This window comes from Dioscorea cayenensis, chromosome 8 (genome assembly GCF_009730915.1).
Source record: "Dioscorea cayenensis subsp. rotundata cultivar TDr96_F1 chromosome 8, TDr96_F1_v2_PseudoChromosome.rev07_lg8_w22 25.fasta, whole genome shotgun sequence".
In the NCBI taxonomy this organism is placed as follows: domain Eukaryota; kingdom Viridiplantae; phylum Streptophyta; class Magnoliopsida; order Dioscoreales; family Dioscoreaceae; genus Dioscorea; species Dioscorea cayenensis.
In genome coordinates, this window is record NC_052478.1 from 4,506,236 (window position 1) to 4,643,918 (window position 137,683).

Below are 137,683 nucleotides of genomic sequence, written 5' to 3' on the forward strand. Positions count from 1 at the left end.
CATGAACCAAACTACAAATTCAATATCACACCAAAATTCAACTATAAATCCATGTCCCAGAATCCACTTCAAATAAATATAGAGAACTAGCACGATACAATGTAAACATTTTCGCAAAGTATCCACAAGATGAAGGTGGTAGTAATGACAGTGGCAAGAGGATTAAAGACCAGAAAAAAAAAAATGGCCTCTTCTTGCAATTTTCCATGCTTGGAGATAATATGCAGCAATAGATCCAGAAATTCCCTGAATTATATTCATCAATTCAACCAATAAAAAGTTCAATATATTCTCAAATAATGACATTAGCTTAGTTATTCTGTGGATGTCCTTCAATATCATGGTCTCCTCCAATCAGCAGAGATTCATGCAAAACACTTTGGACACTATCTTGTTCTGTTGAATCATCTTTATGATCTACCTTAGCTTTGCTTTCATAATCCTCTGCTTTTCCCCACAGAACCATGTACAATCCAACAATGACAGCAGCAGCACCAAGCAAGCTGAAAATTGGAAGCAACATATTTATCAATATAACATCAATCAATTAGATCATCGTTCAAATTATTATCTTGAGATGGTGATCATATAAATGATTTCAATAACTCAAGTAATAATTTTGCTACAGCACACCTTCCGAAATATAGATTTTCATGAAGCAGCAACGGACCGAAGATTGCAGTGATCACAAGGTTGAGTGGAGTAAATATTGCAGAAAAAACAGGTCCTCTTGATGCAATTACCCAAGATACAAGAAAAAATAGCACACCGGATCCAAATATTCCCTGTGTATTGTTTGTCAAAAACAACAAAAAAAATTATTATATAAAATGTAAAGTATTTGTTTTTTTTAGTCATTATGATTCATATTTTGATGAAGTTTACCACAAATGATTAGTCAAAAAAAAAAAAAAATTACCACAAATAAGCAAGACAGGAATTGAAAAACAGATTGGATCTTCCAAGCATTTGAATTTGTTTCTGTGATTAGTGCCAGGATAAATGATAATATGGCTGATAAGAAAGCCATCCAGGTTGCTAGTGATAATGGGTCAAGATAATGCTTACAAATTGGTTCCTGAAAAACAAAATCAAATTGATGACCAGTTGATGGTTCAATCAGTATATAAAAATCTAGTGAATATCAATAACAATGAATAAATCAGCAACTTGAATTCACCTGCAGGATTAACCAAAGAGACCAACAGCAAATGCTTCCAGTGAGAAACAGGAACCCCTTGATCCAGTTTTCTTCTAATAATTCAAAGCTATGAAGCTTGAGGCCCTTGTACAAAGCCATGCAAACAGCTCCTGCTACACAGATTAGAGTTCCAAAGATCTTGGCAAAAGTTCTCAAGCTTTTTGGTTTCAGTTTCTCAACTCTGGTCATATTACATTGAAAATATTTAATAAAGAGAAAGTTCACTAAATGAGGAGAAATTCTATGGTTTGAAGAGTTCACCCAAAAACAAGAGCCATGACAAAAGTTGCAGCTGGGAGGGTATTTGACATTGCAGCAGACACAGAAGAAGATGATAAAGCCAAACCATTGTAGCTCAAGTACTCAGTCATGGTGGGACTGAATTTGACATAAAAAGGTATTACAAATTACAACAACTTTAATTAATTAATTTCAAAAGAGAAAGAGAATTAAAAAAAAAAAAATCATACCCAATAAAGGAAGTAAGAAACACCAATAGAAATCCTTTGAACCCCAAAGCCAAGTGATCAATCTTTCCTCTGCAAGCAACATGAATATCAAACAACATAATTTTTACAGAAAAAAAGAAATGGTTTTCTTCATCCAAAGAGAAAGAGAAACCTGTTGACTATGATTGATGTAGATATCAAGAAAAGTGAAGCTATAGCTTGTCTGTAAACAATGAAGACTATGATGCTCATCCCCTCTGTGAATACTTCTTTGGCAAAGATGGTCATGCTTGCAGATATACTTTGCACCACCACCATTGCAACCATTTCTTTCAAGCCATCAATCCTAGCCCCCTTCATTGCTTCCAAATGTGTTTGTCTTTATCATTGAGAAGGTTTATTTATAAAAAAGAGAGGAGAGAGAAGCTTGTCTTTTTTTGTGTCAAGACTCAGGAGGGTCGCTCTCTCGTTACCTGTAAGTAGTACTAAGTAATTGTAATGTAATAGTTTTATAAATAAAATATTATTTAATTTGCTATGAAATGAGTTTTATATTAAAAAAATTTACAATTTTATGTACTTATGCAATATTTCAATTTAATATATTATTTTAAAAAATATTAATTATTATTTAAATTTAATTATGAAGATATTTTTTAGTATAAAATTAAAGAATATTATATATTTTTTATTCAATAAATTATCATTAAATTCATTACTCAATTTTTTTTAACATTAGTGTTAATAATAGATAGTATAGTTAAATCAATTAATTATTTTTTTTTTTTACAAATTGACGACAAGCACCTTCTTATTTTTTTACATCGGCTTCGAACTCGAGATCTCTCAAACACAAATAAGATAAAAATCTAATAGACTATACTTTGGTTCTTAATTAATTAATTTTTTCAGTCATAAAATTAAATTACCGTAAAATTAATTAATTAATTAATTCTCTTATATTATTGTTGAGACTAATGATAAAATTAAAGCATATTACGTAACTAAATGATTTTATAAATAATATTAAATTATTTGTGTTAATGACTGATAATGGGGATAATCTTACTATTCAATTTGCATGGTGACTATACCTCTCAAGTTACATCAAACCAAATAGTAAAAAAGTAAATATAACATTTCTAATTACAGCAAACGAAACAATAATAATGTAATTTGAAATACAACATTATAACATGTTATTTCACTTACACTATAATTTCATTTATAATAAACCAAACAACCTCTAAGCTAATTTGTACCCTACTCGACGGGTATACCCGTACCCGTACCCGGTCAAAGAGGGTATTACCCTCTTTGACCGGGTACGGGTACGGGTAAGGGTATTACCCGTTAGTTTTTGAGCGGGTACGGGTCGGGTAAGGGTATGCCCCTACCCTACCCTACCCGTACCCTTACCCGTTAAAGAGAGTACGAGTAAAACCCATACCCGTACCCTTACCCTCTCATATATATAATTTTTTATTAAACTAAACATTTACTCACAATTTACTCAATATTTATTTTCATGGTGATTAATTTGAAAATAATACTTCAAATTTTCTCTTAATATATTATTTTAAATTTTATTTAATTTCTATATTTGTATTTGATAATATTATCAAAATTAAATTTTAGATATATATTAAGAATCATAATTAAATTAAAAATAAACAAATATAAAAAATAATGTTATAATAATTTATTCTATAAATTATAAGAATATCCTGAAAAATAAGATACTAATAAAAAATCAATTGGATATAACTTATGAGAATTACTTATAATGTTTTTTATATTCAAAATCTTACTAGATATTTATAAAATTTGAAGCTATATAAAATATAAATAGTAGATATATGAAAAAATTTTAAACAAAAACCAAGATAGTTAAATATGAACAAAATAAAAGGTAGAGTTACCATTGAGTCCTAAATAGATGTCATTTTTATGTGATTATATAATTTAAGATAAACCAATATATATCAACTTGTAATTTTGAATTTATGGGCATGTGTTTAAAGATTATAATATAATGTATAATTAATTTATTTTTATTATTATTTAAATTTAATTCGATAATTTGAACAACGGGTAAGCGGGTACCCTGCGGGTAAGGGTAAGGTATGATTTTTTTTACCCTAAAGGGTACGGGTAAGGGTACATGTATGGGGTAGGGGTTACGGGTACGGGTAAGGGTTTTGGCATACCCTACCCATACTCTACCCGTTGTCATCCCTAATTATGAGGGAAAATTAGAGGACATACACACCATTGTCCTTTTAATATAAATTGATGAACCATGCTTTATTTAAGTACCGAACAGAGTGCAAACTAACATAAATATAAAATAACTAATTGACATAATAATAATAATAATAATCCAGAAGTTGTCTCAAATCCACTATTAGTGAATGTGGGTATTACTGAAAATAATTAAATCAACAGCATGGGAAAAACTAAGCTGTGTTTAATATTTTATAGTAGAGTCCTCTACTTTGGTTCTTTTATAATTCAACTCTGCGAATATATATATATATATATATATATTTTTAGAAAGGCGACAAGCTCCGGAACCCAGAGACGAATACGTGGGGGAGCAACGCTCACCACCAAACCGTGCCCTCACTTTATGAGAGATGAGGATCGAACTTGAAGAGCCACGCTCGACACTCGAGATGAACACCCTATACAAAGAATCCGATGTCAATAGACCAAATGACCGTTGGGTATATATATATATATACGGACCATGTAATCAATTATAATAAGAATCCAAAGGAAAAAAAAAGCGAGTGATTAAATAATTAAATATGGCATTGATTGCCTCGTTCCGGACAGATATTTCATTGTTTCTCAAAGCTTTTTTCTTTTTTTTAAAATATTTTAGTCACTGTCAATTGATTTTGATTTTTTTTTTTTAACGAAATTCTGATGCATATTTTGTCATCAATTTGAATTGAAAAGGAAATGACATAAAAAACAGATAAACAGGCTCTCTAATAAATGGAAGCGAAGGGGCCATCAATTATCAGTATGTGGGGTGTTTAAATTTTATACAATTAAAGTATCTACAAAATAAATTTTCTTATTTCATTTTGCTCTTAAATAAAACTTTATAAATTTAAGAAAATTATTATAAAAGTAGGAAAATAAAGCTTACGTTTTATTCAATTTCGGATACAAATAGCATTACTCTATCTACTGTTCAGAACTAGCATTTTAAAGCTTTTTAATATAAAAATAACTAAAAATATATCTTGAATCATGTGAGGGTGGTGATTAGGTTTGTCAATATGAAGGAAATTTTTCCGTGTATATATGAATAAAATATAAAAAAGTTACTTCAACATAAATTAAAATCATAAAAACTTAAAAAAATTATTATTTGATTTGTTGGTATTTTACAAATTAGTTTATATAGTATAAATAATTATATTTTCAGCAAAAATTTTGTAAAAATTTTACTATTTAATTTCCTTATTTTTGTATACTAAGCTTTAACATTTAAAAGCATATATATTTTTAAAAAATATTTATAAAAATCTGTTGTTTGCCCATTTAATTTTTTATTTATTCTCTCCTCAAAAAGATTTATAACTATATCTTTATGGCTTTTTTTTATTTCTAAAATTCGATGGCTCTAAAGACAACAAAATGTATCAACTTGATTTTTTTTAAACCAACCCCCAAAACTTGCTTTTAGTTGTTTAAGTCGCACCCTTTATCTTTCTTTTTGGTTTTGTCATAAAATAAACATGTATAATAATAAATCTACTGGTCTAAGAATTATTTTTTTCTTTATTGATTCTATTTTAGAGATCTTATTATTTTTTAATCTATTTATAAATCAAGCATGTCATTTTATAATATATTGTAAAATATTCATAAGTTTCTATATGTCACATTATAATATATTGTTTCTGTAGAGATTGAAGTATAGGTAAAGTTTGAACATCTTGAACATGAATGACTTCGCTTATGTTGAGAACCCTAAATAATTTTATTGTTTTTAGATTTAATTTATATATAATTAGTGTGAAAAGGGAGACTATTGGTAGTTCAATAAATATTTACCACAAAGTGCATAAATTGAAGAGTGTGAATTTGAAACTTTGCTTTCATAGTATGGTTTCATAAATATTGTTCATATAATGTAAACTAGGTCACAATATTATTTGCTAATTTAGATGTGAATCCCGTGTAAGAAAAACATTATTTCTTTTTGAATTACATGGCAAAGGAAATATGTCCCTAAAAAAATATTAAACCATTAGTACACTAAAAAATAAGCTTATTAATTTAATGATGCTATCGTCTTTGTAATAAAAAAAAAATGTGAAAAGAAGGTTCCACAATTAGTAATTCATTGAACATGAATAATGAAAGACGAATTAAATTTGGTTTTCAAACAATTAGAAATTGAATTCTCTCCTCTGATAACTTTGTCATAATCCAATTGTTCTCAAATTGGTCTATTTAATGGTCCAAAATAAGAATGTGACAAAAGAGTCAAAACACAAAAAGGTACCCTAGTGCTGTACACCATTCGTTGTTGGATCTTATCTTTATGTCCATTATTTTGTTGTCCTTTTCTATGAGAAATTAAATGTCAGTCATTTTTTATTTATTACTGTGGATCAAATATCGCTTACAATTTGAAAAGAAGGAAGGTGGGACATCTATATCAGCATGGCATGGGCAAAGAGTTGGTTGTGTGTGTTTTTTTTCTATATAAAATTAAAGTAGTAGAAAATCAAGTTTCATGTTTTGTGTTTCTCTAAAAAATATGAGCATCGCAAAAATTAAAGAACACTGACAATGATTGAAAAGCTTTAAACAAATAATACTTTTTTAATTTTTTTTATTTATCAATTTTTCTAAAATTAATTAAAATTAATTAATAATCCAAATTTTATAAAAAAAAAAATTATTACTTTTCAAACTATAATTATTTAAAATTTTACTAAATAGAATACATAATTTAATATTTAGTTGATTATGATTTATTAAAAATTATATAAATATATTAAATTTAAAAAATAAATTTTTAAAGAAATTATTAAATATTGTACATAATTTCTAAATAGATAAATATAAAAAAAACTCTAAAATATAGCAAGTAAAAACAGACAAAAGGAGTATTTAAAACATCATAATCAACAGTTAAAAAAAAAACATAAATAGAAGTAACCTTAAATAGTTTATTTTAAACATCCACTCCTCTAATACCAGATACTAAAGGCTCATGCAAATCACTTCCACCATCAACTTGTTCTATTGAATCATCCTTTTGATCAAGCTCTGTTTTTGTTCCATAATCCTCAACTTTTCCCCACAGAACTATGTACAATCCAACAATTGCAGCAATAGCACCAACCAAACTGCAAATTCAACATCACTTCAAACTTCAGCTATAAATCCATTTTCCTCAAAACCACTTTAAATGAATATTGTTGTGTTATAGAGAACTAGCTTAATATAATTACCGTCCGACGTAAAGAATTTCACCAAGTACCAAGAAGGTGAAGGTGGTAGTAATGACAGTGCCAAGAGGATTAAAGAGTACAGCAAAAAGAGGACCTCTTGTTGCAAGTGTCCATGCCAGCAGATAATATGGAACAGCAGTTTCAATAATTCCCTGAATTATGTTCAATTCAATCAATAAAAAATTCAATTCTCAAAAACTTTTTCCTTTTTTTGTTTCTTATGCTGCAGTAAATCTGAATACTTAACTCCAAATAAACAAGCGATGAGTTGAGTTTGTGTTCTGATTTTCCAAATATTCAAATTTTGATATATGAACCCTGTGAGGATGGCTGAGGATATGGCTGCAAGGAAACTTAGCCAAACTGATAGTGATAATGGATCAAGATAATGCTTGCAGAGTATAACCTGAAAGAAAGGATTGATTGATTGATTAGTGTTGTTCTTGACTCTTGAGATTGAATTCCAAGATTGATTAGCAGGTTTAATTATTACCTGTAAAATGAGACAAAAAGACAAACCAATAACGGTTCCGAAGAGAAGGATGGATCCTAGCATCAAATTTTGTTCTGATGATAGGAGAATTGAAGAGCCTTTGTACAAAGCCATGCACATTGCTCCTCCTATGCATATCAGAGTTCCGAAAATCTTCGCCATGCTCCTTAAGCTCCTCCATTTCAATTTCTCAAATCTGATCATGTTTACATCATTCGGAATAGCAAATTATATATAACAAAACTCTAGGCTCATACAATGTGTAAATACATCATAAGCATTAATTGTATATAATAACAACAGAGGAACAATACAGTCAAATATAGGGACTAAAAAATGCATTTAAGCCTTATTGATCAAATGATGACAAAATGAAAAAGATAAGATAATTAATTACCCAAGGAGTAGTGAGAGGAGAAAAGTCACACCAGGGATAAGATTGAGCATGGCTGTTGCCATTGAAGAAGATGTTAAGTTTAAACCTTGGTAATAGCAGAACTGGGTAACTGTTGTACTGAAATTAATCAAATCAAACAGTTCATACAAAGCATTTAAACTCAAACCAGAAATCACTCACTCTCTATATAAAAAACTAATTCAACATTAAAAAGAGATGATGATAAAGAAACATACCAAAAAACAGCAGTAACAAACACCCATAAGAAACCCTTCAATCCCAAAGCTAAGTTTTTTATCTTTCCTCTGCAAACAACATGAACTTTCAAAACAATAAAAAACAGAGAGAGACAGAGAGATGATCAAAGAAAAAAGAGAGATATTATGACAGACCTATTGAGAAGGATGGAAGTAGGAAACAAGACAAGAAAGGCCAAGCCTTGTTTGTAAGCCACAAAGACCATGACATTGAAGCCCTCTCTAAATGCTTGCTTGGTTAAGATAGTCATTGCTGCATAGATGGATTGAACCACCACCATTGCCAGGATAGCTTTTCCTCCATCATACCAACACAGTCTCATCTCTACAATCTACCCAGACTTGCTCAGATACACAGAATGAGGGCAAGAGGAAATTTTTACTAGTTTGAGACAGATAGAGATAAGATATGTGTGTATGTGTGTGTAAATTTCTTTTATGGTGAGACAGATCTAGAAACAAGATCAACGATGTGTGTGTGTGTGTGTGTGTGTGTTTGAAGTTAATAGTTTGAATGGCTTCCAAAAATAAATGTTGCAAGTGGTAGATATTTGGATTTTGGACGCTTGCTGATGTGAGCAAAAATACCGGATGAGAGAGGAATATAATTTTTTTAATAGAATTTTCAGTATTTTATTTTTTATTGAGCAAAAATACCGGATGAGAGAGGAATATAATAGAATTTTCAGTATTTTATTTTTTATTGATCAAAAATACCGGATGAGAGAGGAATATAATTTTTTTAATAGAATTTTCAGTATTTTATTTTTTATTTTTTTTAAGAAAGCGCGATAAAGTCACGGAACCCAGAGCGACGACGCGTGGAGGCTGCTACCATCTATCGAAACCACGCCTCACCTCGCATGAGATGAGTGATCGAACTCTGAGTGCACACTCAACATTCGAGATGAATCACCCTCACGCAGCGACCGGATACTTAATGAAGCCAAAATCATCATTTTCAGTATTTCATTCTATTTGGGAAGTATATTTTTTAATTTTTTTTTAGAGATCTCATTATCTCTCACTACACAGTGGACATCATAAGATGAATAAAATGAAGTACACTACTGAAAGGGTTCTATTTTTCACGCTGTGTGGAGGGCGTGACAACTACTATGGTGGACCACTAGATCTCTAATACCTATTTTTGCTTTTAATGCTCTCTTTCTTTCTTGATCCCATACCCATCAATCCCTCCCCAAATGGTGATAAGATCCAATCTCCAAATTCTTGTTTTTTGGTTGGATTTGAGCGCTCCACAGGAGAATGAATTGCCAATTATCCTATTATAAGGTCAACTAATTTATAATGTTCAATTCAGCATACCGTTGTTTTAGTTTTTAATATCTTTTTATATAAACAGGGCATGGCTTTCAAACTGATTAATTTGAAAAGGGAATATTTGGCCGTAGTTAGGAGAAAAAAAAATAATTCTTTTTAATTTGTGCTTTTAGCTTTGTTTAAATTAGTTTCACGAGCTCGATAAGTTGTTTTTTTATAAAACGAAGCGTTTTCGAGCTCAAAAAAATTTTTGTTTGGGTTAGTTTTTTCAATAAAACAGAGTGAAAAGAAAAAACACATAAACACTATTTTTTTCAGAAATTGGTCATGTGATGCTTTTGAAAAAACATTTTTCCAAAACATATTTGGGGGTTACATAATTACTTAATTGTCCTTATAAAATAAAGAAATGATCTAGATTTTTTAAGGTTTCTCTCTCAGTTTTTTGCATCCACATCCAATCTTTTTGGCTTCAAGATCTAAATGCCTCCTCTCCCGTCCACTCCTGCCCACACTCTTATGTGACAAAGGCATAATAATTGAGATATTATTATAATTCAATGAATGTTCATTTTACTAATTTGTTATTGAAAAAGTCTGTTTATGAATGCACATCCAAAAAACTTCCCAACTATAAAAATAATTCCACGTTAACATATCAAAACATAAAATACAGAGAATCACTTAAGTTAGAAAACACTTTTTCCAAAAAATTTTCTACTAAATTAAAAAAACACTTGTTTTTTTTAAAATCAATCTCAACAAGGCCATATCAGAAAAAAAGCATTTATGCAGTTTTTTTTTAATTTATTTTTACTTATACTAACTGGTTTAGGTATAATTATAAGAAAGTAAAGACTGGTTGTAGTTGTTATTATATCAGTCTATTATTGCAGTAGCAGATTGAATTCTCTGCCATCAAAGCTCAGACTCCACTTGCAAGGATGAACCCCTTTCTTTTGTTTATGAGCTGTTAATGTCACTAAATTTCTGATTCTGATTCTCATGTCTTTGTTTTTAGTCAGAACTTGTTGCTCTATGAAGTTCAATAATTGGCTGAAAGGCAGAAGGTGGGACATCCATGTTAGCGTGTGAACATCAATGTCCTTTTTTTGTTCCCCTTCTCTATAAAATTAGAGCTCGTATAAATCCAAGTTTCACATTTTGTTTTTCCCTTAAAGTATGAGCTTATATATATATCCTGCTGCAAAACATGAATTCAACAACCACTAAATAGCCCAATGAAAATAAAAAAATATGGTGGATGAGTGATGCAAGTCAAATTTCTTGTGCCGCAATACTATATAGTACTATACAAGCATACTGTAAAGATATCATAAAAATATTATATTAATACTATTTATCCACAATTCACATGATCCCCTATGAGAGAAGCCGTATTCTCCACTTTTTTAGGGTTGGGTGCATGTGACACTAAAGGAGTACTAGACACTAAAAAGCTTTTTAATAACTGTTTGGTTTAAACATCCACTCCTCTAGTACTAGACACTAAAGGCTCATGCAAATCACTTTGAACATCAGCTTCCTCTATTGAATCATCCTTTTGATCAAGCTTGGTTTTTGTTCCATAATCCGCACCTTTTCCCCACAAAACTATGTACAGTCCAACAATCACAGCAATAGCACCAACCAAACTGCAAATTCAATATCACATCAAAATTCAGCTATAAATCCATCTTCCTCAAAACCACTTTAAATAAATATTGATGGGAACTAGAGAACTAGTGTAATATAATTACCTTCCGACGTAAAGATTTTCGTGAAGTAACAAGAAGGTGAAGGTGGTAGTAATGACAGTGGTAAGAGGATTAAAGACTGCTGAAAAAAGAGGACCTCTTGCTGCAATTATCCATGCTTGAAGATAATATGTAACAGTAGTTCCAAAAATTCCCTGAATTATGTTCACTTCAATCAATAAAAATTTCAATTCTCCAAAAAAAAAAAATATATATTCCTTTATGTTTCTTATTCTGCAGTAAATTTGACTACTTAACTGAAAATAAACAAGCGATGAGTTGACTTTCTGTTCTGATTTTCCAAATATTCAAATTTTGATCTATGAACCATGTGAGGATGGCTGAGGATATGGCTGCCAGGAAACTTACCCAAACTGTTACTGATAATGGATCAAGATAATGCCTACAGATTATATCCTGAAGGAAAGAATTGATTGATTGATTAGTGTTGTTCTTAAGATTGAATTTGAAGATTAGTTGGTTTAATTATTACCTGTAAAATTAGCCAAGAAGACCAACCGATAATATTTGCGAAAAGTAAGATGCATCCTAACATAAAATTTTGTTTTGATGATTGGAGAATTGGAGAGCCTTTGTACAAAGCCATGCACATTGCTCCAGCTATGCATATCAGAGTCCCAAAAATCTTCGCCATGCTCCTTAAGCTCCTCAGTTTCAATTTCTCTAATCTTATCATGTTTTCATCATTAAGAACAGAGAATTATATACAACAGGACTCCAGACTCATGCAAAGTGTAAATAAATCATAAGCATGTATTGAACAGCAAGGGAACAATACAGTCAAATATAAGGACTAAAACTGCATTTAAGCCTTATTGATCAAATGATGACAAAATGAAAAGAAAAGATAGTTAATTACCCAAAGAGTAGTGAGATGAGAAAAGTCACACCAGGAATAAGATTGAGCATGGCTGTTGCCATTGAAGAAGATGTTAAGTTTAAACCTTGGTAATAGCAAAACTGGGTAATTGTTGTACTGAAATCAATCAAACCAAACAGTTCATATAAAGCATTTAAACTTATTAAACCAGAAATCACTCACTCTCTATGTAATAACCAATTCAACATTGAAAAAGGGATGATGACAAAGAAACATACCAAAAAATAGCAGCAACAAACACCCATGAGAAACCCTTCACTCCCAAAGCTAAGTGATTTATCTTTCCTCTGCAAACAACATGAACTTTCAATACAGCAGAAACAGAGAGAGGCGATCAAAGAAAAAGAGGGATATATTATAGACCTATTGAGAAGGATGGATGCAGTAAACAAGATAAGAAAGGCCAAGCCTTGTTTGTAAGCCACAAAGACCATGACATTGAAGCCCTCTCTAAGTGCTTGCTTGGTTAAGATAGTAATTGCTGCATAGATGGATTGCACCATCACCATTGCCAAGATAGCTTTTCCCCCATCATACGAACACTGTCTCATCTCTACCCAGCCTTGCTCAGCTACCGAGATGGTGAGCAAGAAGAGGAATGGTTACATTTCAGTATGAGACAGTTCGGATGGCTTCCAAAAAACATGGCCCCACAGGGTGTGATAAGTGGCAACAAATGTTTTTAAATTATAAAGCAATCAACAAAAGTTTTGTTTTTTATAACCAACCTGTCACAAAAAACTTGTTTCGAGCGTGCAAGAAACCGTAAAGGCTTTTTTTCGGGCTATTTCCAGTGATAATACTGATGTGGCTATCAACTCAAAATATGAAGTCGAAAGTGTGCCAGACTGCCATATGAAATATTGATCTGAATTTAAGATTTTGAGCTAATGACCACATCAGCATTATCACTAGAAACAATCCAGAAAGAGACCTTTATAGTCTCTCCTATCCTCAGAACAAATTTTTATGGCCACCAGATTATAAAAAAAAAACTTGTAATCTATTGCATTATAACTTAAAAACATTTGTGGCCACCATTCTACGTGAAATATGGATCTGAATTTAATATTTTGAGCGGGTAGCCACATCAGCACTCTCACTAAAAACATCCCAGAAAGAGGTCACAAGTAGTTTGGATGGCTTTGAAAAAATGGTCCAAAAGGTGCATGTTTGAACCCTACCATAAGTAAATTTGAGTTTGTATTTTCATGTCCATAAAAAATAATTGATGAAAAAAAAATATTTTTTTATAGAACTTTCGGTATTTGGCTCCACTTTGTGGGTATTATAAGATGAATAAAATAAAACAGATTATCATGTTTGCGTTACTGCTTAATTTAATACTAATGAGACATAATATTTGTTTTTTTCACAACAAGTCGCCCTTTATTCGAAAGAATGCTTTTAACCCAGAATGAGTGATTCTCTTGTGTCTAGCTTGTGATCAAAGTGGTAAGAGAATAGTGAGAACCCGTTGCAGCATGAAACAAGCCGAAGTACATGAGGATCAAATAGTGATGCATAGTACTCACATTGTTCCTATTTGCACGATCACAACTCAATGTTTTTTTTTTTTAATTTATAATTAGCCTTTTATATTATTAAAAGCACATTAATGGATTTTTCAAATTTTACCCTTATTTATATTAACTCTATTTTCAACTGTTGTTTTTTAGGTAGAATTATAAAAAATTAAATGCAGTGGTTGCAACTAGACCTGTCCAAGGGCCGGGCTACCCACCCAAACCCGAAGGCCCGCCCGAAATTTGGGCGGATTTGGACAAATATATAAGGCCCGATGTCCAGGCCTTAAACAGAAAAAGAAGCCCGTTTAAAAAATGGGCCGGGTTTGGGTTTTGTTGTTAAAAGCCCGACCGGCCCGGCCCGGCCCACATTATAAAATATATTTATTAATTAGGTTGGTATATACTTATACAATATATATATATATATATATATATATATATATATATATATATATATATATATATATATTTGATTGCCATTAATTATAATGATTTGAATTTTAGTTATTTTAATTAAATAAAGATTTATATTTGGCATTTTAACTTTTAAGTATTTTGTAGAATAATATTTGGTCATATCCACATATTAATAATATTGTTAATTTTTTTTATAATTTATAGATTATTTAATAAAAGCTATTTAGGCGGGCTTGGGCGGGCCTTGGGTAGAGGTCATTAAATTTGGACGGGCTTAGGCAAGGATTAAGGCCCGAATTTTCGGGCAGGGCCCGGCTTGGGCAAGGTTGAATTTTAGTAATTTTGATTTAAGCCCGGCCCGGCCCATGGACAGGTCTAGTTGCAGCGTTATGGGTACTTTAGATAAATTAAGTAACTATTTTATTAAAATTATTTTTAAAAAATATTATAAAAAAAAATATTACAAAAATACTACATTTTATTATAATGGATGTGGTTTATTTATTTATTTTTTTTAAATACCGCAGCTTATTAATTACTAAAAATTTATTTAAATGTAAAACAACTATCATCTCTTGCACTTTTGTAATATTTCAACTTAAAATTTGTGACAAATTAAAAAGTAATAAAGAAGTCGCACTTATTTACCATCTTAAAAAATCAAATATTTTAAAATTTAATAAATATTTTATTAAATCAATTATTTTTATTTAATTTAAATTAAGTTTATCAATAATACTAAATAATTAATAATAATAATAATAGGGTAATTTCATCATTTTGTAATAGTAATATAAATACAATATATTCAGCTATAACAAATCAAACAACTGTAATATAGATTTTCATTTGCCTAGAATTTCAGTAGTTGACTAGAGCATCGCTCAGTTCGGTAATCAAACCGAATTGAAGTATTGGTTAACTGAACCAAAATATATTAAAAAATAAGAATCAAACCGAACCAAATAAAGATAAAAACCGAAATTAACCAAACCAAAATTTTTCCGATTAGATTATTAACAAAAAAATTATAATTTAACCGAAATTATATATAAAAAAAGTTTTTAAATCATCTGTAGGGCAATTAATTGAACTATTAATTCATAAATTTTTTTAATTCGTCATTCTACCATTTTAGGTTGATTATAACCAATTAAGTAATGGGGTTATAAATTAATCATATATAATTTATAAAAAACCAGCTTACAATATGTAATATAATTCAGTTCAATTTCGACTAAATCAAATTTTTTTTTAAAAAAACAAAAAAACTAACCGTGAATAAAATTATCAATAGAATTGTTACCAAACTAAACCAGAAAAAATTTGATAACTAAACCAAACTTCTTATTTGGTTTGATTTGAATTGGTATTCAGTTATTCCGAATAATACTCACCCCTATTGTCGACAACCAAACAATGTCTATGTGATGCACATGTAGCATTGAATTGGGCTGCCAATTTTTTTCTTTTTGATTATTTTTTAGTAGCAATTATCCATCCATCTCTCTCTCTCTCTCTCTCTCTCTCTCTCTCTCACACACACACACACACACACACACACACACACACACACACACACCTCAAATAGCCATCCTGCCAACTCCCGGCATGGCCCATCTCAAGCTCCTCGTCTCCCAGTACGGCAGTACCACTGCTTCTCCACACCTTCATCACCTTCTCCCCAGTCCAGCAAGCCTTACTTGCCGGACTTAGACACCAAGATGGCATGTGAGTTCATGGACTTAATTATCAGTTGTTTCTTTTTCAATAAATTATGATTTATTTATTTTAATAAAATAAAAATAGGGGATCATCAATTCAAGCCTAGTAATTAATACACAGAATTGTGCATTTTTGTAAGTAATTTTTTTTTACAATTTAAAAAAGACCATTTTATTGAATTTTAAAATTAATTAAGTTTTTTTGGTTAGAAAGATTATGTTATTATGGTAATGTAAATAAGCATGGAGGGAGTATAAATAAAAAAATGAAAACACTAACAAGGAATAATCAAGTTTATCAATAGCAAAGTAACTGTGAGAGTGATGATGTATCAACTCAAAATGCCATCTTTTTAAATTTTTTGGTTGCATTTAATCAATTAAAAAATATAGGTAAGTTATGAGAAGAATTGGAACCTTTTACTTTTGAGTTAGGAAAAGAATAAAATATTAATTACCCTATCATAAGGTAATCAATTCCCAAAGTTCAATTAATTTAGTAGATATTATTATTATTATTATTATTATTATTATTATTATTATTATTATTATTATTTCACGATAGGACATGCCTTTGTGCTGATTAATTTATAAAATTTTGGAAAATTTGGCGGGTAAGTAAGAGAAAAAAAATCATTTTTTATTTGACAAGATTTTGATGTTTTATATAGTTTAATGGAAATTAAGTGTCTTCTAATTAAGAACGAAGTTATTTTATACTCATGGTTGTGTTTCTATTCTTAATTGCTGGAACAACTTAGGTGTTGTTTGTTTGCAAGGAATGTAATTTAGGAGGAATTAGTTAGAAATGAGAATAAGGGCGAATGGATTAGGAATGGAAGAAAAACTATGTTTGGTTGGAGGGTACAAGAGAGTAATTCATTGGGAATGAAAAAAATAAAAATAAATAAATGTGAGAAATGTTTTTTATTTCTTTATTGAGTGAATATTAAATAAATAAATATATTAGTTAATAAAATTATTTTATTTGTAATATGTTATCATTATTGTTATAAATTTTTTTTTTATAATTAATTTTACAATTAATCTTTATTATTATTGTTATCATTTTAAAATACGTGGAAAATGTTGTTTTTTTTTACAATGTTATATTGTTATTTTTATTATTTTATTATTTAATTATTTAATTATTATTATTATTATTATTATTATTATTATTATTATTGTTTTGTTGAATGACCAAAGGAAAAAGGAAAGAATGACAAAATTTGAATGGGAAAATATTTAATGTCGGGGGTAAAATGGACATTTTATGATCCGAATTGGGCATTCCTAATGAAAATGGGATGAATGGCAATCAACTTTCTCCCCTCATCTCATTGCCAACCAAACAAAGCATTGGGCCCATTCCCAATCCATTCCCAATCCAAACCTTATAAACAAACATCACCTTAATACTAGTGAGAGGTAGTATTAATTTATTCCAAACCAAGTCATCATTTATTCCAAAATTTTAAGTTCGGAATAAGTGATTCATTTGTGTTAGGATCCTAATCAGGGTGAAAAGGACTTAGTGAACCCCTTGTAGCATTAAAAAAATGAAGTACATAAAGACTAATAAAGGGTGATGAATAGTGCACCAAAACTAACAAGATATAATCCGGTTTATCAATAGCAAAAGTAACTATGAGTAATGGTGTATCTAACTCAAGTTGTCATCTTTTTAACCAACTGAAAAATGTGAGGGGAGAGATGAGTGGAGAAAATTAAAGCTTTTATGTTATTATTATATCAGTCTATTATAGAAGTAGCCGATTGAATTCTCAGCCATCAAAGCATAGAATCATCCACTTGCAAGGATGAAATTAATTCCACGCCAGCTGTTGTCTTCTGTGCTGTCTAATCCATATCTAATGAGCTGTCAAATTCCTGATTATAATTCACATCTCTCTCATGACCAATTAATCAATAGAGTTCAATAATAATGCATGATATCACGGCTGAAAACAATAAGGCTGGGGGACATCAATAGTGGGGCTTTGTGGGGTTGGTGTAAGCAGGCGTAGCCGATCGCCGCACGGTGTCGATTTTGGCGGATCAACCCCGCAACAACATCCATGTTAGCATGTGAACAAAGATATGTTTTAATTTTGCTCTATAAGCTGCTTGTTGAATATCAAGTTGCACGTTTGTGTAAGTCTCTCAAAGTAAGAGCATTTATTTATATTAAAAAGAGTTCAATGATTGAAAAAGTTCAAACAGAGCACATATCCAATACATCATAATTGGCGGTAAAGGCTCATGCAAATCACTTTGACCATAAATACATAAAAGCTTTTACCATAAATAGTTTACTTTAAACATCCACTTCTCTAGTACCAGGCAGTAAAGGCTCATGCAAATCACTTTGACCATCAACTTGTTCTATTGAATCATCCTTTTGATCAAGCTTTGTTTTTGTTCCATAATCCTCAGCTTTTCCCCACAGAACTATGTATAATCCAACAATCACAACAAAAGCACCAACCAAACTGCAAATTCAATATTACATCAAAATTCAACTATAAATCCATCTTTCTGATGATAACCACTTTAAATAAACATTGATGTGAACTAATTAAAGAACTAACTTAATATAATTTTACCTTCCGACGTAAAGATTTTCGTGAAGGATCAAGAAGGTGATGGTGGTAGCAATGATAGTTGCAAGAGGATTAAAGAGTGCAGAAAAAAGAGCACCTCTTCTTTCAATTGTCCATGCTTGCAGATAAAATGTAGTACCAGATCCGAAAATCCCCTGGATTAATTATGTTCAGTTCAATCAATAAAAATTTCAATTCTCAAAAAATTTTGTTTTTTCATTTTGGTTTTTATTATTATGTTGTAAATCTGAATTCTTACTACAAATAAGCAAGCAATGAGTTGAGTTCTTGTTCTGATTTTCCAGATATTCAAATTTCGATCGATGCACAATGTGAAGATGGCTGATAGGATTGTTGCAAGGAAACTTATCCAAACTGATAATGATAACGGATCAAGATAATTACGCTTACAGATTATACCCTGAAAGAAAGAATTGATTGATTCATTGATTAGTGTTGTTCTTTATGATTGAATTTGAAGAATAGTATGCTTAATATATTATTACCTGTAAAATTAGCCAAAGAGACCAACAAATATCAGTTCCGAAGAGAAAGATGCATCCTAATACCAAATTTTGTTCTGGTGATGATAGGAGAATTGCAGAGCCTTTGTACAAAGCCATGCACATTGCTCCTCCTATGCATATCAGAGTTCCGAAAATCTTCGCCATGCTCCTTAAGCTCCTCAATTCCAATTTCTCCAATCTGATCATGTTTACATCATTAGGAATAGAGAATTGTATATAATAAAACTCTTTGACTCATACAATTTGTAAATTAATCATAAGCATGCATTGAACAACAAATGAACAATACTGTTAAATATAGAGACTAAAAAAGCAATTAAACCTTATTGATCAAATGAAGATAAAAATGCAAAAAGGAAAAGATAATTACCCAAGGAAAAGAGAGATGAGAAAAGTCACACCAGGGATAAGATTGAGCATGGCTGTTGTCATTGAAGAAGATGACAGTTGTAAACCTTGGAAATAGCAGTTCTGGCTAACTGTTGTACTGAAATCAATCAAAACAAACAATTCTCACAAACCATTTAAACTCAAACCAGAAATCACTCATATAAAAACTAATTAAACATTAGAAAGAAATAATGATAAAGAAACATACCCAAAGAGAGCAGTGATAAACACCAATGTGAAACCCTTCCCTCCCAAAGCCAAGTGGTTTATCTTTCCTCTGCAAACAAAATCAACTTTCAAAACAATAGAAAAACACACACACACACAGAGATGGTAATGATAAAAGAAAAAAGAGAGAGATATATATCATAGACCTGTTGAGAAGGATGGATGCAGGAAACAAGACAAGAAAGGCAATGCCTTGTCTGTAAACCACAATGACCCTAGGATTGAACCCTTCTCTTAATGCTTGCTTGGAAAAGATAGCCACTCCTGCATAGATGGATTGCACCACCACCATTGCCAAGATAGCTCTCCCCTCATCATACCACCACTGGTTCATCTCTAACTAAACTTGCTCAGATAACAGAGATAGAGATCAAGAGGAAAAGCTCCTTTTAAGCTTGAGCCAGGACAGATAAAGATAAGATCAATGACTTGTGTGTGTCAGTTTGTGTGTGTGAAGTTGGTAGTATGGATGCCTTCAACAAAACAGACAAGAGTGTATCATTTATTTATTTATTTATTTATTATATGAATTAAAAAAAAAAAAAAAGAAGAAAAACATATGACTATCTTTTCTCCATGTGGGGCTGTAGTGTGATCAAGTAGTATCATCTGTTTGGTTGCTTTTGCTTATTATTGCGTCTACTTTATCTAAATATAATTATGGGTTTTTTTAATCTGTTAAATAGTAAATAAAGAGTACTTAATACTTATATAATATTTTATACTATATATAGTACTATAATAATATTACCGACACAAATTCTACTATGGGCCTGCTCATTCATTATCTTGTAATATCTATATTAAGTAACGGTTGTTATGATAATGTTAGTTAATATAATTTAAATATGATTATAGAAAATAATAAAAAAAATTTATGCATCACATCAAGTCGACCTGCATTTCAATCATACTGTCTTGCTAAGATTTGTGTCCTTGTCACACTGTTATATTCATCTTTAAATAAAATAAAATAAAATAAAATGTATTATCAAAGAATATTTCATTTCAATCTTAATTTTTTCAAACTTGATTAATTAAGTTTTAGTCCACATATAATATAAGTAGTTTCTCGATGATTCGCAAATGAACTAGTCTCTTGTAAAATGTAATTTTTTTATTCAAAGACTTGAATGTAATATGTGAACTTTCAAGGGGTTATATGAAAGTTTTGTCAGTTTCGTCTCCACGTGTCCCTTCCCAAAAGCGGCGGGAGGAATGAAACCCTCGAGAGTTCCAACGGCATCGTTTCTAGGGTTTCCATTTGGGAAGATGGGGAAGAGTGGATCCATGGGAGCTCGAAGGAAGGAGACGAAGCGGGGCCGGAAGAGGACGACGAAGTGCTTTGCGACCGCCGTGGTGGACTATCTGGTCACCGATTCCTACTTTTACGCTCCCTTGATTGACCCCATGGCCGTCAATCCCTCCCCTCCTTGTGATAAGATCCTATCTCCAACTTCTAATTCCCAAGGTTCGATTCAGTGCTGTAGATTGTTGTTTTAATTTTTACTTTTTTTAAAAAAAATTTACAATAGGGCATGCCTTCAAGCTGATTAATTTGAGAATTTTTGGAAAATTTGGCTGTAGTTAGGAGAAAAATCATACTTTTATGGCAAGATTTTGATGTTTTATATAGTTTGAATGTTCAAAGCTTTTGTTTTGTTAGGAATTAAGGGTGGATTCGAATTGAGAATGGAGTTACTATATACTCATGTGTTCCTGTTCTTAATTGCTGGCATAATTTGATACTATTGAGAAAGAGTATTTTTTTTTTATTCCAGAGCAAGACTCTCTTTAATCCAGAGGAACGTTTCTAATTTGGAATAAGTGATTCATTGGTGTTTGGCTCTTGATCAGGTTGCATGGGGCTTAGTGCACCTCTTGTAGCTTCAAACAAGGTGAAGTACATAAGGATCAGAGAGTGATGATCCATAGTACAAAGAAAGATAAATAAAAAAAGCTAACAAGATATAATCAGGGATATTGACAGAAAAGTAACCATGGGCAATGATATATCAGCTCAAAATGTCATTTTTTTGGCATTCGCTTGTTGCATTTAACAAACCGGAATATGTGGCGAAATGGTGTTTGATAGAAATGAGTGGAGAAATGGTGAGCTTTTAAAGCTTTGATGCTGTTTTTGTGTCAGTCTATTATTGCAGTAGCTGATTGAATTCTCTCCTGTCAAAGCCTAGAAATCCACTTGCAAGGATGAAGTTAATACTAGACCAGCTGGTGTGTACTCTGCTGCCAAATGCATGTGCTCCTTTGTTGTGTTTATGAGCTGTTATCACTCACTTTCACATAGTTACTGTGTTCTGGATCTAGTAATAGTGTCTTTACATATTGACATTCGGTTTCATATTCTTCTTCAGATGGAGTAACTATGGTGCAGCTGCAGAAACTGCAGGTGAAGTGAATGCACTTCTAGATCTCTCCGTTATTTTCGTAATTTAGGATTTATACCTTGCTGTAGTCTGCTTCTGTTTTATGCTCAACTAATGTTATTAGTCCTTGGCTGCTGTAATTGTTCTCTTTCATGTATATATTAATGATCCTGCTGTTTACCAAATCAAAGCTTACTGTACTGTGAATTTTACTTGAACTATTCAAGAAAAACGCAATGTCTGTGTGCCAGTTTGTCACCGTTTACTGAATGAATGTTGCTTTACACTTTGTTTCTGTTCATTGATTTTCTTGTTTGGAATCATTCTTTCCTGAGAAGTCAGGATCAAATTTGAAGTGAATTTATTGAATTCTGCTTCTGTTTTCTTATTATTACAAATTCTAGCCCCTTAAATTCAGTTGTGACTTCCCATATCATTTTTGGTTTAATCTTCCTTGCTGCAGGTCTTGCAGTCATGTCCTTAATTCGTCGATGATTATTTCTTTCTCAATGGTTGTGCTCATTCCTCATACATTTCTGGTGCATTAGATTTTCTGATGATAAGGCCCAGCAAATGAGTTTGTCTCTGTTTCAATATCTGACTTTTCATGTTCAATAAGTGCATTTTATGAGCGCCCATGATCTGCTTTAATTTGCATCTGCATTCCTTAAATTCTCAAGTTTGAATGTTCTAATGTGGCTTTCATTTTGCCTCAACCCTAGTGTGATCTTTATCTCAGAAACTAATTTTATTGCTTCCCTGCATTTCTCATTTCCAGTTATCTTTAACGAGTCTGAAAAGCCTAAGAGATCACTTTTTGGGTAGAATGTTTTGCTTCTGTTCTTAGTTTTTGGAGATAATTTTTCTATAAAATCATAGAAAATAAATTTTGTGAAAAAAAAAAGTAATTTTCCTTGAGTTTGGAAACTCTAAGATTGTTTATGGGCTATGTAGGTATTCAGTTAGCCTATCATATATATATATAATCAAAATCAATTGAAATAAGCTTGAATAATAATTGTAGATTTTAAAACAATTAATCATGGGTTTAAAAACAGAAATAACTGTATATTTTTTTTTTCTTCTAAGATTCAATAACAAGATCGCTCTTCGAAATTTCAATTAAAGAAAGTCATGACATGCTCTCGTGAAAAGAAGATGAAGAAAATGTGGGGACTAGTCATTATTTTTCTTCTACTCATTCTCAAATAAACATTCCATTGATGAAATACATTATCTCCCACATCACATGGCCTCCACATGCCATGCAACTTTCCACTTACGAAATACTTCCCTCTCCTTTATTCATTATTAATTAATTCTATCCTCACAATTTTGTTTTTCTTATTTTTTATCTCCAATATATATATGTATGCATCTATATATTAATGATATTTTTACAAACTAATAATAAGAAGGAACTAGATTAGTTTTATGTGTTTTTACTTTAATTGTTCCATGAACAAATTAATATAATAGTCAAGAATATTATATTTACATGAAATTGCTGCCACTTGTTAGGGGGAAAGAAAGCAAAACAAGAACTCTTCTTGATTTTTAGGGTCAAGAAGAGTTCTTGTTTTGCATTATCTAATCCTATCATTGTAACTAATTAACAAACCCTTAACCTCAATGGTAATAAGGGATGCATGATGATGAAAGTTCAAGTACAGTGTCACTGCTAGTTCTCCACAATAGACCCAGTTAACACCAGAAAAAGGTCATATAAACATCAGTGGAAACATGCCCTAATGAAAGCATGAAAGCATGAAAGCATGCACTAATATATTTATATATATAGCACATTAGGGTTAGGCTTTACCTTTATGTATAGTCCACATGATCCTATGTGACTTGGAGATAACATAAAGAGGTTGATCATGGTGACACATGGTCACACATGGATGGGCTCCATATGTCCCCACAAAGGCATGCACACCTCCGGGCTTGAATCATTAGGGTTTCTAGGGGACCCCTCAACACTTGCTGTTTGCCCTAAATTTGGGGCACTGTGGACAGTGATTTGTCATGGGACTCTTAACCCTTGTGCTTCTTAGAATATGCATTGCTTTTCTTTTGTCTTTAAGACTCTCCCTTCAAATGCTCTTTCCCTTCCTTTTTTCATTCATTTTAATATCATTTTTGCATCAATGAACTCATATCATGAAGCATAATATTGATCAAAACTATACACCAAGACCATGCGTGAACATGCAATGCAAGATCATTCAAAGAAGAGAAGTTCTTTCTCTTTTTATTTTTTTTTTAATCATTCATCTTTTCATTATACATTAACCTTCCAATATTCCTTAACCCTTTGTCTCTGATGGCCACAATGTAAACATTGAAAGAGAGTTTAAGAAAGAAAGAAAGGTTATACATACACATATATGTATATATCCTAGCTCCTCCTCTCCTTCTCCTCTTCCTTCTTCTTCTTCTTCTTCTTCTTCTTTCAAAGCATTATGGAAAGAAGAACAAATGAACATAGGTTTTAAGGAGAGGAAGAAGTGTTACAGACCATAGATATTTGACAGGTTTTTGAGTACATTCACTTGCATCTCTAGAACAAGAATGTACTCTGCCGTTCTCCGAAGAAGCGTGTCAACACCGGAGCCACCACAACCAGGGATGATCTTCATGAGCTTCTTTATCTTCTTCATCACCAAACTTTTGTTGCACTTGTGTTCTCTTAAGGACACCATTCTTCTAAGCCTTCTTCTTCTCACTGAGATAACTGGCCTTTTTCTTCTTCTCATTGTTCTTAAGAGTCCTAAAGAGTAGTACTCTCCTAACTCCTAAGCATGCAAGAGTGTATGGATGGAAGAGGGAGAGAGAGAGTGATGGAGGATATTAATAGGCTAAAGTTTCATGTAGGAAAGTGGTGAAATTAATCAGTTTCTACCTTAAGTTGAGAAGAATAGGACCAAAAAGAGGATGATGGTGCATACATGGGATTGTCTCATGTTATAGAGTCCAACCATATTATTTATTTAAATGTAGGCTACTTATATATAGTCGTATACAAAAGCCCTTATTCATAGTACATGTATATGTGGATATATTTATCTTTTATTTCTCACACTCAACTGAACAAAAGTGGTTTTGCCTTCTTTACTGAATTTACCATGTGGCCAAAGGTACTGGTTAGTTACCAACAATGGAGTAGCCTATTAGTATCCGAATTTCGTTAAAAATTTTCATAAAGAGTTAGAGTTCAAATCATAAATGAGGGTATATTTTTAACAATGTGAGTAATGGTTATGTACGGATAATCCTAATGTCTACATGTGTACAGGTTCTGCCCTCATTTGCTCTGCTAAAGTTTGTGCGCATCACTGTCTTTTTAGTAAACTAATCACTCATTTTGAAAAAAAAATAAATACATATATAATAGCACATAAGCTAAATAAACATTAAGAAAATTAGTAGCTCATGCTCTTTAAAATGATTCATTAACACTCCTTGGTTAATTAAGGAAGTTTATTCACCCAATCAACAAAGAAAAGTGGTGCATTAGAGTTGAGGAAAATGAGATGAAGTAGTTGAAAAAGGACAAGAGAAAGATGATGGTAAGATAAATGGCATGATGTTAAGTGTCATGTACCTGTTCTGAATGTAGGTCTATTTGCCATCTCATTCCATCCATCCATTCATCCTTGTCTACTTTGGACAGTGTAAGTGATGTGCAAGACTGCCATGAATTGGATTGAGTTTGCTCTGAAACTCCCCCAAAGATAAGTGCTACTTCCAAAAACCCCATCTGACAACACACTCACCTGAAAAACAGTTTCTCTCATTGAACATGTTATCAGAATGCCCACATGTTGGTGGAGCACCCTTTTGATGTGATGCTAATACAGTAATATATATCATTCTTTATTCTTAATTAATTCAATTGCCACACTGTTTTTCCTTTATATTTATTCATTCTCTTCTTGCATAGAATTACTGAACTAGTGCATTGGATAAACAGTTCAACCACATGCTTCTTTTGTATTAATATAAAATCTAGGATAAAATATAAATAATAATAATAATTAGATCAGCTAAACACTTAATTAACTATCTTATAAAATTAATGAGCAACGTGGGTGGAAAAGCAGAAATAGGAATAGGAGTATAGGACAGGGTCACAAGGGATGTTTTTTTTTTTTAATTATTATTTTAAATTAAAAATTAGGAATTGAAATATAAAGTGAAAAGTCAAATGGACTAAAAGAAGGTATGGAAAACATTTGAGGAACTAGTAAATAATATTAGGAACATGTGAAAATGTCCCAATCGCTCGTGGGCTGCATTAAAAGCCATGCACGTGGACGTCGGTGCGATTGAAAACCTAAACTATTCAAGGCCATGTCCATGTCTTTGTAACTGTGTTTGTGTGTGTGTGTTTGTGTGTGGATGATCCTTCATAAACGTTTCCACTACCCCATTCACAAACTTTTCTTTTTTTAATTTCTCTTCCATTGCTTCACCTCCCTCCTTTCATTCTCCACCAGTCCACCTCTCCGTCCTATCATTTGTGTCCTCTTTTTCCCTTTATTATTATTATATATATTTAATATATATACAAATTAGTGAATGAGTGGCTCTATGGGAGAGAGGGTGGAGGGGTGTCCCATACTATGAAATTCATTTGTTGTTGTGTTTGATAATAAGATAAAGTAGAATGGGATAATTTATATTTTGATAACTTGAATTGAATTTTATTTAAAATTTATTCATGTTTATACATGGTACAAGAATAGCTTTTGTTCGGTTGAAATATAATTACAAATTAGGCAAAGATTGAGTGTGATAAAGTTATTAAAAAAAAAACAGAGAAATATATTGTATACAATTACTTAGTAACTAATAAATCATTCACAAAATTCCAGAAGAATTAGAATCATATTTTAATCTAAAAAAAAATAAAATCAAACTAAGATTAAATATAAACAAGACAAGTTCTACCGAGACGATTTTTGGTGACACGATGTAGACAAACCACGTGTCAGGAGAGTGTACACAAGCCAGAGACTTAAACGAGATATTTGGGTTGTAAATCCACATCTATAATCAATAACCTATTACCATTACTAATATCAAGTTTTGAATGCGAGATCTGTGAAATGAAACTTAATTATTGCAATCATAATCTTCCAAATATATAATCTCTAAATTCCTCCTCTTTCACATCTCTCATTTGGCCATGCATCAATTGAACCGATTTAAAAAGCTCAAAATCAACCCTAAGTAAATAAAACCGAAACTCAGGTAAACTGATCTTTGGACACCGGAAATGGTCCCCTTTCAAGCAACCTATCAAAGAAAGAAGAGTCTAAAATCCAACAAACAAACATCAAAGACTTCTAGAAAAATTTGTCTGAAAAAAGGCAAAAACCCTAGCTTCACTGTGACACCAAACTTAAGTCCAATCACTAGTACCTAAACATTACTAATTTAACATCAAGCAACAGCAGCCATCCACAATGATCAGAGAAGCATGTTCAAGCTCTCTCTTTCCATAAAGGTTGTGGTCACCAATAAACCCTAATTAGCAAGCCAAACATACCTTTTAAATTTAACTAATAGATGTAACAATGCCAGCCACTCATCTCATTATAATTCGATTAAATATAAGTCTTGTTTAGTGTATCTTTACCTGAAAATATTATAAGATTCGAGAGCATGGTTGGGTTAATCATGTCAAGAACCTAGTTCCATCAAGGATGTCGTCTTTTATCGATGTTTATAATGCCATTACAAGATAAGTAGAACAACTCCAGAACCAGTCATGGATGGCCTATCTGATGCATGGTGCAGCTCAGCCATCCAGGTTTTTCAACCAACAATGGCGTTTGAAGAGAATGCTATAATGGAGTTCAGGAATGCTGACAATAAAACAGTATCGACGGTAATGTCTAATCTTTAACATTGAGAGAATAGAAAGCGTACCCTGTGATTTAGACATCCATGCATGTACATGCTGCTGTTTAATCTGCAGAAAAACGATAAGAATGTCAAGGTGGAAGACAATGATTTCAAGAAAATACCACAATGGAATGTCGATGATGTTAAGGTAATGATACATTTACAACAAATATTTGAGTTTTCAATTCATGGTACTTGTTGTCAATGAATTTTATCCCTTTGCAGTCATGGCTATGGTTGCAGCAGGCTATTCATCCAGAGCTGGACTATGATCTCAACTTCAGAAAAAAATGGGTACTCTAAAGCAACTCATATAGCTAAGAGAGCAAACTTTCTTTTGTTCATTGAAATAAGACATATTTACTAAATAATGAAAAGAAAAATCATGGAAAAAAACCAAAATATCAACTAAAATAATAGATAGCAGAAAAAACAAAGAGAATGTCAATTTAAAATTACGGCAATGCATTTATTTTTATTCGTATTTCCTGAGTTCAATTTGAAACTTAGCGATGCATTTTCTTTTTGTTTAATCTGATGGCATGCAAAAGTTTATTTCCTTCACAAGTAATTGTAAACATAACACTGTTTATAGACAATGCACAATAGCTAGCTATAAGCTCTTGCTTATAATAAATAACACCATAACAGAGGACCATGTTCTTCAGAGTTCTGCTCCTGCAAGTCTGCAACCATATAATTACTGACACATGTAGGACAAAAGGATAGAGAAAATATAGAAGTTTAATAACGATCAAAGAGTAATTCTTGCAATAAAATATATATATATACACACACATCTTTGCAGTTTTCTACCAGAAATGCACCATGGAAAGGGATGTCAATAAAAAAATGGATGAAGGAAATGAGGCAGAAGAGGAAGGAGGAAGATAGGTTGCAAAAGGCAGAGGTGCATGCAGCAATATCGGTTGCAGGAGTGGCAGCAGCGCTTGCCGCCATAGCGGCAGAAAACGCAGCGCCGGGCCAACAAAATGCTTCGAAAGAGACTGCAGTGGCCACTGCTGCAGCTCTGGTTGCAGCACAATGCGCCCAAGTGGCGGAGGCTGTGGGTGCAAAGCGTGAACAATTAGAATCAGCTATAAGCGCAGCGATCACGGCTACTGATAAGAGTAACATCATCACCTTAACAGCTGCCGCAGCAACATGTATTTTTCATTTCGACCTTCTCATTACTTCAAAGACATATAACTTCTTGAAATCCAGAACATAAGAGTTCATTACTCTGAGCATGATTGACACCAGTCTCAATAAAATTAAAAGGAATATTGGCATGAATGTACAGAAAGGAATATTTGCATGAACTTGTTATTTAGCATAAAGCTTACCTTATGTCACCAATGATCTGCTACTCCATTCTCTTGAATTACCACAGCCATCTCTCATGTATACTTGAAAACAGAAAATGATGGAAAAAGAGAGAGCATAGCAAGAATATAATGAAACGTTTACATACATGATTTTGTGGTTCAATTGAATTTTTTATTTTTGATATTTCAGCATTGCGAGGTGCAGCAACTCTTAGAGGAAGGCCTGGGCACAGAGAGAGAATAAAGGGTAGCAGCACACCTACACTTCAATTCAACGAGCATTACTTCGACTTTGGAAGGTGTAGGGCATCCCTGGCAAAAGGCGAAGAACTCCTTGTCCGAACGGAAGATGGTATGTGATGTGATATAACATATGTTAGGGAAATTGATCTCACCTATAACTTCTGTTATTTTCCATTCTTTTAACACTAAAATTTTATCTGAGAAAATGAAAACCACAAAAATCCAGCAAAATTTATAATAGTTCTCACTTTTGGCACCTGTAATCAAAGCAATGTAATCCTTTTAACTTTTTTGCCATAGTTCAATCCAGCCAGAATCTTTCTTGATGTCTTCTCTAGCTCCAATTGATCACAAGAAATAGTCTGGTTAACAAGGTCATTTATACATCATTCCATATAATATGATATGAAGCATTTACCAACAGCTTATTATAGTTTCTATTTTTTTTCATTATACTGGACAGGCAAGTGCAGACTAAGAATGGTCTCTGTATCCTTAAATAAAGATGCCAAGGTCATCCTAACAACCAGGAAGGTCAGCCTTCTAATTGGTTTGTCAAGTGCGCAAGAAAGTGAGACTAAGATTCCTTATTTTGTGTTCCTCTTTGTAATACTTCTATCACCATAACCTTCAATTGAAATAATTGACCTGCAGGTATTGTATATAACCTGCAAACCAGCCAGATTGAAGAGCCTGCAAAGCATCCAGATCCATCATGCTATTCGGTTAGTATGACCACAACTAAGGGAAGGATTGAGCTCGAAATTGATGATTACATTCAGTACAAGAAATGGACTATGACCATTAATCAAATGTTAATTCTTTCCACAACCTTCGGCACATATGAATTCCAAGTTTAAAGGAACGGACCGAATCTTGATGATGTCATACCCATCATTGTTCTCTATATTGTATTTCTACTGTTTTTTCCTTCTCATCTTTGAGTTTTTGTTGGTTATATGTATGGAAGAGATGAATAATGATGTTATGAGGTACAAGCTTCTTCTTTGTAAAGTAACTGATCATTGTCCAAAATAGATAGCAGAAACAAGGAATTGAAATAATAATTTCTATGTGAGCAATCTCTCAAATCTTAATCACACTGTATAAACTAGATAAATTAGTTTCATGAAAATAATAGCAGAAAGCACCAAGCAGAGGCGTAAAATTGTTTTCTCTTAAGAACAAGAAAGAAAAAACAGATTGCTTATGTTGATACTTGGCCAACTTAAAACCCCATTAAATGATACCAAGCTTCATTGCCTGACAATTACTAGTTTTTCCTTTCAAATTGTTTGTGCGCTACCAACAGTAGATTATTGCAAACCAGTTATGTGCATACAGCGATAAAAAGGCATCATTATAGAATGGATGAGTCAAGCTTATAAACCATAATACAAATAACAACCGTTCACCTTATAATTTAATAATTTGCTCTTTTAGGCTCATTTTTATTGTGCTTGCACAAAGAATCATATTTTTTTTAAAAGATGTTGAATTATGAACAGAGTTATACGGTATAAATTAGTAAAAAATAAAAATTCAACCACAGTATTCAAGAAAGAAACACCAGTAATCACGGACTCTTATAAAGATGAAGCAGTAGAACAGAGCAAAGGATAACCCAAGAGGATACCAAGGCAACTCCTAAATCACATTGACCACATGCACATCATAACAAAGTCAGGTAGGCAATTCCTAGATCGATTAGGTACAATGAAAGAAAAATGTATAAAAACAGTAAGATAGACATCCATGTTAACACCACCAATACAGGGTTTGGGATGAGCTTTAGTTTAAGAATTTTTAACGTGATCAAACTTGGCAGAAAATTGTAATACTCAACAACAATGTTTGAAATGAAAATTTACATATACATATAAATGCATGAGACAAATTTGCCAACTACGGGCTTGGGAGGGGCTTATCTCCCCAGAGCATCCAGAACCAGAGTAAATAATTGAAAATTACAGTTACATTACAAGTTCATTATCTGACCAGTATCTAAAAAGCCAAAGAATGCAATATATCATTACTGTTACCTTACAAGTTGTTTTGAGTAAGATCAATCCAAAGAAGTAACCTTTTTGGTCGACCTAGAAATCTGGCCTGCCATGTTTGCTCCTCACTCTCATAGATGAAACCACTCTTCTTGTATAACTTTTGTGCTGCTTCATTGTCAACGGCAACATGAACATAGAGATCAGTTATTCCTGGAGAGCAGCTCAAATATTTAAGATTAGAAGCATTCAGAAATTTAATTACAATAAAATAAAACAAAATTAAATTTAAAAAATCAAAAGTGAAACATAACAAGTGTTAGATGCATATAAAACATATTATCTTGACCAAATACAACCGAATAGCTTAAACTAAAAAAATGAGAGAACCAAGCTCACAAATATTCAAATCCAAATTTACCAAATTAACCAATGTCAGACTATTAGTTACTCTACTAACAAAAGTTCCTAGTTCAGAAAAGAAATTATTAATACCAAAGCGAGTTGGAAAGTCTCTTACCATGGCACCGAAAAATTTGGCATTGTATGACTCTAAAATATTTAAAGTGGATATCCTACCACAATCTCTTGTTAAGAACTCTACAAGGCCTTATTGGTGGTGTATGCATTATCAGGATATTCTGACCATTAAGACACCGAATGTGCCCAAGAAATATGCACAAATAGCTCTTTCTTCAGTAGTGATAGTAATAAACAAAAAAAGAAGTAAGAAGAACTATAGCAGTAAAGATCTATAACCAGAGAATCCATACCAAATTGTGATAAAAAAAAATCCTAAATGGCTGATAATCAGAAAGTTCTTATGCCTAAGTTTGCATACAGAAGGAGAGAGAACATGTATAATGCTTACATTGCCACCACAGCAATGTGAGAAAGATCAAAATAATAAACAACAAGTACCCAATGAAAGGTCAAAAGAACCAAAAGAAGCAGGAGTAATCACCCCATTCAAAAGCGAGTTTCTTAGCTTTCGTAACTATTGTATAGCCCAAACCATTCTTTTGGAGCTCACCAGCAACACAAACATTGCTGAGATATGCCCTTGTGAGATTGCTTCCACTACCCTGTGAAAATTGCTCATCTTTTAGAGACCAGAAGTTCTTTAATTAAAACTGAGTTCTCATATTAAAAATAAATGAAAATGCAATCTATAATTTCATCTAATAAATTTGTGCAAAAGAAATTTATATCCTTATCAAAGTCTAGCTCCCAAAACTAGGTCAAAAAGTAACCTACATTCACTCATTAACAGTTCCTTAGAACCCAAAAAGTTTCACTTTGGACTCATAATAATGGTAGACAAGTTGTCCTAAATAACTAAACACTATATCCTGTGTAAAGACAAACAGGAACAAACAGCATATACTGTCTGCAGAGCAGGAAAAAAAAAACACGTACGTAGCTAGTGACTGTTTCAACCTCCTAGCAAGACATTTTGGGTGGTATTCCTGTTATGAGCATCAAAATTCACTAAACTTTGATTCTACATAATGTAACCAAAGACACATTAAATAATGGAAGAAAGACATTGATCCTTAAATCACCTAGGATGGCATATAATCAACGTGCAGAAAAGCACACAAAAAGCTATTTGTCAAGAATCAAAAATGGAATCGTTACCTTAAAGTATCTTTTCAGAATCATTCAGCTCCCTTCATACTTCAATATCTTGAATATAACTATATTCAAACTAAAAAGTATAAATGAATCATAGGCATAATGTACCTCAGGCCTCTTCCCTGCTAATTCATCAGCCAACTTCACGCACTGATTAACATCTAACGTCCCAACAACTACTCGGTCTTTACCATCCTCAGAGAACTATATATTCAAAAGAAAACCATAACACAGAACCTCCATCAAAATTGGATGATAATTGAGATCTTAAAACTTACAAAAATTAAGAGAGAAACTAGATGGAAATGTAGGCATAGATACAAATGCAACATATTTTGCATAAGATGACTAGTGCAGTAAAGATCACAAACGCATACTGATCATGCACTTGGTTCTTTCACATGTGTAGATAACAAGATGAAAGAAAAAAAAAAAACATATGAGGTCTGCTGACATTACAGTGCATGAAACATATGGTAATATGAGATCATGCGGGAAGAGACATGCAACAGTGCATGAAAGTTGTTTACATCATTACAGAACTTTAAACATGATCAACTCGACAAGAAATGATTTTCTAGAGGTGCTCGAGCATAAATTACAGTTAAACATCTGATGGTAATAAACTAATATACCTTACATGTAGAACACAAATCACTAGCATCAATTAAGGACGGTGACAGTGGCAATGAGGCATTTATACAAGAAACTCTCTTGAATTCTACTCTCTTGCCAGAAACTCGATCTTTTAATGCTTCAAACTCCCGCTCCATCAGCTGTCTCTTATAATCCTAACAAAACTTAACATCAAACAAAGCAATCAATATAGCAACCAAAACAATAAAATTCTCTGAAGCTTAATATTTGATTAAAAGCTACACAAGGAGCGTATGAAGATTGATTAGAGAAATTTTAAAAAGGCAAATAATTAAATGTAGTGAATTCATTCGCAACCGCAATTGGTTCCCACCTTATTCTTGCACCTGTCCCCACCCAAGTCTGATTTCATCATGTGCAATGATACCCAACAAGAAAACATAAAGTTGTATGCTAACATCAAAGTAGAAATCTTCCACTCTTATTATCATAAGGTGATAACTACGGTCATGTTAACTTCAAAACAAATCAATAAATCATAAAAATTGTCTGCTCCACGATTCCACCTTCACCAAAAAAGTGCAAACCTTTGTGAGCAAAGTCTCAGTAGTCAGTATCATGAAAATACATTGTCAAAGTCACAAACACCAACTAGTAAAATAGGTTGATCCACTATTGACAACTCTTCAACCACTCTACATTGTAGTACTAGAGAACGCAGCTGCTCCACAACCGCAACAATACTTCACAAATAAAAAATTCACATGCGCTCATTGTTCTCAATGCCATCTACCAAAAGGTTCCATCTTTAGATCACTAATGATAAGATTAATTTTCAAATACACCAATTGGAACTTAATTTCCAATATATATATATATATATATATATATATATATTCATCACAAGCTCACCTCGATGCCGTAGGATTGCTTGAACTCGTAGAAAGTCCGGATTCGGAGCTGTACAGCAGCCAGGAGCTCTTCCTCCGAAGCCGCCTCCCTGACGTTGAGCTTCTTCCAATCTAGAGCCAGGGGTAGGGGGGCTTCTCTCTCGCACAGGTGAGATGACACCATACCAGCACGGTCCCATCCTCGCGAAGCGAGCCGGACTGGGGTATCCAGCGATCGTCGGAGAAGAGCCACCGGGAATCGCACGGGCGGCGGCGCCACGACGGCAAAGATCGGCGCCATTATCTTTTCGGATTTTTTTGTAAGATTAGGAATTCCGGGTTTTTCTGCTGGGAGTTGGTCTGGTGTCTCGCGGATAAGATTTCATGTTAATTGTAAGCGATCTGGACCGTCGGATGAGTTCTTTTTTATGATAAACGGCGGGAAATAGAGACTAAAATTGTTAAAAAGATACCTCACCGCGGGTGCATTGGAACTAAATATCTCTCAGGCCGATATTAAAAAATGGGTCCGTTTATTTGCATATATACCCTTGTAAAACTTTCTAATTACAAATACAAAATTGCATGTACACCCCTATCAAAACAATATTCTCACACTAGTACCTATTGTTATCAGTTATCACACATGATGGCTCTGAACAATAACCAAAAGAACAAACCAACTTGCATGGATTCCATGCACATCAATCTCTAATCCTCTCACAAATTCATGAAACCAAAGCTGCAGAAAAAGTAGAGCAAACCTCCAAGAAAAGAAAGCAGCAGGGGAGGAGTCAAAACACCATTAATACACAACCAACCTCCTTCATGTACAGTCTCAAAGTTTTGAACGTCAGAAAGACATTAATACTCACAAGCTCTGAGAAGGTTTTGGAAGGCAAACAACACAAAACAAAGATGCAGACATGAAGATTTGCAGGGGCCTGTGCAGAGCTTTCTTATGTGCAGTCACATCTGCTCAGGGGTTGTGATGATGGAGGGGGAGAAGGAAAAGCCTTTGTTTCTGTCTTTTTACAGGGATTCTCTCTGCAGTGGCATCATCACACCTAAGGCCAGCTTGTGATCCCTATACGGCCAGTTTGAGAAATGGAGGATGTTATACTATGAGTCCATGCATGCATGCATGCATGCATGCATGCAATGCAGTTCAATGTCTTACACACGTGTGAATCGGCTAACTTTGATAACATGAGTGTTGAGAGTTAGAAGGTATTATGATGACAGTAATGGAGAATCAAAGCCTTGAAAATTGAAAATGTTCACTATAATCTTATTCAGAAACAATCCTACTTTTCCTGCAGGATTTTAGAAGTTTGACAAACTTCACTTCAGACAAGAGCAGCATTGTTGGAAATTGATGACATTATGCAGACACAGCAGAGATGAACATAATTCAGTGAATAAAAACCATGGTGGATCCCACATCTGTGAGCATTGGACCATCTAGATAGGGACCACACAAGATAATGCTCATCTATATATAATACGGAAAACATCTTATGTGTTAAGTTTCAAAGAGTTGAGAACATATGTTTCATCTCAAGTGTCAAAGAAGAGTTTGTAAATCAGTGAAAGAACAAATTAATGCATCATATCAAGTGACATGAATGCAGAAATGCAGGAGTGGTTTCAAGAACTCTATTTATTAACAGTCCTTGTAAAAAAACAAAAAATTCCAATTGCGCATGCAAGTCAACATAAGAAAAGGCCAGCTTCCACCTACCCATTTGCCTTCTCAAGCATTCAAGAGATAAAATAAAGATCATCATAAGAGTGGTGACACAATACAGCACATCCTTTTGGCTCATCCATCTGCTTTCCATTTATTACTCAGGTTTCAATTTTCATTTCCTTTTGGTCCTTTTGGTGTAGAGTTTTGTTGCTATTTGCACATGTAGGTGGGTGGGTGGGTGATGAACGAGCTTTTTCTTGGTTACAGTGACAGAAACACATTTGGGAATGTCAGGCCAACCTCTTCTTTTTATCTCATCACATTCAATTCCCCTACTGCTACTGCTACTGCTACTGCTACAGTTTTCCTATCTTTTTTATCCTATATAAGCCCCTTCCATATTGCCTTGCTTAATTTCATGCCAAGGGGAAACAGCATGCCTTTTGTTCCCTCTTGGTTATGCTTCTTGCTATACAGGTTCGGGTGGTACAAGAGGAAGTGGAAAGATAAAGTTTTCATATCTGATACTACTTTTCCTGCATGGTGCTATCTTTGCTGAGCTTCTCGTAAGGCCTTTACCGGCTCAGCTCTGGTTGAAGTAGATTTGTAAGGTTTTCTTGACCTTGCAAGACTTTTTCTAACTCAGAGCAATGTCATGGCCGCTCTCTACTCCGTTCCACACCAAGAAACACGCTCTTACTCTTGTCAAAACTCCCACCTTCCGTCCTCCCGTCTATCCCTCCAGAGCTTATTAGTTTGTCTACCTGTACTAATTTCTATATTATCAAAAACAGCTTATAATTTTTTATCTTTTCTTAAATGTTTTTTGACAACTTCATTTTTATGTAATGGATGAGCTAATTTCAGCATGCAAGTCAACCTGAATTCATGATTCTATGAGTAGAGTTGGTAATTGTTCAGTGTCACAAATGATCAAGGCATTGAATGAGAGTTTGATAGCACAAAAAATGGGAATATAAACACACAACACCAATCAACAAATTTATTAATATAATCAAAGAATTCAGACAAACCTTGATGATATAAAGGTAAGCAAAACAAAAGCACATTGTATTTACAAATTCCACAAGGGAGATAACATCACTCACTTAAACAAGATGTTTTTGCAAATGATCAGCGCATAAACAGGATAAGGCAATAAGTAAACAAAATTACAAAAAAGACTTTAACTGTTGCCGGTCGATGTAATATATTGATTGAAAGGGAACAGCCATGATCTTCGACTGCTCTCGCCATGAGAGATTGATCGTCGTAACCTTGATCTCGGGCATCGAATTAGACATGTAGTTGTATCTGCAGCTCCCATGCAAAGTGTCGGGCTGAGACGCATTGAGGGGAATTTCTGGAAGCTGAGTGACCGGAGAGAAGCCGAAGGCGAAATCCTTGTGCAATGGAAATCAGGCTTCCATAACTTGTTTGCCATTGAACTTGCAGATTCTGAGCCCATTGATGGACAAGCAGTACAAAGGGACAGTGAAAGGCTTGGCCTCGGTGACTCCCTTATCGGGCTCAAAGATTGGAGCTTAGCAAATGTCACAATTGCATGACGACACAGAGGACAAGCAATGGAACCTGGTGGCCCGGATACGGCCATGCTGCTGCTTGTGGAACATAGGTATAATGCACATCGAGTGCAAAACTCATGACCACAACCTGCAAGTTCGGATAACTGGTTCCGATCATCTTAAAGTAACTGCTTAAGCATTAGTTAGTCTACTTAAAGATTTTCCAAAATAATGCTTCTCGATAGTATTCGTGTTATTCAGCTATAAAGCATGGCCCTGAAACAAGGGGATCTAAGACAGATAATATGGAATTCTGGGGAAACAAAACCTTAGCAATAACTTGCTAAGCATCCATTAATGAAAAAAAAAACAGATAATTTTCAGTAATGGCCTCAGTGGGTGTAGGATTCAAGCACAAATACCTCCGGCAGCAACTGTGCATTTCCCCTCTAAGCAAACAACACAAGGATCGACTGCCGGTGACAGATTTGCATTTCTCCATCCATATTCTCTGCAAGATCAACAAGTGGTAATTATTTAGCATTCATTTAGACATATGTATGACAAGCACAAATAACTCAAAGAAGTTGAGTTTATTATAATAAAGCAATCATTTCATACATAGTTATTATTCCGGACTAGGAATGGCTAGGAGCTGCAATTGATGTGATAAGCTCAATCATTTGCCTTATTGTTTTTAAGAATTTATTCTTTTAAAAAAAGGACATTAGAACACTCTAATTTGATGTCGAAAGTGGAGAAAAAATCAATTTATATATTACTCACCTGGCAATCTTCACAATGCTCATAAGGGGAATAGAGAGATATGGGGATGGAAGGGCATGTAATCGACCTTCTGGCCGTCTAGTTAATATGCCCTCAAGCCAGTTTCTATGCCATGAACGTGCAACCATCACTGGAGTCCAGCTTCAAACACCGAAGCAAAAAAATGAAATTCAGCCAATTTAATTCATAATTATTTCCTGTAATTACCCATATTATTTAAAAAGAAAAAAAAATTTGAGTTTTAGAGACATGAGCTGATTTATGTGGGTTGTATATACCAACAGAATAAGCACATACCCATTAGCATTTTCGGCAGTCAAGCTAGCTCCTCTAGCAATAAGAACCTACATGTCAACATATGTTGCATAAATATCATGCTTATTAGAACATGAACCATTTCAAGCAAGAAACAAAAACAACATACTTGACAGCAAACTGCATTTCCTCCGTAAGCAGCATAATGGAGAGGCGTGCTCGCAGCACCTGTAAAGTGGAAAAAAAATAAGCCTCTCTAGAGGGCACACAATATATTCAGAAAATTAGCCGCTTTTACTGCATGTTACTTTCTTATAAACATATAATTACAATAACCAAAATCTTTTTTATTATTCTTGACCCTCATGCTTGGTCTAGAATATCGAGCCTTAGGGCTTTCTAATCAATAATGCTCCTTTTTCATTCAATGAGCACAAGCAAAAACCTTGACATCCAACATGTACATCGGCAATTGAAATCTTTCCATACCACAAGTCAGAATCATATTACTTTGACATAGAGCTCTGTAATGGTTATCCAAAATCATGCATTCATCAATCTAAACATTTGTTCTGTTTTGTGTATGAATAAAGATGAAAGCTAAGAGCTGATTGCTCACAGAAGAAAGAAGGTTTAGATTGCTACATAGTATAACAAAAAAGACAAGCCTATTCTCATATGACACAATGATATAATGCTTAGCTTGAATAAAGATAATCTAGAGGAAACATACAAGATCAGAACGGTCACAAACGAAATTTTTAAAATCAAAGAGAAAGAACAAATATACGGATTAGAAATAAAGGATGAGAACTTCAAAGGATCAACAAAGCCTAGTTAAGAAGTATGCAAACCTATAAGATCAATAGTAGTCCCATCTTCAACTGTGACGTCAGAGACAGAAGCACCAAGATCCAAGAGTAAGTGAACAGTCTCAGCATGTCCATTCAGCGCAGCCATGTGGAGGGCAGTGATGCCACCATCTGCCTTTTTGTTAACTATCTTAACTAGAGCACTGCCAAGGAAAAATTAGAAGAAAGTAATGTAAGAATTTATCAAAAACGAATTTGATGTAGTTGAGGAGCAGAGAATTCCACATACTCTTCATCAAATTCTGATGTAGAGGTCTCTTGACCTGACCTCATCCTCATAATTTTCCAAAAATCAGATATGCTCGGCACATAGTCAACCAGGAGAAGGCGAACACAGCGAGTGTGACCATTTAGAGCTGCAAAGTGGATAGCGGTTCCACCATTGAGATAATCCATTCTGTGAATCTAAAATCCAATGCCCATATATTGCATGAGAAGTGTAATAAAAGAAGCCATTCGGCATCATCATCATCAACAAAAAGAATAATAATAACTCATTAGAATCACTTACGTTGGCTCTGAAAAGGATTAGAGTCTGAACAACCTCCCAGTGACCATATTGACATGCTTGCATTAAAGCAGTCTGATAGTAACATAATATTGTTGTATCATTATTGAAACTCAATCAAATAAAAGCAAGCATGGTCTTCTTATAAATTCAGCATCATACAATGAAAATAAATAAACCAGAGCATAAAGTTCATACCATACATAAGATTCACAAGTGAATAGGAAAGAACAAGGAAAAGATCAAAGCTTTACCTGACCACGAATATTTCGAAGATTTATATCAACACCAGACTCGATCAAAAGGGTGACAATCTGCGGAAGCAGAAGGAAGGAACTCATCAAATAAAAGAAAACCATATCTGGCACACCAAATCAAATGGTGACAAAACATTGATAATCAGTAACCTCATTGTGGCCCTGTGCAGCCGAATAATGCAAAGGCGAATTCCGAACACCAAAGGTGGAATACCGGGCAAGCCGGGGATTGTATTCCAAGAGGGCCTTGGCTTCCTGAAGGTCGCCATCTCTGGCAGCTGAAACCAGCCTCTCCCCGGATGCAGAGCACCCAAATGAATTCCCCATGATGCTTAGAAACCTCATATCCTCAAATCCCAACCACCAATACACAAACAAAAACAATAAAAAAAAAAAAGGAGCTTTCCACCTTCTTGTGATCAAATTTCCCCCAAAAGAACGCAACTGAAAGCAGCCATCACTAAATCTCCAAAATTTGGGAACATGAAGCTAAAAAGATCAGCAAAAATGAAGACAATACAACAACAAGAACAACAACAACCATCTCCATCACAGTCCAAACAACTCCCATAAAACTTCTTAACAAGGGAGACAACCACCCATTAACAATCACGGATTCAATGACACCAACCCAAAAATAACTCAAAAACAATCCCAAACTGGCAAAAAAAGACGCCTTTTTGGGTCACAAAAATAGTAAAACCACATCCAAATTGAACATCATTGCCTAGCAAAATATATACCAGAGCTCCCAAAATCGCATCTTTAGGCGCTCCGCTTGCAATTCAGATCACATTGAAGCCCTGCAGAGCATGGAATAGAAAAATCAAGAGCAAGCTCAGAGGAACCAGAGAGGAGAATATTTGCCAACAGGTGCCTTGTTATTCTTATTATTATACTACTTAAAAATAAATGTATTAAAATATAATTTTGAATAAAAAGTAAGGTAAAAATAAAATAAAAATTTTAAAAATAAAAATAAAAAAGAAAAGAAAAAGTTATAAAAAGGCCTGCAGGGAAAAGTGGTTGCCCCCCATGCATGATTGGGAGAGAGTGAGAAAACATCTGTTTTGCCTTCTTCTTTTACAATTATACCCCTATAAAATATTTTAATCATTTCTATATATTAATAATGCATAATACAATATAGGATTAATTAATATTTATTATTTAATATTAAAAAAAATATATATATGAGAACTTTACATCCATCCCTTTGACATTTAGTACATGGATACAATGAGTAAGGTAACCATCATCAAAATAATATTTTGCATGATGCCACAACAACAAACCAAGATTAGTGGGTTATTATTAAAATAAAATTAAATATTGTTTGTTATGGCATCCCTGAAATCCTCCGTATTTTCATCTAACTTTTTTTTTTATGTTTATATTAACTCCTCTAGTTGAGTTAAGAATTTTAATTTTATTTAAACCGAAATTTCATTTACTGCTTTGACTTTTGACTTACCAAAAAAAAAAATCCAACCATGATATTTTTGCCTCTTTATGTAACCTTTTTTTTTTGTTAAAATCATTCAATTTATTAAGAAAATATGTAACCAAGTATAAATAATTTGGGCGTATATTATTATTATTATTAGACATATGTTAAACAAAAATTAAAGAAGATTGGTGAGCTGATATCAATGCCTTTTTAACTTAAAGATAAGCTCAATTGGTCTATGGAGTTGAAGTTTGGTAGAATCTAAAACAACTTTGTAAGGTGATGCCAATTGGTGGTTTGTACTATTCCCAATTGCATCAAATTTTTATTCTCTTATTTTTGTTAGTCATAGTCAGTTCAACTTCCACTACAAATTTAATCTCTCATGTATATAGACAAAATGCAACAAGTGCAATTAAATCGTGTGCACAAATAAAAAATTGATTGTCTAACTCGTATGTTTTTGACCGAATATCTATCACCATCTGATAAAATTTGAATTCGGTATTTGAATTTATCGGACCAATATTTTTTACAGTGGCCATTGTCATTGGGTTGTCAACCACATAATTTTTATATATATTATTTGTCAATCTAAATTTATTATTATTATTATTATTATTATTTATCTCACATCTACCAATCAACTTAGATTAGTCGTTTATTCAAAAACTTAGATTAGTCGTTTGATATCTATTTGCATCTCTCAACATGCATCTACCGATCAACACCATCACTCACTGCCTAACAAATCAATGTTTGTTATTATATCTGGCGTCTTTCAAAATAACTAAAATGATAGATATAATATATATATATATATATATATATATATATATATATATATATATATATATATATATATATAAGAAAAAGAAAGAAACAAATAAAACTAGTAGAGTTTCCATGAAAAATTTAAAATTTGGAAAAATCACAAATAGAAGAGAAGATCGTGACCTAAATATGCTGAAAATTAAGTATAACTGAAAATTAAGTATGATAATGGTGGTCCAGTTTACTTAGTTTTGCTTTTGATAAAAAAACCTTAAATATATTTTTAAATAAATTAAAGTCGATTGTAAATTGATTTGGATTTTAGATTCAATTTAAGTTGTGACCGATTAGATATGTTATTCCTTGGATGTGGTCTGATTACTTAAATTTTATATATATGCAATAGATATCGCCCAAAAAAAGCCCCCATATTTTTAAATATCAAGATCAATGGTAAGCTATAGCCCAATGGCAATTCCTCAGCAAATATTATAAATCTTAAAAATATTTATAATTTAAAAAATCACATAACTCACATTATAAGTTTTTTGAGTCGAATTCAACAGAATTTTAGTTACAAACTCTAGCAATGTTTTTTTCATGTGCATAAACTGTAACAATGATTAATGATTATTATTATTTAATATATATATAATATTAATATAATTACTATATTAATATTTATAACGTTCTTTTCTTTTTCTTTTAGGTTACCCATTTATTATCTCTTTATATATATTTCCAGCTCAACATCCATCTAACAATCTCTATAAATATATGTATGCATGTATATGTCTGTAAAAATAACATTAATGGGAGGCCTGCACTCACATGCATGATATTATTTAAATCTTGCCATTAATGAATATATTATTTTGTCTTTGAGATATGTCCACACTTTGTGTGTTAATTATCATTTTTTATCAGATTAAGAATTACGCTGTGATCTAAAACTTTTAGAAGGGTTGTTTTGTAATTTGGTATCTTATGGGGTGCATATGCAAAAAAAATAAAAAAAAATAAAAATAAAAAAAATAATTAATTAATTAATTAATGTAATTTGAATAAAAACATGGAAACGTGAAGCTCATTATTTTTGTAAATTTGATGGTCTTGTTTGGTAATTGGTACTAAGTTCATTTGAAAATGAGATGAGTCTAAATGCTGTTTGTTTTATATTAATCTTTAATTAATGGTGTTATTATTGCTCTTAATGTAAATAGGATACTACAAAAGCGGCTTTAACTATGGACAAAATAATGGTCTCTTTAATTTGTTAAATAATTATGTGATTGTGAACCATAATTTTGGCTCATTTCTTCACATAATCTATCATCAAGATATGAAATAATTTTTTTATCAGTTATTTAACTAAAAATAATTTAATATCATGTATTAATTTGTAAGTATGTGATTGTGAGTTAGGCTTCCTTAAATGAATATAAAAAAAAATTATATATATCCATATCAAATAACTTATAATATAATTCCTCATATTAATAACTCTAGATTTATATATATGTATATATTTATGTCATCTACCACATTTTGATGGCAACCGATCGAGCCAATTAAAATATACACCAACATGTATGTTCATACTACTGATTTGAATTAAATAATAATAATAGTTGTTTTTTTTTTTTTGACACTAGGTGATAAACACCTCATTTAAGATTTAAGTTAGGACGAATACATACGTGAAGCGTTAAAGATAATTAATTGAACCTTGCTATTCTTTAATCGAGTAGTTTTTTATACATACATAAATGATTTTAAAAATGATCACTAGAGAAAAATTTTGAAGTTTTTTTGGTCTGACTAATAAATTTTTTCGTATGGTCTATTATTTTTTAGCTAGTAATTTTTTTACTAGCATGCATTTTAATTCGATTTAAAAATAATAATAAATATGAAAGTGACTTATTTTGCTATTTAGAATTCAAATGTGACATGAGATTCACCAATTATTTTATTAAAATTATTAAACTTAAACATTTGGACGCTATCGTGCATAGGTAGATGCCTAATTAAGCTAAACTAAGTATAATTAAGCATTTGATTGTTGTATGCTAATAGAACAGCATGCCGTCTTCACACAACAATTCTTAAACAATGCATAGACTTTTCAATGTGATCTAAAAAATAAATAAATAAAAAACACCAAAAAACAAAAGAAACATAATCTAGTGAAATCAAGACAAATGTTACTTCTTTTGTTCTCTATAATTTTAATTATCTATTGAATCTAGACCAAGTTTTCATTAAAGCTCACTAATTAATTTCTAAGATGATCTACTGGTAGATTATAAGATTATAATATATATATATATATATATATGAGATATTGAAAACTAAATTAGTGGGCTAACCTAAAATTAAATGAAATACTTTTGATTGATGGAAATCAGAAAATTTAAAAAATGCGGACCTTGTTTTAATTATGGGTACCTACAGATATGGGTACATATCCATCTCACTTCATTAATTATTATTCATTATGTAACAAAACAGTACGTTACACTTCACCAAACATGTAAATGTTATTAATATCAAATTCCAATCCTTAAATCATATTGAGGTTAAACTCACATTAATATTATGTATTCACTATTCTTGAATTTTTTACATCTTAACAATTTTATTTTAATTTTATTGCTAAGTATATAATAATGAATTATACAATCCATTCTTCATTAAAAACTGCTCAACAAGTTGTATAGAGTTTTGATTTGATCATATTTTATCCACATTAATTCATTTAGAACATGTTTCAGTTACTTTATGAATATATATATATATATATATATATATATATATATATATATATATATATATATATATATATATATATATATATATAAACATTTTTAGAAGTGTTTAAGGTGTAACCGCATGAGTTGTCATAGTAGCATAATTGCATACGTATATTATATATATACACGGTGTTTTTTTAATTTATTTTTTAGATAAGTTGAGATGATATCTTAGTTTTCATGAGCCAACATGAGCAAAAAAAATAAATTTTTTTTTCCTATACAAATGCCACAAGCGTGGTCAATTAAAGGGGCGTGAACCTAAGCTATGAACAAAACTTTCATCCCATACGCCCTTACCATAATATGCAGAATACAAACGGCATATATACCCAAACTTTTAACTGAAAACTCATTATTGTCTAATAAGACTTAAAACTCAAAACATTTGAATAGCATTTCACAATAGAGTCTACACGGGTCTATGAACCCTATATCATGTAATCAAGGGTTGAACCAAGGGGGGCTAGCAGGGGCTGAAGCCCCCTCGGTGCTGGAGAAAATATTTTTTAAATAATATAAGATTTGGTAGTTTTTGTTTTTTTTATACTTAATTTTATGTAAAATACAATATTTGGGCATATGAAAGTGTGGAGTGTGGGTGTGCTTGAGTGGTTAGTGGGTTTATCCATAAGATTTGAGATTTTTTGATCCACCCACGTTCAAATCCCGCATTTTTTTTTCACATTTTATTTTTAAAAATTACTGTTATTTCAAAATTTTAATAAAATAAATCTTATATACAAATTTTGCATTTTTTCACATTTTATTTATAAATTTAAAAATTACTATTATTTCAAAATTTTAATAAAATAAATCTTATATACAAATTTTAGTAATTTTAAAAAGTTTGAATTGATCATGAAGTCAAACATATATACATATATGTTATAATGTACTATATATGCTAGAGTGAAACAACAAAAGTTTTTTTATAAACAATAGTTTGGTTGTTTGTACTGAGGAGGATCAATTTTATCATATTTAAAAAAAATACAAACTTGAGATGTATTTTTATTAGTTGAATTATTGAAAACCTCATATATTTTCTATTGGTAATAACAAAAATTTAAATTATACTTTATATTTTTTTAATATGTGTATTCAAATTTTGGTTATATTAGCATATTGTTTTTCAAATCCTGGTTCTGTCCGTGCATGTAATAAATTATTTCATATACTGCATCAAATATTTATTTAAAATAAATAAATAATTTCATACTAATAAAACAAACCCCATTAACACCCTTAGTCCCCTAACCTTCACCATCCTTTGCTACTGTCACATTAATTCCTCACATTAATTCCTCTCCGGCCCTCTTCGTCTTCAAATTTCATCCTCTCCATTTCTCCTTAATAAATAAATAAATAAATAAAAATACATGACTTGCTATTGATCTTCTCCTCTTCTCTCCTTTTCTCCAATCACTAACATGACTCTCCAAACTCCACCACCACCTTCTCTTCCCCTTCCTCTCTCCATCCCCCTCCCACCACTACCAACACTACCTTTCTTCCCACCACCTTCACCACCACCACCACCACCTCCACCAACTTACATCAAATTTGAAAACAAAATAAGCCCAAGTATCCTTCTCATCATAGTAATCCTAACAATCATCTTCTTCATCTCAGGTCTTCTCCATCTTCTCATCAGATTCATACTTAAACCCATCAACAGAGAAGCAGAAGATCACTTAGACAATAATGTGACAGTCCTCCAAGGCCAACTCCAACAGCTTTTCCATTTGCATGATTCTGGTGTAGACCAGTCCTGCATAGACACTCTCCCCATCTTCCTCTACAAAGCTATCATTGGCTTGAAAGACCCTTTTGACTGTGCTGTGTGTTTGTGTGAGTTTGAGCCTGATGACAAGCTTAGACTTCTCCCCATGTGCAGCCATGCTTTCCATCTTGGTTGCATAGACACATGGCTCTTGTCCCACTCCACCTGCCCACTTTGCAGGACTAGTCTTCTTCTCCCTCATCATGATCACTGCTTAGTTTCCCCAGCTTGTTGCATTCCCATGGTTCTTGTTTTAGAGTCTGGGAATGTGAGTTCTAGAGAGATTTGTAGTTCAGATCAAGTGCTTGCTGAACATGATGGTCATGGTCATGATCTTGAACATGATGATCAAAGCATGCAGATTGTTCAAGTTCTTGATGATGTTTTGGAGGAGAAGCTGATGGTGCCTGTCAAGCTTGGAAAGTTTAGAAGTACCACAAGTACTACCACTACTGCTCATGATCAAGTTCATGAAGGTACAAGCTCTGACCAAAAGATAGATCAAAGGAGATGTTTCTCAATGGGTTCCTGTGAGTATGTTATGGATCATAGGTCTTTACTTCAAGTGGCCATTAAACCAAGTTCTAATAAGAAGAAGATCATGAGTGGCCGGTTTCATTCATCAAGGAGCTTTGAATCTAGTGATCATCATCATAATCATCGTGCAATTGGGAATGTTTTGCAGAAGGAAAGCTTCTCCTTCTCAAAGATTTGGCTTAAAGAGAAGCACAAGGAGAGTAGTTCAGTGCTTTCTAGGTCTGAAGAAGCTCCATCTTTTGCAAGAAGAACACTTCTTTGGCTTGTTGGAAAACAGGAGAACAAGATGGTCAACCAAGTTTGATATATATATATATATATATATATTTGAGCTGGTTTGATCATATATCTTGTTAAAAGTGTTCTTTGTGTTATATGTGTTCATGATTTTTTTTTATATATAATATATACTGTATTTTTTTTTTTTTGGTTGTTGAAAGAAAGGTCATTGAAACTTACTAGTTTGATCAAATGAAATTATTTTAAGAGGATATACAGAAAGAAGAAGATGTTGAAAATGAGTGTCAAAGTTAATCAAGCACTAAATTAATTAAGGCTGGTGAGAGTTAGAGGTTATATTTATGAAGGGCAGGTGTTAGTTCTTATTATTTAATGAAGGTCTCACAAGTCTCACAACTTACAAGAGTTGTTGACAACAGTCATTATTGTGGTTGCCATTAATTGTCATGTCATGAACCCTAGAAATAATACTTCCAAAACACCTTCATAAAAAATAATTCAAAATTAACATTTATATATCTTTACTGTTGTTAATTAATTAATCATCTATATGGCTAAGCATCCTTGTCTTTTCCCCTTTCAAAGGTCTTGGAACCTCATCATCTTTGTTGTTTCTAACTTTCTATTAACCAGCATGAAAAAACTATTTTATATGCAAAACCACTCGTTTTCAATTCTTGATCAAGTTAATTTCTATGAAGTTTAATCAAAATCTTTAAGCGAATCAACACTCTTAAAATATACTAAATAAAATATTCAAATGGTTCATGTTTTTTATTATTCACAAAACAATAGAGATGATGATTCAAATGATAAACAAATGAAGACGGTATATCTTGGAATTAGCATGTTATAATTAACTTAATTTGTAACATAAGTTGCATTAATTTAGATATGAAAAGAATCTTATCGAACTCCTCAATCAAATTCTTATAGAAGTAAATAAATATGTCTGATTTTCATATTGGTCTTGAAAAGTCTATAATATTTTTCATAGATCTAATATTTTTAAGGGAAAAAGTTATTTATCTCTAATGGGCTAGTAACTTTCAAAAGTTATTGGTGAAAAATAATAACTAATGTGTAAATAGTCATTTGAGAAAAATCTAATGAAAATATTGTGCTATTAGAAGCCATGACATAGTCTAGTGCTTTTTACTTTACTTGTATTTGAGAGGTCTTGAGTTCGAAATCTTTCCAATGCAATATAAAAAAATAAAAATTAAAAAAAATATATGTCGGTAATTTATCAATATATATATGATCCTATTAATATTATTGCTTAATAAACACAACAATCTAAATAAAATGTCCTGAACATAAAAATGTCAAATATATGTTAACATTGGATATATTCAATTAATATATCACTTTTGCAATCACATCTTTAAAATTAAAATTAATTAAGATGTATTTACTGACAACAATGATTTTAGGATGACCAGTATATATAGATTGTGTCCTCTCATAATTTTCATAATTTTTAAATCTACTAATTTTTATATTAATATCGTGAACTGCGTGATCATAACAATAATTCTATCAATCTCAATCATTAAAATTGATTTTAAAACCCACAAACTATCCGTTTTTGTCTTTCTCTTCCGTCGCCATTATTACTGATTGCGGTTTATATATATATATATATATATATATTGATAAAAATGAATAAACCACTAATTTATTAAAAATAGGGAAAACAATACAAAGATGAAAAAACTCTCACCAGAAGTGAGAAAGAACAAAAAATATAATATAAAAAACTGGAACAAAAAAAAGATAATAATCCAATCAGACGAAATACACCATCTTATATATATATATATATATATATATATATATATATATATATATCATCGGTTAATTTTATTAGAAAAATAATGCTCATGGAACTTTCTTTAGTCGAAAAGACAGGAGTCATTTTCATTATAAATATATTATATAAGAAAACTAGAACTCAAATATCTAATGAGTTGAGAAGTTCAATTTTGGTTTGTCTTATTGACCCGTCAACTTGGGATTTTCTTTTCTTTTTTTTTTTCCATTGAAAATATATTAGGAGATTTTTTTTATGTTAATAAATCATTATTAAGTATTACTCAACCCACAAATCAATATTATTAACATAAATAAATAGATAAGCAAATAAATTTAATTAAAAGCTCTCATATATATATATATATATATACATACCATCTCTTCTTCCAAGATATAAAAATACTCAAAAAAGTTTAAAACACCGTAAACAAATATTTAAAAATGCTAAATACAACAATTATTCAGTTTATTCGTATTGAGTTTTTTGTGTAAAATATTTTTTTTAAAGGTAGATAAATCACTTCAATTAAAATAAATTAAGCACACTACAATCTTCCGCTAATCAGAAGTGGAGAAAGTAAAAGAGACACAAAACACCATACCACTAGGTGTAGTAGAACACATAGCTAGAAACAAACAACAAACAACAACAATAATAAAAACAACCACGATAATCAACATGCCAATCTCAGGCCCCATTAGAGAAAAAAGATCTAGCATATGAACAAGTCATGTGCCTCCTCATCATCGAATGGTCGAAATAGAGTTAACAAACTTCGCTCTTGACCCTCAAGTAGGCCTAACACCAGCATCACCAAACTCCACTAAACATAAAATTGTGTCAGCGTCAAACTTAGGCCCATCTAAACTTCCACCCACTGGGGTTTGGCTCCTTTGCTCATCATGTTCCCCAACTGGCCCAGAAACAGAGAAGCTTTTAAAATTTGTTTGGGCTGGAAACCAACCCACTTCACATAGGATAAGAGAGCCCTCCAAGACATCCAGATTTCTTGAGTTGATCAAATTAACCTCTTCTGGGCCTACACCAAATTTAAACCCAGCTTCAACAACAAATGGGTTCCAAACTCAGCGCTTAGAACACGGAGCCCACCTCCATTTGATCTTGCAGCTAACCACAAATCACCACTTGACATTAAATCCTTGAACCTGCTAGCTTTGGCCACTTGTCCTAGTCTTCTGTGCACGCTCAGACCAAGCCCTCCAAAACTCGACACCATGACGCCTTGAGCCACCCGCCCGGAACCTTGCGTCACCCTTCCAACCATCGGTCCGCCATTGAGAATCGGTGCGGTTGTCAGTCCTTCTCACTAACTCTCTCTGGCGCTGCATCAACGGTCCACCATCACCGTGGGAGCGATGCTCGACCATTGTTGGTAGTTTCCCCAACAAGGTACCTTGCCCATCATGTGAGCGAAGCTCAACCATTGCCTGAAGCTTGCCGGCAAAGAATTTGAGTTCACTGTCGGAGCGAGGTTCAACCACAACTGGTATCTTACCCAACAAGCCTCCTTTGCCATCATCATTGTCTGCTCCCCGATTGAGGAAATGGGAGCCAAGCTCCACCATCGTTGGGATCTTTTTTGTTACTCTCACAAGCATGGGAGCCAAGCTCCACCACCGCCGGGATCTTTTCGGACAAGCCAAGCCCTTCAGCATGGGAGCGGAGCTCCACCATTGTCGGTCTTACATTTGTCCACACGACATTCTCACCACGTCCTCCGCCAGTTCTCCATGCCGAAAACTCACGAGAACTTCTTCCACCGGGGAAAGAGCCAAGCTCCATTGCCCCCTTAGCTTTCCAACTTGCCGGCAGCAAGCTTTCATCGCAAGAGGAGTCCTAAGAATCCAGTTCTAGCAGTACAGACAGCACGCCTTCTTCCCCCTCATAGTTGTCAAAGGTCCAAACAAGATCCTGCTCTTCATTGCATGGAGGAGGGGAGAAGTGAACCTGAGTGAAGATAGGAAAACCCTGTGGGGTGAAGCATAGGCGCACGTCACCGTTCATTCCTCTTCTCTCAAATAATTTTGTGTTTAATGTAAAATGTTTGTGTCTCACCAAAGAGATGGGTTCAAATTTTAGACTACACAAAGTAAGAACGTGTATGTAGTTAATAGTTACGCTCCACTCGTGTGTCCACATTCATTAAAAAAAAAATAGCTTTATTATAACTAACAAATCATGCTTATTTTGTAATACCATGCTTTATTATGACATAAAAAAGGCAAAAAAAAAAAAAATGATTATTATCATACATAATACTCTTAAAATAAATTTTTTTCACTATCTACTTTTTCTGTGTTTTTATCAATTTTTTTTATATTAATAGGATCCAAATTTAGAAAAGAAGAAACTATCAAAAGCAACTGCTCATTTACCATCCTATACTCAAAACTTTTGATTTTATTGCCATTAATATCGTATTCAGAAATTTCAAATCAAAATTTCAAGAAAAGAAGTAATGGCCACAACCATGAATGACAATAAATGCAGTGAATGCTTCTGAAATGAGAAATTTATCTGAAAAGTTTTATCATCAGTGAATTCTGTGGATCATGTTCTGAAAAAATTGAATTCATTGATCACTGACCTTCTTAACTGCTTGAAAACTTTGCATTCAATTCAAAAACATGAACCAAAAAACTCAAGTGCAATGTTTGCATTTATTTCACGATGTTCAGTAATGACTCAAAAAAAAAATGACTAACTGTTTATTTTATTTTTGTAAATATAGGGGTATCAGTGCAATTATCAGCTTTTGAAGGGTATGAATGTAAACCAACCTATCGGATTCTAGTCCAAATCCAACCCGTTAAAGTCACCCGCACCATCCAAATAACCGCAGTGTAAGCTCATTTGTAACACGTTGGATATGCCTCGAGATACGATTTTAATGAAATGAACGGGTAGATGTATGCCATCCTTATCGGATCTATGTATATAACCCGCACTTCACGACCAAACCAATCCCATCACTCTTCCTCTCTTGATGACGACCGAGTTCGTCGATGTCGCTACGATGGCTCCGGCCAATCTCGACCGTTCGATGGAAACCCCCAGCCAATCGTCGCCGTCGAAACCCCTCAGCGGCGGCGCCGCCCGGCTTCTTGCCGCCGTCCTCCAAGCCCTCGTCATGGTGACGGCGCTCGCCCTCTTCTTCCTCTTCGCCGGCGTCGCAGCCTTCGTTCTCCTCCACCTCCTCGTTGCTGGCCGCGCCCTCCACCGCAGGCCCCACCCCTCCCCTCCCTCCCCTTCTCCCGGCCTCTCTACGAAGGATCTCAAGCTCCTCCCTTGCTCGAAGTACTCTCGCGCATCCATGGGCGCTTCGGATTGCCCGATTTGCTTGGAGGCTTTCCGGGATTGGGATCGCGTTAGGGTTATTCCTGGTTGCGGGCATGAATTTCATGCGCCGTGCGTTGATAAGTGGCTCGTTAAGACGCCGGCGTGCCCGATCTGCCGTCGCCCTGTGAGATCCTCCGGTGGTGTTCATCCGTGAGTTTCCCCGTCTTTTGTTTCTTCTTCCTTTCTAGGGGTTTTGGCTAATGTATATAAAAAGTACGTTTTTGCTCCTTTTTATTGTAAAAATCCTTGCTTTTTTCAATTATGATATATATACATCATAATTTAAGGTTGTGTTAACTTTTGATTTGGTTCTTGTTGTATGATTGATGTTGGTTTAGGAAGGGCATGTAGAGAATTGAATTCAATAAAATTAAGGTCCAGTGTGATGATGACTCACGGATGAGATGACTGAAAAAATGCAATTCTATATCTGTTTATTGAATGAGATTCTTGATTTGTTGGTGGTTTGCTGATTTTTATGGAAGGTGTAAACTGTGGATGAAATCCTTGAAAAGTTCTGAATGATTGCTGAATCAGTGGATTTTCATCTGAAAACTGTAAACATTGGTTTATGTTTATGTAATTGTTCTTTCTTTTCTAATTATTTGCTGCAATTTTCTTGATTGTTGTTCTTGTTGTTAGGATTGGATGAAATTCTTGAATGTGTTGGTGGTTTTCTGATTTACATTTGAAAACTGTAAACATTGAATCAGATAATTGGAAGTTTTTATAGTTTGGTGAACTGGTGCTTCTTCATCTGATGGCTGTAAACAACAGTTGATTTAAGTGTAAATCTTACATTTTTTTTCAATCATGTACTACAAATGCCTTGTGCTGGGTTGATTAGTTGTTGGTTAATTTGAATTATCGATGGTTGAAGATTGAACAGTTGCATGTGACTCCGGCAAATGGAATTTGTGCAAATTTTCATATTTTTACTAGTTGAAATTCATGACCTCTCCCTGAGTGAATGAATTATATTTCTGATATTTTGTCCAGATATCTGAACTTTTCAATGTTTAGTTTTTTTTATTAATATCGGCTCCCATTTTCTCAATGTTTACCACTTCTCATAATGTTGATCAGAAGGGTATATACTTTCTTGACTATATTTTCTTGAGACATTTACTATAGGAGTGAGGGAAGATGCAGTGGATAATGGATAAGTGTGTTAGGCAGAATAAATTTCCTTGCTGACGGTCTTATGTCAGAGCCCAAATGTTTTCGGTAGAACATCAGCTGTAGATTAGTCGTTAGCTGTTACAATCATATTTGATAGTTTTTGAAAGTATTTGGTTGCATGTTGTATAAGACTGACAATTATTTTAGTGCCTTAATCAGTGACTTTATGTAAAATTACCAATCAATTTGCAAAGTAAGTTTTTATTCAAATTATATTCAGAATAGTAATTTCACTTCACACCTGGAACAAATAGTAGAAAACCATTATAATTATATTTGTGAATTCAAACTTTTGTAATTAGATGAATTAGTAGCCACTTGAAATGATCATTATTGCTATCTGTTGTTTTTAATGGTTAACTGACTTTGAGGTAGGTGATTTTGTAATGCATTGACATTGAGCTGCTGGACAAACATGAGGGATTAGTTCTGTTGAGCATAGATAATTTGCTAAGATGTTGCTTGAGTCAATGAGGTAAGTTGCAAACTTGCAATCACATGTTTGTACCGCAAACACAGTATTTGGGTTGAGTCAGGTCAACCATTCCGTGAGACATTGCTTTCTGGAAGGAAAACAATATCATGGTTATTAAATAAATTCACAACCGAAGATGTTTCCAGGGAACCCTTCTGTCATCTTGTATTTCATTATTTGTCTGGTGAAGACTTTTGATACTTGTATGCTTGCCCTCATAGCATATATTACCTCCAAGGCGTAGACTTTGACTTTGATTTTGATTTATACCACTACCCATGAAGCAACCAAGCAATTACCTGTATGCTTGCCCTCATAGGATGCCTTTTTATCTATGGGGAAGTCTATCACTACCTAAGAAGGAGCAATGGAGTGCCATAAGAAGCTTGGTATCCTGGGTATTCTAAAGGAAGCTCTCTTTGCTGGACTCAAAACCTGGAAGATCAGTGTTGCAACAATCATATTGGCCACAGTGCTTATCCATTTCATGATAGGTTTCTTCCAAATTCTAGATCAACACCTTGTCCTGGATCTTGTTCCCATAGCCACTCAGCTGCCATTAATTAAACGTGCATTTCCTGACATCGACCAAGGAGAATTCAAAATCTTTCCTTTTCAGACCATATTAGGTGAACTCTTAGCATTGTTGAATGTTCACCTAGCAGTCATGTCATGCAATGAAAGTCACTTCGGGATGAAGGAACTAATGTTGAAGATCAATAGGACATGGAAAGGTTCACTAATCACTACCATTTGCACAGCACTAGTCTTCTTTGTTTCCCCTGCCATTCTCTTTATGTTTGGTTTCTTCTTGAAGATGATGAGTCCCAATGGCTTGGCCCTCTCGATTGCTTTCGTTGCCCTGTTAGCATTGACATTTTTTGTAATCTATGTTAATGCTTTAGTTCACCTCATAGAGAATGCGAGCCTCGTGATATCGGTGGTTGAAGAAAGCTGCTGCGGATATAGCGCTATGCGTAAGGCAGCAGGATTGATCAGAAGGAGAAAGCTCCATGGTATTGCACTCATTGGTGTGGTGTTTCTTATTACTTATTTGATTTCCAAATTTCCTAGTGATGAACAAGGAGGACTAATGTTTGTGGTATTGAAGTTGGTGTTAAAAGTTGTTAACAGCCTTTGTCTGTTCTATAACCATCTAATATTCACTGTGTATTACCGTGAATGCAAGAAGAGCTTTGAAAGAGGAAGAGGTGAGGTGGCGTCTGGCCTGTTTAGCTTGCTACCTTATACTTCAAACATTGAAATTGCTCCTTGATGTGTTGTTTTCTTTTTAGTCCTTTTTTTTAAGTTAAACTTTGCTTTCTTCTTTTCATATGTGAATTTAGAACTCTTGTGAGTTTGTTCATGTTTATCTTGTGTATCAAAAGATCAAAGATATCAGTTTGTCATTGTATGGCTCTTGAATGGAAAAGGAGGAAATATGGAGTCAGAAGTAGTTTGAATGTTTCTTGTTTTGATATGAATAAATGTGGGTGTGAGTTGCATGTTTGAATGTGTTTGAATGTCCTTTTAAAAAGAAAATAAAATAAAATAAAATAAAATGTGTTTGGAAGCATAGCAATCCCAACACAGTGCTATGTAGTATGCTTCCTTTTCAGCTTTCGCACATAAAGTGCTGCTTGTCTTCTTCTCATTGTAAATTTTAACTAGTAACACTCATTCAAAAGCTTCTTTCAAATCTAGTTTCTTTTTCTGATTATATATATATATATATATATATTATTTTTTATTTTCTGTCTCTATTATTTTTCTTCATTCAGTGTGGGCTCGGACATGAATTTTAATTTTTAAACTTCATATAACTCTCATGAATTTTTATTGTTTACAAATATAAAGGACACATTAATAAACAAAAATTAAAATTAATCAGGTAATTATTTAAAAGTGCACATCATTTTTATAACATTTTGTCGTGTTGTGAAATTCTAAATTCTAAAATTTAAAAAACAAAACAAAACAAAGTATTAAAATAAATCATATCAATCTGCTTTTTAACTGTTGACTCTGATTATTGTAAGATAAAAAAGAAAAACATGATCTCATTCTCTTCACCATTCTTTTAAATCATATCCCAAAGCAGAGCATGCATAATCAATCCTTTCCCCTGAAAATTGCATGCAAGTCAAAAGTGAAACAAAGAGAAAGAGAAAGAGAGAGAATTTTAAGTAAAAGTGAAAAGAAGATTATTTAAAAAAAAAAGTTGTGAACATATAGAAGTATTGGATGGATGTGAACAACAATAGATTCCTTTCAACTCTCTAAATCCCCCACCCCCCTTCGTTTTAAGGCTATGTCTCAATCTCAATCTATCCATCAACTTTGCATGTGTTGAACTTTGATAGGTGTGTGTATTCTTTTCTATTTTTATATATATATATATATATATCTTTTATATCTATCAATCAATATATAGAGATAGGATTGGTGAGAAAACTAGGGACACAACCTTTTTGGAGTGATATATAAAAGCATCTTGATCTTTATAATTGTTACTAGCTTTAAAAAAAAGTTAAAAATAAGAATCCTTGTCATGAGTTGTTTGCATCTGGGGGGCTTGCCAAAAAGGCACTTATTTATTCATTCATGTTTTCAAAGATTATGATTAAGGGGAGTGATACTCACTTCACTAGTTAAGAGTGCATGATTAATTTCGGTGTTCAAAATGAATAACTTCATGTCTTTCATTATTATAAATTCAACTTGAGTTCCTTACCAATTGCTATTATTGTTTTCTAAATATTAAGACTGAGTTAGCATAAATGAATAGTAATAAAGATCAACGGTATAGGTCCTTTAAACTGATGATTTTAAATTAAAATATTTATTTTTTATAAATCTTTCAGAATTTTACTGTAGTCGTGTCAATGACCAGAAAATAAAAAATAAAATAAATAAAAAGAGGAAGATAAGAAGGTGTGAATAGGCAAAGGCAATGAATGGAGAAGGACATGAAAAGTGAATGAAAATGGGTCCCAAATTGTTGCCATAACAAGCTTGTCACTCTGTTTGGATTGACTTCTTTGTTTTATCTCATCAACCCAATTTGAGAGAGAGAGAGTTATCCACACTTGAGTTTCAATGCAATATGCAATGTGATTCTTACATTTAACACGACAGTATTTATTAGTTGTTTTCGCATTATATATATATAATGCATATACAAAATTATTGAATATCTATATCAAGATAAATAAATAATAATTTTTTTTAGCCAATAAAATAAAGACACAAGTTCAAACATGTAAATGTAACATAATAAGCCATATATATATATATATATATATATATACTTTAGATGTATCAATAAATATATTCTCAAGTTCTTGATGCGATGGTATTTATGTGCAAGATGGTTCAAAACAAAGAAAGCAATGTACATGAAAACAATGAATGCAAAACCACCGCAATTGGGGGGACCTCTTGAGCAAAAAGCTAAGGTTGAAAGAGACTAGATACAATGGAGTTAGCCAATGCCTTCAATGTTTAAATGGACCAAGTCCACTTCTTAACAAAACAAACGTAATACACACACACAATGAAGACTTTGGTTCATTTGAGAATAAAATCAAATAATAAATAAATAATAAATAAGATAATATAATTATGATCAAACAGTCATGATTATATTTTGCATTCATTTATATACAAAAATTACTATTTTTATAATAGAGGAGTTGGTATTTTATTTTCCTCGTAAATGAAAAGTTAATGTTGTTAAAATTATAATTTATAAAATACTCCCTCCGATTAAAATTAGTTGGTTATCTATATTTTATAAAAAAAAATTATTACTTTCCAAAACTATTCCTATTTAAAATGTCACTAATGAAATATAGAATTTAATGCTTAGTTGATTGTGATTTATTGAAAATTGTACAAGTACATTAAATTAAAGGGTAAATTTGGAAAAAATTATTTAATGCTACACAAAATTTTTAATGCGACGAGTAAAAAAGGAACAAGAGCTCAAAAACATGACAACTAAAAAGGTATAGAGGGAGTAATTAATTGTATTTATAAATGATAAACATTATATAGGGTTTGGATGAGAGCCACGGGAAAGACCAATGGATTCTCACCTCTATAGCCACAACACTAAAGAGTATTGTTGTTCACACATTATTCACTGACCTAATGCTATAGATTGTTGTTTATTCGCTATATATTCGGTCCCAAGATCTTCATAATATTTACCTTTTTCAGAATTGCATGGCAAAATAATCTATTATTGTGGAATTAAACACACGTAGTGAGCTATAATTGTTCAATGTGTTAATTCACCCACATCATAACTAATATATTTATTTACTTCTCTATCTCTCGCTTTTGTAAGTAAATAATATATATATATATATATATATATATGAGAAAACGTCATCTGTGGACGTTCAACGTCCATAAACGAGCACAATAATCATTAAGTAGCTACATTGAGAGCTAATTATGGGTTAGGTTAAGTTGATTAGTTTAGTTTTGGATTTTAGAATGAGTCTAGTAGAAATAATTGATTGAATGGTATAATAATACTATTTATGATATACTGTAGAACCGTTGAATTAAAATCCAACGGTTGATAGCAACGTTCGCGTGTGTGGGGTTTGGTTAATGTAAAGGAATGGAAGGTGATTTATGGCACTGAATGTGAAAAGAAAAGATGAAGATATCTGACACAGTTGTAATGTATTATCAGAGCCCCACCGTGCAGCGTTGTGTTGCCTTGGAGTCGCACCATTGTGTTTCTTTCTTAGAACTTTGCCAATTTAACCTTTTCCAACTGCTTTACTCCTTTTCAAAGTGTATCACTGTTCATCTTCCACTTAATTAATTAGTTCATATGACAAAATTTTAATTATTATTATTGTATTAATAGATTTGTTTAGATTGGCTTTTAAAAAGAATCGGGAAGTATTTTTAATCTAGTGTTTTTTTCTTAAGTAATTTTTACTTGAACTGATTATTATTGGTAAAAAAAAACATAAATAAATGTTTTGATTTTTTAATATTGAAAGGAAGTATAATGACAAAAAACCTCAAATTGTTATGGAATCTAAAATTACTCAAGTTTATTTTATTTAATAAATTTCTTTGATTGGACAATTCATTCTTCACTCTTCTACTATTTTCTTTTGTTATTAAGCTTAGAGAAAACTTGAATATATATATATATATGCATATTATATTATCTTAGGCTAATATTACATTCAACTAGCGTGACAGGTAATTTAATACTCTATCAAATGAATGTGTGTAATATTGGGAAATAGTGAGCATAACTATGCCACAATCAAGTACCCTGTAGTTTTATAATTTTTTGGTACTCTAAAAATCTTAGCATAAAAAATTTATTAAGATAAAACATAACTAAATAATAAAACTATCCTTGTTAAAATAAAAAAAATTGATCAAATTAGTCATAACATATCAATTTCAACAAATTTCAATAAATCTATGATACTAAAGCAAAAAAATCTAAACAGTTTTCGGAATATTATACTACTTTATTCTACTAAAAGAGTGTAGTAGAATGTAAAAGTTAAAAAATAATGCTTATGATACTAAATTAATATGGGCCAGTTTGGTATTTTGCATGGAAACATTTTCCCTGTAAAGTATTTCCTTGCATTCATTTTCCCTGTATTTACTTTCCCTGTAAAGTAATAATACATGCAAAATGAATTCCTTTGTTTGTTATGAATAACCCTTCCATGCAAAGTTATGTTTATTCTCAATTTTACACTTCAATGAATATCAATTATTTTAATTTTAACTATGTTTTAATTTTCACATTAATCAATGGTTTATATATAAATAAATTAAGAAAATTGCTTATATACCCGGCAAAAGTAGATATTTAATTTTGTTTTTCTATTATGAGAAATATGATTATCCGAACTTTATCCTAGAGGCACGCTTTCTATATGAATTTTGGCAATTTTTTTGTGAATAGCTCTCACCTTAAGAAAAGGTATTGTGCATATTTTTTTCAATGAGTTTTCAATAAGAATCCATTATTAATAAAACAATATCAAGGCAATAAGAAAATATTCTTAAAAAAATTACAAAAAATTATATGATTTAACGAGATTGGCTTGCGCTATGGTTTTGAAAAGGAAACTGTGGAGAAGTTCTTCACTAAAGTTAGGGTTTTTTTAAAAAAGACAGGACAAGAAGAAGAATTTTAATATTAGAAAAAAGTGAAATTGGAATTTTACTTCTCATACTTTCCCACCCATGATGTAATCCGTTTCACACCCCCTCCCTCTGTGAATCTTTTTCATTGGTCAAAAGGAAAGCAATTGCAATTTGACCATTACTTTACATGGTTTTTTTTCAACCAAAAATATCAAAGCTTTTCACAACCTCAACTTTCCAGGTTGTTACTTTCCCCCATACCAAATGGCCCCTAAAGGGATTAATCTTAGTCATTTATAATATTATTTTTTTTAAGAAAAAAAAAACTTGGTCCTCATTAATATATCACTTTAGTAAATACAAAACTTCAAAACTTTTATTTTTTCCTTATTTTTAATTTTCTTTTTAACTCATCTTTCTTATCATCGTACATAGAAGGTTAGAAGGTTTGATGTATTCATCATAATAACTGTTTTGAATCATTTGCTATAAGTTAAACACCTTTAGAAAATAAATTAAAAGCAATAGCTTAACAGAATGATTAATTAATATTCATTCAGAAAAGTAATTGGGTACAAATATCACTAATCTCAGCAATACTTTGCTAATTAATATCCATCTTCATCTCCTAAACACCATTGTATTTACATATAAGCCCCTAAACAAATCACAAATTCTCTGTAGCCATATGAGCTCAAATTACACAAATGGCTTTGGCCAAATGTGTTACTAGTTATTTTGAAAATTTTCTGCATATAGTCTCCAAGATCTCTAAGATCGAAGTCGATGTACTTGAAGATATTAATGTTGTCTAGAACGTCGATCATATAAGAAATTGATGTTACCATTTCGACAATTTTTTGATAGAAATGAGCTCATGTTCTATAGTAATGTTACTAGAGTTTTGCGAGGCCTCCAATGAGTCCTCATCAACTTCAGCTGCCAAATTCAGGTCGAAAGACAAGCATGAGTCTTTTCTTTGCTTCTCCGACCTTTCACTGCTGCTCATCCAGTCGGCTTTTCGCTTACCCAATGAATTCTCTACATGACTACTAGAATCTGCTGGCTGCAGAATTTTCTGCTCACAGTGAATAATTGATTCATGTGAGTATTCAAGATCTTCCGGGGGCAATTCTGCGGTGAGAATGACTATGACATTTCCTAAGCTGCTTTCTCGACCGTAGGAATCGATGAGCCGGCCGTGTTTAATGGCGTGCTTTACCATCCCTTGCACTAGAACATCCGCTTTATCGATGTCTTCGACCACAATTACGGCAAATTGGTTGTGTTTTATGGTATTGACAACGTGATCGACTAATTGCCGACCGCGAAAGTTTTTGTCTAACTCAAAATCATCATCAAAGCTCACATAGATCGGACCAGAGCCGAACGTTAGCTCGGACAAAGCAGTGACCATCTTGGTCTTGGCAACTCTATCTCGGCCTGAAAACAATAACCATTTGTCACCCCGGGGCTTTGTCTGCATCACGGCATTGATCGCCGACGAGGGAGCAGCCTCCAGATGCCAACTAACCATCTCAGTGATGCCTTGGAGCAACTTCTTGAATGTATCTATATCTTTTGTTGTTCTCCCGAGTACTAAATCGGTCTTTGGGCTTTCTGGATGACTTGCTTCTTTGCAATTAGCCTCTTGTTCATTCACCTATAACCATAGAGACAAAACAACAAACACTTGATATGCAAAAACAAAAAATAATCAACAGATGTTTGAAGAAATGCCTGACCGAGAGAAAACCTGACAAGGACGACACGCAGCAGTCGCAAGCTGCAGCCATGGTGGCAAAATGTTCAATGATTCACGCTTTTCATAAGTCCGAGAAGCATCAACTCCTTGTTCTCCACTTATCAACCCCATGCTACTCACCATCCCATTTCTGCATTTATCCATCATCCATCCAAAACTCAAAACTTTTCCTCTATTTCTATAGAAAGAGTAAGAGAAAGAGAAATAGCTAGAGACTGACCTTTGAAACAGAGAATGAGGAGAAGGAGGAGGAGGACGAGAGGCAATGGAAACTGGCTGCAAATTCCAGTCACGTTCCATGCAAGGGTGGTAGACCTGGCAACGTAAATAAGTCTCACACGTAGCCGTTCCAACGACCCACACCCTCGCACATCCACCACCACCACCACCACCGCCAACTCCGGTGAACCGCTTCAACACCCTCGTCATCTCCTTAACCACCGCACCACCACTCTCCATCACCCACTTCAAGTCCCCCATATCAACAACCACTCCACTACTCCCTCTCTCCCTCTCTATCATCTCCTCCACCTCCCCTACCTTCATCTCCGACCCAAGTGCTACAACTCTCGCCTTCACTCCGGCCACCTCACCGAGCTCAACCCTTTCCAGCACTTCCTTCAAAACAGACGCTGCCCCGGCTTCACCAACGAGCACCGGGTTCCGTTTCTTCGCTCTTGATAAGATCTCCATCACTCGCTTCACCTCCTCAGCTCTGGTGTTCACTTGCTGAGCTTCTAGTTTTAAATTCTTGCACACGCTCTTGGATTCAATCGCGGCCTTGACGGCGGGGCTAGAGAAGCTAGCTTCTCTCATGACCCGGCTCACGCTTGGGTCATCAAGGATGGAGACAACGAGCTGTTCGAGCTCCACCCTCACCGACAGCAACAGCTGCTGCTGGATCTCCGGGCACCCCCGTCTCTGATGCGCTTGCGCCCGCTTCAGCGCGGCAACCAGCGCGTTCGACAGCGGCGGTTCCACCGCCGACGAGGTCTTCGGAAGACGGTCTATCGCGACGGAGAAGCAGAGCTCGAGGGCGCGGCACTGGAGAGGATGAGACGTGGTGGGGTGTGAACGGAGACAAGCTTGCCTAAGCATGCTTGACGGCGAGGCGAGGAGCGTAGCGGCGACGTGGAGCGGCGTGGTTTGACTGTGGCTACGGCGGGATGCTTCGGATATGGCGGCTGTGAGTACGGCTCCGGCCGCCGGCGTTAGGGTTTGCCGGACGGTGGCAAGCTCGGCTCTCATTTTGTTTTCTCTTTGAATGAACGCAAGGCCGAGAGGGCTTCGTTTTAATGCATCGTGCGCTTTGAATACGAAGACCGCATGCAGACGTGTTTTCTTATTTATTATATTAAAATAAATAATTAAATAATTAAATACGCGTTTTCTAGAAAGAGAAATTAAATGGGAAAAGAGGAAAATTGAAGGATTTTGGCCGGTTGAAATATGATCTTCTTTTTTTATTATTTGGTTTTTTTTTTCTTTTTTTTCCTAAGGATTTTTTTATTTTTCAATTTTCTGAAAATGTTGATATGAATTTAAAGTGGAATTTTTAGATTTTTGGATAAAATTAATTGAATTCATAATCATATGTTAAACTGATTCATTCCAAGCCTCCTAAATTTTAAATATTTTTTTTCCTTTCAATATTTAGTAAAGGAAAATAAATTATAATTATCATGATCATAATTACAATTACAATAAAGCCCCCACCACTTTTGATATATGGGTTACTTTTTTTTTTCTCCCCTTTATACTTGACTTTTACGCGATTCCCAATTTGTTATGTAAAAATAAAAATAAAAAACAGGTGGCTGGTGGAAGTGGAAAAGGGCCCTTTATTTTTATTTTTATTCTCTTTTCTTTATTATATGCTTGATGCTGGCTGCTCCCCAATGCCTTTTTCTCATCACTTTTTTTTCTCTTTACCATCTGTTTGGCTTTTTCAATAATTATTTATTTACTCTTAGTCTTTGGCATTGTCTTCCATTTCTAGGACAATTTTTTTAATAGATTATTTTCTATAATATGGATAGATTAATATTATGTGTTTTTAAAGACTTGGGACATGTTTGAGATATTCTTATGATTGTGCCTATGTGATATATTTAGTTTCATGTTACACTTGATGTTATTGTTATTATTATTATTATTATTTGTTGCACTTGTACTATGCCTTATAAACGATGGATATGGAAATAAAGTAATGAGAAGTGAAGCCTAATAAAAGAGATGTGAATGTGATCCTTAATATTATTCATAACTAACCCTTACTATTTCCTTACTCTTCTTTGTTTGATATCATTTAGTAATGTATTGGCCAAGAATATTGGATTCCTTTTACTATTCGTTTTAGGTATATATTAAACTTAATTGTTTAAACAAGTCATGGTTAATTGGTGATTTTACCATATATATATATATATATATACATCTTTGATCTTCATGGACAAAAATATTGTTGCTTGAAGTGCTTCTTAATTCGGCCAAAGATAGCCAAGCATGATCTTATATGTGTTTACAAAGATGTTGTTGCCAACTTGGCATATGTATGTATGTGTGTGTCAACGTAGATTGATAAATTTTTGTATATTTAGGTTTCTTTCTATATGAGATATATATATGTGCACTATATATTTTGAAGATTAATATATATTTTTTTATTAAAATATGCTATATATAGATCTATCATTTGTTGTTAATGTTGTTCATCTCACATTTACATATACTGACCTAGAAAAAACTTTCTCATACATGAGATCGTGTAATTCACTAGTCTCAAAACAATTTATATGCAATACAATGTTAACACAGGTACGAGCACTTCATTTATCTTAGAAACAAAAAGGTGTATAATATAATGTTATTTTTCTTCCTTTTTTAGAAAATATTTTTTCATAAAATTAAAAAAAAACAAATATTATGATTTAAGATATACATGAGATATAGAAACGGTTGTTATTATTCAAGATTTATCAAGATAATATATATATATATATATATATATATATATATATATATATATATATATATATATATATATATATATATATCATCATTCAATCGTCATATACAATACATATATATATAGTAATTATATGCTTCTTAAGAGAAAGAAAAACCTGTTTATTTCTTAGTCGGTGATCTCTATTAAAAGAAGTTGATGATTATTAACACCAAAACAAGACATTCCAAACATCATTAAAGGAAGAAAAAGGAGAAAAATGGTACCGCATGCACTCAATTATAAGTTGGGCAAAGTGGAGAAATAAAAGGCTTCTCATGTAGTAGCCTTTATGGATTGCCTTTATGGATTGCTGAGAGTGCAAGAAAGTAAATATAATTATGCATGCATAGCTGATCTGATTGACATAATATATACACATGCATTTATATCATATATAATGAGTTATCAGTGGATGAGGACCCATATAAATGAGTCTTTTCACTGATACAAGCCACCACTTTCTCTTTCATATATATATATATATATATACATGCATCACCCCACCACAATCTTGTTTCTTTGTTTGATGTTCATGGACATGATTTTCTTGTCATTTACCCAAAGCTTTAAGCAACAAATGCTATCTTGTTACATGTTTGAAAAGACATCTTTCTATATAAATATCTATTAAATTTGTATATATATCTTGTTAGATATTAGAAAAGACTTATATATGATTTACTCTTTCACCCACGCATATATATATATATATATATATATTGTGGTCTCTCTTTGTCTCTTGAGTGGCTTAGGATTATTCCTTAAAACATGGCAACAAGAAGATCCTCATCACTTGCAAAGGCCAAAGGAAAGCTGAACTAATAAAAGGAATTCTATTTATATATATAGGAATGCAAGATATCACCTTTAACGTTTTTTTCTTTTGGAGATAATTAAATGCATGGATTGCTTCTCTAATGAAATTATGAAGGTACGTAGAGCTAGGGTTAGGGTTTGCAGAAAGGCACACAAAATATCTGAATTCTGATCTCCAACAAGGACCTACAGTAGCTTTCAAGCAAACTTTTGAAATGGACTAGCTACCTTAAAGTGAGAATCTCACTCTTTATCATATATATATATACTATAATGTTGAGCAATGTTATATAGTATTGGCGAAACCCTAACCCTAACCCTAACTCTAACCCTAAACTTATAACACTGGGCCATCTCATTGTGGATAGCATAAGGAACCTTGACTGAAAAGGGAAGAATGAGATAAAGAGATGATAAAAGGAAAAATGTAACACAAAGATGAAACATAGGCAATTTGTTTGATTCCTAATTAATTGGTTTGAATTATATATACAGATGTGAGGATATTATTATTTATTTATTTATTTATTATTATTATTCAGATAAACTCATGCATGGTCCACCACAGAACAACAAATGAGTCTTGTATATATAAATTATTTCAGGGATTTTTTAACAAAGTGCATGTTGTATAAAAGCCTTCACCTTTATCTTGAAGAAGGGAAGGAAGAGCATCAAGAAAGAAAAGCTTAAGAGGGCCAATGACCTCTCAGTCTATTAGTTAAATAAATAAAAACTTTAAAAATTCATGTAAAATATATTTTAGTGACAATCTATATATAAAATCTTGTTGCTCTGCCATTATGGTTGAGTACTTATTATAGAAATTTAAATGATGAAATAATTAAAGATAAATTTTATTACAAATATGAAATTATTAATCTAACTTTAATAAGTGTTGAAGAGACTTAGGGGTGTTTGGAATCTTACGACCATATAAGCCAATTAAATTAATAAATTAAGAAAACTAAACAATAAATGATGAGATATCGATGAGACAAGGCTAGTTCTTTTAAGAATTCAACAATCAAAATTGAGATTTTTTTTTAATATATTATTGAAGAAGATTGTATGTTTCAATTGATCAGTATGAGTAGCATTGGAGGCTTTGGAGCGTATGCAAAGAGATAATGGCTCAAACACTAAATCAGTCAATCCAAACTCACTTTGTGAGCTATATGGTTTGGACAAAGCTAAGAGGATGAAACGAAATACAGAAAGAATTTTTGCCATCTTATAACCTCTACATATTAATATTAAATAGGAAGTAGAGGTGAGCACACACAGCCCATTATGAAAATGTTCCTCCAAGTCCAAGTCAATGACTTAACTGAACTTAAGCTTGTTATTGTTTTGTTTATTAATAATAATATAAAAAACGGCTGGATAATCTGGCACTACCCCTCTTTGGATTGGAGTGTTTGGCATGCATAGCTTCTTTCTTTTAGCTCAATTTTAAATTATATGTTAATTTCAAAATATTATCAAACAATCAATATCATTTTAAAAGAAAAATGGAACTAAATATAAATTATCCTTATATACTTTTTGATGCACACATGCAACTAATTCAAATAGATTTTCAATGAAAATATCATTCGAAATTGAATTTAGCTACTCTCAGCCAAATGGATTCATTCATTTACTTCTTTCATTTAGTGGGCTTGGCTCCCATTCAAGTTAAATGGATTCATTTGGGCCACAAGGCCCAATCCTTCTCCTCTCACACCAATTATAATTTATTATAAATAAAACAAAAAACAAATATTTGAAGATGTTCGGTAAGTGGAGGTATTTACTCCATAATTATGTACATCTTATATATATATATATATATATAATGGAGATTTTTGGCAAATTCTAATCTAATTCTCAAAACTAATAATCATAATAATTTTATAATTTTAAAATTAAAACCGAGCGAACTTAAAATAACACATTTGAGCTAATTTTCAAGTCTAGTTAAACACAAATTAAATTAACTGATTTTAAATATACATAGCCCCGCATTAGTCTTCGCACAATCATGCCTATAATTATATTAGTCATTTTTCAGCAACCAATGATGAATCTATGTTAATAAATGGTATGTTCTAGTAAGCATGGATTGCAAATGGTTTGGTTATATATATATAATAATGTGGACTAATTAGCATAAGACACCTGATTAGATTGAATACTAGTCCTGAGAATTTTTAAATACAAACTTATAATATTCATCCTAATCCGTCGGCAAATAATTAATTATATTTTAAACAAATCAAATTTGACTAATCATTTAATTAGTTAATTAATGTCACAGTGTTCTCTTTATGATCACTCATCACTGACAACTCTAGCTTCGAATACTAATTAATAGATTTAAAAAACTTTATAACAAATAAATGATCAAACTTCACGTGATTCCATGTCATCCACTTTAACTATACTTAATGAGCTTCCGAGAATATTATAATTATAAATAAAAAATATATATCTTTTGAAGAACCTTGGTGACCATTAATTTTATTGGTACCAAACTCATTTAGAAATGGAAATATATAATATGTATATATTATATATATATAATTAAAAGAAACACTAATGAATAGACGAAAGAAAGAACCTTCCCTTCATATAACAAACCACAAGAAAATACAGAAGACGATTTTTTTTTTTCCTTTTAAAAAACTTAATTATGTATATTTATATTTATATAAAAGAAATTATGAATATTCATGCTCGCTGTGTGACACGTCTAACACGTCAATATTAATAACTTTCTTCTCTTATGCACATGTCCTTCTCATTAGCCTAACCACATTTTGTCTTCGTTGTGAAAATAATAATATGGGCTTCACCTAACAAACAAATTATTTTAATTAATAATGATAATTATTATAATTATAGTAATTATAGTAAACACCCATCAAATTAAAATATTTTTATTTTTAATAACTTTTTAACTTATTAACACTAATTCTTTTTATATAAAGTGTTTGTTTTGGGGAAGATTTAAAATTAAATCTCAAAATTTTTGTAAAATGAGAAGCACATATGTTTGTTAGTTTGCTCCACATTTCTTCACATCCTTGAATTTTCTTAAAAAATGTTTGTCGTCTATTTGTCAAATGCACATATATATTCTCTATTTTTTTAAAATAATTATTAGGAGAAAAAAAAGCAATTCACACAATTTAAGGCATGGAATTTTTTTAAAAATATAATTTTTATTATCTCAAACTAACTCAGGCATTGACTCAATTAGAATTTTTGTTTATTCACACATATTTATTTTGGTGAATAGCAACAATCATTTTTGTCCATGTGTTTTTCAAAATATTTAGTGCAGTACTTATTGTTTAGATTAAATATTATTTGTTCTGTCACCGGTAATAATAATGATTGAGTGAGTATAGATAGACATGGATTATTTTTTGTGCACATGATACATTTCATGTACATACAATTACTGATTTTTTTTTTATATAAATAGAACATCATTAGTCACTCATATTTACTACATAATCAAACAAAAATTATAAAAAAAATATATAATAAAATAAATCATATATGACAACTTATGTCAATGAAATAGTATGAGAAAAACAAAAATATTTTAAAAAAATGTCTTTCAATGAGGATGATAAAATAAATCATATAAACACAAAGCCGAACATTTTGAAAATCTAAATACCAAAATAAAAAATAAAAAATGAAAATAAATAAATAAATAAATTATATATGAATTTCAATCAATCCCCGGAATTAGTGGGTCAGCTCGTAAATAAAAAGGTAGGGAAGTTAGAACTAGAAGTAGTTGTGTGGAGTGTCACGTGGGAGATGCACGTGCGAGTTCTAATCGGATATTTGTCCGTAATACCTTTGAATCCGCAGCAAAACTGGGCCTCGTTCGTTGTTTGAGGCCCACTAACATGCTTCTGTTGGAGATGTGGGCCCAAATAAGGACACGTGGATGTGGCCCACGGTTCTTTAAAGCTTGTCCTCGCCGCTGTCGGTGCCTTCTCCTCGCCAATAAATCGCCGATCTTAGTGCAAGGCTGTCATTCACTGTTTATCTAACTTTTAATTTTCTTTAATACATATATATTTATTAATTTATTTAAAGGTTTTACCATCTATTTACATATAATATTTTTAATTAAAAAATTTGTTAGATATAAATGCGTAAAATAAAATGTATGTTTTTTATAAAGTGAATAAATCACAAATGCATTAAATAAAGAGAGAGTACAGATACAAAAAAAACTCACAAAAGCAAAAAAATATCCACTAAAAATGAAAACAAAAGAGTATAATAAAACAGTAATTAGCCGGAGATATCATCATGCCCGTCAGAATCCAGCTTCTCGCATAGAGAGGTCATGAAAACTGGATATAGTGTCTAACCACAACAAAAGATTCCTTCAGCATGTGCATCTCCTCCCGCGTCTATTCATATGTTTTTGGAATTTTAAAATAACAAAGTTAGTGTTATACTAATTTTTTTTCCCGATATTCATTTGTCTAAACTAATCCAAAACACATTTATTATTACACCTCAATCATACATACATTAGTGTAAAATTATATATCGATTTTTATTTTGCAAACTAAATACCTTAATCTCTATGCTATTATTGTAGCGACAGGCTATTTAATATATATTAATAAATTAATGTATATAATATATTTTTAGTGTCAATGACCATTTGGTCTATTGGCATCGGGTCCCTTGCGTAGGGTGTTCGCCTCGAGTGTCGAGCGTGGCTCCCCGAGTTCGATCCCCATCTCGCGCAAGGTGAGGGCACGGTTCGGTAGTGAGCGCTGCTCCCCCACGTGTTCGTCCCTGGGTTCCGGCGCTTGTCGTCTTTCTAAAAAAAAATATATATATATATATATATATAGTAATTATCTTTAAGTGTTCTTATATATATACACATATTTAAGTGAAAATTAAACTCAATTTGACTTTATTTTATAATAAAACTACTTAACTTATGTTAAAAAAAAAGAAATTTTTGACTGCATTTGATTATGAATTTCAGGTACTATACTACAAATGATAAAAAATAAACATGTGAAATCAAATAATTTATTGGGCAATGAATTTAAAAGTAATAGTTATAATTTAAAAAAAAAACTAAAAATACTTGCTAGTAACCTCAAATTATTTGACTTTTTAGTTTTTAACTCTTTTCTCAAGTCAACGGGTAATTAATTTGCAAGTAAAAATAAAATTAATTAGTAAACCATCTTTTTCTTAATTAACTGCTCCTCACCAATCACGGAGTTCCTAGTGCCGTGTACTCCGCCATGGAATCGCCGAGGAATATGCCAAGTGCTATCCCCCTTCAATGGCCCATTTAGTACTTATTTTAAATATTTTTTAACATTCTATTTAATGATGAAAACATAATGAAAAGCGTAATTAACGAGTGATTATGATAAACTAATAAAGTGTGCATCATAATTGAAATCATAAGTTCATCATGCTCTCAAATAGTAGTATTATATAGAAAACCAAAAATTATACTTACTGTAATTGTAAATTAAACAGAGTTCTCTTCTCCCACGGAATGATTAATGGTAAACCTCAATCCCAAGATTTTTTTCAACCAGATGACATTTAATTAAGCTTTAATTACATTGATGTTCTGATTAATTGTTTTTTAAACTATCACTTATTTAAAAAAAAAATAGTCACAGTTGAGCTTTCACAGATCCCAATACTATCTGTGCTTCTTTTATTATGTTATGCATCATCAGACATGTGAAACTCTGTTTTTTAAATTTTCTTTAGATTGTATAATTAAATGTCTGGTATTTGTGGTTTGTTCATTTAAGGTTTATAGAATCTTGATGTCTTGAAGAAAAAAAAGTTCATATTTTTACCATTTTTTTTTGGGTATGCTTTGACCTCCAGTTTGCATCCATTGAGTAGGATTTTGGTGCTTTCTCTCTTTGGACTTTTGACACCTACTTTGATAACATTTGGAGTAAAAAAAAAAAAAATTTTGATTTTTTTAGAGGGAGTTATAGTACCAGAGCTTGGTTTCTGTATTTTGAGGTTCTTGGGGTTTTGGCATCAATTGTGGTAAACATTAGGAGCAAAAAAAGTATGATTTTTTTTTTTTAGAGAATGATGAGATTAGTAGGCCTCCAAACTGCTTTCTAGGATGTTGTTTCTCCCAAGCAGTGTTAACATTTGGAGCAAAAAAAACAAAAGGTTGGTTTTTTGGAGAGAGAATTGAGTTGAGTATTAACAGCCTTGAATTTTGCATCTTGAGGTTTCTAGGGTTTTGTTTCTCTCTCTAAGTTTTAACCACCAGCAATGGTAACATCTGGGCCAAAAAAAAGTTGCGTTTTTGAAGAGAGAGAGAGAGAGAGAGAGAGAGAGAGAGAGAGAGACATTGAATAATGCCCCACATGGTTGGGGGCTTTACAACTACATAGATACCTTTCCCTACTCTCTCGATTGCTGTCCTGTGCAAGCTCTGGAGAGAGAGAGAGAGAGAGAGAGAGAGAGAGGGAGAGAAAGGGGATTCCTCTTGCTCCTCTCCTCCCAAGCTTGCCTGCATTGCTGGTTTTCCCCTTAAAGCTTTGATTTTGATGCTGGATCTTTGAGATTTTTCTCTGGGCAGCTTCTCATTGGTGTTTATAATGGCTCCAAGCTTTGATTTTTCTGAGTGGAGAGGGACTCCGGTGGTGGTGACAATGGAGAATCCAAACTACTCGGTGCTTGAAATAGATGGCCCAAGTTCCAATGGCTTCCATTCCATGGATAAGGGGAAAGGGAGGAATGCCAAGCAGTTCACTTGGGTCTTGCTTCTTAAAGCTCACAGGGCTGCTGGTTGCCTTGCTTGGATGGCTGCTGCTCTTTGGACTCTCATGGGAGTCGTCAGGAAAAGGCTGATCTTCAGGCAGGGAGTGTCCATGGAGACTGAAAAGCCCGGAAAAGGTCATCTCTTGTTTAGGTTCATCAGAGGTTTCTTGGTTCTCTCTTTGGTTGCTCTTGCTTTTGAGATTCTTGCTTATTGTAATGGCTGGCATTTCCACAAGCCAGAGCTTCACATTCCCCAGAGCTTTGAGATTCAAGGATTCATGCATTCTGCCTATCTCTCTTGGCTTGCTTTCAGAGCTTCCTACGTTGCTTACCCTATTCAGCTTTTGTCCAAATTCTGTGTCATTCTGTTCATTTTACAGTCTTTGGATAGGTTTGTATTGTGCTTTGGGTGCTTTTGGATCAAATTTAAGAAGATCAAGCCGAAGGTTGAGGGGGATTTGTCCAAACGAGGTGATTTAGAGGCTCCGGATTGTGAATTTCCTATGGTCTTGATTCAGATTCCAATGTGTAATGAAAGAGAGGTTATACTCTGATTCTTATTGTTTTTGAATCTTGCTATTTTGCATGAGAATTTGAATTTGCTGCTGTGTTTCTGAAGATAATCAATGTGTTGTTCTAGGTGTATGAGCAATCCATTTCTGCAGTGTGCCAGATAGACTGGCCGAAAGATCGGTTTTTAATTCAAGTCCTTGATGATTCCAACGATGAGGCAATAAAGGTTTTGATCAGAGCTGAGGTTGCCAAGTGGAGCCAAAAGGGTGTCAACATCGTTTATCGGCATCGCTTGGTGAGAACCGGGTATAAAGCTGGGAATCTCAAGTCTGCAATGAGCTGTGACTATGTTCAAAATTATGAGTTTGTTGCTATATTTGATGCTGACTTCCAACCTAATCCTGATTTCCTTAAGCAGACAATTCCACATTTTAAGGTATTAATCTCGTGGTAGTGTTTGATTTTCTCCATGCATTCGAGAGCAAAAAAAATTAAAAAAATATAACAATGATTGCTTCCGTGATGCTTTGCAGGGAAATCCTGAACTTGGATTAGTCCAGGCGAGGTGGAGTTTTGTGAACAAAGACGAGAACCTCTTAACTCGTCTCCAAAATATCAACCTTTGCTTTCACTTCGAAGTGGAGCAGCAGGTGAATGGTGTTTTCTTGAACTTTTTTGGCTTCAATGGCACTGCCGGTGTTTGGAGGATCAAGGCGTTGGAGGACTCTGGAGGTTGGCTTGAGAGAACTACTGTCGAAGATATGGATATAGCTGTCCGTGCGCATCTCAATGGTTGGAAGTTCATCTTCCTAAATGATGTCAAGGTACTCAAGAATCCAATTCAATTCAATCAAGAACTTACATATCATTTTTCGTTTTTTGTTGTTCTTAACAAACATTGCTTTCAATAGGTTCTATGTGAAGTTCCTGAGTCCTATGAGGCTTACAGGAAACAACAACATCGGTGGCACTCCGGTCCGATGCAGCTATTTCGGTTATGTCTACCAGCCATTCTAAAATCCAAGGTTTGCATACAAATTCTAATAGTTCTAGATGTGTTTATATATATATATATATATATATATATATTCTGAAAGAACCTTCACATTGTATTGCAGATATCGGTATGGAAGAAGGCGAACTTGGTCTTGCTGTTTTTCCTCTTGAGGAAGCTTATTCTTCCATTTTATTCATTCACATTGTTCTGTGTCATACTTCCGCTAACCATGTTCATCCCTGAGGCCGAGCTACCGATGTGGGTGATCTGTTACATACCGGTTATCATGTCATTACTCAACATCCTCCCGGCTCCAAGATCGTTCCCCTTCATTGTGCCTTACCTTCTCTTTGAAAACACCATGTCAGTGACCAAGTTTAATGCAATGATCTCGGGTTTGTTCCAATTAGGCAGTTCATATGAATGGGTTGTCACAAAGAAAGCCGGAAGATCATCAGAATCAGATCTAATGTCAGTGGTGGAGAAGGATTCAAAGGTCTTAAATGAGCCACAACTCCAGAGAGGTGTTTCAGACAGTGAGCTCCATGAGCTAAACAAACTGAAAGAGAAACAAGAAGAAGCATTTCTTCCTACCAAGAAGAAGTCGAACATAATTTACAAGAAGGAGTTGGCTCTTGCTCTTCTTCTCCTCACTGCAGCAGTCCGAAGTCTTTTATCTGCGCAAGGTATTCACTTCTATTTTCTGCTATTCCAAGGAGTGTCATTTCTCCTTGTTGGTCTTGATCTAATTGGGGAGCAAATGAGCTAATGAAGAAAGTGAATAATTGAGTCGGAAAAGAACTTGTTCACTCGTATACATCCAGTATGCACTTCAATAGCGAAACCGGGTATGATTCAGATTCTTTGTTACATAGACATTCTTCCTTTGAATCAATGTTGTTGTGATAGATAGGAAGTCAGTGTGGTTTGCTATCAATACTCATTGTGTACTTAAAAGAGCTGAAAAGAAACTGCAAAACAGAGAAAGAAACAAGCAGTTGTTTTCTGATGTTTCTTCAATTCAAATATACTGTGATTGTGTATTCATGTATTTAAATTCATTTAGTTTATTCTGAAGTTTATACATTCATAGTTATTGCTCATCTTTGAGACTACTTTTTTCCTTTCCTGTCGGCAGAGAGAGATTTATACATATATAGATAGAGAGAGAAGGGAAACAAGGTTAGCTGTATTAATATCAGCCACCTTTCCATTGTGATACAATAAAGAAGAAGAGGGTCCCCAGCACTTAAGCATATGGAGGAGCGTCTCTCTTTGATGACCAACAGATAGTATTACTGACAAAAAATGCTCAAGAGCCTTTTTTTTCCCAGAAAAAAAAAAATTAGTAATTGAGGCAGCTTTCATTTTTATTCGAATGGCAGATAGAATCAATCACAGGTGATTGTGTTGTCCACTTGCATATAAGAGGGGCCGTCTCATAATTAAACAATTTGATCTAAGATCAATTAGAAATAAACTTCATTAGAATTTATGATTATGGATACTTCATTAGAATTTATGATTATGGATCTAGAGTAAGGCATAAAGTTTGGTTTGGTGGTTAAACAGAGATTATTCCAGTGAAGAATTTAAGTTTTTATGAAGATATAGAGTCGATCACTATGATCATGTCTGCTATTAAAGGAGAGCAACCCATGTGGATTGATATCAATAGATAAACCCTACCGATGACTCATAATATCAGTTAGCTGTTGCATGTGTTCTTCGATGATTGGAACAATTGCAAACATGCCTTCTGATCATGGAGGTTGATGAACTGTTGGCAACTTGGCGTATCCCTCGGAAGATTTTTTTTCACTGATATTGTGAACATACACGTGCAAATTTTGTGAACTGGATGACTGATTTGTTTGATGCATTACTTATTTTCTGCATTACTGATGTCAACTTCCACCCATAATTGTCCTCTGTATTTGCACTGACCTTGATGCCATGTTTTCCGCTAAGGGCAGCTCATGAAGTCATTGTCAGTGAAAGATTCGTCTTTCAGAGACAAACGGTAAATTGATTCGATGTCTTTTTCTGAATTTCTGATGTTAACCTTTGCTAGGTGCCCTACAAAGTCATGGTTGGTGAAAGATTTGCATGGGTAGCTTGATACAGTTTCTTTTCTGCATTTATGATGTTAAATTTCCATTTATTTACAAGAAGGTAAAAGATGATTGTCCTCTTTGTTTCAGTGCTTGGCCATATCTTTTTCGTAGGGTACCCTACAAAGTCATTGTTGGTGAATCCTGATGTTTAACATTTTAACTAACATTCATAAGCTGATTGTACTCTGTTCATCTTTTAGGGTATACCCTACAAAAGGTCATTGTTTCAAGGGACAAGCGAAAATGAGAACCCTGCCATGTTTAATAGATTTTGGTAGATATGGGAAGGCTAAGACAAATGGGTCATCGTCTGAGCATGTGCACTGTTTTTGAGTCTTTTATGAATTTAATGCACATGATTATGCAATGTTTGGCAGAAATAAAAAAGCATAACCTTTGTCAATTATTCAGAAAATGAATTCAGGGAATTGAAAACCACATTGCAATCTTTCAGATATCTGAGAACGGTAGGTACACTATCAGATCAATATGCTCGACCGCGGGGAGCTAACCATGTGAACTGATCTGGTTTTTTTGTTTAATAAGAATTTTACTCTGTTTATTCAGTGTTAGATTTACTTGTTCTGTTGTTTTGCTGTAATTAACTTATTGATGTCATGTGTCAGACTGGAATCTGATCCGACCTTGCTGGGACCAGTCCTAAATTTTCTGGTTTTGGAATGAGATTTTATTTTTATAATTTTATTTGTTTTATAATTATTTTTATTTTATTTTAATTTTTTTTTTACACATGCTTGTTCAGGTTCAATATTAAGAACTAGAACAAGAACAGAGAGCTCTCTACTGCTCGGTATGGTCATTTCACCTGGAAGCACTGAAAAAACTCTTTTCTTCTATTAATATTGTACAAAAAGAGAGCACATTGATTAACAAATCAGATGAAAAAACAAACCACCACACTGGAAATCTATTTGTTCTCTTACAACAAGGTAAGACAATCAATTTTACTAATTCTTCAGCTCTTAATCAAGGAAGATCTGCTGCTGTAAAAAAAATAGTTGTCAGTCACTTTTTTGACAGGCATTTTACGTTAATAATCATAAGGATCAGCAGAAAAGTCAGGTTCATCGGGCTTCTGTAACTTTGGCAAATCATTAATCTTGAGCTTCTGAGCTCCTTTCCTGGTGCTAGCAGCAAATTTCGATGCCAGAATAGTGACATTGAGATTTTGTTTTGGTTGAGAAACGTTTTCAGTCCTGGGAGCAAAATGTTCCTCATGGTCGGACTCATCACCAGCTTGCTCTTCGGTTCGAGAATTGAAAGACTCCCTCATGCTAAGATCTTTGGCCAACTTTCTTCGCTTATACCGCCGCCATGCAGCCTGGATGAAGCAAGCAGCCCAGGTCCTCCAATGGTGTGAGTAGAACCTGAATGTATGTTGAAGTTTCTTACTGTGAAGTCTCCTGAATTGGTTCGAGACAAACTTGAGATCTTCAGCTCTTAATGCGAATGCCTCGACTTCAACAAGAGCCCTTACTGTCCTGGTGGAAGACGGCAAGTTGGACGTGGACTTTGGGAGCAATGCCCACGACAGTAGTTCTTCGCCGCAGAAATCACCTGGTCTAAGAGTTATAGAGTTGAAGAAGCCTGTCCTGCCTCCATTTGTTGTAGAGCTCTCTAGTCTCCCACGAATAATGAATAGCATCTCTGTTACTGGGTCACCCTCTCGAACAATGTAAGTGCCCTCAGTGCTTAAAGAGGAAACCAGCCGCTCGCATATGGCATCGAGAAGCTGACCATCCATCTGCGAGAAAAATGGCACCTGCAGTGGGAGAAAAAGAGAGAAATTATCTCTGTGTATTTGAGAGCTGAAACATTGATTCAATTCAGCTATGGCAAACACATACTCGTTTGACAAGGTCCAAGCATAGATGGCGTTGAATATCCCGACGAAGGTCTGTAGGTAATGCGCGCAATATGGATTCTTCATCCACTCCTCGTGTTGCAAGCCACTTGTACTGAACAAATCGCCTAACTCGTTCTCTCAAATCATGAGGAAGTTGTCGATGTCTCATCCACTCTTCAGTATCTCTTCGCTTCAGTCTCCACTCTTCAAGTCTTACTGTAAGTGATTGCAGGTATGTCTGCAGAATAATTCCGAGTGTTCAATCAAATAGTATACAAAGAAACCAAGAACAAATTTTGTTAACAAATAACGTAAATAAAGGCTTGATTGCACACCTGCATATTCCCGATCAAGTGTGCAAACAAAACAAGACCGAGAATGGCGATGAGTATGGCAAATGCAGTTTCACCGATGAAAGTACTTGTAGTTAAAGTCTGTCCATAACAGCTGAAAATAAACCCAGTGATTTCACCACACAATTCTGTGAACCTAAATTATATGCTTGTAATTCAAACAAGCAGGAAAAAGATTGATTGTTAAGACACAGTAGTACCTCAAGTTTTGCAGTCCCCACCAAAGACAATAAAAGTATTTCTTAAGGAACTCTGCTGAGAGGGCACCATTAATCAATGCTTGTTGAAATATGCCATAGTCAAAACTGATACTATCATTATCTGCGTCGCAGTTTGTAAACACATTTGTAACTTTAGCCCAATTTTGTTGATCTTTTTGGTTCAAAAAGTCACAGTCGAGAAACCGGGGCTCGCAGAATGTCCTATTCTTTTCTTGTTCGCATTGCGACTTCCAGCATGTTGTCTGCCGTTCTATTGTCAAAAGATACCAAGCTGCTCCAAGAACCTAAAAAAAATTGCAACTTGACTCAGAATGTTATCAGAAACAATCTCATTTCACAAACTCTAATAAGAAGAAATGCTCAAGAACATACATGGCTGGCCAGCATGTAAAGCACTAGATTATAAGCAGCACCGGCCCATGCAGTCTTTGTAACAACACCATTAGCTTTTATAATTTGATAACTTAAAGGAAATATGAGGTATAGCCTTGGTATGTACTGGAAAAGAACAATCAGAGCAAGTGCATTGTTGCTATGATCTGCATTCGAACTTTTGATCATTGGTATAACCAGCCAGATGACAATCTGCGCATAAACAAAAATATAGAGACAGTAATCAACAGATGATAAGTTTGATGAGAAAATCAATTGCAGATTTAACTTGACATGTAACAAAACTTTATTTAAAACTTCACTACAGAGATGGTAAACTTCTGAATCGAATTATATGTCTGTAGCTTAACTTTTAGCAACAATGAGAAGAGATTCAGTTTCAGAAATTGCAGAAATATTAATCAAGTGTTTCACCACCAAGTAGAGAAAGTATTCATGTAGACAAAAGAGACATACCTGTGGAAGAGGAAGAGCAGCCGCAAGGTCAAGAAAGAAATCTGATCTCAAGTACTTCCTTGCAATCTTCTTAGGATCCATGACAAGCTCTCCCCGTCCAAACACCCTCGAGCTTGGCGCCACATAAGCAGTGCGAAACTTTATAACCATGTGAAATACATAAAACAAGTCAGCCAGTGAGCGGAAGAAGGTGACCGTAATGCTCAAGCTCCGGTCCATCTTGATACATATAGTGTCATTGCCCACATGGATAGAAGGAAGAAAGAAATACAGAGGATCTATGAACAGAGCTAGCAAGCAAGAGACAAGGAAAACCCTGTTCCATTTCAAAACAAGGTCACTTCCTGGATCAAGTATTTGCTTGCTCCACGGCTCATGGTCCTCCTGGAACACTTTGGACTTTGCAGGGGTCATGTAGCCAGCTCTATTAGCTAAAAGTCCACCGGATTTGGGTGTTTGATACATAGTCTTTGTTGAATTTTGCTTCTCATCAGGATAGAACCTATAATCAAAGAATGAGCATAAAATCAGTAATGGTCTTCTATTCTTACCGAAATTTTTACATTTTGCAAAATGTGACACTATGACAAGAATTATACGCTCAGGATTGAATTGAAGATTTTGCAATGCAGAAATTCCAACCATGTATTTAAACATTCGAGGAATATTACGAGGGAAATTATCTTGCTTCACTAGAAATGATAATTAAAACAAAAAAGAACAAATTAACATGAAACAAGCAATCATATTTTAGAGTCAGATCATAATGACCTTTAAAATTTCAACCATGAATTGAAGCCATTAAATGAATAGAAATACTAATGAATGGCCATTCCTGCAAATAAAAACTTACATTTCGTAACTTGTCATACTATAACAAGAACTATCATCCGGGAATGGATTAAAGGTTATGACAATGTGCAAACATCAAAAGGATGCAAGAAATATCATTTTTTGAGTAGTATCATACAAACTTCATGCACTCACACAATAAGGATTGATCAGAAAAAAAAGGTCTAATTACTAAACTAAATCAAAGAAAAAAAAGAGTATTGTACTGGGTTTGATTCTTAATGAAAATAAGTTAATTGAAATCTTCAGAAAATGACAGACTTCTCCGTTCCAATCTAACCGACAGGAAATCCAAAGCACAAAGCAGAGAAACCCCTCTTTTCCATTTCTAAAGGGAAAAGCATCCAAAGAAACCATCATGGGAAGCTTTATTTTAACTACTTAATGTACTCACCAGGATCAAAAGAAATGATATTTTAAATTAGCACCATGAAACCAAAACAACTCAATAAAAAAAATATATTAGATTTCAACCATTTCTAACAGCAAAAAGTGATTCAAATAATAAATTCGCCATGCATGTGGATTCAATCTCAAACTCCAACATCACATCAAAATCCAAACTTCTCTACCTGATATTGCACCAAATCCAGAGAACCTACCAAAAGGCACAAACGAAAAGGATTTTGAATCAAGCTAGCTCTCAAAACCCTAAGCTCAAAAAACACATTAAAAAAAAAAAAAAATTCCAACATTTAACTCATAATCATTCAAACTCTGGGCTCACCTCACAGTCCTATCCTTCTTGAGCTCCACCTCAACATCAACTTTCTTCGATCCAAACATTGCTGCAAAAGAACGAATCAAAACTCCCACTGGATCTACCAATTCAGAACAACAAAACCAATTAAAAAACACAAAAACAAGAGTAAAAACACAAAGAAGGCACTTTTGGCAATAAAAAAACACCAGAATCACCAAAGATGGGATCTTTCCCGCATTCACAGAGTGCCCAAAAGATTGCCGGAAGCTCTCTGGAACGCGGGAGAGATCCTTCTCGCCGGCCCGGAGTGGGACGATGGCGATGTCACCTTGAAAACAGCCCTTTTTCTCAAAAAATTTTTTATTGAATCAAATTTCCAAGTGTTCTGCAGAGCTCTCACTCTGTTTTTTACGTTATAAGAGTATGCACTACAGACAAGAATTTTATCCCTAATTTTTTTCCCTTTTTATTTATATATATATTATATATATTTTTTTTACAACGCAATATCTCACCTTGTCGTACCCACTCGGACAAACTTGCCAGTCAGAGTTTGCCACGTTTGAAATTTGCGCGTATGGGTCGGTTTACGCGTCAACTTTAGGAAAGGAAGTTATGAATGGATTACGTGGCGGAATCTTATTAGTTAAAATTGGTGTTCAGTGACAGACAGCGGAATCACCGAGATGTGTCTGAAAAGAGAAAGTGGAGTCGTTACGGAAACAGCGGAGTAAAATGCGACGGCTGCGTGGTGTTCTGCATGCGAGAGAGGCCCCACACGGTCACTGACGTGGCAACCTCTGGTTGCATGAGTTTAGTGTTCGCAGTTTTCCAGCAAACAGCTGACCAGCCTGACCCTCAAGAAATAATAATAATAATAGTAGTAATAAAAGAATAGGCAGGTGTTAAAAAGTTATTTATGTAATGCCAAATAAATCGGTTTCAAAAATGGAATGTTTTATGAGCAGGTTTTTCTTTTTTCTTTTTCCTTTTGTTGTGCTAACAAACCTATTAATGACTATAGATTTAATATTTATTTAGTTACATACAATGTGCTTGATGATTTAATGTTATTATATATACTATATTTATTGAACTTGGATGACATGAGAAAAGTTCAAACGATGAGGATATTTTATGAATAAAATTTACTTTATTCGGTTTATCTTTCTCAATCCAAACAAACAATTTGCTTCTTACCATTAAAAAAATTTTAATATAAATAAATAAATATTTAAACAATATGGGATTCATTTAGACTAAATGAGCGAGAAATGTTCATCCAACTGTCAAAGTGATGCTTGAAAGGTCATAATTCCAGCAAATTTCCAAATATTTTAAGGTGCAAAACGTTTGTTTTTAAAAAAAAATAAAAAATAAAAATTAAAAAAAAAAGCCTAAAAGAGACTTCAAATTGTGACTCATTAAGCGAGACCCGCCAATAAGAGTCGAGATGCCACGTCACACGTCATGGGGTGGGACCATTAGCGTTTCTCATTTAAACCACGTATTCGTTTTTGTTTTTCTTTTTTTTCGTGTGATCTTCTTCTTCGATTGCTAGGGTTTCTCTTTCTCTCTCGCTTGGTCTTATGGATGCCCTTGATTCCGTCGTTGATCCTTTGCGCGAGTTCGCCAAAGACAGTGTCCGCCTTGTCAAGCGCTGCCACAAGCCTGATCGCAAAGGTTGGCTCTAGATCTATGGATGTGTGAACATTTTTTTTTTTTGGGTCTTTTTTTTGGATTTGGTGAGGCTTTGGGGGGTTATGGTTGTGATTTTGATTGAGATTGATGGATCTGTGTTGCAGAGTTCACGAAAGTGGCGGTTCGGACGGCGATCGGATTCGTGGTGATGGGGTTCGTAGGGTTCTTCGTTAAGCTCATCTTCATCCCCATTAACAACATCATCGTCGGATCCGGCTAGGTAATTCCAAATTTTTGTTTGATTAATGATGCGTGGTCAATTGTTGTGGGATTGATAAATCTATTACTTCTAATTTGGGATCTGTGGTTTGCTTGGTTATCCTATGGATTTAATTTGTATTCATTTGTTTTGAAATCTTTGTTCTCGATCTTGGTTGCTGATGATGCATGTGATTCATTGTGAATGCTGGATTATATTTAATGCAATTTTCTATTTTTTTTTTTTCTCAAAGGCTTCTGATCTTGGTTGATTCCTTCTTTGGCTCTGAGAGGAAAATTGGTGTTTCTTTCGCTGTATTTGATTTAGTCTAAGTTATTTTTTTAGGTCAATATAACAGGTTTTCTCAAGGAGAAAAAATGAAAAAAAGTTTGATGATTGTTGTAAATCAACCTTTCTCTCTTAGAGTGATCTTGAATTTAGGAATTCAAGTTGGGCTACGTTTTGTTAGACATGAACATCATTGTTGTCACTGAGAGGAAAGCAAGTTTCAGACTTGAAAGTAAACATGTAAATGTAGATGCAACAATGTGGTGATCTATATCTAGCTTTTTTTGTACCAAGCATCTGTATGAAGCACTATATTTATCTCATTAAGACACTATTACAATATGCAGATCTGTGGATGGTCATGGAAAGTTAGGGTTTGATATTGCTCTTACATAATCTGTCGAATAGATATTCAGATGAGTGAGAACTAAGATGGAATAGACATTAAAATGCCCAATGTAGCTGCTTCAATTTGATTTACAGATTGTTCTTCTTCCATCATTCAGTATCTATGGAAGAAATTTTATTCTCATTATCTATGTAATTAGGAAATTTTGGTGTGTTTAAGGAGACCTTGTAAAAGTTGACCTTTTTTCATTTATTGCTATCATTTTTATATATGCTTGATTTAGGTGTTGAAAAAATTCATATTTGTAATAACCTCTTAACCTGATAAATTGTATAGTGGCCCTTTTGTTGGAGTAGCATGCTTGTTACGAATGGTGCGGACCTTACAAAGATCTCATCTTTTGTTTAGTGAGACAGGGAATAAGCATTGGCATGTCATTACCTTTTCTCTAGTGAGTCCAGTTTGATCAATCATCATTTTGTCTTAAGAATCAGTTTGTGAGGATTGTTCATCTTTGTATTTAAAATGTTCAAAAAGAAAAGTAGTACTTAGTTTTACGTTTGGCTGCCTTCAATTTCCTTGCTTGCAAGTTTCATCTTTTGATATGACTACCAGAACTCCTTAGATCTCCATTAACTTTGATGTAATGAATCCCGGATGTTGTAGACGTTTACCAAGAACCTTCTCCTCTAAGTTCATTTTTCTCTAAACCCTTTTGGTTGCTTGACCATGTGATGTTCACGTCATTGTCTTTTGAATGTGTATTATTGAAGAGAAATTATATCAGCTCAATGAAATCATTTTTGTATTTGTAGAGGTCCTCATAATGGAGGCCTGGAAAATGAACTATTTTGATAAGGAATATCATTCCTTCATGTGAAAACACACACTTTTACTATTTATACTCCCTATTATGATAACATACTCTGATACTGTGAAATGATTATTGATCCATATCACCTAGTTTGCACCACCGGTATTTGTGTGGTTCTCTTCATTTGGTTGTTAAACATAAGATACATATGTGTGCATTCACATTATTCTTTGGCTCTGCACTATGCATCTGAAATTTGATACAATTGATAATTGCATTGAATTCAATGAAAGATTTAATCGTGATCATATCATCAGCACTCAAGTGATTCTCTTTTAAAATCATGTTTCTTCCGGACAATTTTCTGCCCTATTATTTTTATACTCATTCCAGCTTATGTTCCATTGGGGTACAGCAACAATCAAAGAAATGCTTCTTTTTTTCTCATGTTAAACCTACTTTGGTTGCAGGTGTAGAACAGACCTTAGGGATTACCTCAAATGTTTGCACAACAAGGCACCAGCTTCCTCCAATGCTTTCCAGAATAGAGTTCAATGCCATCATTTCTTTCTTCCTCATGACCTCCCTTCCTAAGACCTTGTACTTTTTTTTTGTACTTAACACTAGGTTTTTGACCTATTTTACATAAAGTTCATGGACAAGGGTGGCTAGTTTCTGTTGTTGAATGTTTTTCCTTATTGATGCATCATTTGTGATTTAGGCCCCATTTGCAGCATCTCGAACAGGGCGCTGGCTTATCCTATTGGTGTTACAGCTTCTATTGGAAAGAAATACAAAATTATCAAATTTGATCAATAGAATAAACTAGAAAATCGTCAACCAGGGTAATTGGTGGTCTCATTCATTGAGGTCAAGCTAAATAGAATCAAGTCCATATAAATCAAGTCTTTTTGGAATTGTTCCTTGCGGCAAATGAGTGCCAAGAAAAGCCAGGATGCGTAAAAATGAAAATGCAAGTGTTAAAACCATCAACGTCTTCTGGAAAATCCCAAAATATTAAAAAAAAAAAATGACGTCACATGTTGTCTAATATATCTAATGCATATGTACTTCTAAACTTTACAAGGCATAGATCCGCCAAGAACACGACATAATTGAAATTTGAGCAGACAAGAGAGATGCCATATAGGGGCTATATGGCATCTTGTGCAGCCCCTGAATTTTGGTTACAATTAGAGATACCAAAAACCTACTAAACGTTTTTGATTTAACATGAAGCTTAAATCAGATAGTAACAGGATGTATAGTCATCAGAACACAAAATACGGATACATAACAAACAGGGAGTGCAAGGAATTGAAGATTAAGATCAATCTAAAAACTAGTACAGACGTGGAAGTAAGCCACAACATGAAGTACAACGTCATCGCCTGCTAGATATACTGAAGGAACTCACCTTCATTGGAGTTGCAACGACAAGCGGGGCCTCGGGGGAGTCGGTCATTGAAAACTTCTCATGCATGAATCGGCTGTCCACAATTGATTCATCCTTGAGGACAATCTTGTAGCAGTAGCAGCTCTTGAGGCCTTCCTGGTTCCTGTAACATTCATGGTGGCTGTTCTTTACTTGTTGGAAGTTCCAGATAACGCTGAACTTGCCCACTGTTGCGACTAGATGCCTCTCCTGCTTGCCATTTTCAGTGACCTGCACATAACGTACGTGAGAATGCATCTACTCCAGGCTTATCAAATCCATATCATTGCATAAAATCAGAGCCTACACTAGGTAACCAGGATAACAGAAATTTGATATATCTAAGCAGATAAGAAGCCCAGCCTAGGATGCTAATTTAATGATTTTACTGTTTGATTAATAAGTATTCTTAATCTCAGAGCTAAGCACTACAAACGTTGTTATAATTAATAAGTATTCTTAATCTCAGAGCTAAGCACTACAAACGTTGTTATAATAATTTACATACAGGTTCTCGGATAATACAATTAGAAATATGACCACACAAAATTACCATACATTACAGGGATTGACATTTTTGTGTGTAACAATCTAATCCAGATATGGCATTTACACAGCAATTTCTTAATGCCAATCAAGAAAGACTCCTTAAATTTACATAATGAGTTATGCATCAAGTCCTCAGGAATTATAAAAAGCTTTATAGATGTATGAAATATCAGAACTACAAATACCATCTCTGCTTTGCCATTTACATTATGGAAAAATCTATTATAAGAATCTTTTCATTTTAATTTAGAGTGAGACTTAGATATTGGATGATAAGTTAAGAATTATCAGCAAGCATTTCACTCAGTATAGTTTGCATAATTTAATATCAACATATGGGCTCTCATAAAGTAAAAAACTAATGTATAACAAAATCACTCTTGGAAAGAAGAGGAGAGCATAATTAATTAAAACCATGCAATTGGGTTATTCCTAAGACAAAAGACAAGATGAGTATTCATATGATATAAACAAGAACAATTTATAAGCATAAATAGCACAGCAGTATGCAGCTTATTTGTTTCTATATTCTAATTCAATAGAAATAGCATTTAAATCAAATTATGAACGCTTACCCATGAAAACTGCCCCTTTTGGAACTTCTTGTCCTTTCCAGCAAGATGTGAATCCAAAGGAGTGAGCTTCAAAAGCCTTGGCGCAGCAATCCTATTCCCCATCCTGCCACTAAACCCAGACTTCTCCTTCCCATCCTTGTCCTTGAAGATTGTGCATACAAGGATCAAATAGGTGTCAGTCGTCCCCAAAATCCACTTCCCATCATAAGTAACATCCACATGAGTGATCGGAGACCCGAGTCCTGGAAAAGCAGTCTTTGCCATTCTCATCGAGTTCTTGGAATACAGCCTAATCTTCCCATCAGTTGATCCCACAGCAATGGATCCATCACCAGTAGAAGCAAAACACTCGAAGTCTGTGCCCCTAGAGAACTGATGCCCCTGCGTCCAGTGCAAGACAGGCGACTCCATTGAATTTGCAAGATTCTGCACAATTCCTCTCCGGTCTCGCATGTCCCAGCGACATAACCGATTGTTATCCAGCCCCAAGAAGGTGGACTCTGAAGGATCCAACTGTGCTCCCTTGCTATCATTGGTGATATCTCTCATTGTGATGTCAGTCCCGTCCTTCTCAAACTTCCATTCAGTGACGACCTTCCCGGTCTCAATGTCAAGCTGGTGGACACCAGTAGCGTGCGGCTTCCCAACGGTTGCAGGGCTCATCAACAGCATGTTAGTCTCGGCCCTCATGAGCAGGGCCTTCTTTGGGGTCGAATACTGAACACCTTTGCCTCCATCTGAGAACTTCACAGAAACTCCCTTACCATGAATTCCGTGGCTGAAGTTCTTCACCACCTGAATCCCTGAATCACCAACCAAGAAGCTATTATCAAGCACCCCAAGTGCAAGGCTTTGAATCCCACCACCACCAGTCTCCTCCTCGAACTCTTCCAACAGATCCTGCCCGACGGCCACAACATTGGGGCTCTTCTCGAAGCTCTCCTCAGCATCCTCCCAGATGGTATCGTCCGCCACCTCCGGCTTAGCCCATCCCAAGAAATCTTTCCCAAAAACCTTAAGCCTACTGGTATCGTTCGCCTCACGATTGTGCGTATTCTCAAAGAGGCAATCTTGGTAGCGGCTGAAGAATCCATGGTAAGCGTCCGTGGAGAAGAACTTCAGAGCCCAGACGCCATCAGCGACAAAGTCGACGCGACGCTGATCAGGGAATGGCTTGAGCTGGAGCTCGGGGCTAATGCGGGCGGTGATCTTGGCCCCGACCTTCAAGAACCATGGCGGCGCCTTCCAATTCCCTTCCTCCTGCTCCTCCTCCTCATCATCATCATCATCGGAGCCAGACGGATAGCGAGAGAAGGAAAAGAAGGTGACCTTCTCGGAGGTGATCCATCTGGCGGTGGGGGAATCGCCGCCAATGTGGAGGTAGAGTTTGACGGCGTTCGAGATATTAGGGTTAGGGTTTGGAGATTTCGAAGGAGATGGAGAGGCCTTTGAGGAATACTTGAGTTTCAGTGCTTGAAGCTTGGCATCAACATCATCGACGGAGGAGCGGGTTTGGGTTTCGGATCCGGATGCGCGGGCACCCGAATCCGATTGCAGTGTCTCTTCTACTGCTTCTTCTAGTTCTTCGAATTCGGAGTCGGAGTCGGAGAGGCTGAGACCCTCGCGGCTGTGAGATCCGCCCATGGCTCCGGCGAGAGAAACACAGATAGAGAGAGCAACAAGAAGAAGAAGAAGAAGAAGAGGGCAACGGAGATGATTTGAAATTCAAATTGGGAATTTAGGGATTTGGAAACGTTGGTGTGCGGTAACTTGTTCCTCAGTGTACGTTTAAGCAAAACGAGTCCAACAAACCATGTGGATGATTCATTGATTCCTTTGGGACTTTTTCACATACACCCTTGAAATATTACATATTTTTACTATAAAATCTTAACGTTTGTTCATAAAGAAGTACATGATTCAAATTATCCTGGTTGAATTCAATTCAAAACAAAACACTTTCTTCTGTAAAAACAACGAATTCTTTCTTCTTGTAATTGTTGCTCTTTGCCGATGCAATTGGTATCAGAGCTATTGGAAGAAGAAATGAATGACGGAAGTTATATATCCGGCAATCTGCACAACGAGGGAAACGTTATGTCCTCGGTAAAGCTTTGATCAAGGCGGTATTCATTCATTTTGTAAATAGTAACACACCTGAGCTAGAATACCATTTCCGGTTTGGCCCTCGATTACCAAGCCCACTGTGAGACCAATCATTGCCCAAGTTCCATTAATGGCCTCGATCCGACGTTGTCTCTGGATAGTATCAGAAATTAATCGATGTTTCATGAGAATGCCAGTAAACGAACTAAATAGAAACAATGAACTTTCATCTTGAGGATTACACTATAATCAGTGGAAGAATGGCCAGTGTATCAGCCACAGACAAGCATATTGTAAATCATTGATTAAACAACTTACTTTGAGTTTCTCTCTAGCCTTGATTTCTTGCATTTGTTTGGTGGCCAAGCGTTTTGCTTCCAGAGGATCGACCATTATTATATTGTCATTTGAAGTTCTTTTTCCTCGCGGCGCCTACGCCATCAAAATATAAAACATTTGTCTCTCAGTAAATCAAACAATATAAGAAAAGGAATTTTAGTCATTGGTTTCATATCAACAGGATAAAACAAGCAACACAAGTTCTATTTTCTCACATTATAACTGATGAAGAAATTTAAGAACCGGCATTGCTCATGCAACATGTTGGCTCACAATATTTGAGTGTAGATGCACCCAAAATGAGCTGATAAGATAAATACTTTTTGGCCCAAAAAAAAAACTAGTCGGAAGGACAAGCAATTCAAGTGATTCACAATATTGTCCACAAACAGGATTAAAGATATTACTCAAGCTGTTGTCTACAATAGAAATACAGTGTGTGTATCATGTTTTCCGATTAAATGCAACACTTTAACTTAATTCGATGTTAATGAAGTGCCTCGTAAGTGTTGATGCACTCGGTTTCAGACAAAAACACAAGCTCTTGTTCATCATGTCTAGAAAAAAAACAGGCACATATATATGTACAACTTAGATTTAAATGCCTCACCAGCATTCTTAACGACATACATCCAATGGCAATCAGTACACAAACATTAACAAACTAGAATTTTCTAATGTTATAAAGGCTACTTTGAATTGCTTTGCAACAACAAATGAACAAGCTTGCTCCTTTAATAATTTGGGATAGATGTTTCTACAAAATAATGAAATAAAATAATCTCTACCAACAGCAAGGAATTTCAAATCGATATTATTAGATTGGTAGAAGAAAACAAAAAACAACAATGAGAGTTAAAAAAGAATTAGCCAAACTTATGAAATGTTTGATCAGTGACTTTAGATGCAAAACTAAAATTTAAAATCGTGTGAATGACTACAGGCTATTGGCGTAAATCTAATTAGATTGTAGTATTTCTCCAAAGCATAGCTAACTAAATCCAATCCTATTCAAACCAAAAATTATCGGATTACATATAAAAGCCTTGATTCGTACATTTGCATTTGCAGTGACTTGCAATGTGTGCCGGCTGCTCCTCAAGACAACATTATTCAGCAGTTGCTTGCCCTGTGGTCTCCATCTAGCATGAGAAAAAAAGCAGAAAATCATTGAAGAAGGCGGAATTTTAATGTTAAGCCATGATATAATTGGAAGTTTACAGCATACAAATAGATTTTCAAAATCAGTTGATCAAAATATGTGAAAGAAAATCTGCATTTACACTTGTACAGAGAGAATCCTTCTATAATCCAGAAGACCAAAAAAAAAATATATCGAGTAATGTAAGAGGTAAAAAAATAACTTCCCACAGAACTGAGCTTTTTAACGATGGGTTCAAGAATGCAGATATCCATATGAAGGAAGACTAAGTAAACCTGAAGTACATAAAGTTTTGCCAAACCATGGGTTAACAAGAAGATAAATGTCTGGTAATTGAAGAAGCATCTAAGAAGCAAGTAAAACTGACACACAATTATCCTCCTATAGACGAAAGTGGTAAAATTGATTGATTGCCAGTTACTGATTATTTTTTGTTCCTAGCTCTTCATGTCCTTGGTTGCTTGATGGTTGGTATTACACCATGTTTGCCTTGTTCATAATATAATACCATTCTAAATGTGAGAAGCTTCTATGTGTAAAATTATCTCACAGAAATCTTATAGATCAATCAAATGAGAAGCAATAACATGTATTATATGCATCTTCCTTATTATTCTTTAATTCTTTCTTCTATCTTTCATTTTTCATGCGCTCTTCTAATTTTAGTAAACTTGAAGGTTATAAGATTGGACCATATGTTAACAAGAAGATCAATACTCGATAACTGAAGAAGCATTGAAGACAAATAGCTTAACATGCAAATATTTTTCTAACAATGGATATTTGACGATAGCTGTAAGAAGACTTGGAGATCAATCACAAAGTTTTGTCGGATCATGCATTACCAAGGAAATGAATAATCAATTGAAGAAACAGCAGAACTCAATGAACGCAAATATTCTTGGGAATGATTTCAAGAAAGACCATATCCAATGAGGTAATGTTTGTGATTACAAACTTATTACAAGCTTTATTCAATCATGTACTGACAAATTTTGATTGGAAAAGAAAAGGCAAATAGAAATTTAATAGATAGCAAATGTCCCTAACAACTGTTTCAAGGATACTCACATCCACATGAAGGAAGACCGAGTAAAAACTTGGAGTTCACATAGTTTTGTTAGATCAACTAAAAACAAGCAGCAAAACATCAGCCCATGGAAGAAGAAAACAAAACTTAAAACAAAAGTAGCAAAACAGATCTTCCCAGCAATGATTTCCAAACTACCTATATTCACATGAAGAAAGACACAGACTTGAGAAAACTTAGAGAAGACAAGTATGTTAATATTGAATGGTGCCAGGTAACACAGCAAAACTCCAAACAATGATTTCAAGAATGTCCATGTCCATGTCCATGAGAAGGAAGACTAGCTAAACCTGAATATTGGACAATGATTTTCCAAACAATAACACCAAGAATACTCATATGCATTATATGCATACAAAGGAGGAATAACTAAACTTGGAGATGACATGGTTTGTGAATATTGGATAATGGGGGAAACAATAGAACTTAAACTACAGATATCAAGGAATTTTAAAAATTAAAAATAAATAAATAATAAAAAATAAAAAATAATTTCTAAAACAATGAATTTAAGTATGCCCATATCCATATGAAATAAGACTAATTAAACTTGGAGATAACATAGTTGTTTAATATCTGATAACAGGAGAAGCAAAAGAACTCAGAACACCAAATAATACAACAAATCTCCCAAACAATGAATTCATGAGTGCTAACATAGTAACATCCACATGAATTAAGACTGGTAAACTTGCACATGACAGAATTTGAGAATATTGGGCAATGGTTTCAAGAATGAAGACTAATAAAATTGAAAGCAGAAGTAACACAAAAACATTCCCAAACAATGATCTCAAAAATAAACACACATCCATAAGAAAGAAAACTGAAACATTGCTGAATTAAACATGAGTATTTGATGGTTTCATACCTGCAAATTGTGTGAGGGTGTGAAGAACTGCTAATTGTGAGTTTGATTGTGGATGAGCATGGGGCAGCATAGAGTGCCAGGAAAGAAGAGGAGCCCATCACAAGTTCACCCTGCTGATTGAAGCCTCTTTGGGAAGTTGGGAGCTTTATACTTTTTCCCCTTTTTTTTTTCTTCCCTGTCTTTTTTAGAGAGAAAGAGAGAGTCATGAGCTGATAGGTTATGGATATCTGATCTGGTTTCTTCTTCTTTATTTTTAATTTTATTTTTAATTTTATTATTTCTCCTTATTATAGGTGAGAGTTGGGAGTTATGTACAATAATTTGTTCTTTTAATATTAACTCCAATGTTTAAAATGTTGGTGTCTCAACTTGAGTAAGAAATGTGTTACTGAATAACAAGTGATTTATCTATATTTATAATAAAAAAAAATAAATTATTGAGATTTGTTGTAAAACAGCAAATATGTTCATCATACAGAAAATATGTGTTTTTATTGAGATGATATTTCATGACTTAATTTAATTGAGTGGATATCATAATATATAATTATTTTTTATTTTGAATATCGAATTTTGATTTATATCATTTTTGTTACTTAACTCAAATTTGCATTCACCAATAAAATACTAAAAAGATGACATATACCAAATTTACATGCTAGCAACAATTTTGGCATATCATTTGCATATGTGAATATATCACGTCATCAAAGAGAACCACAAAACCACTCTTACTGATCTATTTGTTAAGTTGACATGGCATATACGAATTAGTCAATAAAAGTGCACACATGATTCTCTCTAATAATGTGTTATATTTGTATATATAGATGATGAGACAAACTAGTATTTGTATGGTAAATTTGGCATACACGTTATCAAAATTTTCTTAAAATTATCTTAGTATCATCTTCGTAAACATAAATTAAAATTGAGTGATCAAAATAATACAAATTAAAACTTAATGTTTAAAATAAAAAATAATCATAATGCAGTACCACCAAAAATATTTATCATAATTTAATTACTAAAAAAATTCATCAGTACTTTTATGATCCCAAGCTTTTCCTTTAATAAATGTGGACCAACAATCCTAACCAAAACCTCCTCTATCTTTTTTATTTTTTTTAAATATGTCTTATTTGGTCATTTTAGTGTGATATTTTGAAAATATATTAAGAATATCACTTAAAAAAAAAAACTCATGATGACAAACGCTTCACCGACATCCAAGTGATGGGCCAATTCATGCTGGTGCAATTTTACTCAAGCCCAACACAGGATTAAAGCACATGAGTAAAATTGCAAGATCATGCCTAATAGCAAATTCTTGATTATTTATTTATTTATTATTATCATTTTTTATGGAGCAGAGTAAATTTCTCCCATAGAAAAAAAACATAAATTGTTATTTTCTCCTCATTTTATAATTAAATAACAAAATTTTAAAAAGCAAAAATGTTTTGTAAAGATGATTTCAAAACCATCGATGAAAATAGAAGTGTTGCATAAATTTATAAAAAGATTAATTATCAAAACATATTTATTATTGTACCATATATATTTATTATTAAGAAATGTTTGATGAATTTTTTTATATGCTAAAGTAACAAGAGTTATATACATACATGAGTGCTCATGCACTCGAGTCGAGACTTAATCATCCAGCTCTCGCATCATCATCCGGTAATACGGGATTTGGGCAATAAGCCCGCACCTATAAGTAGGATTCATTCCACCACTGTATCTAATAAAATTTGATTTTAAAAACTCTTAAATGTCTCACACTCAAATTTTTGTAATAGGGTTAATTCCACCTATATTGTATAATTAGTTTTTTAAATATATGCTAGTAATATTATTTTGATATTTTTTTTATATACTAAATAATATTATTATTGAACTATATTTTATATTTAACAATAGATAGGTCCACATAATGCAGAGTTTTTATTTATTTGTTATGAAGAAGAAAAAACAACAATAATTAAAAACTTAAGTTATGTGAAATACTTGGACTTTCAAAAGAACGTTGGACTTCCAATATATTATATAATTATTATGCTACTCCTCTTTTTAGAGATATGTTTAATTAAAAGTTAATACAAAAAAAAGACTCTAATGCGAAAATTCTTGAGTCTCCATCCAACCCGGTGCTTTGGAGAAAAAATTTGTCCTTTTTTCCTTAAATTATTGTAGTTGACTTTGACTATCAGAACACCAAGTAATGTTTAATTTCCACAAGGACCACTATTCTAATTCCAACTATTTTTTTTTTTCCCAAACATAAAGCTTATTTTGGTACCAAATAAGACTAGAGGTGGGCACGGCCCGTCCGAAAAACCGGCCCGGCCCGGAATCGGCCCGCCGGTTCAATGACCCGGTGGGCCGGTTCATTGACCGAAACCGGCCCGTACTGTAGACGGGCCGGTTACGGGTTGGGGTTTTCCCAACCCGTGACCCGGCGGGTTGACCCACCGGGTCAAAACCCGATTGGGCCCGGCGGGCCGGGTCATACCCGGTTCCATGGGATTTTGGTCCAACCTGGTTCCATAAATTAAAAATGTAGTTTTTTTTTATCCTTTTTTAAAATTATTTTGATATATCTTAAAAATTTTTAAGTTATTATAAATTATTTTAAATTTTTTGTTGTTTGAGATTAAATTTAAAAAATATTTTGCAACTTATTTATATTTATTTATATTTTACACTAAAACAAGAAAAATCTTTAGGTCAATTGGTTAATGTTATTTTCCCATGTGAGAGGTCCTAGGTTCAAACCCCATCCATGACGGGTTCTGTGATAAGCCGGGCCGGGTTTGGTTCATTCACTGAACCGGACCCGGCGGGCCTGCCGGGTCAACCCGGCCCGGCGGCTTTCCTCTGTAGTACGGGCCGGTTCCGGGTCCGGCGGGCCCGGTTAACCGGCCCGTGCCCACCTCTAAATAAGACTCACCTTATATATTTAAATTGACATTAATTTTTTTTAAAAAAAAATCATCTATTTAAAATTTTTTAATGTGTCTAAAAAAAATTATTATACAAATAAGATAAAACACAAATTTATATAGTTAGCCAGCCTTTGATTTAGCAAAATTAACCTCATTGACTTTTTTTTATGTTATTAAGTGATTTCGAGGTTCAATTTCCTATTGTTTTTTGAAAAAGTGGATGAACCACATTCATTAATAAGAAAAGAGTCAACAAAAACAAAATGAGCCATAGGCTCTACAAAAAGCAACCAACCATCAGGAGTGGAAAGAAAAAAAGAAAAAGCCCAACAGGGAGGGCAAACATAAGGACCTAAAGGAGGAGGAAATCCTTCAGGACAACAACGCAGTAAGGACTAGATCTCGCCCGGGGAGTTTGGTCTCGAAGGCGGGGCAGACTGCACCTCGTCAATGGGGCTCAGGAACTCGAGGCTTCTCTTAATCTTCGACAAAGGATCTTAGAGCTTAGCCTTTTTTGGCTTAGGCGCTGCATTGAACCAAGAAATTAACAATCGATCAATTTTCAAAATAATGGATATAGACGTGAGACAATTGGAATTAAAGATGCGCGCGTTCCTTTCAAGCCAAATATTCCAATTAATGGCTCTCACGAGCAAACCCCAAAAAGGGAGTAAGGGCTTTGGTATCTTTCTCCTCCAATCCCCCCAAAGGTCCTTAAGGGACCTGGGAGGTTGACAAACACCAAAAAGTTGGTCAAAATAATTCCATATATGCAAAGCAAAAGGGCACTGGAGGAGGAGATGATCGGCGGTTTCAACCTCCGCATGACATAAAACACAAGTAGTCGATCGAAGGAGATTACACCTGCGCATAGCTAAATTTTCCAGGGTCAAGATTTTATTGTCCCAAGCTAACCAATTGAATAGATTAATCTTGCTTGGGCAAGCACTCTTCAAAATAATGGGAGTTTTATGGCAACGCAAGCCTCCATAGATCAGGAAAATGTAGAAAGACTTCACAGTAAAAATGCCATTTGCCGTAAGAATCCAAGATTTTTCATCATTTTCAGAAGAGATACGCGATGCGGTGTTGTTGATAAGGTTAATCCAGTCTTGGTGATCACACGAGGAAGTCACCTGCCTTCTGCTCATGAAATCCATAATCGAGTCTTCCTTCCTGAGGGCAAATTGATAAAGGTGAGGCCAGATGTCAGCTGGGGCACGCCCCTCAACCCAGCTATCCAACCAAAACAGTGTGGTTACCCCATTATGGATCTGATGGGAGAGATTTTTCCTAAAGGCCGGAAGGGAATGCAGAATACCATTCAAAAAAAAAAAGATCGCCTTTTTCCATGCTTGTGGAACATGTTCCACATAGGGAAATTTCTGTAATAATTTACGCGAAGAATGTCCACACCACACCAATGTGCACCTGAAACAATCTTCCACCACCATTTACCAAGAAGAGCAATATTAAAGGTTTGAAGATTAAGGATACCCCAACCCCCTTGGTCTCTAGGACGGCACAGATGTGCCCAAGAGACCAATCTGATTTTACATTGATGGGAGTCAAGGGCCCGACCAAAGAAAATCTCTACGAATCTTATCAATGCTCTTAATGACCCAAGCAGGAAGCCTGAAGATCGACATCCAATAAGTAGGGATGGCCGAAAGAACAGAGTTTAACAGGGTGAGTCTTCCCCCCAAGGAAAGAAGTTTAGATTTCCAAGAAGCAAGTCTTGACCGAATTTTGTTGATGAGGATATCCCAATCTTGTCTTCGAGGTCTACCCCCAGAAATCGGAATCCCAAGGTATGTAATCGGGAGGGTACCCGAGGAACAGTGAAATGTTCTAGCCAGAGCGTTGTGGGGTAAACAGTTTTTCTGGGCAGTATAAAGACAAGTTTTAGCAGAGTTAACCTTAAGACCGGATAAACCCTCGAAGATGTAAAGGATAAGCTTGATGATACGAAGGTCTTCACCTCCCCATTAGTTAAGATGAGAAGATCATCAGCAAAATGCAGATTACATCTCCTGGTTCCAGTGTCCCCAAGAGCCACCCCATGCAGAATACCCGAGAGTAACGCATTATTAAACATGGTGCTTAGGACATCAATCACCAGGACAAAGAGGAGGGGGGAGAGGGGATCTCCTTGCCTTAAACCTCGGCAATATCTAACATACCCACTTTGGCAACCATTAATGAGAAATTTAGCTTTGGTAGAAGTGAGAATAGAGCTAATCCATCTTATCCATTAGTCACTAAAACCCCTAGCTTGAAGGAGCTCCAGGAGGAACTCCCAGTCCACCGTATCAAAGGCTTTAGCAAAGTCAACTTTTAGAATTAAACCCAGAAGCCTAAGCTTTTGCATGTAATAAATGAGCTCATTCGCAGTAATGATGTTATCAGTGATGCACCTCCCTTTAATGAACGCCGACTGAGACTCATCAACCAGGGAATTAATCTTGGATCTCAATCTATTAGCTAGAATCTTAGAAATGATCTTAAGCGAGGAGTTGATCAAGCTGATGGGGCGGTAATGCGAAGGATTATCATGGCTAATTTGAGTTTTGGGGATAAGGGCGATGTTAGCTCAATTGATTTTTTCTAAGTTGGCTCTCCCCCAGCAGAAGTCAAGTTTGAAGATGTCATTCTTGATGATATCCCAATATTTCTGGAAGAAAAAGATCGGGAGGCCATCCTGTCCAGGGGCTTTATCACCGTTTAGCTCAAAAACATTGACGCATTTATATAAAAGAAAATATATACATTCAAATTAACCAATATTTATTTCATTAATCAGAACAGGCACAATTTACATAAATTAAAGCATGATCACAAAACCTCTAACCATTCCTTAATCTCTCCATACATGCATATAACTAGTGTTTTGAGAAACACTTATTACATCATAGATAAATCTATATATAAACACACGCTTGATCCTTGTCTTAAACTTTGGTAGTGCGAGGAAGAAGACTATCAAACATGAAAACATATTGATCTCCTTCTTCATCAACAATCCCATGGCTTTTTCTACACTCAAAGTAGTACACAGTGTACACTGCCCAGACATAGGTACTAAACAAAGACATCAAAGCTAAGAAACCAACATTAATCATCATTAGGCTTTCCACCTTCATAAACCTTATAATGAACATAAAAGCTCCAGTCATGGCCATCGCAACAAGAAAAACAAGAATAGTAACGGCACACCCTTTCTTCTCGTTTCCTTTAAAGAGAATCACAGCCTTTGAGAAAGCTCCAATTCCATAACTCTTCTCATTCACTGTCACCACAAGACTAACTTGCCACCTTGTTATTATATAAATGTATAGAGACAAAGCTATGAAGGTGATGCCCATGCAAAGGCTTGAACTCTTGGTCATAAGCAGAGCAACCCCAATAACACTGAATAGCAAGACTTCAAAGCCTATATTAAAGATGAGTATGTATAACTGAGTGATGAGAGTTTGATACCATCTCTTTTTGAAGACCTTGAGTAATCCTTTTGCCGATAAAGGTTCACCGGAGTAGGCTGTGGTGAACGTATACGTTGCGGAGATGGTTAGAATGAAGGAGAAGATGAAAGAAGTGAAAAAGATGACCGCTTGGATGATGGTGTATTGCTTTAAGTCTTTGCCCATGGAGATAAGGTTTTTGAAGAAGTTGGGGCCTAGAGGGACATTAGGGTCTATGTTGTTGAGGATGAGGAGGAGTTTGGAGGAGAAGTCTTGAATAAGAGGAGTGGTGTAGTTGGTGTTGGCTATGAAGGTTGAGATGGAGTAGATGAAGGTGAAGATGATGATTGGGAGAGTGAGCTTCAAGCTCTTTGTTAAGAGCTTGAGAGCTTCTTTGAGGATCTTGCCAAGGGTGTAGGGTGGTTCATAGGAGTCCTTCATGGCCATGGAGATGAAGCCCATCTTGATTTCCTAATGTATCTTTTTGTGTTTGTTTAATTTGTGTGGTTAGTAATTGGAGTATATATGATCAATGTTTTTAAACCCGGACCGGACCGGCCGGTCCGACCGGCAAACCCGGGAACCGGGTCACAGTCCGGTCCGGGTTTCTATTAAATGTTGACCAAAAACTTGAACCGGTCAAACCCACTCAAAACCGGTGAACCGTTTGACCAGACCCGGTCAAAACCCGGTTCAACTATTTTTTTGGTTTTTATCAAAAAAATAAAAGAGAGAGAGCTTGGCTGTAGCTCTTCTCCACCCGTCTCCGTAGCTTCCCTCTTTGGCCGAGCCTCTCCCCACCGGACCATCATCGGACCTCCGATAGCCACCTTAGTAGCCGCCGATAGCCACCGGACCATCACCGGACCACCGCCGGAGGTGAGTCAAAAAACTAAAAACCCTAGATCTAGATCTCTTTTTTCTTTTTCTTTTTTAGTTATTTCATGTTGTTGTTGTTTTATTTATTCATTCTTTTGTTTTTGGTTTTAGTTTGTGTTTTTTAGTTTTGAAGTTCAGGAAATGTGAGTTCTTTGTTGTTTAAAAATTTTTAAATGAATTGGCTTGTGATTTAGTGTTTTTTTCTTTTTATTTCTTTCTTGGGGGTGTTGATTTTGTTTATTGTTGTAGTTTGTGTTTTTTTGGTTTTTTTAAGTTCGGGGAATGTGAGTTCTTTGATATTTAAATGAATTGCCTTGTGATTTTTTTGGTTTTTGATTATGTGTTGGTAACTTGGTATGAGTTGAAGATTGTGAGGAAAGAAAAGGGATTTGTGATGTTAATTGATTAGAAAATAAAGTTATTGGATGACAAAGAGAATGGAATTTTTTTGAATACTTTTGAAGTTGTTGGATGTTCTTTCTTTCGTTTGTTTTTCTACTCATTTTTTGTGTTTTTTTGGATTGATTTTTGATTATTAGCATGAATTAAAGGAAATTTTATTGATTGATTAGTGTGAGCTAATGGAAATTTTATTGTTGATTGATTGGCTAATAAAGTCATTGGATGTTGAAGAGCATGGCATTTATGTACTTTGAAGTTACTGAATGTTGAAGAGCATGAAATTTAGTGCTTTGTAGTAATTGGATGTTCTTTTTCTATCTTCAGTTGTCCAATTTATGAATTAATTGCTCAAGTTTTTCATTTTCATTGATTTTGATTATTAGCGTGAACTAAGATTGGGTGGAAAAGAAAGGAAATTTTATTGTAGATGAATTGGAGAATAAAGTTGCAGGATGTTGAAGAGCACTTCTTTGCTAAATTGTTCATTCTGTGTAGTATATTAGTGAAGTTTTTTGTTTGATTACTTGAATGAATGGCTCAAGATATATTTATTTATTTAATTTTTCTTTCTTCTAATTCTAGTCTAGGATACAACAAAATGGATACCACCGAAACGGAATCGACACCGTCAAATGAAGTGCAATCAAATACAACCGGTGCACATATTCGACAAAAAAAAGATATTGCATGGAGATATATTAGTGAGGCACAAAAATTCTCAAGGAAAGAAAGTTTTTGATTTGCACTTTTTGTCATAAACAAAATGCGGGTGGAGGGATCAACCGAATGAAACAACATCTTGCGGGATCAAAAAGGCAATGTTGATTCATGCAAATATGTACCTTCGGATGTTCGATTTTTTTAATGCAAGGATCATTGAAAGAGAATGCTCAAAAAGGCCAAAGAAAAGAAAGGATGTTTTTGGTGATGTCAATCTTTTTGGTGAATCAATTCATGAATTTGAAGGTGATGATGTTGAAGATGTTTCCGATCAAGTTAGCAAAAGAATTCCTTGTGTGGGTGCAAATTCTAAAAGGGAAAAAGAAAGGCCTCTTGTAGTATTGAATCATATTTCAAGAATGGAATTGCGGATCCCTACCCAACCTAGCATAAAGGCTTCCTTGCAAAGTAAGGAGAAATGGCATGATACGGATATGTCCATTGCTATGTGGTTTTTATCATGCTTGTATTCCATTGAATGCCATTAATTCTCCATTTTTTTCCAAGTTGCAATTAGCAAGATAGCAAGTATGGGCCATGGATATATTAGTCCTAGTTATCATGCACTAAGGGTTAATTTATTAAGAGATTGCAAGCAACAAGTGAAGCTAATTATTGATACTTTTCAAAGAACTTGGGCTGAAACAGGATGCACTATCATGGGTGATGGATGGACAGATAATAGACAAAGATCTTTGATCAATTTCTTGGTGTACTCTCCTAAGGGGATTTCATTTATTAAGTCAGTTGATGCTTCAAGCTTTATTACAAATGCCGAGACATTATGCAATCTTTTTTCTGATATTATTGAAATGGTTGGGCCTAAAAATGTTGTTCATATGGTGACAGATAATGGAGCAAATTATAAGGCTGCTGGAAGGAAAATTAGAGAGAAATATGTTGACATTTATTGGTCTCCATGTGCTGCTCATTCAATAAATTTGATAATGAAAGACATTGCCGAAATGCCAACAGTTCATAGTTTGGCAATTCTTGCTTCAAAGATAACGGTATTTGTCTATAATCATAAGTGGGTTTTGAATTGGTTGAGAACGCAACCAAAATGGACAGAAATTATCCGTCCCGGAGCTACTCGGTTTGCTACTACTTTTATTGCATTGAAGAGCTTGCATGACCACAAAGATTACTTACAATCTTTGGTCGTATCTTCTGACTTTAAAAAGTTTCTCAATGTTCCAAAAGGGAGAGAAGTTAAGCAAATTGTTTTGGATGAAAATTTTTGGAGAAATTGCTTGATAATGGTGAAGATAATGGGTCCTCTAATTCGTTTATTACGGATTTGTGATTCTGATGAAAAACCGGCAATGGGTTATGTGTATGACGGCATATATAGGGCCCGGAAAGGCATCAAGGAATTATTTAAAGGAAAAAAACACTTGTACAAGCCCTACACTTCCATTATCAAAGAACGGTGGCATAGAACTCTACGAACGGGTATTCATGTCTTGGCATATTGGTTGAATCCGGCATTTCAATTTCATGAGCACAACTTGTGCCAAAAATTAGAAGTTCAACGGGGCATACTTGATGTGATTGAGCAACAAACATTGTTTAAAGCAAGTGACTTAATGGAAGAGATGAAAATATTTAGGGAAAGGCAAAAAACTTTTGCTCGACCACTTGCTTTAAGCACTAGCAAGACTACAACTCCCGGTAAGAATGAAATTATTTTATTTTAACTTGAATAATTATATTTCATTTTTGAGTTTTTTTTATTGATTGTTCAACATATTAACATGTGCAATTTTTTTCTTAGATGAATGGTGGAAATTCTTTGGTTGTGATGTTCCTAATTTGCAAAAGTTGGCTATTAGAATTCTTAGTCAAACGGCTTCTTCTTCCGGATGCGAACGTAATTGGAGTGTATTCGAACGTATACATACCAAGAAAAGAAATAGGTTGGAGCATCAAAGGCTTAATGACTTGGTTTATGTTCATTACAATTTACGGTTGCAACATAGGTAAGTAAGTTTATGTTATTGCTTTGATAAAAAAAAGAAAAAATTATACATGAGATTGATTTGTTTTTTTTTTTTCTCATTAGGTTGGCTTCAAAAAAAAGTCTTTATGATCCAATTGATTATGAATGCATTGATAAAACGGAATTTTGGGTGGTGGAAGAGGAGGTTGAAGGAGAACTTGCCTTTGATGAGTTAGAGTCTATGTTGGAGGAGCAACCAAGAATTAGTGAAGAATCAACCAACTTTTCTAAAGGTAAATTTTATTAGTTTTTTGAAATATTATCCTTTAATAACTAATGTTTTTCATACTTAATTATATATATATTTTTTGAGGTATTGAAGATGACATGGTTACCGTCGAGGAGGATGATAATGCAATGATTGATGTTGGAAGAATGACTAGCAATGATTTAGATGAAGAAGATTGGCTCACATCTCCTCCAAAAAATTAAATTGAAATGTTTTGATATGTTTAGTTATGTTATATATTGTTGGATCGGTGGCTTTTACTTTGATGTTTCTCAAAACATTATTATGTACTTTTGTTATGTTTTGATATGTGATATGATGTTGCATTGTTGTGGAGTTTTCTTATTTCTCAAAACATGACATGTATCTTTTATATGGTTTGTTATTAACTTATTATATTGTTATGAACTATGTTGTTATGAGTTATGTTGTTATTGTTGTTATGTTTTATAGAGTTGTATTTTTTATGTATTTTGTCATGAATTTTGATGTTGTTATGTCAGTATTATGCAGGAAAATAAAGTACAAAAAATATTTTTATAGTGGATGTTATTATTTATATATATATATATATATATATAAAATATTTATGACATCATCCGGTCCGACCAAAACGGTTCATCCGGTCGGACCGACTGACCCATGACCCAATGATGAGACCGGTTCACTTCCCGGTCCGGGTTTAAAAACATTGTATATGATGAAGAGGAAGGTCAAGGGAGGGAACTATACACCCTGTATTTTTAATTAATGGAGGAATTGACTAATTAATAATGGTGTGTTTCCTAGCAAATGTGATAAGATTTTGAATGGTGTGATATATAGGGATGTGTTTGTTTATAGATTGAAGAAGAAAAGTCAACAAGTCAAGTCTTTGATTTGTAACATCTTGGCCGGTGCAGTATATTGATGTGCAATGCAAGGGTCTTAGATTACCATTGAAACTTTTATATTGATGTTCATTGCTGTATATTGATGTGTAATTCAAGGGTCCTTCAATTGGTGCAGTATATTGAAAGCGTGTGACTTGACTTGATTTGATTTGAATTTTTGGGTGTGATTTGAATTTTTTTTTTTAAATTAAAGGAGCTCTGAAAGCTTTTTATTGAAAGGAAAGGCAAGCAAAAAGTTACAAAAACAATAAAACAACTGTAAATAAAAAAAATACAGCTAGAAATCAAAGGCAAAACTTTTAATACATTTCATAATCCAATATGGTAAATTACGACTTTGAAGTAAAAAAGTTAAACAATGGAGATTAATACCACGTAAAGCAATCTTATAAGCAGGAGAGGCCCATGACTTAAAAATAAAATAGACATGAGGATTGACTACAGAATTTAGGATGTGATTTAAATTTGGAGATTCATTATAAGATTGCAAACGATTGATAGCTTTAAAGGCCTCAGCATTAGTGATAAAGAGGTGTGATTTTAATTTTTGAGTTAATTTGGTTTAAGGCTAAATCTGAATTAGGATTTGAAGACAAATATAAAAGTATCCTGACTTATTAGGTCTTTTAATTGATCACTGTGAAATTTATCTCTTTGCTCATGATTCCCAATGTTTTTATAGAACATAAAAATGTGTGTGTATATATATATATAATTCAACCATTTATCTGAGCAAAATAAAAATATTAAACCCATTAGCATCTTAATTTCTCATCCATATGTAATATAAAATTAATTTATCTAGCCATTTTACTATTTGGAAAATATTAAAAATCTCTCTCTAAAAAAAATTGATAATGTCAATCAGGCCGGCATCGACACTCAGGTGATGGTTGAGCTCTCGCTTCATGTTGGTGCGATTTTGCTCACGCTCAGCATAGGATTAGAGCTCTTCCCTAATTGACTAAGATCATGCTTATTTTTTTAATTTTTTATAAATTTTCATAAGATGAATAAATCACAAATGCATTAAAAAGAAGAAAAAAGTATAGAAGTATAAAAACAAGACAGATCCGTCTGAAAAAATAAAATAAAAAAATGATCATGCCTAATTTTAATCTCTTGCTTTGACTATACTAGATGTGTGTGTATATTCCACTGCTATTTATAGAACAAAGTTAATTCTCCCCCAATTAAAAAATAATATGCATATATTAATTTTTCCTTGTTTTAGAATTAAATAAAAAAAACTTAAAAAATAAGATGTTTAGAAAGATGATCTCGAAAGACTATCTATGAAAATAAAAGTGCTGTAGAAATTTTTAAAAATAATTATTAAACTATATTTATTATTAAAATATTTGGTGGACATATATTGCATAAAAGGCCTATAAATAACAATGTAAATCTCAGGGTGGACAATTTCATTCTACAAAACCCGAAAAGACGGAATTTGGACATGCACCAGATGTTGTTTGAGGAGCGTGAGATTAACGCAATACATTAGATTCCACTGTCTATTAGTAACATATCAGACCACATTGGCGGGTAATTTAGTAAAAATGGTGAATACTCTGTCAAGAGTGGATACCATCTTGCATTATATCCTCAACACCAACCGCTGCCTATTCAACCAAATGAGTGGAATGAAGGCTGGAATCTTAATATTCCTCCAAAAGTACAACATTTTCTATGGCGGGCTTGTAAAAATATTTTGCCAACTCGGACCAACCTACACCGACGACACATAATTCAATCGAATTTTTGCCCATTACGCCATTCAGAAATAGAAACAACCCTCCATGCTTTAATTGAATGTTCTTTAGAAAAGCAGATTTGGTCCCTTGCTTCAACATATTTCCTCCTGTTAGAGGCTGAAAGTTTCTTATCTTGGTGGTCCTCTTTGCTTCTCCAGTCATCGTCAACGGATTTGGCGAATGCCGCTTTGATTTGTTGGACCATATAGAACTTCCGGAATTATGCATTTTGGAATTCTCATCACTCTCCTCCGACTGTCCATCTTCATCAAGCCACACAGTTATTTAGTCAATGGAGGCAACCCCAAGAATGTCCGTAACCACCTGGATGAGCTGCATCAGCTCAACCGAGATGGTCCACTCCTCCCTCGGGTCGTCTCAAATGTAATTTCAATGCAAGTTTCTTATCAACATCTTCTCCAGCCACCTTCAGAGTAGTTATTAGAGACAAAGGAGGAGTTTTCAAACAAGTTATTCATGGTTCTCTAAATTTGACAATCAACTCAATATTGGCTGAAGCTTTGGCGTGCAGAGAATTGCTCATTTAGATGCTCCAACATAACATTGATGGGGTGATTCTAGAATTTGACTCATTGAAAGTTGTTAGTTCCACCGGTGTGGTTTGTGGGTTTTAGAGAACACTCAAACACTCATACAAGCATGCACAAACCAAACAAGAAGAGACACACGACGTTGGTAACCCAGTTCGACGTCCACTAACCTACGTTTGGGGGCCAAGCCCGGAGATAAACAATCCACTAAAATAGGTGAAAATACACGAGTACAAACACTTGTCACTCAACGCTCACAAACAAAGATCACTACCCTCTCTAGATTGTCTTGTGCACTCACACTCTCTAGCTCCGGTCACCCATACAATCTACGAGCAAGATAGCTTATATAGACACCTCAACGTCCCAAATATAGACATACCTCTTTTAGAATCTCCGCGGCTACTAATTTAAAAACCTTCCGAAATTAGTTGTTGCAACTCCTGTTATAACATAGGTTGCAACATGGCCTTGACTGCTGACTTGACTGAGTTCTGGTTACGTTGCGGAAGACCTCAAGACCCATCAACCTCCCGGTCATGCTTAGTCCTAGTTGATGCAGCCAAATCTCCCGATCCCGACTGTCGGCAACTAGCCTACCTCCTAAGTTCCTCATCACGCAGTCCCTCACAAGGGGCGCACGTCCTTGTGCGTCTTTCATGAAACTTGCCAAACTTAGTCTTCAACCTTCCAAGTTTGGTCTTCAAAGATTCTCCAAACTTGATCTTTAATTCACCCAAGTTTGGTCCTCAAATCTTGCCCTTAATAGACTTCAATCAATCTTCATCAAGGATTCTTCAAATCATATCTTCAATTAACCTTCATTCATACCAATGATAGATATTTCTTCAATTAAGCTCCATCCATATTTAGTCTTCAATCACATCTCATAAATATGGTCTTGATATGATCTTGTCTTCAAGTTATAACATGTTACCAAAAATAACTCCACCAAAATCTTCAAGATATTTGCCTCCAAATTATAGACAAACTAAAAATAGCTCCACCAATATCTTCAAAATGTTTTGCCTTGCAAACCAAGTCTCCTTGCCATGTCACCATGCTTTCCATATTATCAATTATGCATTGTCACCATGGTTGTCATGTCATCTTGCCTTGGTGTCAAATCATGCCAATTAAATAGTGCGGTTGCACTAACAAAAGTGATTTCTAAACTTAACGTCCTTGTCTTCCCTCCGTCAGGCTCGTCTCTCTCGGTTGTCCTTGGCGATTGTTGTCACCTAGCTACTCGCATCGTTCACTGATATCCATCTTCAGCACGTCAGACGATCAGCAAACATGACCGCCCATCAATTCGCCCATGTTGTTTCCCCTTCTTCCTTTTTTCGCATGGAGTGACTTCACCCCTCATTTCTTGTCTGATGTTTTAACCTCTCAAGTTTCTTGAATGAAATCCTGTGTTTGCTTTTAAAAAAAAAAATCTAGTGGTTATTTGGGCCTATTTAAAAAAAATCGAAAGGGAGAGACTGCATAGACATTTAAATGTTTTGAATTCAAAACTTGATGAAAATAGTGATGGTAATAGAACCTGAGCACACATATTGGATGAACAATCCTCGCCTGTATGCACACCCTTAACATGTGTGCCCACATTTTGTTATATATATATATCTTGCATAATAGATTTTTTTATAGAGACTAATACTTTTCTTTTTATATTTATATATTAAATAATATTATTATTGAACAATATTTTATATTAATGATAGATAAGTCCATATAATAAAGAGTTTTTTTATTTGTTTGAAAAAACAATAATAATTAAAAACTATGGCCATATTTTCTAAGGATATCGCTAGATTCAAAATTATAGATATTTTCGGGGCCACTAGATTAGCATCAATTGTCGTTTAACTCTTATGTTCACCCCCTAATTTAAACACCCTAACCCACTAGTTTTTTCTGCTTAGTCATTTTTTTTTAAAACCTAGGAACAATTACAAACATATACATTTTTTATACCCTATAACCCTTTTTTTTTTTACTTTCCTCTTCAATCTTCAATCCAACCATAACATTAGAAAAATTAAGAAAAATTTCCACTTTCCAAAAATAACCAGTTTTCATTTGAAAGTTTTATTAAATATTTAATGATAAACTAATTTAATACCATTAACAAAATTAATGACATTGAATCTTTCTATTAACAACACCACATTTTCCTATTTTTTATTTTCAATATTTTTGTGTAATACTTAATAAATGTTGTTCAATCTTTTCTAAACAAATACTTAAAAAAATTATGATAGATTTTTACTAAAAAGACTATCAGTTTTATTGGAAGATCTTATTAAATATTTAACATTTAATATAAAACTAATTTAATGGTCTTGATGAAATTAATATCACGAAATCTTGTATATTCATAATATCACATTTAATATATAATAATATTTTAGAAAAAAAAAAATTTAACTCTCCAAGACCATCTAAGAATAATTTTTTTTGAGTGTACCAAATTTTGCGATGTTTTCAGTTTGAGACTAAATTTTTGTATCAAAATGAGCACAAAGTTTTAATTTTGTTTTCGGTAATTGGGGGATTCCGGTCATATTTCAATGACGTGGACGCCCAGAAACTCCGTCAGCAGCTTGCCACCTCAGTGATTTATATACGGTGGTTTTTTTCCTCCACGTGGCTGCCACAACACTATAATTTTCTTTCACTCTTTCTCTCATTTTTCCTCACCTATTCCCCTCCTGACCATCATTTGAGCCCTAACATCCATCCCCTCTTTAGACCACTGGCTGAGCACTAACAGCCCGCTTGTTCTGGAACCACATGGCCACTTGACTGCAGCTCAAGCTGCCAAGCAAGCTTCATCTTCCTCTCGAGCTCCAACTTGTTCACCTCCTTAAAGCTCCACTCTAGCAACCGGACCTTCGCAAAAACACTAACAAAAACCACTCCAGTCAACTTAGGGGCATTTCATCAAACATATAAATTACGGTCTTTATTCACCCAATCATTCCCAATTTTTTAAACAAAAAAAGGTCAAAGCTTTCCAATCACCACCACTTAGAGAATCAGAAAGAGAATCAAAATGGAAATTTAAAAAAAAACTACAAATTGAAATGGTTGATGGCGAGTTCTAGACAAGATGGGAGGCTTATTCAGAGGGTGAGGCGACGCTTCTTCTCCGGCGGTTGCTCGTCGTAATACTCCTCTTCCAAGAGCTCATCCGACAATGTGAAGAACTAGCATTGCCGCTTCCCTACCTCATCATCCACTCTGACTACAAAACAACACCATCGATTTCACTGAGATCCACCATTAATTCACTCAAAAAGCCTTATAAAATGTTCAGCCGATGGTTAGGAGGGGAAGAGGTGAAGAAAAGGAGTGAGAAGGAGAAAAAGAAAAGGATGGTGATGTAGTAACCACCTGGAGGGGAAAAAATCAGCGTGCATAAGTCGCTGAGGTGGCAAGCTACTGACGGAGTTTTGGGCATCTACGTCACATTTCCGGCATCCACATCACTAGATTGTGACTGGAATCCCCTAATTGCCTCGCCTAAGAATCAAAATTAAAACTCTATACTCATTTTGATACAAATTGAAGTTAGTGCTCAAACTGACAACATGATAAAGTTTGCTATCCACTCAAAAAATTTACTTGGGCATTTTATAAAACTACTTTAAATATATATATATATATATATATAGTGAGACAGATATGTTTACTTAAATTTTAATACAAAAGCATGCCAATGTGAAAATTCCACATTATCTATCCAATTACACGGTGGTTGTAGAGAAAAAAAATTGCCCTCTTTTAACGAATTATTGATGGTTGACTTTGACATTTTCTATCACAACTAAGTCATGTTTAATTTTTAAAACTCCAATCGCAACTTTTTTGTATTAATCTCTTTGAGTTGAACATTCTACACGTTAATGGAGCTCATTCAAACATAAAACTTATTTTTTACCAAGTAAGACTCATCACTGTATATTTAAATTGACATTAATTTTTTTTCTGAAAAAAAATCATCTATCTAACCAGTGTAAATATGTTGTTGTTTTTTTAAACTTTAAAAATTCTAATTAATCTATAAATATTTACCGAATAAATAAAATAAAAATCAAATTTATATAATAAATCAGTCTTTGACTCAGTGGTATTGATCCCCCACTATATTTTTTTATATCAAAAAATGAAGGCTTGTCGTCTCTCCTTGTCTTTTTACCAAATTTATTTATATTAGTGGTATTCACCCCACTATATTTTTTACCCCACTCCGTGGTATTGACCCCACTATAGTGGGTATTGACCCCACTATATTTTTTTTATATCAAAAAATTAAATTTATTTTTTTCTCATTGTCTTTTTACCTCCTTTGCTGTTTGTCATCTCTCCTCACCCTTGATGATAGGAGTTTTCTACTTTGTACTGTCTTTCCCTTTTTAATAAAGCTATGATTTATTCATATTTATTTCAAATGAAGGCTCACAACTGGACATTCAATTTTAGGTTATGCACACCTTTGATTGTGTTTGCATTTACCACATTCATTAAAAAAAAAAAATACATTCAAATTAATCATTTTTTTCATTAACTAAAACAAGCACATTTACATAAATTAAAGCATGACAAACATGAAAACAGGAACACTTATTACATCACAAACATGTATATAACTTGTGCTTTGAGCAACACTTATTGCATCATATATATATATATATATATATATATATGTATGTGTGTAAACACACGCTTGTTCCATGTCTTAAACTTTGGTAGTGCGAGGAAGAAGACTATCAAACATGAAAACATATTGATCTCCTTCTTCATCAACAATCCCATGGCTTTTTCTACATTCAAAGTAGTACACAGTGTACACTGCCGAGACATAGGTACCAAACAAAGACATCAAAGCTAACAAACCAACATTAACAATCATTAGGCCTTCCACCTTCATAAAGCTTTTAATGAACACAAAAGCTCCAGCCATGGCCATCTCAACAAGCAAAGCAAGAATAGTAATGGCACACCCTTTCTTCTCGTTTCCTTTAAAGAGAATCACAGCCTTTGAGAAAGCTCCAATTCCATAGCTCTTCTCATTCACTGCCACCACAAGACTAACTCGCCACCTTGTTATTATATAAATGTATAGAGACAAACCTATGAAGGTTATGCCCATGCAAAGGCTTGAACTCTTGGTCATAAGCAGAGTAACCCCAATAACACTGAATAGCAAGACTTCAAAGCCTATATTAAAGATGAGTATGTATAACTGAGTGATGAGAGTTTGATACCATCTCTTTTTGAAGACCTTGAGTAATCCTTTTGCCGATAAAGGCTCACCGGAGTAGGCAGTGGTGAACGTATACGTTGTGGAGATGATTCCAATGAAGGAGAAGATGAAGGTAGTGAAAAAGATGACAGCTTGGATGATGGTGTATTGCTTTAAGTCTTTGCCAATGGAGATAAGGTTTTTGAAGAAGTTGGGGCCTAGAGGGACATTAGGGTCTATGTTGACGATGAGGAGGAGTTTGGAGGAGAAGTCTTGAATAAGAGGAGTGGTGTAGTTGGTGCTGGCTATGAAGATGTAGGTGGAGATGATGAAGGTGAAAATGATGATTGGGAGAGTGAGCTTCAAGCTCTTTGTTAAGAGCTTGAGAGCTTCTTTGAGGATCTTGCCAATGGTGTAGGGTGGTTCATAGGAGTCCTTCATGGCCATGGAGACGAACCCCATCTTGATTTCTTAATTTATCTTGTTGTGTGTGTTTGTATGGTTGGTTTGGAGTATATATGATGAAGAGGAAGGAGGGAGAACTATCCAATATGGATTTTTTTCATTCATGGAGGAATTGACTAATAATGGTGTGTTTCCTGGCAAATATGGCAAGATTTTGATTGGTCATGTGATATATTGAGATGTGTTTGTTTATAGATTGAAGGAGACAACTCAAGAAGTCAAGTCTTGACTTGTACATCTTGGTTCAGTATATTGCTGTGCAATGAAAGGGTCTTTGATTACCATTCTAACTTTTTCCTTCAATTAGTGATAAAATTATTTATGTTGTTGTAAAAGTGTGTGACTTGATTTGATTTTGTTTATTTTATTTTTTGGTGTGATTTTAATTTTTGAGTTAATTTGGTTTAAGGCTAAATCTGGATTAGGATTTGAAGACAAATATAAAAGCATTTTGACATGAATTATTAGGTCTTTTAATTGATCACAGTGAAATTTATTATCACTTTGCTCATGATTCCCATTGGTTATATAGAACATAAAACTGTATATATATATATATAATTCAACCATCCATCTGAGCAAAATAAAAATATTAAACCCATATAGCATCTTAATTTCTCATCCATATATAATATAAAATTAATTTAAACTAAACCTCTTTGTTGGGGACCCACTCATGACTCTTGAAGGAGATGTACATAAAATAAAAATATTAAAACCATTAGCATCTTTCTCCTCCATAATATATAATTCAACCTTTGTCTCTTCATTAGCTAGGGACCCTCCATACATAACAACTATTAAACAACCAAAAAACAATGTACAAAGAGATCTCTCTCCCTCTGGACCCTCTCTCAAAGAACTTGACCAAAATTTTATAAGACAAATTCAAAGATGAGAAATTTCCAAGAAGATGTCTCCAAGTTGTTGGCCTGCTCAATCAAACATAGACCAAATCATCCAACAAACAAATAACAAGTCATTAGTCCAAAACACAAGTTATCTATCTCAACCTTTCATTGCCATTTCTTCATCTCCATGACTTCTTTTACACTCATAGTAAAACACAATGTACCCAGACAACACCATCATGCTCAATACTGTGCTCACATTAACAAAGATCAACCCATTTGCTAATGGAGAATATGTGATCTGAGGTACATACAATGTAGAATAAGTATATGTTCCATAATAACCAAAGGTGGCCAATGCATTCACCATACTGATCACTAATCCTTCCTTCTTCCTCTCTTTGATCAATTCTGCTGCTCGATTTATAACCGACGACGTCCCTCGATATCCTTCCTCCAATGCTGATATCACTACGGCCATTGAACATGTTAGAGATAGGTGAATGTAGAGATAAAGCAACAAAAAGGCAATAGCAACACCGAAAACTAAGATGATGAATGAGCCATTGATGGATATGAGGAAACATAGGCCAAGAATGAACACCACAAAGAACATGAAAGATAAGTTTAGCATGGAAACAATGAGTTGAGTTGTGAGTGGTCTCTTCCATGACTTGTTGATCTTTGTTAGCAAATCTTGGAGTGTTGGTTGCTTGGCTAAGTAGGTCAATGAGGAAGAATGGAGAATGGAAGTATGGATGAAAGAGAAGATGATGAAGGAGATGAGAAGAAAGATGGATTCAAATAGAAAGAGTTGCTTGATGGATTGCTTGATGGATGAGATGAGGATGGCATGTTTAGTGGTATCGGTATTAATGATACCGGTGGAGCGAAAGACATGGAGGTTGATGGAGATGGAGAAGAGGATGGGGGTGATGGAAAGGTAGTTGAAGAGGAAGAGGAGAGAGGAGGAGAGAAGGGAGAAGATGGTGAGTGGGAGGATGAGGTTCAAGTTCTTGGTAGGGATCATTAGAGCTTCATGGAGGAGCTTGATCATGGTGGAGGAGGAGAAGGAGGCCATGAAGATGGTGAAGGGTTGTTGATGATCAAGAAGTGAAGGAAGGTGAGACTGTTTTTTTAGGTTGGACTTTGCTAAGGTTTTAAGTTAATTATGCTTTGTTTATTGAGCTAGCTTGGTGTGGATGATAATGTCTTACCAAATGGCAAATGAAGCGTGCCATATATTATATAGTGAAAATAATAATTAAAATAATTTTTGAAGTTCATATACTTATGAAATGATGATTTATCTTTAAAAAAATAAGTAAATTGACCGTTTAATTTATTGACATCGAATCTTCTATATCAGATGCTCATGCCTTGCTAAGAAGATCGAAAAAAATATAGAGCAAAGTATAATAAAACTATCACTATATATATATATATATATTGAAAGGATGAATAAATCACTTCCATTAAAACATGAACAGTACAGAAACCTTCACAAAACAATAGTGAAGGAGAAAAAGAACAAGCAATTAACAACTAGATGTAGTACAATATCAAAAGAAAGCCAAAATGACAAAACACAGAAATAAGGTGAGAAAGTAGGACTTCCTCCAAAACATGAATAAAATAAATATGTATAAAATTTATACTAAATCATGACATAAATTTAGGGTCATTGGCAAATTAAGTAAATTTAAAAATTGGCTTCATTTGTGAGGCCAATAATAATAATAATAATAATAATAATAATAATAATAATAATAATAACTAGTATGGATGCCGGTGCTTGTGCTACGGGCTTCATCTAATAGTACAAATTTATTTTTTTAAAAAAATCACTTAACAAAAAATACAAAAAAAACACAAACACCAATATTATTAAATTAATTAAATAAAACAAATATAAATAATAATAATAATAATCATATATATATAAATGAAAAACAATGAAAACAAAATTAAAATAAAAACAGAATATATGTAAAAAAAAATATTAAACTATACAAAATCATATTTATGTATATATACACATATGAAAAATAATAAAGACAATTAAAACAAAATTAGAAAATAAAAAGATAAAGTATATAATATAATGTTATATATATATATTGAGAGGGGGATGATAAGTTGGTGTGGGGCCCACTCAATTAAATGAGAGTGTAAGAGGTATTGAGTAATTTCATTTGGTTTGTTTAACTAATTTTGTAAGTCCAAATGTCAATTGGAGAGGGTAGGGAGTAATATTAGTTAAAATTAATATATAGTTATATAATAATAATAATAATAATAATAATAAGATGAAACAAGTGGTATTCACATTGCTATAATGTCTCCTTCGAATCACATCAATAGATCATGTTTTGGTGATCCTTAATTTTTAATTAATTATCACGTGACACCAGTGTTTTTTCTGATAAATAGCATGTTATATTGAAAGATGAACTACCATCCACCTTAAAATCAATAATTTAAATTTTTACATATATATACACACATAATTATCAATAGATTGATTGTTATATCAATGTAAGCAAACAAAATCATTATCAATAAATTGATTATTATATTTGTCATTTTCATAAAAGTGACTTTTAATTATTCCACCATTGTATTAAGCAAGTTTTGTATTTAAAAAAAATAAAATTTTCAAATCACATTTTGCTTACGAGCATTCCACTCCTCCTTTGCCTTGAAGGTCACAGATTTCAGATAGACGACTTTGTTTTCATAGTTTTATTATTTTGTTTATCTTATTTGTAGTTATTCTCCTTATTTTAGTGATAATTATTATTATTTATTTAATTTATTTTTGTTTTCACTTGTTTTTTTTAATGTTATTGTCAATAAATTATGTGATTTATCCACATTACTAAAAAAAAAAAATTAAATCACTAATTTTTTTATAATGGATAAATATCACTAGACTAAATTTCTATTGATTACATTTAAAAATTTTACCATAAAATGAAACTAAATATCATATATATCCCTCAAAATTTAATTCATTTGTATTTTTACCCTTCTATCACGTCTGCATCATTTAAGTATATTATTATAGATTAAATAACTAAATAACCAAAACAATATAATAATAATAATAATAATAATAATCAATTTGGTCAAAATTCAAATTATCGGGTACGGTCACTCTATCTAATGGATCCGAAACCCGCAAACCCGAATCCTATTCTATTTAAAACCTTTCCACTACCACTGGGATTGCCTCTTCGCCCGCCTTCCCCGCGCCATGGCGGGCGCTGATGGCACGACGTGGCCGAGGGTTTCAGCCCTTGTCGTTGCTGTCGCCGTCGCCGTCGCCTCCGCTTCCATAGCCGCCTCCTTCCTCTCCAGTAAGCTCACTGGCCACTCTTGCTCAAAACCTTTTTCTTGCAAAACCCTAACGTCATGTTTTGCTTTCAAGCTTCCATTTCCCGGAGGAAATCGAAGCGTATGGCCTCCAAAATCCGTGATCTCGAGGCCTCTCTTGAGGCTGCCCTGGAGAAGTGCGCTTCAGAGCGCCGTGGCAGGGTTAATGCTCAGCAGGTGCTCGTTAATCTCAGCACTTGTGCTGGTTTGTCTTAGTTTTGATTGGTTGTTTTTGAGGGGTTTTAGGCTTTGAGGAAGGCTTTGGCGCAGCAGAGCTCTGATGAGATGAGGCCGAGGCCGGGGCAGCCTCTGCCTTCTTTGTGTTACCCGATGGTCCCCATTGGCACGGTCCGATCCTGCTTCTCCACCAGGTGTTCTCATTTTTTCAATTCATTGGCTCATTTTGATTGTGTCACATACCTTCCAATCCTGATTCATGAGTTTTTTGCGCTTTGCTTGATAGAACTCCCTCAAATTTTATGAAACTATAGACATAGGACTGTAGCATTTGGTATGAGGTAGTGCCACTCTTAGGGCATTTAGTAAATGTGAGTCTGGTCTTTTTCTGTAAGGATTCCAATTGATGCTAAATGTGTTTTTTTTTCGTGCAATGCATGTGAAAATTCTTATGTTGAAATTGTGTTGTTGTTATTGTCTCACACGATGACAAATGTTAGTTCTAGCTACCTATGTTCTCATTTCTTTCAGATATGGCACACCAAGACAACCTTTACTTGTACCCCTTGCTAGAGCATGCGTGGTATTTGACCAAGTTCGAGTTCCTCCAGATGCGCTTGAAGGCCTTGCTAACTATTCTCATTGTTGGATATTGTATGTGTTTCATTTAAATACTAATCTGGACAAGTTGTGGGAGCATCCAGCTAGGTCAAAGATGAAGGCAAAGGTGTCTTTTGTTTGTTCAGATTCTTGATAAAATTTATTATTATTATTATTTTTTTGGAAACTTTGATTGATTGTATCGTGTTTTGGATAGGTGAGAGTTCCTAGACTCAAGGGTGGAAAGATGGGAGTACTTGCCACAAGGTCTCCACATCGGCCTTGCCCCATTGGTCTTACTGTTGCAAAGGTAAGAATATATTTTACACATTCATTTTCCATGAGTATTGTATCAACGCTTCTCTTCATTTCTCTTCCCATTTGGAAAAACACTACTGTCCTGTTGATGTGGCTTGGAATTTGGTTGGGTGAAATAATTGCATATTTAAATGCATAATCAAATATTATCTCTTAGGTTATCTGAGCTTTCATTTGTTAAACTAACATTTACTTTATCATCATGCAGTTGCTGACTTCCTTGTTGCTTTTTTGTTTTATTTCTCCAGGTAGAAGCAGTGGATGGTCGTGCGGTTATGCTATCAGGAGTAGATTTAGTTGATGGCACGGTATAATCTTTTACCTCGTTTCTATTGTGTATTTGTCTTAAAAAATGATATTCAACACTGAACTATCATACTTCTGGGATTGACAGTTTTACTCATGAACTTGTGCTTGTGGCTTGACCTTTATCAACAGCCAGTACTTGATGTCAAACCTTATCTGCCATATTCTGATTGCATCCAAGATGCTACTATCCCTGATTGGGTGAAGGTACTCTTTCCATCCAGTTGTTTGCATCTTCTGTTTCTGTATTCTTCTATTTTATTTATTTATTTATTTATTTCTTTATCTGTTTGTGTGTGTGTGTTGGCTCCTTGAAGAAAATTGAATTTACATCAGTAGACATTAATGAAGCTTATGCCTTGAATATTTTGCATCCTGAGCTAATTTTTGTACTACCGTTTTTCATGCTTGGATCTGATAACCAAATAAGAATTGTAGATGCTAGATACCAGACCACTATAAGTGAATTTGGAAAATGTAATTTTTAATTTCATAAAAGGAAATTTGTTTGCCTGACCCACCTGCCTACCAGTAAACATTCTATTGTGATCTTATCATGAATAATTTGGAACTTGTAAATTGTAATGCTGCTGATTTGTTATGTTTAGTCTTTTTAGCTGTTTGCATTTTTGTAATTGATTTCCTATATAACCCATGACTTGTTTCTGAATGTTGATGATCAGGTGGATGATACATTAACTGTGGCTTCAGTTAGCTTCTCAGCTGACTTTCTGTCATCTCTATCTGATTGCTGGATGGCTGCTGTAAGTTTTCTTTCTTCAGTGCCATTATCATCTGCAATTATTATTAGAACTCCCACTTCACATCTGTCTAGATTCCTTTTTATACCCCATTATCAATCTTCTTGATGAGGCAGAAAACCACGTTTGTTCTTTGTCCTTTTGGAGGCCAGAAGCTTTACCGCCCTGTTAACGTTGTTGGTCCCCCCTCCTGACTTCCTTCTTAATTAAAGTGTGAGCAACATAGTGGCCTCATTTTCTTACCAGTTTCTATATCTTGTACATTGCTGGTGTGGAGTGTTTCTGACAATTGAGGCAATTCACCATTTTTAAGTTTTGTAAAAATGTTTTCTGTCATTTCAGTTGTTTGATGAATTGTGGTTGGTTCTTGATCAGCCATGCAGATTGGTTTTCATTGTCAATCACTTTGCCACCATAGATGCTTACATTGATGTTGACTCCTGCACAGGAAACTTAACTTCATGCTTTTCATTTTATTTCACCTTCCTAGCTCATTAGAATATCATACATCATGGACTTAGCATTGACCCTTGGTTGGAAAATGAATTTTGTCTTCTGAAATGCCCATTCTTTAGATTGTTATATAGTGTCATCAGACAACAATGATGCAAGCGGTCAATATCACTTGTTTGTTTTTCAAAAACATAAGAGAAATTTTCATATTCATAACTGTTTACTACAGGAGAGACAATCCATGTATTCATCGGCTGAGGAATTTCAATGCTTGATCAAAGAGGTCCTCTCTTGGGACATAAGGTCGTCGTCCCAACAGAGCCAACTGCACCATCAGGGCCTTGAAGTAGAGAGCTATGTTAAAAGTGATACCGTAGAGAATGGTGGTGGTAGTGATTTGTATGAACCAGCTGATGATACAGTAACATATCACCTAGTTTTGGAAGGAATATGTGTTTCCTACAAAATTGATTGTTATTCCAATGTCATAGTAGAGAGAGCTGACCTTGTCACTACTTCAAAAAATCCAAGCAACTATCAACTCAACCACTCAAATTGGAGGGCCATGATGGCGCATTTGCACCAATAGTGCTTAATTTGATGCTTGTGCATCTGGAAAAGGTGAAGGGCTCAAAAGAGGAAAAATTGCTTTTCCTCAAAAAATGATGCCACCATTACAAGCTCCCTTAAAAATTCGAAGTGTGTTGAGGACAAAAAAAAAAAGCTTGTTATATGAACATGACATCTAATGTACTCCTTTTTTAAAAATGCATTTGTTATTGCTGCTATTGCCATGTGTAGATATATAAATGAAAATAGCTCTGCAGAATCATGAAACATGTCATGACGGGCAGCGTCATGTGACAGATCCGGAGATTCTGAACAAGTGTCTTATAATTATCTTGCCGGGATGAATTTGCACAGCCGGCTGCATGTGGACTGACATCCAGCAGCCTGGACCCCTGTTTGCGGAAGGTATGGATAATGAATTTCTCAGCTGCTTTTGTTGTCAGCATTGATCTGGCACATAAATTTTCAATCGGTTTCTGGTTGGGTGTTTGCCTTCTCAATTGATTGTCAGAATTATAACCTGATTTGATTGCTGGTCCGAAAATATTACATTTCTTGAGTAAAATTTGACAATTTTGCATGATTGTGATGCTTGACCATCCTTGAAAATTACCTGATATCTTCTGGTATCACCTCCTCCTTCCATGTCTCAGCATATGTTTATCCTCTGTTTTTCTCGCCCGCTTTAAAGTTCTAATTATGTTGTAATTCATTTTCTGGGTCTAATCTTATTTTATGGTTTGCCAATTATTAATGATGGGTAAAAACTAGAAAAGGTAATTACTGGACTTCAGGTTGGTAGAATCAGTAAAATGTGTACTTTCTCAGTCTTGGGTCACACCCTCAAACATGTTGTAAATTGAACTGTATTATTTGAGGTCTGAATCACATAATTGTGATGTGCACTTATTGTCCCTGGTGCTTGATGAGGATAGCCATTATCAAAAGCGTTAGTCTTTATTTGGTAATCAAGAATCACTTCAATTTGTTTGTTCTTTAAGCGTTGGATCATTCTCCACCGCCACTTGTTTCACAATTGCTGTTTCTACTTTGTTGGATGTTAAGTCTCTAGTCTTTTTGGGCTTCAACATCAAATTATTTTTAATTATGCTGTTTAATTTATTTTTATAAGAACATTTTTTTAAGGGATTCGACCTTTTGAACTCTTATAAGAATTAATATAAGAATTAATATGATATTTTAAGTAGCAAAAAGTAATATTCTGACTCTTTTGTGCTTGTCTTCATATTTGACAGTTAAACAATGAGGAATACGTACTACAGTTATGACTTACAATTATTTATTTATTTATTTATTTTATTTTATTTATTTTTTTATGTTCACCTGCAGCCACGGAAGCCAATTGTTCAACTTATGGAAACTCTGACCCAAAGCAACCGAAGAAGTCATTAATGGAACCTGCTTCTATTTGGCTGACTGGTCTCATCAACTAAAGGCCACAGGTTCATAAATCACATTAATGGCAAACCAGCTCCTTAATTAAGATGAAATTAGTCTTAATTATATAAAAAAGTAATAATAAATTTAAGTGGCAAATTCTTTTCGTTGTATTGTATGAGTTCATTTCTAGTAAACCAAGTCTTCAATTTTACGCATAAGAAAGCCTTTTTCTGATATAATCTATCATTAACAATAATTCTTATAATCATGGTTTCTTATTTGGGCATTTAAATTCCGCCAAATATATCTTATTGTTGTATATAATCTTTTATGATGATTGGTTTTTTTCATAAATAAAACAAACATACATTATATATGTAACAAATAAATAAAACTCTAAACTAACCATATTTGCAAAGATATATTTATAATTCTAAAGATTCACATGTAAATATTAAAAAAACTTAAAAAATAAAATAAAATTGAAGTAATGGTGGGTGGGTGGGTTTCTAGATGCCAACCATAATAAAACATTTCAAAGCCACATATCTTCTCTCTCAAACGTTCATCACAATTACATGACCGGAATTTAGACGCCACCAATATAGATGTTCACACGTGGATGGTATTCTTGTAAATAAACTTAACCCCGAACCCATTTCTCCACCCTCTCTATCCATTAGTGACAACAGTTGTGGTAGTTACCTTCAAAGAGCAATGAAACGAGAAACCATGCTTTCCATTTTCTTTTAACTTTTCCGAGATAAATATGAGAAAATTAAAAAAAAAAATCAGAAAATTAAACTAGTTTCAGAAATCACGTGCGATTCCCGGGCAACGTTATGCCTTTCTTGAAAAAAAATTAAATATTAAATAAATTATAAATCAAAAGGAATAAAAAAAAAGAAGAAAATAAATTAAATATTAAATAAATCAAAAGGAATTAAAAAAAAAAAGAAAACATCATCCCGATTTCTGAGAACCAGTTCAAAAAATTCCCTGCCATTTTGGACTTCTTGTTGTACAAAGAGAGAGAGAGAGAGAGAGATGGCGGTAGTGGAGGGCTCGCCGGAGATCGGAGGGGAGAAGAGGATGGTGGCTGCGAGGTCGTCGATGGTGGACTCTTTCAAGGGGTGTGGGTTGTCGGGGATGAAGATCGACAAGGAGGAGCTTCGGCGAAGGATTCTCATACCGAGATACTTACGCTTGGCGATGGTGGAGGCCGTGCGTGAAAAGAACCCTGTTGTGGTGGAGGCGCTGAAGGAGGAAGAGGAAGAGGGTGTGGCGGCGCCGGAGGCGCCTTTGGTGGTGTTTGTGAACTCAAGGAGTGGCGGGCGGCATGGGCCGGAGCTTAAGGTTCGACTTCAGGAACTCATGTCCGAGGAGCAGGTCAGACACCATTTTTCTTTTTCCTTTTTTGAAATCTATGTGTCGAAACTTGAAATTGGCCTGTGTTGATGGGTTCTTGAAGGCTGTGTTTGAAAAAATAAAAAAAAATTAGAGCGATATTTGGTTTCGGAAATTGATGTGATTTCTTTGGATTTGGGTTACCATGAGAACTTCCTGCTGTCTTGGATCTTATCGAGATAAAATAAGGCGTGTGAGATGGTTTTCTAGTGTCTTTTCCTTGAGTTTAAAAAAAAAAAGCATGCTTGAAGTTTATTAGATGTGTTCATATGGATGTGTTTGATTATTGTTTTGTGGTGATAACATCCCCGTTAAGCTTTGGAGGCATCCTCATCATCATCATCATCATCATTTGGGGACAAGCCCATATATTATCTTCTGGTTATAAGCGGAGAACCAGGGTGGTCCAAAGCAGTTAATTTGGGATCTCTCTAGTGTGCAGATGAGCATTCGGATGATCGTTGTTGTGCCTTCAGTTTAAATGTCTTGATTTGCTTGGAAGTGATTATATTAGATGCCACATGAATCTATGCCATGGTTTTGGAAACTAGCCTTTGTGATTCTTGATTTCAGAAATTATTCTTTGATATAGCTTTTCTTGCATTATATAATGCACCATATGATCTTAGCTGACATTTTTCCCACACTTATTGTGCTTGCTGCAGGTCTTTGATCTTTCAAGCGTGAAGCCTTTAGATTTTGTGCAGTATAGTCTAGCATGCTTAGAAAGGTTGGCTGCAAGTGGTGACAGTTGTGCCAAAATCACACGCCAAAAATTGAGGATCATGGTAAGTGGCTAATTCAATAAACAGTCAATTGTTTGCGTCAAATGTGTTGCTTATGTAAAATGAACCTTAATTTTACAAGTGGACTCATGCATGATCTGTTAAGTTTTCGGTATAGGATTATTGCAATTTTGTATGGATTGATGTGTGATTTTGCCAGAAGTCGAAGTCGAGTGATGGTATGATGGCATGAGTTTGATGATTTGTTTGTTGTTGTTTTAATTTTTGTCATTCATTGAAACTGAGTTTATACTTTGTGCAACTAGTGTCCTTATTCATGATTTGTAGGTTTCAGGTGGCCATCTGTTACGTAAATTTGTGCTTCTATTGGGAAGTCATAGAATTAACATGACTTTGACTTACATGAGTTTAAAATCCAAGCATTGTCCTGTATTTATATGTATTCAATTTTTGTGCTTTGTGTGTGCCCATTGTGTTATAATGGGTGATTGGTCATTATTCTTTATTTTATTTTATTTTTTTGAATTGGTTTTCATAAACACTGAATATTGTGAATTTAAGTTGATCTAACTTCTTCACTTCATTTTATTTTTGTTCATGAATTTTTTATTGCAAGGTTTTGGACACAAATGATGATATTGTTGAATTTGTTTATGTTTGATAGGTTGCAGGAGGTGATGGTACTGTAGGGTGGGTTTTAGGAAGTCTAGCAGAGCTTGTTGCACAGAACAGAGAGCCAGTTCCTCCAGTTGGCATCATTCCACTTGGAACGGGCAATGATCTTTCCAGGAGTTATGGTTGGGTAGGTTTTTTGTGTTTTTGTGTGTATATGTTACACTATAGTTCAATGTTTTGACATATTTAACTCTTTCACTAGGGTGGTTCGTTTCCTTTTGTGTGGCGATCAGCAATGAAGCGGTCTCTCCTTAGAGCTGCTACCGGTCCCATCTGCCGTCTTGATAGGTCAGAATTTTTCTCGTTGAGATATTATGGTTTATTTTTGTGAGCGTGAGGGGGATTTATGATGTGGTTTGTCAGTCTTTGCTACAATTCTACCAACAATTTTATATTCTGGATGGTAATCTTTACTCTCAAATCTTCATTTAGATCGAAATATCCTTCAATCCTATTTACAAGCTTTGGTATTAATTTCTGGTTATGTATTACTGTGTGAATCATGTATTTGTTGTCATTTTCATTATCTCCATATCTATATATATCTTCTGCGGGCTAATAAACCTTTTCAAGAAAATCATTTACCAAATCTGTGAATTAAAGTTTTTTCACCTGTTAGTATGAGAGAATCAAATGTACATACTATCTTCATGATGTTAACTGTTTTTTTCTCATGTAAATTGATGGTCATTCTCATGCAGTTGGCAAATTGTGGTCTCCATGCCAAAAGAAGAAAAAGTAGAACTGCCTCACTCACTGAGGCATCTGGATGGGGCTGATTTCAGTCAGGTTTGACTATGAATGTACTATTTTTCTCATGCTTCTGCTTTTGTCCCAAAATTGGTAAATCATCATATTTACTTGTTTCATTGAATTTGAGCAATATTATCTCTTTTAGGCTCTTATGACCAGTTCAGGAAAGAATCAAATTAAAAATATTTGTCTGCATAATTTTTACTTCAAGAGTAAGCACCTTTACACAACTATACATTACATACTAAGAACGAGAAATCCATGCTATAAGTGTGCCATGAAGAAAAGGCTTTTTGGTTTTCATGCATTATTTGTTTAAGTAATCTAGTACTCAAGCGCTCTCTCTCTCTCTCACACGTGCACGCGCACACACACAGTTATTTATTTGTTTATTTCTTTTACCGTAATTCTAGATAGCAACTCATATTAACAGAACTAGAATTAGATATTTGTGAAATATTTGCCAATATATGTTGATATCATAGTTTACAAACTCAACTTAAAGTGAACCAGTGCAGCAGTTAGTTCACCTACACATCACCCTCCCTTGTTAAATTTTGAAAACGCAAAGACAAGTGAGTGGGAATTTTTTTAGCTCAGGTTCTACCTACAATGGTTGACACTAGAACCGTGGTGCGGGATATTAATAATAAAACCATTCTTGTCCCTTCTCATCTCAGTCAAGACTCTGATATTTTGGATATCTCTCCTTTATGATCAATTCAGTGAAAATCTGCATTTACCTACAAATCTTGGTAGTATAACTGTGGTCCCGGACACCAATGACCAAACCATGCTCTTCCCTAATTGTCTCAATCAAGGCTCTGATATTTCGAATATCTCTTCTTTTCCATAGAATCAATGAAAACCTGCATTTACCTTAGAATCTTGGTTCCGAAACTGTAGTCTAGGATACCAATGACCAAACCATGCTATTGCCTTCTTGTCCCAATCAAGACTCCTTATAAGAGAAATATTTTGAGCAACTCTCCTTCACCATCGTATCAACAAAATCTGCATTTTCAGTTGAGTGGTCGATGCATGTGGCTGAAATTGTCAAATCTTAATGTTTAATTAACATAATTGATAAATAAGTACATGACTAAGGTTGCTTTAACAAGTAATTAGTATTGTTAGGGTCAGTCAGATTCTATTTGCTCAGGTTAGAAGTTTCATCAAATTAGCTGTTTGGGCAGCAATGGTTGGTTGCTTCCATTAGATTTGGTTTGAGGTGGACCAAAATCAGATATTGACCAATATCTTTTGAATAAAATCAGAGCTAGCTAGATTAATGTAATCGAAGAAGCATAAAAGCTTAAAGCTGTATTTGGTATATTGTGATTGAATGGTGTGACATATCATGACATGTAAATTATCAAGCCTGTTCAGGTAAACCAAGTGAACTGTAGACAATGATCTTTGTTTGTTTGTAAATTTTGCATTCAATTAAGTTTCACAGAATTTTTTTGTTAGTAAAGTTTTCATATGGTATCACATATTTGAAAGGCTCCAATACTTCTGTAGGATTTGGATATTGAAGATGAGACTCTTGAAAAGTTTTCTTGCTTTGGAGGAGTCTTCTATAATTATTTCAGTATAGGTATGCTGTCTAATTCTATGACTGAATTGTACATATAATGTTGTCCAATGTTACTACTGCATTTGTGTCATCAGTAACCTAATCTCTTTAGTTATGTTATAAATGAATCAAGGTTAATGTTAATGAAGTGCATTGTAAATTTTATTTTATTTTATTTTATTTTTTTATTTTATTTTTTTTACTTCCATTAATGTGTATAAGACATTATTGGGCCTCAGGAATGGATGCTCAAATTGCTTATGGCTTCCACCATTTACGAAATCAGAAACCTTACCTGGCCCAAGGTCCAATTACAAACAAGGTACAATCATTATGTGTCTTTTATTTTAATCATAATGGTTAGCGATTGTGCATCTCATTTAATACTACTATTGGGTTTTGCGTATATACACCTATAAAGCCCTCATAATTACGCATAGACACCTGCAAAATTGGAAGTGCTATTACGTGCACCTTTGAAACCAAGATTTTGATAGGCACTCATGCAGAGAGATATATGAAAAAAAATCAGTTATTGATGTATGGACATATGCCCTGTAGGGGTAACTTGTAAGAATCTTGGTTTTACAAGGGTACACTAGCTCTTTTTTATTTTGTAGGAGTATATGTATAACTGTATGTTTGGCAGGGTATACTAGTGAATCCCCCTATTGTTATTTCTGTGTAATATCAATCACTAATAATTTATATTCTATATTCTGAAAAAACAATGAATTTTGAATCGGTGAGGAACATGGACCTGGATGATGGTCCACAGTTGATCAGAGAAACTTTTTGAGTATAATGAAGGCCTTTGGCAGAATATCTAAATATGACGTACTTCTCATATTTACTTTGGTTTTTAGCTTACCACTGTTTTTACTTTCCTTTGACTTCAACCTCAAAGAATTTTTAGAGAATTGTAACACACATTCCTGTGGGCAGTAGCTTTTTTTTTCAAGTCGAATGACTAATGTAGAATTGTGCACAGTATTTTATGACTTTATTGGGCAGGATAATTGGTGGCTTCTATTGATTTCATTTATTAGACTAAATTTTAATTTGTTTGCTTTTGTTTAATAATTTGGGCTCATGAATTCTTTTTTCTCATATCCAAGTTAATTTACTCTGGATATACTTGCACACAAGGATGGTTCTGTACGCCTTGCATTGGTGGCCCTGGTTTAAGGTGAGATTTATTTTTGTAAACAGATCAGGGACTTGCTTTTGTAAAAAAAAAAAAGGACAAAACATTTACTAGGCATCTAAAATGGTATCATGTTCCACTTTATTATTTGTTAGGGCCAGTAATCTTGCTTTCCAGATGTAAGACCCGTAGTCTGATGAAATTTCTCTAGTTCTTCATTATGTATTGAATGGGGTATCTCCTATTTAATTTGGCACCTGTTGATATTTTCTGGTGTTAAGTTTTCCTAATAAAGGGACGGGTGTATCTCATTGAACTTTCCTGATCTACTTTTCTTTCATATATACTTACTGCTATCTTTAAATAGGTTTTAATGATTGCTTAATCTCATTTTCATACATTCATATTCAGGGGGCTCAAAAACATTATGCAGCTTTCTATAAAAAGGGCCAACTGCTCAAATTGGGAACAAATTCCAGTTCCTTCAGAGTAAGTTCTATTTCTCATTTTAAATAATGGGCGGTGATATGCCGGAGTATGTGTAATTTTGCGACATCTAGATGCACACATGCACACTCATCCACACATTTTTTTAGGCTGATAATATGTTTTTGTTGCAGCGTTCGGTCATTAGTTGCTTTAAATCTTCACAACTATGGAAGTGGAAGAAATCCCTGGGGTCATCCAAAGGCTGAGTATTTAGAAAAGGTTAGCAGCATTACTGTGCATGAGATATCAGACCTCACTGATATACCCTGTGTGTTTTGACACCCTTGAAGTTCATATGATACTGTTTTTATCATCATTACACTTAGAGGGGACGTTTGGCTCATGGATTCATGCCTTGGGAGTAGGAATAGCATGCACCATGATGCTTAAACCCATGTTTGACAACAAGGAAAGGAGTGAATAGTGGGTTGGCATGGGAATGAGATGCATGCATGTGGGGTATTTCCAATAATTGGGGGGATTTGGACTCCTTAGTGATGAAATGACTTTCATACCCTTTCTTTATAATAATAAATTAGATTAGTTAATTATTTAATTAATAAATAAATAATTATATTAATTAGTTGAAATAGTTAATTACAATTAAGAGAAATAAATAACATTAAAAATATTAAATAACAATAAAAACACGTTATTTATTTATTAATTAATATAACAAACATGTTAAGTTATATTAATTAGTTGCAATATTTCATTTTAATTAATTAAAATAAAAAAGTAAATATATTATAAATACTTAATAATAATAATAAATTATACTAATTATTTATTAGTTTAAATTATATTAATTAGATGAAATATTTAATAACAATAAATTAAAATAGTTAAATATATTAAAAATATTTAATGATAATTATAATAATTATTTACTATTAAATATAAACTATTATTTTGTAAAATATCATCTTAATCATATAAAAGGGCATAGGTGTAATTATACTATATTTCTCTCCCATATATTTTTTCTATTCCTAACTCTCATTCCTCCAACCAAACACCTTTATATTATCCTCCCCTTTTCCTCTATTCTCATTCACACTCCATTCTTCTCATTCCCCCTTCACATTCTTATTCCGCAATTCAATTTGTTGGCATTCCTGATTGACTTTTGTAAGAACAATAGGATGACTCATATATTCTAGTCTAAACTTCAACTTTCTATGATTATTGATGAGGATAAAGTTTATATGTTAGGTTGGTGTAAGACAAAGTTAATTATCTTCTCTGGTTGGCATTTTATGCTATCCTCTTGAGAATTCATTCTATGCTTATAAGAAACTGTTTGTTGAGTAAGATGAGATTTCTGGATCATAATTGAAGAAAGCCTCCTGCATTTGTTTCTGGGGTTTTAATCAGAAATTTTTGTGTTGCACTATTGTTTTTTGCCTTTTTCATTCTTATTTGTGCCAAACATGAATCTGCTAAAATATTAAGCCAGACCTCATGAAAATTAAGAGATGCTGTTATTTGCCTTGCCTGCATTTTTATTTGCACTTTTGATTAGTTCATGACGGAAAATATTTCTTTATATGAACATCCTCATTTATTTAGTGCTTAGCCAATTCCAACTAGCGCTAAACATATTATTTGTACTTTTATTTTTCTAGAGAGGCTTTGTCGAGGCTCATGCAGATGATGGTCTGCTGGAAATCTTTGGTCTAAAGCAGGGATGGCATGCATCATTTGTTATGGTTGACCTTATCACTGCTAAGCATATTGCACAGGTACCACCTCATCCTGCACATTCTTTGAATTTCCATTAATTTTTCTATTTGTAACTTTGTTGAAGCTGACGAATGTCCAAGTTTATAAAGAAGATGAAAAAAAAAAGCAATATTTTGAATCATTAACCCCCATTCACTTTTGCCTATATTAGACAAGGAATTTGAACCGAACAGTCTGAAACCATGTAGTCTGTGTTTGAAATCTGGATTATTGGAAATAAAGGGTATTACTGCAACCAAGAGAAAGAAAACAGCTTGTGGTCTACAGTAACTTTGGTGACAAACGGTTTAGCAGAGATAAATTCAGAGATATTATCTCCATTGTACATATTAACTTAAATTTCAGTGAACCAAATTTCATTTGGTGGTACATTTCAGGCAGCTGCCATCAAGTTGGAAATTAGAGGAGGAGATTGGAAAAAAGCTTATATGCAAATGGATGGAGAACCCTGGAAACAGCCAATGAGCAAGGAGTACTCAACCTATGTAGAGATAAGGAGGGTTCCAACTCAGTCCCTCATGATAAATCGGGACTGATTTTCCTAATTTGAACAGCATTTATTCTACCAATTTCAACAGCTTTTCATTGAGCAGAATTCAACAACCATGTGCAGTGTTTGATGTGAAGAAAATAGCTTGCATTTGGTTTGGGCTTGTGGTTCATTGCATGTCAAGAGTATTGACATTCAATTCTTGTACAGTGCTTTGTGTGACCTATTTATTTTGTTGTGTTATAAAGTAACAATTAGCTTATTTCTCAGGTATTCCTGGAGTTTGTGTATAATTTGTTGCAATTGTGGTGCAGATGTTACTGTATTCTTGTGTTTCTCTGCAAACCATTTTGACTATTAGAGCTTTTTGGAGAGTAGATATTTTAATCCATAGGTTCTACCGTGCTATAAGATACAGATATTATCACTATTATTAATCAATAGTGAATTAATAAATCTTGACATTAATATATAAGTTTGGTTCTTATCTTACCTATAACGCATCTGACAGCTATAATGCTAGGACTAAAATATAAAGCATGACATTCTTATTGAGGCACCACCGCCAAAACAGCATCTGAATTTGGACTAGTTAACTCTGAACATGAGATCTCTTCTGGTTCATTGGTCTTGGCATCACCATGACCAGAAACTGTCTGAGTTTCTACTCCCGGAGATTCTTGATGACTATCATAGTTTCTATCATTTGCATTAACACTAACCTTGTTCCTCCTTGAAGAATGAGAGTTGAGGTCCTTCTTGTTGTAGTATTCCCACAAAGACATTAGCCTTTGCCAAGCTGTTTTATCAGAATCCAAGTTCTTCAGTTCCTTCCAGTTTTTTGATAAGAACAAGGCCAAGAATATCAAAAGGGCGCATGTTGAAGCTGCTCCGGTGATGATAAACAACCCAGAGAAACTCTGGAATGTGAGATTCGCCGAATTCACTGTCTTCGCATTGATTGAACAAGCTTTCAGATCTCCAAACCACTTCCTTTCAATCTCTTCCATCTCATCTCCCTCAATTATGTTCAGTATCTCCTCTGAGACATCATCGACCAGTGGAGAACCTTTAGGAAATACCTGCAATTCAGAGAAACCGAAGAATCAATAGGCATGCATATTTGTTTTTGTTTTATTTTTACTTATTTATTTTATTTCTGAAGCCCAGAGAAAGAGAATTGCAGCTCACAAAGCCAAATCCTGCAGTTTTGTAGATTGGCCCGACCATGGTGAATTTCTTACAATGTTGTGCAAGGAAAAGCTTGATGTATGGGATTTCATGGATAATTGCAGAAACTCCACCATTTTGGCTTCCTTTAGTGAGTGCATCTACATAATCCTCTGGTCTAACACTTCTAATCTTAGACTTATCAAAATGCAGCTGTTTCAGTAGGTCTTCAATGAAGGAAACATTGTGGCATCCAACATAGTCTCCATTCTTTAGGAGTTCTTGAACGTCAGTTATACTTGGTTGAAGTTGTTGCACGGTTATAATGGATGTCAGGCTTGCAGTGTAGCTTGATGTTAGAATAAGCACCACAAACAGCCATATGATTAGCACTAGCTTAGACAAGATGTTCTCCACCTTCTCCCCTGCAATCAAAGTTCAATTAGACATTAAATACTAATAGTCCTGCTGCTTCTGCATGGGTTAATTGAATAAATATCACTATATATATGTTCACTTAACTATGAGCAAAGACGAGAGTCGAAAAGGAGAAGTAGATCATGGTGCCAAGTTGTTGAGAGGGTGGCCCTCTGAACTCAGTGTTGATCCTATGTTCCATGGCCCAAATCACAAATCCAGTGTAGAAAAAGAAAGCCATAGTCCCCAACCACAAATCAACAGTCAATGGCTTCAAGAAGATCCATCCATTCCTGTGATTGCTTTCTTTTACTGGGACAAGCATTGCTACTCCAGACTCAGTGTAAGGCAAAGTGAAATCGACGTATAAAGATCTGTTTGCTCTGATTGTAATGTCTCCAACTGCAGCATCATATTTCTGTTGAAAAAAAAAAAACAGTTAGCCACTTATGGTTTTGACTTTTGAGAAGAAGCCAAACAATGAGAAACTCTCACCTGAAGATACACTTGGTACACAAGATCATTGTATGTTCCTGCAGATTGTCCATGTTCATCCACAAAGGGAATGTATTCATGAGATATGGCATAAGGTAACCTCTTCACCACAGCTTCAAATACATCAATGCAGAAACCGGTGACCGTTACAGCATTGGTTACATTGTCTATCTCCACCTTGACAAAATCATAGAATCCATCTCTCAGCGGAACACCAATCCTCAACTTCTTCCCACTCACTGGAATGTCCCAACCCTTTGGAACTTTAGTAGACTCCCCAGGCCATATGACAGGACTCAAATCACCATTAATGGAGCTCAAGCTATTTCTGAGTCCATGTTCTGGTGTCCAAAAGCCAATCCCCCTCCCTCCTCTTCCAACTATGTTCACTACTTGTAGAGTGGATACCTTCAGCTCGCCATCAACAAGATGAAATTCTCCACTCACTCCATTGAACTTCTCCTCTTGTATCACTTTAAATACTCTACATGATCCATTTGCTTTCTCTACTGCCATTGCTAGTGCCCACACTGTGTCATATGCCCATAGCCCAAAGATACTTGGCTCTAATGGCTCTCCATTTGGATACTCTTTTATATACCTTCTCTTCCATCGAACACTAAACTCACTGAGCTTCTTTGAGCTTGGGACGTAAGGCTTTACACCAAGAGCACCTTGCATGGAGTGTAGAACGAGAGAATCAAATGAATCCACAATGTTTGTCAGCCCATCTGTCATGATCCATGCATAGCCTTCACTCATCATTCCTAATTCCTTTGCTATTGAAAAGAGCCTTGCACCCATTGGTCCTGACATATGCACAATGAAGACCCTTGTTTGCATGGTCATCAGTTTGTAGAGCTCCTCTTTGACCTGATCATCAGTTGCTGATAAGGTGATTACACTCCGGTAGGGGATTTTGGTGTTAATTTCTTCTAAGGCATCAGCGAGATAAGGTATAAGATCTCTCCCATAAGCTGTATCTTCATAGACAAGGACAACTTCCCTCCAACTGAAAAATCTGGTCAAGGAGGATATGGCACTGACCTGAGCAGAGTCATTTAGTGTTGCTCTCAGAAAGTAAGGTGTGCGGAAGAAAGATAATGCAGGGCTTGTTGCTGAGAATGAAATTATGGGGACCTGAGCTTTGTTGCCAAGATCAGAGATGAACAAGGCTTGTGAAGATTTTTGTGGCCCTATGATAACTTGAACTTGCTCATTTTGCAGGAGGTCCACAACTGCGTAAATTTGGCAAATATTGCGACATTACAAGCGTAGTTCACCATTTTTTCTTTTTAGCTAAGTGAGTTTTAGGCAAGTAAAATGTAATGATTTAATGATGAAAAGACACTGTTCTTCAATAACTCTAACCAGTTTCATTATCAACCTCAAACAGTCAAAACAATAGTTATCAGATGTGGACGAATCTTTGATAAATCTATGAATGTGTTATTGCAGCAACAAAATGGTAGAGTTAGTTGGCATATTAATGTAATCAAATGTTTGTTCACTGGATTCCTGCCACTATAATAAGTAGGTGGTCAGTAATTTTAGTTGCAGAAAACTATTCTACGAGTACAACACTTAATGAACAACTTAAGATTACCTTCAGATGCAGCTAACACTACATCATTCTTGGAATCTCTCAAATGGAGAACCAGCCTGGTGGTGTAGTTCGAGTGAAATGCATAGAATTCATCCATTGCCATTGAAATGCTGGTCAGTCCCATTTTCCCTACAATGGTTGCTGAGTCAAGGACAGCACCAACATGAAACCGAGTTGTGCTTGCCTCGCCATATTGCAATACTGCAAGTGGCAGAACAGTGAAGAAAATGAACTGAAGCATTCGTTCCATCTCAGATGTGAATATCAAAATCATAATGGTCTCTTATAGCATCATGTAACATGCAAGAGCTTCTCATTTCCAATTACTTACAAGAAAAAGTCAGATATTGACTGTGAATGTTCAAGCAGAACATGTTGGCCAATTGCTTTCTCAAATCACAAACATTTAAAATTCACTTTGACCTCCTCAACCAGGCAAGATGCTTAAGTTTAGTACCTTGAGGATTCTCAATTTCTCACAACTGGATCTTATACAAAGAAAGTAACGACATTGACTATTATTCAGCATCTTGATATCATTGATTGTACTCTCACATGGCTTTAAATCATCCAGGAACAAGTTTACTTGCATATATTATGCAGTTGTTGGTGTCCTACATAATTTTTTTTTTTTTTAAATTCTGAAAAAATATAGTATCACATATGACAGCATTGGCTTGTTTTGGAAATAAGCCTTCAAGTATAAATGAAGACAGATTATAATATATACCAACGCATGAGATTAACTATGACAAGTTCTAGTTAATAGTTCACAGATGACTCATGTTTGTCATAAGAAGCTTCGCTCATAACAACTCATTGAGACTTGTTTAAAAAACTGGATGTGAAGTTCACATGGTCAAAAATATGACATTAGACCATCACCATTGTATCTGGTCAACCCATGAGAAATTATTTAAATCTCTAAGTGCATACCAAAATCTCGATCAGAGATCATGGTCCACTCCTTCAATATTTTCTTCTTCAACAATATAACCAGTTGACTGACCACAGAGTGAAAAAGATAGAAGACCATAAAAAAAAATTAAAAAATTAAAAAATAAAACCCACAACTTTGCTTTTATACCAATTATGAACACTTTATATTAAAAGAGAGAAAATATAAAGTTCCACAAGGAGACACCGTTAATCAAGAAAGATAGGTAGAAGCAATTTTGTAATCACTGCTTTGGCAATCCTGCCATTCTCATTTTGGAAAAATATCTAAATATAATGCCTTAAAATGCCATAAGTTATCCTCATTTAGCTCTAGTTATGTACTTACATGATTTTCAATTTAAATTATCAAATGAGCGTGAAAGCACATGGTAGTTGAGGGCAAAACTACACTCACAAGACATCTAATTGACGACAAGATGAGTCCATAATACAATCAATACTAACGTAACTAAAAGCAGTTGAGAAAAATTATAAAATATAAATTATCAATTTCTTAAGTTTAGTTAAGTCTTAACTTTTCATCTCGATTTTTCAACAATCCAAACACTATCTAATTGCCTCTGTGATAATTTTATCTTGAACACATCATCATCCGAGAATATAATGTAGAATCTCAAATCTAAAGATATACATTGAATTTTGTTGACTCATTTATGTGTAGAGAAGCATGGATCAATTTTCCCAAAATCCAAACACTAGTTATGGTAACAGATGATCACTAAAAATGCCTGCAATGATACATGTCTTATAATTATCATCCCAAAAAACCAGTTTGGGGGTACATTGTAGAATCTCAATTCTCAATTATTCAAGCTGTTCTTTGAGTTTTATGATTCATACATAGAAACACCATAACAGCATGCAAATATAGGTGCAATGAGATTCATCATTTGCCCAGTCAAAATTCAGATCTGAAACTGGTCAAAATTCAAATTGTAGCTAACTAGAAGCTAAATTACATCTGTCATTTTTTTTTTTCTTATCTTATTAAAATTGAATTGATGAACTTAATTTATCAGACCTCCAAACCCAAACAATTATTATAAAGTATGAAGTTCTATACACCAATAAGCATAGAAAAACAACCCTAGATCCCATGAACATAAGCAAAACCTCAAGCTGAAAAAAAAAAATTATATATTCATAAATATACATAATGAACAAATGCAAAGTCTCATGCCGAATGAAAATATATTCTGAAATGGATTTACAGCAGCAATTAACATAGAAAACAAAAATCATCATAGCATGTAAAAATTCCATGCAGGCAGCCATACAGAACTCATACCTGCAAGTCATGCCAAGCTTGGAATCCCTCAAAGAAAAAATGGGCCATGGCTGGAGCCTGGATGAGCTTGTGGAACTCCTCCATGGTGGCCTTGGTTCAAAGACAAGGAGGAAAATGGTGGAAATGGGACTGGAACTCTGTAACTGTGATGGATTTAAGAGTCCTGTTTCCGAGGCAGCTTTGTAATAACTGTTTAATTATTAAGTACTAAAAATTAAACTTTTTCATTCACATTGATTTATGCCAAAACAAGAAGGAATCTTGATGGTTGGAATATATATAAAATTTTTGTTTGCATATAATGTTTTAAATAATATAACATTTATTTATGTGGAAATTGCCAAAAAAATCCTTTAAGTTTGTAAAATTGCCAAAAACACCCCGTTAGTTTTGCAATCCCTAAAAACCCTATTTTTTTAAACTCTATGTTTTTCAAACCCCCAAACCCTGTAACAGATGTGAACGGAGTGAGTTTCAAAATTTATGGACGAAACGCCCTCAGACGTGAGTCGCTACTGCACCATCTCGGCGATTTGAGAGGAAGTGGGGTGGTTTTCCGTAGGAGAACCCCGAGAGCTAGATTTATCGGAGCCAGCTTTACTTGCTTTTTTTCTCAACTCGCCTTCGACTCTTCCATTTCCAAAGTCGTCTCGAAAGTTGTCTCTACTGCTGAAAGCCCTCCTGTATTTCTGCACTTTTTCCTTTCCACTCCAGTATCTCAAAGGAGAAGTCCCCCACGCAACTAGTTGGCATTTCATCAGTTTGCAATCTAAGGTATTGAGTATGGTTTTATGTTAACTGTTCTGTTATAAAGAAAGATTTTTCGGTTTTGTTTTGTGTTCATGTTTTTGTTG

The 137,683-nt window shown here is 34.1% G+C and overlaps 23 protein-coding genes across 33 annotated transcripts; 9 read left to right on the forward strand and 14 right to left on the reverse strand.

The window, feature by feature from the left end:
• Positions 1–25: 25 nt before the first annotated feature.
• LOC120266460 (WAT1-related protein At4g28040-like) lies at positions 26–2,034 on the reverse strand. Its single transcript, XM_039274087.1, has 7 exons — positions 1,823–2,034; positions 1,672–1,740; positions 1,463–1,579; positions 1,181–1,382; positions 920–1,078; positions 634–785; positions 26–503 (listed from the first exon to the last, which is right to left on the reverse strand). The coding sequence occupies exons 1-7, from the start codon at positions 2,008–2,010 to the stop codon at positions 311–313; spliced, it is 1,080 nt and encodes a 359-aa protein (XP_039130021.1). The 5' UTR covers positions 2,011–2,034; the 3' UTR covers positions 26–310.
• Positions 2,035–6,766: 4,732 nt separating this feature from the next.
• LOC120266607 (WAT1-related protein At4g28040-like) lies at positions 6,767–8,669 on the reverse strand. Its single transcript, XM_039274248.1, has 7 exons — positions 8,422–8,669; positions 8,266–8,334; positions 8,030–8,146; positions 7,633–7,828; positions 7,387–7,545; positions 7,140–7,291; positions 6,767–7,034 (listed from the first exon to the last, which is right to left on the reverse strand). The coding sequence occupies exons 1-7, from the start codon at positions 8,607–8,609 to the stop codon at positions 6,860–6,862; spliced, it is 1,056 nt and encodes a 351-aa protein (XP_039130182.1). The 5' UTR covers positions 8,610–8,669; the 3' UTR covers positions 6,767–6,859.
• Positions 8,670–10,891: 2,222 nt separating this feature from the next.
• On the reverse strand, positions 10,892–12,880 carry LOC120266438 (WAT1-related protein At4g28040-like). Of its 2 annotated transcripts, none has more exons than XM_039274066.1 (7): positions 12,592–12,880; positions 12,447–12,515; positions 12,208–12,324; positions 11,821–12,016; positions 11,697–11,744; positions 11,331–11,482; positions 10,892–11,225 (listed from the first exon to the last, which is right to left on the reverse strand). In XM_039274066.1, exons 1-7 carry the CDS (start codon positions 12,777–12,779, stop codon positions 11,051–11,053), a joined length of 945 nt encoding a protein of 314 aa, XP_039130000.1. In that variant the 5' UTR covers positions 12,780–12,880; the 3' UTR covers positions 10,892–11,050. The 2 variants fall into 2 exon arrangements, with proteins under 2 accessions (XP_039130000.1, XP_039129999.1); XM_039274065.1 differs by having other exon boundaries at positions 11,586–11,744; positions 12,592–12,878.
• A 5,167-nt stretch (positions 12,881–18,047) lies between these two features.
• LOC120266520 (WAT1-related protein At4g30420-like) lies at positions 18,048–20,094 on the reverse strand. Of its 2 annotated transcripts, XM_039274158.1 has the most exons (7): positions 19,793–20,092; positions 19,627–19,695; positions 19,399–19,515; positions 19,008–19,206; positions 18,761–18,922; positions 18,505–18,656; positions 18,104–18,390 (listed from the first exon to the last, which is right to left on the reverse strand). In XM_039274158.1, exons 1-7 carry the CDS (start codon positions 19,978–19,980, stop codon positions 18,216–18,218), a joined length of 1,062 nt encoding a protein of 353 aa, XP_039130092.1. In that variant the 5' UTR covers positions 19,981–20,092; the 3' UTR covers positions 18,104–18,215. The 2 variants fall into 2 exon arrangements, with proteins under 2 accessions (XP_039130093.1, XP_039130092.1); XM_039274159.1 differs by lacking the exon at positions 18,761–18,922 and having other exon boundaries at positions 18,048–18,390; positions 19,793–20,094.
• Positions 20,095–27,798: 7,704 nt separating this feature from the next.
• LOC120267465 (VAN3-binding protein) lies at positions 27,799–30,938 on the forward strand. The gene is made up of 7 exons (XM_039275136.1): positions 27,799–27,932; positions 28,023–28,097; positions 28,175–28,243; positions 28,758–29,115; positions 29,468–29,629; positions 29,984–30,091; positions 30,175–30,938. The coding sequence occupies exons 1-7, from the start codon at positions 27,813–27,815 to the stop codon at positions 30,378–30,380; spliced, it is 1,098 nt and encodes a 365-aa protein (XP_039131070.1). The 5' UTR covers positions 27,799–27,812; the 3' UTR covers positions 30,381–30,938.
• A 433-nt stretch (positions 30,939–31,371) lies between these two features.
• On the reverse strand, positions 31,372–35,036 carry LOC120267466. Of its 3 annotated transcripts, none has more exons than XM_039275139.1 (5): positions 34,668–35,036; positions 33,794–33,949; positions 33,267–33,362; positions 32,554–32,605; positions 31,372–31,733 (listed from the first exon to the last, which is right to left on the reverse strand). In XM_039275139.1, exons 1-5 carry the CDS (start codon positions 34,944–34,946, stop codon positions 31,564–31,566), a joined length of 753 nt encoding a protein of 250 aa, XP_039131073.1. In that variant the 5' UTR covers positions 34,947–35,036; the 3' UTR covers positions 31,372–31,563. The 3 variants fall into 3 exon arrangements, with proteins under 3 accessions (XP_039131073.1, XP_039131072.1, XP_039131071.1); XM_039275138.1 differs by having other exon boundaries at positions 31,372–31,688; positions 32,485–32,605; positions 34,668–35,032; XM_039275137.1 differs by having other exon boundaries at positions 32,485–32,605; positions 34,668–34,998.
• A 2,346-nt stretch (positions 35,037–37,382) lies between these two features.
• Positions 37,383–41,419, reverse strand: LOC120267693 (probable E3 ubiquitin-protein ligase XBOS32). Its single transcript, XM_039275372.1, has 10 exons — positions 40,693–41,419; positions 40,540–40,599; positions 40,289–40,360; positions 40,007–40,182; positions 39,760–39,920; positions 39,075–39,133; positions 38,948–38,994; positions 38,651–38,791; positions 38,287–38,375; positions 37,383–38,012 (listed from the first exon to the last, which is right to left on the reverse strand). Exons 1-10 carry the CDS (start codon positions 40,885–40,887, stop codon positions 37,525–37,527), a joined length of 1,488 nt encoding a protein of 495 aa, XP_039131306.1. The 5' UTR covers positions 40,888–41,419; the 3' UTR covers positions 37,383–37,524.
• A 5,338-nt stretch (positions 41,420–46,757) lies between these two features.
• On the forward strand, positions 46,758–48,332 carry LOC120266498 (RING-H2 finger protein ATL13-like). Its single transcript, XM_039274129.1, has one exon. The coding sequence runs from the start codon at positions 47,016–47,018 to the stop codon at positions 48,207–48,209; it is 1,194 nt and encodes a 397-aa protein (XP_039130063.1). The 5' UTR covers positions 46,758–47,015; the 3' UTR covers positions 48,210–48,332.
• A 4,627-nt stretch (positions 48,333–52,959) lies between these two features.
• LOC120267547 (RING-H2 finger protein ATL56-like) lies at positions 52,960–53,780 on the forward strand. Its single transcript, XM_039275227.1, has one exon. It carries the CDS (start codon positions 52,972–52,974, stop codon positions 53,476–53,478), a length of 507 nt encoding a protein of 168 aa, XP_039131161.1. The 5' UTR covers positions 52,960–52,971; the 3' UTR covers positions 53,479–53,780.
• A 1,516-nt stretch (positions 53,781–55,296) lies between these two features.
• On the forward strand, positions 55,297–56,418 carry LOC120267821. The gene has a single exon (XM_039275502.1). It carries the CDS (start codon positions 55,349–55,351, stop codon positions 56,255–56,257), a length of 909 nt encoding a protein of 302 aa, XP_039131436.1. The 5' UTR covers positions 55,297–55,348; the 3' UTR covers positions 56,258–56,418.
• A 5,296-nt stretch (positions 56,419–61,714) lies between these two features.
• Positions 61,715–64,177, reverse strand: LOC120266526 (protein SUPPRESSOR OF MAX2 1-like). The gene is made up of 3 exons (XM_039274167.1): positions 63,120–64,177; positions 62,891–63,029; positions 61,715–62,797 (listed from the first exon to the last, which is right to left on the reverse strand). Exons 1-3 carry the CDS (start codon positions 64,145–64,147, stop codon positions 61,976–61,978), a joined length of 1,989 nt encoding a protein of 662 aa, XP_039130101.1. The 5' UTR covers positions 64,148–64,177; the 3' UTR covers positions 61,715–61,975.
• Positions 64,178–73,148: 8,971 nt separating this feature from the next.
• LOC120267970 (probable xyloglucan glycosyltransferase 5) lies at positions 73,149–78,282 on the forward strand. 3 transcript variants are annotated; one of them, XR_005538644.1, is made up of 7 exons: positions 73,149–74,071; positions 74,170–74,478; positions 74,576–74,866; positions 74,954–75,067; positions 75,161–75,887; positions 77,920–78,106; positions 78,198–78,282. XR_005538644.1 is itself a non-coding variant. In XM_039275653.1 (5 exons), the coding sequence occupies exons 1-5, from the start codon at positions 73,367–73,369 to the stop codon at positions 75,806–75,808; spliced, it is 2,067 nt and encodes a 688-aa protein (XP_039131587.1). In that variant the 5' UTR covers positions 73,149–73,366; the 3' UTR covers positions 75,809–76,109. The 3 variants fall into 3 exon arrangements, 1 of the variants encoding a protein (XP_039131587.1); XR_005538645.1 differs by lacking the exons at positions 77,920–78,106; positions 78,198–78,282 and adding an exon at positions 77,357–77,826; XM_039275653.1 differs by lacking the exons at positions 77,920–78,106; positions 78,198–78,282 and having other exon boundaries at positions 75,161–76,109.
• On the reverse strand, positions 77,988–82,364 carry LOC120267969 (cyclic nucleotide-gated ion channel 17-like). 3 transcript variants are annotated; one of them, XM_039275649.1, is made up of 8 exons: positions 82,208–82,364; positions 82,026–82,119; positions 80,447–80,948; positions 79,970–80,182; positions 79,577–79,881; positions 79,359–79,470; positions 79,025–79,261; positions 77,988–78,939 (listed from the first exon to the last, which is right to left on the reverse strand). In XM_039275649.1, the coding sequence occupies exons 2-8, from the start codon at positions 82,082–82,084 to the stop codon at positions 78,208–78,210; spliced, it is 2,160 nt and encodes a 719-aa protein (XP_039131583.1). In that variant the 5' UTR covers positions 82,085–82,119; positions 82,208–82,364; the 3' UTR covers positions 77,988–78,207. The 3 variants fall into 3 exon arrangements, with proteins under 3 accessions (XP_039131583.1, XP_039131585.1, XP_039131584.1); XM_039275651.1 differs by adding an exon at positions 81,871–81,896 and having other exon boundaries at positions 82,026–82,364; XM_039275650.1 differs by having other exon boundaries at positions 82,026–82,364.
• Positions 82,365–83,528: 1,164 nt separating this feature from the next.
• LOC120266574 (protein transport protein Sec61 subunit gamma) lies at positions 83,529–86,079 on the forward strand. The gene is made up of 3 exons (XM_039274213.1): positions 83,529–83,684; positions 83,807–83,922; positions 85,823–86,079. Exons 1-2 carry the CDS (start codon positions 83,591–83,593, stop codon positions 83,920–83,922), a joined length of 210 nt encoding a protein of 69 aa, XP_039130147.1. The 5' UTR covers positions 83,529–83,590; the 3' UTR covers positions 85,823–86,079.
• Positions 86,080–86,552: 473 nt separating this feature from the next.
• LOC120266570 (protein CYPRO4-like) lies at positions 86,553–89,654 on the reverse strand. Its single transcript, XM_039274211.1, has 2 exons — positions 87,912–89,654; positions 86,553–87,018 (listed from the first exon to the last, which is right to left on the reverse strand). Exons 1-2 carry the CDS (start codon positions 89,553–89,555, stop codon positions 86,737–86,739), a joined length of 1,926 nt encoding a protein of 641 aa, XP_039130145.1. The 5' UTR covers positions 89,556–89,654; the 3' UTR covers positions 86,553–86,736.
• A 60-nt stretch (positions 89,655–89,714) lies between these two features.
• Positions 89,715–93,585, reverse strand: LOC120266573. Its single transcript, XM_039274212.1, has 5 exons — positions 93,480–93,585; positions 91,414–91,498; positions 90,336–90,449; positions 90,069–90,170; positions 89,715–89,987 (listed from the first exon to the last, which is right to left on the reverse strand). Exons 1-5 carry the CDS (start codon positions 93,575–93,577, stop codon positions 89,943–89,945), a joined length of 444 nt encoding a protein of 147 aa, XP_039130146.1. The 5' UTR covers positions 93,578–93,585; the 3' UTR covers positions 89,715–89,942.
• Positions 93,586–99,381: 5,796 nt separating this feature from the next.
• On the reverse strand, positions 99,382–100,353 carry LOC120267171. Its single transcript, XM_039274870.1, has one exon. The coding sequence runs from the start codon at positions 100,351–100,353 to the stop codon at positions 99,382–99,384; it is 972 nt and encodes a 323-aa protein (XP_039130804.1).
• Positions 100,354–102,435: 2,082 nt separating this feature from the next.
• On the forward strand, positions 102,436–104,470 carry LOC120267759. 2 transcript variants are annotated; one of them, XM_039275434.1, is made up of 4 exons: positions 102,436–103,566; positions 103,670–103,874; positions 103,958–104,127; positions 104,208–104,470. In XM_039275434.1, exons 1-4 carry the CDS (start codon positions 102,552–102,554, stop codon positions 104,324–104,326), a joined length of 1,509 nt encoding a protein of 502 aa, XP_039131368.1. In that variant the 5' UTR covers positions 102,436–102,551; the 3' UTR covers positions 104,327–104,470. The 2 variants fall into 2 exon arrangements, with proteins under 2 accessions (XP_039131368.1, XP_039131369.1); XM_039275435.1 differs by having other exon boundaries at positions 104,217–104,470.
• A 7,604-nt stretch (positions 104,471–112,074) lies between these two features.
• Positions 112,075–113,043, reverse strand: LOC120267172. The gene has a single exon (XM_039274871.1). The coding sequence runs from the start codon at positions 113,041–113,043 to the stop codon at positions 112,075–112,077; it is 969 nt and encodes a 322-aa protein (XP_039130805.1).
• A 985-nt stretch (positions 113,044–114,028) lies between these two features.
• LOC120266656 lies at positions 114,029–115,054 on the reverse strand. Its single transcript, XM_039274297.1, has one exon. The coding sequence runs from the start codon at positions 114,976–114,978 to the stop codon at positions 114,055–114,057; it is 924 nt and encodes a 307-aa protein (XP_039130231.1). The 5' UTR covers positions 114,979–115,054; the 3' UTR covers positions 114,029–114,054.
• Positions 115,055–117,138: 2,084 nt separating this feature from the next.
• Positions 117,139–120,647, forward strand: LOC120267848. The gene is made up of 9 exons (XM_039275523.1): positions 117,139–117,259; positions 117,331–117,452; positions 117,522–117,646; positions 117,984–118,179; positions 118,270–118,362; positions 118,619–118,678; positions 118,809–118,883; positions 119,360–119,440; positions 120,120–120,647. The coding sequence occupies exons 1-9, from the start codon at positions 117,157–117,159 to the stop codon at positions 120,477–120,479; spliced, it is 1,215 nt and encodes a 404-aa protein (XP_039131457.1). The 5' UTR covers positions 117,139–117,156; the 3' UTR covers positions 120,480–120,647.
• Positions 120,648–122,817: 2,170 nt separating this feature from the next.
• On the forward strand, positions 122,818–131,282 carry LOC120266630 (diacylglycerol kinase 3-like). Its single transcript, XM_039274274.1, has 12 exons — positions 122,818–123,250; positions 123,934–124,056; positions 124,679–124,816; positions 124,892–124,977; positions 125,391–125,478; positions 126,967–127,042; positions 127,261–127,343; positions 128,140–128,210; positions 128,580–128,657; positions 128,789–128,876; positions 130,286–130,402; positions 130,781–131,282. The coding sequence occupies exons 1-12, from the start codon at positions 122,909–122,911 to the stop codon at positions 130,937–130,939; spliced, it is 1,449 nt and encodes a 482-aa protein (XP_039130208.1). The 5' UTR covers positions 122,818–122,908; the 3' UTR covers positions 130,940–131,282.
• A 137-nt stretch (positions 131,283–131,419) lies between these two features.
• On the reverse strand, positions 131,420–136,957 carry LOC120266629 (glutamate receptor 2.9-like). Of its 2 annotated transcripts, XM_039274273.1 has the most exons (7): positions 136,830–136,957; positions 134,582–134,782; positions 134,116–134,213; positions 132,976–134,022; positions 132,586–132,898; positions 132,085–132,488; positions 131,420–131,975 (listed from the first exon to the last, which is right to left on the reverse strand). In XM_039274273.1, exons 2-7 carry the CDS (start codon positions 134,703–134,705, stop codon positions 131,442–131,444), a joined length of 2,520 nt encoding a protein of 839 aa, XP_039130207.1. In that variant the 5' UTR covers positions 134,706–134,782; positions 136,830–136,957; the 3' UTR covers positions 131,420–131,441. The 2 variants fall into 2 exon arrangements, with proteins under 2 accessions (XP_039130207.1, XP_039130206.1); XM_039274272.1 differs by having other exon boundaries at positions 132,976–134,213.
• Between the last annotated feature and the right edge of the window lie 726 nt (positions 136,958–137,683).

What these genes read in the sequence shown, in the direction of transcription:
- LOC120266460 (XM_039274087.1), bottom strand. Translation starts at nt 2,010, where the DNA reads ATGAAGGGGGCTAGGATTGATGGCTTGAAAGAAATGGTTGCAATGGTG. An exon ending in GTCATGGCTCTTGTTTTTGG is followed by an intron (nt 1,383 to 1,462) that starts GTGAACTCTTCA and finishes TAATATGACCAG; the next exon opens with AGTTGAGAAACTGAAACCAA. An exon ending in CTCTTTGGTTAATCCTGCAG is followed by an intron (nt 1,079 to 1,180) that starts GTGAATTCAAGT and finishes TTTGTTTTTCAG; the next exon opens with GAACCAATTTGTAAGCATTA.
- LOC120266607 (XM_039274248.1), bottom strand. Translation starts at nt 8,609, where the DNA reads ATGAGACTGTGTTGGTATGATGGAGGAAAAGCTATCCTGGCAATGGTG. An exon ending in TTTGTTACTGCTGTTTTTTG is followed by an intron (nt 8,147 to 8,265) that starts GTATGTTTCTTT and finishes GATTAATTTCAG; the next exon opens with TACAACAGTTACCCAGTTCT. An exon ending in CTCCTCTCACTACTCCTTGG is followed by an intron (nt 7,829 to 8,029) that starts GTAATTAATTAT and finishes AAACATGATCAG; the next exon opens with ATTTGAGAAATTGAAATGGA.
- LOC120266438 (XM_039274065.1), bottom strand. Translation starts at nt 12,779, where the DNA reads ATGAGACAGTGTTCGTATGATGGGGGAAAAGCTATCTTGGCAATGGTG. An exon ending in CTCATCTCACTACTCTTTGG is followed by an intron (nt 12,017 to 12,207) that starts GTAATTAACTAT and finishes AAACATGATAAG; the next exon opens with ATTAGAGAAATTGAAACTGA. An exon ending in CTTCTTGGCTAATTTTACAG is followed by an intron (nt 11,745 to 11,820) that starts GTAATAATTAAA and finishes TCTTTCCTTCAG; the next exon opens with GATATAATCTGTAGGCATTA.
- LOC120266520 (XM_039274158.1), bottom strand. Translation starts at nt 19,980, where the DNA reads ATGAACCAGTGGTGGTATGATGAGGGGAGAGCTATCTTGGCAATGGTG. An exon ending in TTTATCACTGCTCTCTTTGG is followed by an intron (nt 19,516 to 19,626) that starts GTATGTTTCTTT and finishes GATTGATTTCAG; the next exon opens with TACAACAGTTAGCCAGAACT. An exon ending in GAAAATCTTTACGTCGGAAG is followed by an intron (nt 18,391 to 18,504) that starts GTAAAATTATAT and finishes TTGAATTTGCAG; the next exon opens with TTTGGTTGGTGCTTTTGTTG.
- LOC120267465 (XM_039275136.1), top strand. Translation starts at nt 27,813, where the DNA reads ATGGATGGCCTATCTGATGCATGGTGCAGCTCAGCCATCCAGGTTTTT. An exon ending in TCAACTTCAGAAAAAAATGG is followed by an intron (nt 28,244 to 28,757) that starts GTACTCTAAAGC and finishes ACATCTTTGCAG; the next exon opens with TTTTCTACCAGAAATGCACC. An exon ending in TTTGTCAAGTGCGCAAGAAA is followed by an intron (nt 30,092 to 30,174) that starts GTGAGACTAAGA and finishes ATTGACCTGCAG; the next exon opens with GTATTGTATATAACCTGCAA.
- LOC120267466 (XM_039275137.1), bottom strand. Translation starts at nt 34,946, where the DNA reads ATGGCGCCGATCTTTGCCGTCGTGGCGCCGCCGCCCGTGCGATTCCCG. An exon ending in ATTTGTGTTCTACATGTAAG is followed by an intron (nt 33,363 to 33,793) that starts GTATATTAGTTT and finishes TTGAATATATAG; the next exon opens with TTCTCTGAGGATGGTAAAGA. An exon ending in GAAACTCGCTTTTGAATGGG is followed by an intron (nt 31,734 to 32,484) that starts GTGATTACTCCT and finishes GCTGCTCTCCAG; the next exon opens with GAATAACTGATCTCTATGTT.
- LOC120267693 (XM_039275372.1), bottom strand. Translation starts at nt 40,887, where the DNA reads ATGAGGTTTCTAAGCATCATGGGGAATTCATTTGGGTGCTCTGCATCC. An exon ending in ACTGCCGAAAATGCTAATGG is followed by an intron (nt 38,792 to 38,947) that starts GTATGTGCTTAT and finishes CGGTGTTTGAAG; the next exon opens with CTGGACTCCAGTGATGGTTG. An exon ending in ATGCACAGTTGCTGCCGGAG is followed by an intron (nt 38,013 to 38,286) that starts GTATTTGTGCTT and finishes CCGAACTTGCAG; the next exon opens with GTTGTGGTCATGAGTTTTGC.
- LOC120266498 (XM_039274129.1), top strand. Translation starts at nt 47,016, where the DNA reads ATGACTCTCCAAACTCCACCACCACCTTCTCTTCCCCTTCCTCTCTCC.
- LOC120267547 (XM_039275227.1), top strand. Translation starts at nt 52,972, where the DNA reads ATGACGACCGAGTTCGTCGATGTCGCTACGATGGCTCCGGCCAATCTC.
- LOC120267821 (XM_039275502.1), top strand. Translation starts at nt 55,349, where the DNA reads ATGGAGTGCCATAAGAAGCTTGGTATCCTGGGTATTCTAAAGGAAGCT.
- LOC120266526 (XM_039274167.1), bottom strand. Translation starts at nt 64,147, where the DNA reads ATGAGAGCCGAGCTTGCCACCGTCCGGCAAACCCTAACGCCGGCGGCC. An exon ending in CCTCATTCTCTGTTTCAAAG is followed by an intron (nt 63,030 to 63,119) that starts GTCAGTCTCTAG and finishes GGATAAATGCAG; the next exon opens with AAATGGGATGGTGAGTAGCA. An exon ending in CTGCGTGTCGTCCTTGTCAG is followed by an intron (nt 62,798 to 62,890) that starts GTTTTCTCTCGG and finishes CTATGGTTATAG; the next exon opens with GTGAATGAACAAGAGGCTAA.
- LOC120267970 (XM_039275653.1), top strand. Translation starts at nt 73,367, where the DNA reads ATGGCTCCAAGCTTTGATTTTTCTGAGTGGAGAGGGACTCCGGTGGTG. An exon ending in CAATGTGTAATGAAAGAGAG is followed by an intron (nt 74,072 to 74,169) that starts GTTATACTCTGA and finishes GTGTTGTTCTAG; the next exon opens with GTGTATGAGCAATCCATTTC. An exon ending in CAGCCATTCTAAAATCCAAG is followed by an intron (nt 75,068 to 75,160) that starts GTTTGCATACAA and finishes ATTGTATTGCAG; the next exon opens with ATATCGGTATGGAAGAAGGC.
- LOC120267969 (XM_039275649.1), bottom strand. Translation starts at nt 82,084, where the DNA reads ATGTTTGGATCGAAGAAAGTTGATGTTGAGGTGGAGCTCAAGAAGGAT. An exon ending in AAGAAGGATAGGACTGTGAG is followed by an intron (nt 80,949 to 82,025) that starts GTGAGCCCAGAG and finishes CTTTGATTATAG; the next exon opens with GTTCTATCCTGATGAGAAGC. An exon ending in TGGGGACTGCAAAACTTGAG is followed by an intron (nt 79,471 to 79,576) that starts GTACTACTGTGT and finishes GTTTATTTTCAG; the next exon opens with CTGTTATGGACAGACTTTAA.
- LOC120266574 (XM_039274213.1), top strand. Translation starts at nt 83,591, where the DNA reads ATGGATGCCCTTGATTCCGTCGTTGATCCTTTGCGCGAGTTCGCCAAA. An exon ending in CCACAAGCCTGATCGCAAAG is followed by an intron (nt 83,685 to 83,806) that starts GTTGGCTCTAGA and finishes TCTGTGTTGCAG; the next exon opens with AGTTCACGAAAGTGGCGGTT.
- LOC120266570 (XM_039274211.1), bottom strand. Translation starts at nt 89,555, where the DNA reads ATGGGCGGATCTCACAGCCGCGAGGGTCTCAGCCTCTCCGACTCCGAC. An exon ending in AAAAGGGGCAGTTTTCATGG is followed by an intron (nt 87,019 to 87,911) that starts GTAAGCGTTCAT and finishes CGTTATGTGCAG; the next exon opens with GTCACTGAAAATGGCAAGCA.
- LOC120266573 (XM_039274212.1), bottom strand. Translation starts at nt 93,577, where the DNA reads ATGGGCTCCTCTTCTTTCCTGGCACTCTATGCTGCCCCATGCTCATCC. An exon ending in CACCCTCACACAATTTGCAG is followed by an intron (nt 91,499 to 93,479) that starts GTATGAAACCAT and finishes TTCTCATGCTAG; the next exon opens with ATGGAGACCACAGGGCAAGC. An exon ending in GAAATGGTATTCTAGCTCAG is followed by an intron (nt 89,988 to 90,068) that starts GTGTGTTACTAT and finishes CTCGTTGTGCAG; the next exon opens with ATTGCCGGATATATAACTTC.
- LOC120267171 (XM_039274870.1), bottom strand. Translation starts at nt 100,353, where the DNA reads ATGGGCTTCATCTCCATGGCCATGAAGGACTCCTATGAACCACCCTAC.
- LOC120267759 (XM_039275434.1), top strand. Translation starts at nt 102,552, where the DNA reads ATGGGTGATGGATGGACAGATAATAGACAAAGATCTTTGATCAATTTC. An exon ending in AATTTACGGTTGCAACATAG is followed by an intron (nt 103,875 to 103,957) that starts GTAAGTAAGTTT and finishes TTTTCTCATTAG; the next exon opens with GTTGGCTTCAAAAAAAAGTC. An exon ending in ATCAACCAACTTTTCTAAAG is followed by an intron (nt 104,128 to 104,207) that starts GTAAATTTTATT and finishes ATATTTTTTGAG; the next exon opens with GTATTGAAGATGACATGGTT.
- LOC120267172 (XM_039274871.1), bottom strand. Translation starts at nt 113,043, where the DNA reads ATGGGGTTCGTCTCCATGGCCATGAAGGACTCCTATGAACCACCCTAC.
- LOC120266656 (XM_039274297.1), bottom strand. Translation starts at nt 114,978, where the DNA reads ATGGCCTCCTTCTCCTCCTCCACCATGATCAAGCTCCTCCATGAAGCT.
- LOC120267848 (XM_039275523.1), top strand. Translation starts at nt 117,157, where the DNA reads ATGGCGGGCGCTGATGGCACGACGTGGCCGAGGGTTTCAGCCCTTGTC. An exon ending in GGTCAAAGATGAAGGCAAAG is followed by an intron (nt 118,180 to 118,269) that starts GTGTCTTTTGTT and finishes TGTTTTGGATAG; the next exon opens with GTGAGAGTTCCTAGACTCAA. An exon ending in CTGATTGCTGGATGGCTGCT is followed by an intron (nt 119,441 to 120,119) that starts GTAAGTTTTCTT and finishes TGTTTACTACAG; the next exon opens with GAGAGACAATCCATGTATTC.
- LOC120266630 (XM_039274274.1), top strand. Translation starts at nt 122,909, where the DNA reads ATGGCGGTAGTGGAGGGCTCGCCGGAGATCGGAGGGGAGAAGAGGATG. An exon ending in AGGCTGAGTATTTAGAAAAG is followed by an intron (nt 128,877 to 130,285) that starts GTTAGCAGCATT and finishes TTATTTTTCTAG; the next exon opens with AGAGGCTTTGTCGAGGCTCA. An exon ending in CTGCTAAGCATATTGCACAG is followed by an intron (nt 130,403 to 130,780) that starts GTACCACCTCAT and finishes GGTACATTTCAG; the next exon opens with GCAGCTGCCATCAAGTTGGA.
- LOC120266629 (XM_039274272.1), bottom strand. Translation starts at nt 134,705, where the DNA reads ATGGGACTGACCAGCATTTCAATGGCAATGGATGAATTCTATGCATTT. An exon ending in AGTGTTAGCTGCATCTGAAG is followed by an intron (nt 134,214 to 134,581) that starts GTAATCTTAAGT and finishes AAATTTACGCAG; the next exon opens with TTGTGGACCTCCTGCAAAAT. An exon ending in AAACTGCAGGATTTGGCTTT is followed by an intron (nt 131,976 to 132,084) that starts GTGAGCTGCAAT and finishes TCTGAATTGCAG; the next exon opens with GTATTTCCTAAAGGTTCTCC.